Genomic DNA, 105,860 nt, shown 5'->3' on the forward strand with positions numbered 1-105,860 from the left:
GCTAATAATAAATAGCACCTCTTGAGTACTTGGTATATGCTAGAATCTAATTTAAGTTCATTTCATGAATTAACTCAGTTTTTCCTCATACCAATATTCAGATCAATCAGATTATTGTCTCTTTCATCAATGAGTAACTTAAATCATAAGCACTGTAAGTATATTTCTTAAAGGCACATAGGTAATGAGTATCCACTTTGCAGTGAGAACCCAGGTGGACTGGTTCTCCTACTGTCTGGTTTATTTCTCTCCTAAAGTGTGGGGAATTCAAAGTCAAAGAGATGAAACAACCTGTCCAGGCTAACAGAGCCACCATGAAGTGAGGCTGGGATGTAGGCTCAGCTCTGCTACTGTGCTCTTTCTATAACAAGACACCAGTACAAACGTCTACTGTGAATCCACAAGAGCAGAAACAGGTAACCCTGTGCGCAACCTCCTGCTCTTCATTTTCATCTTTGGTGATTGAAGCTCAGGGTTCAGGCCAAAACTCATACTTCCTCCACTCTGATTGTATTGCCTTAAAGAAACGTGAGAAAAAAAGAAGACAAAAAATGAAAACAAGTTCAGAATAAAAAGGGACTATCTTGGGCTACAGAATAAAAGAAGTTATGAATAAAAAAGATTCTATTTTGTACTATAAATATTTGCAAATTATGATAATTATATCTTTGAGAAAAGTGGAGGCCCAAAATACCTGCCCAAATTATTCCTTCACCTCTTGGTTAAGCTTCAAGCTTGGCTAAGGAAGAGAATGTTCATGTATTATGTCCTTCAGTTACACCTCTTAAATTACATAGACTTTTTCTTCACCCTGCAGTAACTTGGAACCTCACTGTTCCCAAAACATCCATGCATCTGTCTGGTTAGATCTATATGACATTCAAAACAGTGCCATGCAGAGAGGACTCCAAAGGAGGCTAGGGGTGGTGCTGTAATGTGCTGCAGTGGAAATACAAAAACATGGGAAGAAACTCTGCAAGTTTCCTGCACTGGTTCTTTGCAGGGCCTAACAGACTCTCCCCAAATTTTACCATTGTATGTCTCTTATCTTAAGCTAACTATTCTCAAACCTTGTTAAGTCTTCACATTGTCTTTTACATCTGCCAGAAAACTGGAATCAATGCTATAGAAGTTCCCATATCATCTGCATTATTTCCCTTCCCTCCTTTCTAAGATCAGCCATCATTATTTTTTTTTCCTTTTAAGCCAAAATTAATTAAGCCTTTTACTGCTGGAGGAAATATTCACTGGTCACAGGTAGACTGGGAGAAGGGAGTTGACAAGGATAGGTAAAGGAATTGGGGTGAACAGAAGACTTGGAGATAGACAGAAGGTAGACCAGAAACTGCAAAATAATGGAATATAGTCTAACTATTTTCCATCAAATTATTTTGGAAAGTTTTAATAGTGTTTTTAAAATCAAGTTTAGGGGGCTGGTGTTGTGGTGTCACTAGTAAAGCCACAGCCTGGGACGCTGGCATCCCATATGGGCTCTGGTCCATGTCCCGGCTACTCCACTTCCTGGGAAAAGCAGTGGAAGACATTGTCCCCTGTCAACCACATGGAAGATCTGGAAGAAGTTCCTGACTCTGAATTTCAGACTGCCCAATCCTGCTTTTTGTGGCCATCTTGGGAGTGAAAAAAGCAGATGGAAGATTTTCTCTCTCTCGCTCTCGCTCTCACTCTCACTCTCTCACTCTTTCCTTCTCGGTCTCTCCCTATCTCTCTGAAACTCTGACTTTCAAGTAAATAAATAAATATTTAAATATAAAAAAAAAAATCTATTGCCACCATTTAAAGTCAAGAAATAAAAAAAAATTGACTTTTCAGTCATCTGTTGAAAATAACATGGAATCCTAATATATATGATAGCAGACAACAGTTAGTGAGAATATATTATGTTCTTGACTCTTTTACACAATGAACTAATTTAATTCTCATGATCTTTTCAGTAAGTCATATTATCATCCTTTGTTGCAGAGACATGGAGAAGTTAAACAACTTGCCCAAGTTCACACAGGATGTAAGTGTTATTTCTGCAGTTACTGAGCCCCTTCTAACCATTCTTGGCAGCATTTGGCTGGAATGTTGATCCCCTTATTTCATCAGGCATGGGCTTATGTTTACTGCAGACCCTTCCTAACACCATATTCTTTTAGACTACCTGACCTTAGTAGGCTTATGAAATTTCTGATGTGGAAGTTAAAGGGAAAACTTACTATATGCTTGATAAAGGGAATTGGGCTTCCTCTCTAAGACTAAGCCACTCTGTCTTATTTTATTCAGTCCTTTACACCTTCCCCTGAGAGAGATAAAGAATAGTTATTCTCCAGCACAGAAATACTTTTTCATCTCTCAAGGCCCAGCCCACAATTTTCTTAATTTTTGTTAAATCTCTCACTCCCTAAAAAGAACACTTACTGAGAAAGATTTGCAGTTCCCTTCACCTCCCCATTTACTATCTCTATTAAGTATGGAAAATATTATCACATTAATTACTATTTGTGACTAAGGAGCCCTGGGAAGCAAGATGCATTTTTTTTTCCTTTGTGATTCAAGCACTTCAAGCTAGTGCTTATCAAACAAGACATGCTCCAAAAATATTTCATGAATGATTAATATGCTTTCCACATGCCCAGTTCCTTCTATCCCCATCCAAACTCCTGACTTGGAGTATAGAAGCTTTAGTTTTCCTTTAATCTATATTGGATTTTTGTCTAAATTTCTACTGCTGTCTTCCCATAATCCAAGCATGGGCAATTATTGCTGAGCCCCAGTCTGAGTCAGTTCCTTGCTCCCTACCTTCTGGGTCTATACTGGGCCACCATCTGGTCCCAGCAGAGCAGTGCTGAGTCATGCTGAGTCATGTTGAGTCATGCTGTTTTAGGGTGGGTGGCCAGATGTTTTCAGCCCTGAGTGATGACAGCTATCTGGGTGCCCAGCAGGAAGCTTACAGAACAGATGGCAGAAAAAGGAGAAGTTGACCACCTGACAAAAACCTTACGCCAGCCAGCATCATAAAAAAGGTGACCCATAGCTAGAATGTGATACATCCTAGAATATATAATTTTGGAATTAAATAAAGAATTGCTGATAGTTCTTATCAGATGTCATAGCATGGTTCATCATTATGAGTCAAGTATTGGTCTTGCAGGTTGCTTTTCATATGCAAAAGCTGCAGATCCATGCCTTGACAATACATATATATGAATTTTTGGTTTGTATAATAAACAGTCATTAACCAAATGCCATCAGAAAAAAACTGAAGCATGGAATCTACTCTGGTGTGTTCCCTGCCACATTCTCAAGTATCCTACATTCCAGGGAATAGTTTCCTATGTTATACAGAGCACTTCAAAAAGTTCATGGATAATGGAACTAAAAAATAAGTTTATTTTGGTGCAAGACAATTTTATAACTCATGCATATGAGGAAACTTCAAACAATTCACATGAATTGAAAAAATTTATGAAAAAAAACTACACATGGATTTCAGAAACACTTTTGCTTAAAAAGACTTTGTTTTAAAACTTTTAAAATGGGCCTAATATAAAGATACACAAGGGTGAAAGACTCAAGGAATTTTCTACTTCTAACCTTTCTAGGCTTTCTTACACTGAACTGCTACTCTGCGTAACATCCTGGAGATATGGATTGACACAAGAGTATGGATGAGGAAGGCATAAAAAGGGGAAAAGGGGAACATTACTTATCACTTTAGGGTACACCTGAGCACATAAATGACAAAGGGCCTGTGCTCTTAGAATGCACATACTGGCATGCTGGGTCAGCTACAACTTGAGATTTAATTTGAGGACATACCTAAGGCTGATTGTGCCACTACTACTCTCATTGGAAAGATGCAAGTAACTCCAAGCCTGACAGGGAAGAAATGTTTGTTAAGGTAAAGGTTTAGCAGGGTTCCTATGTAGGTGTAATTTTGAAGGGCTAAGCAGAATAAAAACTGTGACAAGTAGACATAGTTCTTATGGGAGAGAAAAGCATCAGAAGTAAAGGATCATAGTGGGACTTTGGAAGAGCGACTTCCAAGTTGGTGTCTTAGGAGTTCATGATAACAAAAGGATGTTTCAGATATTTGAAATGACTTCAGAAAATCTGCAGCAGGGGACCTTTTTATGTTCAGAGAAGCAGATGAATTATTTCAACTAACTCATGAGGAATTTTAAGATGGATGTTATATATATTTACTCCACTGAGCTTCTGTAAGCCAATATCCAATATGGTCTCTGGTTCCTGTCCCATCTTTTCTGCTTCTCATCCAGCTGCCTGATAATGGCCTGGGAAAAAGAAGCAGACGATTGCCCAGGTGCTCGGGCCTCTGCTACGCACATGGGAAACCTGGAAGAAGCTCTTGCCTCCTGGCTTCAGCTTACCCTGGTTGTTGTGGTCATCTGGAGAGTGAACCAGTGGATGGAACATTCTCTGTCACTCTGTCTCTCCCTCTCTCTGTAACTCTGAATTTCAAAATAAATAAATATAGAAAAGAATTCTACTTGAAAAATGTTTATAAAGACAATAAAGTACAGAGAGTGCATTATGTGTGTAGTAACTATAGTACAGGCTGGAATGGTAGTTATGACAATCACAAATTAATGAAAACAAAGTGGCAGAGTGAAAATTCTGAGGATAGGTCTAAAAAGAGTAGCTTACTTCAGGTTGTGGGAAGATCTTGTGATGTTGGATCAAATTTGAAAAATGTAACTAAAGAACAACAGAAAATTTTTTCATGGCATGAGTAGTACATACAGCTTGATGGGTTTGTACTTGGCTCTAAACTCTTCCTATTGCAACTGGGAGAGTCTTAATCATTTTTTTTTAAAAATTATTTATTTATTTGAAAGTCAGAGTTACACAGAGAGAGGAGAGGCAGAGAGAGAGAGAGAGGTCTTCCATCCGATGGTTCACTCCTCAATTGGCCGCAATGGCCGGAGCTGCGGCGATCCAAAGACAGGAGCCAGGAGCGTCTTCCAGGTTTCCCACGCAAGTGTAAGGACCCAAGGACTTGGGCCATCTTCTACTGCTTTCCCAGGCCATAGCAGAGAGCTGGATTGGAAGTGGAGCAGCTGGGTCTTGAATCGGTGCTCATATGGGATGCCAGCGCTTCAGGCCAGGGCATTAACCCACTGCACCACAGCACTGGCCCTTAATCATTTTTGACAAAGGAGCTATGCATTTTCATTTTGTGCTGGACCTCATAATTATGTAGATAGTAACTGAGGAAAATGTGTCTTCTCTATTTTTTCACTCCAACATAGTTGTCAGTGTAACACCCAAGACATAGTAAGTCCTTGAATGCTAATTGAAGTCAGCTTTTCTTTTCCCACCCTCCACACAGAGGAGTAACTCACCAGGGATGTAGGAACACCCCTAGGGAAGGAAGGTGGTGCTCTGGAGTATGACTGGGGATCTCCAGGAAGGAGGGTTACCCTCTTACCCCTTCCCTAGTGCAGCTGCCACAGCCTGGACACCAAAGTCCCTCACTGTTATAGAATTGTTCTCTGACTTATCTCATAGTTTCCACTCTTAATAGAACAGTGGACTTCCTCCTAGGAGAGGAGTGTGGCTTAAAAGCTTGGGATCAACCTCAGTGAGATACTGGTTGATGTTGCTTTGGCAAAGTGAGTACCAGCTCCCCTCTGTACAGCTTATTCTGAGACAGTGACTGATTACAAAGGACTCGACACAATTTTACACCTAGACTATGCTTGTCCACCCTCGACATCCTCACACTGACATGTACTCACACCTGGAAATTAGCCTGCACTAGAGCACACACAAGTTCACACATGCACACATACCATAAACCCCTATCCAATCTACCAGAAAATCTTGTTCACTTTACCTTAAAAAATGTATCCCAAGGCCGATCCCATCCTATTACCTCTACCACTACCATCCTGGTCTTACCCCCTGTTGCCTCCATTTAAGTTACAGCTCTAGATTCATAACCAGCCCCTCTGCTTTCACCACTGCCATAGTGCAATTTCTTCCTAACTCCATTCCCAAAGCAATCTTCAAAAACATTAGTCATGGGGCCAGCATCATGGCAGAGTGGGTAAAGCCACCTCCACTTCCAATCCAGCTCTCTACTATGGCCTGGGAAAGCAGTGGAAGATGGCCCAGGTCCTTGGGCCCCTGAATCCATGTGGGAGACCCAGAAGAAGCTCCAGGCTCCTGGCTTCAGATTGGCGCAGCTCCAGCCATTGTGACCATTTCGGGAGTGCATCAGTGGATGGAAGAACACACACTCTCTCTCTCTCTGCCTCTGCCTCTCTGAAACTCTGCCTTTCAAACAAATAAATATTTTTTAAAAATGAGTCATTTATGGGCATCTCCTTTATGAAAGTTTATATCATCTATGATAAAGTCAAATCTTTATAATTATCTATAATAATAACAAATATTGAAGCTTTTATGAGTACTGTGCTTATTATGCACCAGGTACTAACATGAGTGTATATATATAATACACATATACATGAGTGTATATATACATATATTTTCTTACATTTCTATTATGTAAGTATTATTCATGTCCCGCATTTTATAGTTCATGACCTCTATGATCACATCTTCTACTTTTTTCCTCACTTAAGCTACCCTTACATTGGCCTTATTGGCATTTTCTGAAAATTCTAAATATTGTCCCATTTTAGGATACTTATATTTACAATTTCCTGTGTCTTGAACATTGGATCACAGTTCCATATGAAAGGTTTCTTCATCATCTACCGGTGTCCTCTCAAGTGCTACCTTATGGTGAGGACTTCCCTGATGAGCTATTTAGAGTAGCAATACTCTTTCCCTTTCTTCCTTGTCCTAATCATATTTTAGCCTTCATTTCAGATTCGTTTTTTTTTCCCACAGCATTTAAAATCATTGGTATGTAGCTATGCTTTACTTGCTTATCAATTCTGTGAAACCAAGACTTGTTTTTAAATTCTGTTTTTGAACTGTATTATTAACACTTTGCCAGTGTGAAATGAATGAATGAACAAACACAAAAACAAGTATAAGTAAGAGAAAACATATATAAGCACATCCATTGCTAGACATTTTAATGATAATCACATACCTGTAACACACATACATCCATATAGATGCACACAAAGGCATACTCTGACACACACACAGATAGATGATATAGATGATCCAGAATGTATTTTCAGAGGGTTTCTGAGCAATTAACCACACAGGACTCTTAAATCCTAACCCACACCACTTTGCCTTCAGTATGCTACCTGTGTGGGAACCTGGGATGGGGACATAGAAGTCAGAAGCACTCCAGGTTTCTCTGTTGTTAGCCAGGCCTCTCCCTTACCATAGCTTCATGTCACACTGAGCCTTATCTACACCCACAGTTTCTGACTCCACCTGGCTATCACCAGCTCAGTCCTTAGGAGAAGGGAAAACAAACACTGAGTTTGTCTCTGCTTATAAAAACAAAGCAAAATAAAATTAAATTTCAAACCCATCCCAAACAAATGACTAACTAAGCAAAAACAAAAAGGATAAGTGGAAGGAAAATGGAGGAGGAAGAAGAAGAGGGTAAGAAAACAGTTGCAGAAGGAGGCTGGCCGTCTGAAGGACGGAAGAGCTCCAGTAGCCTCACATTGGCCTAGGGACCTGCGGAAGGGGCAGTTTCTTTCCTCTACAAATGCTCCAGATTTGATAAACTAGGAGATGGGGTAATTTACCAAGAGCAGGAACCCATTTTGGGCTTTTGTTATAGTTTTGGTTAGTGAATGGTCTTGCTAATGGATGGGGATCTTCTTCCACTTAAGCCCTGCATTCTTGCCATTCCTTAATTTTGTTTCAGAGAGATACTTTTTTTTGTTTTAGATTCAGGAAACTTCAATGTCACTGAAAACAGCATTTCTAGGAAAGAAAGAGTTATTTACTTTTTTAAGTCAAAAATGATGAAATCATGGATGACTTTCTAGCAGCAGAGGTAGAATATTATCTTATAATTGGATATTTTCCTACAAATTATAGTACAAGATTTTATGCCCTGTATTTCTAAGAGTCTCATTTGAAGTAACTCTATGTATAGTTTAGAAGTGCTGCATTTGAAGGAAACTGGTAAGCTATTGCTTAAGTCTTGGGCAAGAGCAATGAGGTTTGTGTCGATGGCCTAAGGTAGTAAACTGGAGGGAAGGAAGATTAAAACATACTCATTCTAATAAAAATGGCATCCCTTCTATTTCCTAATATTTTTATTTCTATGTTGCTTTTAATTCATGGACTATGTTAGAAAAAATTATTTAACACAAACACAGAAAAATAATCATGAAAATAAACCTAAACATCTTTATGTATTCAGGATCAGAAAATCCCAAAGAAACCAAAAAAAAGTAAAGCCACATTTCAGATAAAAGGAAGGCATTTATGGTAACCAAATGCAAGAGTGTTTTAAACATTTAATTAACTACTTAGAAAGGCGGAGGGACACACAGGCGCACACACACACAGAGAATCAGAGAGAGCTACCTGCTTGTTCACTCCCAAATGCCCCCCAACAACCCAGGATAGGTTAGGCAGAAGCCAGGAGCCCAGACTCAATCTGGATCTCCCACAGGTGTGGCAGGGACCCCCATACCTGAGTTTTACTTGCTGCCTCTTAGGAAGCTAGAATGGGGAGCAGAGCCAGGACCCAAAGCTCAAGCCTGCTGATTTAGAATACGGGCATCTCAGGCAGCATCACAACTGGTGACTTCAAAAGTTGCCCCTAATTTCAACTTCTAATTTCCAAACTTTATCCTTCAGAAAAGTGTGACATGAACTGAATGATTCTGCCTTTCCACTCCTTCTTCCCAGTAAATTTAATTTGCATTTACAGATCTATGGCTATGCTTTAGGGCCATTGTCCACAAGGTCCAAACAAAGTCTGTGAACTAAGCTACTAAGAGATAAATCAGTCTGAGAATGAGACCTAATTTTTACTCAAATTCATCTACAACCTTTGTAAGAGATGAGGCAGACGCCTGATGTGTTCACAGCAGCAGCATTATATGTCCACTAGTAGTGGTTTAGTCTCACTCTTTGCAGCTACACCAGAAAATATTCTTAAGATTTATGAAAGCAGCCACCAGAAATTCTCGTTTTTTGGTACCAAAGTCATTGCCAGCTAAGGCAAAACATAAGAGAAACTTCTGATACCGTCTATTTTTTGTTATAAGAATACAAATTTGGACACATAATGGAAACAGAAAAGCATAGCCTCACTGATCAGCATTTTTCCCCTTTGGTAATTTATAGGTCCTGTTGATCATTTTTCTACCTCAAAATTTAAAATAAAGTCATTCATTCATGATAAACAGCAACAACTGAAATAATTTTTATTCTCAGATAGCAGAATGAAAAACATGAAGTGAAGGGCCTCTTTAATGTACCAACAATTTAATTTATAGAAATACCCATAATAAGAGCACCTAAAAATAGAATACTTGACTCCTTGGATTAAATTAGATAGCAAGACTTAAGAAAATGTCATATTTTTCCCTGTTGGAAGGAAGCATCTTATTAGCTAATTTTATTAGCTTTTTGCTATTGTGCATTCTGAGAGGCAACATTGACTACTCAAGCAATTGAGTTCCTGTCAACCCTAAGGGAGACCTAGGCTGAGTTCTCAGCTCCTGGCTATTGAAGGAATTTGTGGGGTGAATCAGCACTTAGACTCTCTCTCTCTCTCTCTCTCTCTCTGTGTGTGTGTTTGTGTGGTATGCATGCGTCCTTCTCTATCTTCCTCTGAAATAATACATTTTGAAAAACCATTCGAGTTACATTTAGCTTGAACCATTAAACATCTAGACAATAATGAGCAGTTTAAGCCTATCTGATTTCAGAATCAAAATCCGTAATCCTTGTACTAAGCCACAGACCTGTTGTCTTTCAATTCAATTCCATAACCTTCCTTGAAACCTTTCCCACAACTTGAAGCAACAAAGAAGCATGGAATGGGCCAGGTCCCTGAATACAAGTCAGGTCAGCTCTCACAAGCCATGCTTAAAGGAAGAGAATCTGGTCCTGCAATTGGGTCTGGAGAAGGAAGAGGAGGATAGACCCTGTTTTTAGAAGCCTGGCATTGACACTGAATTGGAAGGAGGATGCCTGTGCATGTTTCAGGTAGAGGCCTCATCAGGTTCTTGGCCTTGAGAAGTCTGAGTCTTACTCTCTGGGGTTTGACAATATCTGATCTTCACATCCAAGTCCTGTAGGAAGGGGCCACCACCTCACACTGTAGATCTGAAGAAATTTTGCCTTGGAAACACAGACCTCAGTCTTTATAAATTAGGAAGCTCTTATGAACCCAAGTGCTGTCTTCCCTGAGTGCTGTCTTCCCTTCTTAGCCTGCTGCTTTTTGTCTGTTCATGGATTTTTACTCCTTCACTAAATATCTTCTCTGTTCACATAGAATCCTGTTTTCCTGGGCTGTATGCTCCAGACCAAGAGCCTTAAATTGGAGTCCACAGACACTAAAGGGAAAAGTGAATCTTTATGGGGAAAATATATATCTTTATTTTCACTAAAGTTTAGTTAAAATTTAGCATTTTGTTACATTTTGAATATAGTCTAAAAACTAATGTAACATCAACAGTAATAATTGCCAACTTGTAGATAGAAATCACAGTTCATATTACATGGTAGTTGTGATAGATCTGTTTAAATTTTAATCTATTTTCTATTTATTTTGTAGACACAGAGAGGGAGAGAATAGGAAAGAGAAAGAGAGAGAGAGGAAGAGAGGATATTGAGGAATTCAATCTGGGTCTCCCATGTTGGTAGCAGAGAACCAAGTACTAGAGCCACCACCACCAGATGTGCCCCTCCACCCCAGGTTTGCATTAACCGGAAGCTGGAATTGACAACAAAGCTAAGACTTGAAACTAGGAAATTTGATATTAGATGTGGGTATCCCAATCAATCATCAACTTGTCATCATTTGACATCAACTATGTCAAATGCTTCCTGTTCAGATATCTTGAAGTAATATTTGTCTCAATACTTGGATATTACCCTCATTGTGAAACCACCACTAGATCCAATGCATTCATAATGAAGTATATGTAACACTACATCACGTACTTGATATTTCATGTTTGGTTATTTTATCTCAATACATTTTATCCTTAGCAATATTACATATATTAATTCATGCATTAGCACATTATTTAGTGTTTCCATTCTACCTATTTAGTCCATGATATAGAAGAAGAGTAGGAATTTCTGACTTTATCTATCTTCTTCACTAAAAGCAAGAAAGGGAGGTAGAGATTCAATAATCTGGAATAATACTAGTTTGAGGGGAGTCATTTAATCTGATGAAGCTTCTACTATTAGAGTAGAAAGGAAGATAAAAGTAGTCCCATGTGCTAGAAATGTTTGCATTATACCTTTAGGAAGTAATCATAAGTACTAGGGTAGGGTTATAAACTACAGAAGAGTTCTGGGTAAACTTAGAACATTGAGATACAAGGCACTGGACTAGGGAGACAAAAGCCATAGTGCAAAACAAAAAGGACCCGGAAGCACCCATGTCACCAGAATGCAAGAAACTATAGGAAAAGAAATTTCCATGTATAGCAAGGGCAAAGGAAGAACTAGAAGAAAGAAAGGATAGAAACATACGGGGAATTAGCCAGACACAGGAACTAGTTAAGGAATACTAGATAATAATTATGTAGTGGAATGCTTCTGGAATTAAAAAGGCTGGAATTTCTGCAGTTCTGCTTCCATTATTTCCCTGATCATCAACTTTTTCCTTTTGACAATTATATAACTTCTGTGACCTTATTTCTTCATTCCATTCCCGTGGATAATGCCAATTGTATGACTCAGTACAGAGCAGTGAAATAACAAAGGGAATATCTTTCATGAACATCAATAATTCACTAATACATATAAATGTAGATTTACAGTTTTGTCTCCAACATGCAAAGAATTAGCCAGTCATCACATCAGGGGGCTTCAAAAACAAAGGCACTTAGAAGAATTTGAACCTCTACCCTGGTGACTACAGCACACGCTTGACAAATCAATTAATTTATTCTTCAGTTTGATTATAAATCCTGGGTTTAAATAATTTTAGTCTCATCTGCCTCATGGATTAAAGTATAAGTAAAGCAGACAAGCAATAAAAGAGAGTCCAGGGAAATATCCCTGGAGTGCTCTCTGTAAGCACAGGAGACAACCTTGCTGTCTGTCCTGTCTAGGAAATCACTCCTAGACTGTGCTTTGGAATTGAGTCTTAGTCCTACTGCAGATCCCTTGTCACTCTCTTCAGCTTCCAGGAGTAACCATGCATGGCCTCTGTCTCATGGAAAAACTAAGATCTCAAAGGTGTTTGCAGTTCACTCAAGGAAACTCAAGTGGATGATGTTCTGCCTCAACCACTTTCATTTTTTTTTTTTGTGCTGTGTTGCTTTGTTTTCCTTGACCACCTTCTTTTTATCACCAACCTTGACCCAAATATGAAACTACTTTAGCTCTAACACTTTCCAGTCTTGAGCTTAGCTGCTCTCTATGAATCTTTCTTGAAAAAGAGGAATGGAAATGATGGATGCCATCTTGGAAGATTACATAGAAAAAGAAGAGAGTGAAACATGATAATGTATGACAAATTGTGTTCTGCTTGGAGGAGGAACCAACAGAGTAGGGTTGTCTCACGATCTGAAAGCCATTATCACAAACTCAGTGAGCCACCACTGACCATCTGGTGGCCTGGCTCCACCCATGAAGGACACATTCCAGTCTTGACCAATGACTTCAAAGTATGAAAGAAAACAAGGGGCCAGAGCGTCAGCAGTGGGGAATAAAAGGCCAAGCCTTCAAGCAGCAGCACAAAGCTGCTTCTGACACATTTGTGATCACCAGCAAGCTCCCAGACCTGACACCATGGTGCATTTTACTCCTGAGGAAAAGTGCATTATCAGTAAGCAGTGGGGCCAGGTGAACATCGATGAGACTGGAGGTGAAGCTTTGGGCAGGTAAGTATTGGTTCTCAATACCTGGGAGAGAAAGGCAAATATGACCTTAGTAGATTGACCAGGAAATTGTTCAAGGTTTTTGTATCTCTGATTTTCTATTTGCTGTTGTCCCATCACATAGGCTCCTCGTTGTCTACCCCTGGACCCAAAGATTCTTTGACAGCTTTGGCAACTTGTCCTCTTCCTCTGCCATCATGGGAAACCCCAAGGTCAAGGCACATGGCAAGAAGGTGCTGACCTCCTTCGGAGACGCCATCAAGAACATGGACAACCTTAAGGGCGCCTTTGCTAAGCTGAGTGAGCTGCACTGTGACAAACTGCATGTGGATCCTGAGAACTTCAGAGTGAGTTCAGGAGATGCTCATGAGCTCTTTCTGGTTTTATAGCTTAGCACAATAATGGGACATAAGACTATGATGGGAGAGATCAACAAAGATCTCAGAAGTCATAGATATGTTTTGTTGTTAGAAAGAGATCCCCAATGGTCATCAATAAGACCAATTTAATTCAGAAATAGTAATGGTAAAACGCTATTAACAGTCTAATTTTTCAGAAAATGATGTGTTTTTTCTGAGATTAATGTTATTGAATTGTAGCTTTGTTCAATGAAAAATAGAATTTGTCTTTTAGTAGATGAAGGCCTAACTCAAGGAAGGAGAAATGCAATGTCTTACATTATATATTTTCTGATGAATGAAACTTACGAATTGATGGGGGACAGAATTTAGTGGCGGATCTTCTTGAAAAAAAATACAACAAATTTTCTAAAAAATATTAAATTGTCTCTCAGTATTGTGACCAAATATATGCTTGTTCCTGCTTTGGTTGGAGACTTTAAACTCCAAGATCCCTTGCAACACTTGCATTCTATGTTTACTGAAACTAAACAATTATTAAATGAGAAAGGAAAAAAAAAGAAAATAAACATGGTGAAATGTGGAGGGAGGATAAGATGTAGGTAGTCAGAATGTTGAATGGAAGTCTCATAAAAATGAAACTGAATCCATTCTTGTCTTGGTTTAAGGATAGGCACAATCCTTGGAGTAATTTGAGGTCAGAGTTTTCAGGGAATGTAGGTACATAGTCATTTTTTTCTCTGTAAATTCTTTTGGGAACTTCTACTCAATATGCCTAGGTATCATTTTGTCTTTTACCTAACAGCTCCTGGGAAACGTGCTGGTGATCGTTCTGGCCACTCATTTTGGCAAAGAATTCACTCCGGAAGTGCAGGCTGCTTGGCAGAAGCTCGTGTCTGGTGTCGCCATTGCTCTGGCCCACAAGTATCACTGATCTCTCTTCCCAGTTTCTTTAGTGCCCCTATTCATCCCCAGTATCCTCCTTCTGTACCTGGGGACTAGGCTCAGCCTTGATGGCACAGTTTCTGTTTAATAAAATACATTCTATTCATTAATCAAAAATTGATGTCTCATCTTCTTCATATTTTACTCATGTGTTTAAAAAAAAACCACACACGTTGTTTATGGATTGAGAGCAGAGAGAGACATAGGAAGAAATAAGATTCTTTGAGTAGTACATTAGGATTTATCAAATAAAGAGAGGTGTTATTGGAGGGTGCTGGAGAATCAGGGAGGACACCAAGATGGGCAAGAAGTTCTCTTGGGTGGGGGAAAGGCTTCATTAAGTGGGCTGAGGGTGGCAAAAACGTACGGCAGAGGGAAGGGAATGAGGGACCAAGTAGTATCTGAGAAATCAGATTTATGGTGAATGTTGTTTCACTCCAAAGAAAGATTTGTAGTGATCAAAAGTCTAGACTGGTGCTACTATTTTAATGTACTTGAACATACACATTGAAGAAATTAGCTTGATTTATCTCTTGAGAAATTGGTTTGAATATAAAGAAATGAGTTAAAGTATGAGTTGGAAATTTCCAGAAAAAAAAAAAAATGTTTTCATGAACAAACTGCAGTTTGTTCTTTCCTGAAGGGTTCTGTTGTCTCAATGGGATGCCAAGACTAAGACACATTACATCATTGTGCATTACCTTCTGATTGAATGCTGTAAAATAAAGCTTGTTTAAACAGAAATGAAAAATTTTCTGGGAGAGATAAAGATTTCATGTAGAAAATAAAATACTAGCAAATGTACCTGGTCCTAAATCAGCAAGGTAAAACTTGGTGTCATGGTTGGAACTGGAATTCTGGAAGTAGAGGGGAGTATTAGGAAAGATTAGATAGTGCTGAGCTTTGACTATAAAAATAATATCTACAACTATGCTATTAGCAACAATGAGTTATAAATATTCTTAGGATACTAAGTGACTCCATGGATAAGATTTTGGGGGAAATAATCTTCTTATGCATGCTGGATGAATTCAAATTTTCAGAGACTAGACATGACTGATTATTCATAAGGACAGATATAATGATTTAAACCTGAGGGGGGCAGTGAGATCTATGAAAGTGAAGGATGTGCAATGTTGAGGGAGGAAGCTGATTGACGGAGGTGAGTGAGAAGGAAGGAGGAGCTGGACAATGACTGACAGGTCCCAGACTGGCTGAATGTAACAGGAGGAGTCCAGGCACTGGCCTGGAGACCCTCCTATAGGAGTGTGATTAAATGATTCACTCTTGAGGGAGTGCTGGTTTGCTCAGAGAATTTTGACATTCAGGTCCTGAGTCCACCTCTCAAATCCGGAGAGTTTACAAGTTAGAATGCCGTATCTTCACAAATGAAACTTTCTCAGATATTCATTGCCCCCACACATTGATCAGAATTTGTCCTATGAATTATTTTTCTCTTTTATGAATATATTAATTGTAAAATTATAATAAAACAAGTAACAAAGTGTATGTCAGTATACTTAAACAATAACAACAACAAAATAAATTTGAAGGCATTCTATCTACCATTCTCATGAATTCCTTAAAATTTAGTTAATTGAATAATAGTGTCTAACAGTATTAGAAAAAGATTACTTAATTTTGATAGAAACCAGATATTTTGTGAATATTGTTGCTATTCACGGAGAAAAAATGCAAAAAACACAAAATGAAAGTTTTCTTCTTTCTCTTTAACATTTTAGGAATCATAGTTTTCAGAGTGAGTTAATCAATATTCCATGTGACTTTTTGAACTATTGGTGTTTGTTGAAGTGGAAACAAGAATGACTATTTTCTAACAGCAAAGGCATTTTCTTTTCGAAGATATATTAATTTATTTATTCACTTATTAGCAATGGAGGGAAGGAAGGAGAGAGGGAAGGAGAGAGAGAAATAGAATCGGAGGGAAGAAGAGAGAGAGAAAGAATCTTCCATCTGTTGGTTCATTTCCCAAATGCCTCCAACAGCCAAATGTAAACATTTTAACAATATTTAAAACTGATGGTGAGGGACTCAGAGGAAAAAGATAAGTGTAGCCAGAATTAGGAAATGAGCAGTTTCAAAGAAAAGGCAGCTGTGTATAGAATGATTGATTGGAACTGAGATTTTAAAATGATTTGATTGTGGGATACTGAGGTCAGGTTGTCATCATAGGAGGTCTTAATGACGAATCTAAGAAATTTGAAAGGTATTGGCTAGGTTTTCCACCTGTACATTAAAGGATATTTTCACTAGATATAAAATTATAAGTTGGCAATATATTTTTATGAAAGATAAAAATGTCTTTCCATTGTTCTATGTTTTCTTCCTTGAGTTTCAGCAGTTTGACTATGATGTGCATTGGATCGTTTTTCTCTTCTGTTTAAACCTTGCTTAAAGTTTCCAATCCTGGATATGTGGGAGTATTTATGAGATTTTCAAAGATTTTACTCAATATTTATTGGGTTTCCTTCTGTCCTCCTTTACTCCAGGCTCCTTTATAATCTGTTCAGTTTTTTTTTTTTTCATTCTATCTGTGCTTCAATTTGAGTATTTCAATTGAGTATTTCCTATTGCTCTTTGAGTCTGCTAATCTTTTTTATGTCATTTCTGTCTGCTATTAGCTAATGTACTGAATTCTTCATCTCAAATATTACAATTTTCAGCACAGGAGTTTTATTCGATTTTCTTAAACACTCCAATTCTATGAAAATATTCTGTTTACTCATTCTCTACCTTTTAAATTTATTTTTAATAATTATCTACTTTCTATGTTTAGGTTTTATTTTTATGTTTGTTTTTCATTTGAAAGGCACAGGGACAGAAAAAGAGACAGAGGCAGAGATAGACCGAGAGAGAGAGAGAGAGAGAGAGAGAGAGAGAGAGAGATCTTTCTGCTAGTTCACTACTCAAATTTCTGCAGTAGCCATAATAGTACCAACCTAAAGCCAGGAACTAGGGCTCAATCTAGATCTCTTATGCCGCCTTCCAGGGTGCATGTTAACTGAAAGGTGTAATAGAAAACACAGTTAGGACTTGAACCAAGCACTCTGATAGGAGATGTGGGCATCCCAAATGGTGTCATAACCACTGTATCAAACACTCGCCTCATCATTAAAAAAGTTTTTGATTAACATATTAAACGTACATATTTACGTTCAAATATTTATTTGTGTATTTGAAAGTCAGAGCAACAGAGAGAGAGAGACAGAGAGACAGAGACACAGAGAGAGAAATCTTCTATAGGCTGACTCACTCCCCAAATGGCAGATATGGCCAGGACACTGTCAGGCCAAAGCCAGGAGCCAATAACTCCATCCAGGTCATTCATGTGGGTGGCAGAAGTTCAAGTACTTTGGAAATCTTCAGATGCTTCTCCAAATACATTAGCATGCAGCTGGATCTGAAGTGGAACAGCCAGGACTCGAACCAGTGCTCCAATATGGGATGCCAGTATTGCAAGCAGTGTCTTAAATTGCTGCACCACAACACTGGCCCCAATAATTGTATATTCTAATGATGTACAATGCAGTATTCAACACAAGTGTTCAGCATAAACTGATCAAATAGGTAATTAGCCTTTCCTTTTTTGAATATTTATTTTATTTATTTGAAAGACAGAGAGGACAAGACAAAGAGAGGTCTTTCATCTGCTGGTTCAGTTCCCAAACGGCCACAACAGCTGGGTCTGGGCCAGGCCCAAGCCAGAAACAGGAGCTTCTTCTGGGTCTTCCATGAGGGTAGTGGGGTGGAAGCACTTGGATGTCTGCTGCTTTCCCAGCCACATTAGCAGAGAACTAGATAGAAGTGGACACGAACCGGCTCCCATGTGGGATGCTGATGATGCAGGCAGTGGTCTTACCTGCTACCCCACAACACCAGCTTTATCTCTTCTTTGTGTTTGGAGCCTGTGAGGTCCTCTCTTTCAGTTCTTCACAGAATATATAATGGTACTAGGAACTATAATAGCCCTATTTTCCTATGAAACACTAGAATTTATTTCTTTGGTCTAACTGTTTTGGTATCTGTTATTCTATCTCCCTCTATCCTGCTCCCCATACCTTCTCTATCTTCTAGTAATCATTATGCTAAGGCCAATTTTTTGAAACTTCCATATATGAGACAGAACACATAGTAGTTGTCTTTCTGTGTCTGGTTTACTTCACTTAACATAAAGAGTTCCAGTTCCATTCATTTTGCTCCAAATGTCAAAATTTCATTCTTTTTATGACTGAATAATATTTCATTGTATGCACATCACATTTTACTTTTTATTAATATAATGAAAACAGACTTAATGTAGCTCATAGATACAACTCTAATAATATAATGATACTTCCCTTCCTCCCTCCCTCTCCTTTTCTTTCTTCTTTTAATTATTGATATAACATATTTGTAACTTACATTAACTTTGACATTATAGTCAAAGGCTTAATGTTCCATTAAGTAAAGAATTAGATAAGGCCATTGTTCACCAGGCATATAATCAAGAACAATAAACAATAATCAAAAGAAATTATGTCAATTTTGCTCATATACATTAATTTTTTAAAAAGATTTATTTATTTATTCGAAAGTCAGAGTAACACAGAGAGAAAAGGAGAGTCAGAGAGAGAGAGAGCGGTTTTCCATCCGATGGTTCACTCCCCAATTGCTGCAACAACCGGAGCTGTGCTGATCCAAAGCCAGGAGCCAGGAGCTTCTTCCGGGTCTGCTACGTAGGTGCAGGGCCCAAGGACTTGGGCCACCTTCTACTGCTTTTCCAGGCCATAGCAGACAGCTGGATTGGAAGTGGAACAGCTGGGTCTTGAACCGGCACCCATATGGGATGCCGGCACTTCAGGCCCGGGTGTTAATCTACTGTGCCACAGAACCAGCCCCATGTACATTAAATTTTAAAATAATCATAGGTCATTTAAACTACAGTAGTAAATCATTCTTTTTTTAAAATTATTTATTTATTTATTTAGTTATTTTGACAGGCAAAGTGGACAGTGAGAGAGAGAGAGTCAGAGAGAAAGGTCTTCCTTTTGCCGTTGGTTCACCCTCCAATGGCTGCCGCGGCCGGCGCACCGCGCTGATCCGAAGGCAGGAGCCAGGTGCTTCTCCTGGTCTCCCATGGGGTGCAGGGCCCAAGCACTTGGGCCATCCTCCACTGCACTCCCTGGCCACAGCAGAGAGCTGGCCTGGAAAAGGAGCAACCGGGACAGATTCTGGCGCCCCCACAGGAACTAGAACCCCAGGGTGCCGGCGCCGCAGGCAGAGGATTAGCCTATTGAGCCGGCGGTGCCAGCAGTAGTAAATCATTCTTAAACATTTTTGTACAGATTCTTTTTTTTTTACATGACATTTTCTTTCTCTATCAATGGACACCTAGATCGACTCCATATTTTGGCTGTTGTGAACAGCCAAATGAACATGACAGGGCAGGTATTTTTAGGATATACTGTTTTATTCCATTGGATATATATTCAGAAGAGAGATGCTGGATCATATATGGTTGATCTATTTTTAGTTTTTTGAGAAAACTAAATTCTATACCCCATGATGACTGCCCTAATTTCCATTGTGAATGACTTCTTAATTTTATGTTAAATCTCTATACTACAGATAAATGAACAATGATTATTGTAGTTTTGGGTTATCAGTGGCCTCTTTGAGTTCAGTATGATCCTAAACAGAGTAAACAGGGGTTATTCATGCCACTAATGTTTTTAAGCAATAATAAATGAGATAAAGGTGAATATTTAATCAATCAATTTTTTCCTCTCTTGTCCCCAACTATTATTTTGGCTCTGCTAGAAGGTGTCAAGGATGGTGACTATGGAGCTATAGACAGGTAACACACTCTTCGTCCCTAAGAGGGGGTAGATCTAAATCTAGATAGTACTTGCCCAACATAACATAATTGAGAATAAATTTTTAATTCACACACACACAACTCAGAGACAGGCGTAAATGATACACGAAAGTGTAAGTAATTCATGTCAATGTATAGGCAATAAATTTTCTGAACAAAATAGTGTTGCGACAACCAGAATATTCTGGCAACAGTAATTTAACCAGGAATACAGAGAGCTTAGAGATTATGCCATTACAAAGATTAAAATCTTGTAATGGCATCTCACTCCCACCAGCGGAACACAGGTTCCATCTCTTTAGACCTGTGCCTCTTCTGAGACAATGACTTGCTGTTCTCCTCTTCCCTGGCTCACCATTTATCTCTTTGGCATTCCAAGAGTTGCTTTTCTATTGCTTCAGAGCTTTGAATTTGCTATTCCATCTTCTAAGTTCTCTTTCCTAATATCTTCCCATGACAGATTCCTGTTTGTCAGTCTGAAGCAGCTCAAGTACCTCCTCTTTGGGAAAAGCTCTTTCTGACACAAACATGCTTCACTCTTACCAAGTCCAGATATGAATTTTCTTTTTAGAAAACAGTGATATCTGAAATTATTTTGTTAATCATTTACTTATTCATTTTCTGTATCTTCTGCCCCTAGATTTTAAACCCTCAGAGGAAAATTTATTTCCTTGATCAGTTGTCTTAAAATCAAAGTTTCTAGAACAATTATAACACAATTATTCATGTTATTATGTGAATGTTTAATAGTACATGGGATGGCATTTATGAAAAAACAACTTTATAGGTGAGGTCTTAGGTATATCATAGTAATGACATGGGGAAAATGGAAGGGTAAAACATCTATGCACAAGGAGAAATTTGGAAAATTACCTCAAAAAGATAGTGGGGGGGATTTTCTTGTTAGCGATGACTCTGGAATCACTGGGTTTCTAGAAAGATAGGGAAGTTGCTTGCAAATGTGAGGGATCATAGATATCCCTGAGTCTGAGAGGGAGTGATTAAAACACCCTCATTTGTTAAGACTTTTGGAGTCTTAGATACTAGCCTCTGAGTCATCCTCCAAGGTCGAGTTCTATAAACTGACCACAATGGGACTGTTAATGTGGTCAAAGTGCTTTCTTTATAAATCTACTTCACAGGCTTTATTTCTTAAAGAGACTGCAATCTGAATTCCTCTATATCAATAGAAATGTTCTCTACTCACCCTTAGCTTGAGAAAAGTCATAAATTATTTTGGTTATAACTGGAAAATTACTGACATCTTGAACAAATCTGATCTTCCTAGTTTTTTAATCATTATCAACAGTGAACAGATAAAGGTTATATGTGGCATCAAGAAAACTAGAAGGATTTTATCTATATTATTTTAATTTCTATTGATCTGATGTATAATTTCATAACCTATATTTTTATATGATCATTGGGACTTGCCACAGGGACAAATAATAATCAAGCCAGACTTCCAAAACTTCAAATATTATGACATACCAAAGCATGAAACCATGAACTGTTTTCAGAGACAATAAAATAAAATAGCATAAATTTAAAAAAAGGATTTTTCCTGCCTTATTCAAAGTGTGACATGTCAGAAACAGAAGTCAATTAAAGATAAAAGTGTCTAAAAGCTTAATTATGTCCCAGTGGTGACAGTACATGAATGATGAGTCAGTGGAAATAGCCCCTGCCTTTTGAGTTATTTCAAACACACATAAGAAGAAGAGAAGGAGGTGCTCCCTGATGGTTTGTCTTAAAATAAAAATTGCTGAAAATTTGCCTTGGCATTTATCAGAGATAATTTACTAAGAGCCACACTGAGCACAGAAGAGCTACACCAATACTCTGGGTCTGAAGTCAGCATACACACTTATCCAGTGGGAAATACACATTGTCTGGTGCCTACAGAGCAAGACATTGATGTGGATGAAAATATTTTTTGCTCATGCAGTGCAGACATGCTTATTTCAAACAGATACATGTAAGTAGAAAATAAAGCAAGAATTCAATTCTGTATTATGCTACTTAATACTAACATATTTCTACATTGATAGTTGTGCTTTATGAGAATTGTTTTCCCTACACAGTTGTGAATTAGGAATATCATGGCCTAAAGCCACAAAGGATGTATTCACAATCAGTATAGGACTTCTCCCTTGGCCATTCCTAACTGAATGAGATTTATACTTGTCTCATCAGAAATCTTGGATCTGTGCCCAAAATTATCTGAACACTTTTCACATGTTTGCGTATGCTTTAGCTATAATCTACAGGCATCTATGGTGCTAGTGACTAAAATATAGGAAATATTGGCAGAAAAAAAAAAAGAGTCCTAGACTATTTAATGCTGAGGAGACAAGGAAAAATAGCTTAATAAAGAAATAAATGAGCGAACTCTTGGAAAAATTGAATTGAAATGGGACAGGACTAACAAAACTTTACCCCTTGAGGGGGCCTCTCTGCCACTATCTCAGTACAGAGTCTGTGTGGAGCCTTCCCTGCCTAATCCTCACCCCTGCACTGACCAGCCTTGCCTCGACCAATAGTCTTGACACAAAAACACTGACCAATAGCCTCAGAGAACGAGGTGAAACAAGGGGCCAGATGTCCAGTGAGGAAGAATAAAAGGACGAGCCTTAGAGCAGTTTCACATATTTGCTTCTGAGACATCTGAGGCTACCAGCAAGCTCAGAGAGCTCCTAGACCAGACATCATGGTTCATTTCACGGCTGAGGAAAAGGCTGCTATCACAAGCACCTGGAAACTGGTGGACGTAGAAGATGCCGGAGCAGAAGCCCTTGGAAGGTAGGCCGCGGGGTCCAGGACAAGGGAGAGAAGGAATGAAACTGAGCCTGGCAGGACTCCAGGCCCTTTCTCAGGACTTGTGAAGCTCTCTGATATTCCCACCACTGTTGTTCTGTCTCTATAGGCTCCTGGTCGTCTATCCTTGGACCCAGAGATTCTTCGATAGCTTTGGAAACCTGTCCTCTTCCTCTGCCATCATGGGAAACCCCAAGGTGAAGGCCCATGGCAAGAAGGTGTTGACTGCCTTTGGAGATGCTATAAAGAGTGTGGATGATCTCAAAAACACATTTGCCCACCTGAGTGAGCTGCACTGTGACAGGCTGCATGTGGATCCCGAGAACTTCAAAGTGAGTCCAAGACAATCTCAAGCCCTCTTGCATTTAGCCATGGGGCAAGATAGACAATTAAGCATTGACCTTCTGTAGCATAGGAGATATTTGGTTGGGAGTTAGAAAGCTCTAGAGGACTGAACTAAGACTAAGTGGTAATGCATTAGGGTCTAAACAATACTTTCAGGAGTGTAGAGAGATTTGTCTATACTCAAGTGTATTTTAGAAGAGGCTTCTGTAGAGATGAGGAAACAGACTTTTGTTAATTTGACTTTTGCAGAAAGAACTCCGTCATTTCTCCCCCAACTCACTTTCCTTAAAAAAGTTTAAAACCCTGATGAAGGCAGAAAAGGAGTGATAATGGGAAAGATAAATGAGGCAGCCATAAGGCAGAGACTGATGTGATCTTGTATAGAGTGCCATGCATATTCCTCTAATGGCTAATACTTGTTTAAAATGCTGATAATGCCCCCTTTCTAACTAAATTCTGCAGTTCCAGATGAGAGACTGTGTGTCTCTAGGGGAGAGAAATAATTGGAACATTTGGTCTGAAGTGGTTTTGGAAAGATATCTGTGAGGTGTTACTTATTCCCCTCAGCCCACAAATGGGGAGTTGTGTTAGATGACAGAAATGTTTAAATTATGATCAATGATTAGTTTGGAAAAGGGGCCAAACCACTTACATGTAACAACCAGGGGGAAAAAAAAGATCAGACTTGGAGGTAAATTAACAAAGGCTTGGTTTTGAGGAGTATTCAGTGTCCAGATAGCGGGAGGCTAGCCTGAACTCTGTATTAACTATGTGTTTGTATCTGTCTTCTCTTTTCAACTCCACAGCTCCTAGGAAATGTGCTAGTAATTGTCTTGGCAAAGTATTTTGGCAAGGAATTCACTCCCCAGGTCCAGAGTGCCTGGCAGAAATTGGTGGCTGGAGTGGCCACTGCCCTGGCCCACAAGTATCACTGAACCCCTTCTCTGTAGGACAGAGCTTCCAGGAAGAAGCTTTGTCCCTCAAATAATAATGAAAATAATAAAACTATTCTAAGAAATTATTTGTGACTGTCTTGAGTTTATTTTCCTTGTACTTTTAAATATATGATCCTCAAGGGATTTATTTTTTTTATTGTTGAGGGATGTGTGTGTGTATGTGTGCCTGTGTACTATGTGTGTATGCTCTTCATTTACTTTTGCTTGAGCGGTGGATTTCTGATAAGAAAACAAAAGAACAAGGCAACAAAAGGGCATACATGTGAGAATTCTGCAAGTGAAACAGAAGGAGTGGGGGATTTCAGGTGAGAAGGAAGTGCTTTATGGGACAAGAATTCAGAACGGGACAGTGTAGAGGAGGGGTTGAAGACTTCAGGGAAGGCCTCAGGGGCTGACTTGAGGCAGAGTAGTGATGGGACTCAATGGAAGGAAGAAATTACAGACCTTAGTAGGTCTAAGTATAGGCAAGGGTTCTAATTTCAGTCTATTTGGTGCAACACATTTCCCACACGCACCATACTTTCCACAACCTTTGTGGGGCTAGATAGGAGGTTGGAGATCTTGAAGAACACAGCAGCCTCAAATAGCTCATCCTGAAGAGATTTATGCTTTAAGTGTTGAGGCTTGCCTAGGGTAGTTAATTTAATCCCATGCTCCCTGGGCAGACAATGCCCAAGGGTACACATAGGCTACAGTACTTCAAGGAAAAAGTATCATTGTGAGTAGCTAGAGGGAATGAGTATCTTTGTGGGGGAAATAAACCATCAGATGGTTAGAAATAAGAATGCACGTGACATGTGATCAATGGAGCAGCACTGGGAGGTCAGAGGGAAACAGGAGGGATTTGTATTGATTAGTTGGCAGTGAAGGTGTTGTACGACTAAAAGTTAATCCATGTTTATAGGCAGGTGTACAATACAATGAACATGGCATTAGGAAGATTAGCCTGGCTGTGGGTGCTAATCATGCTAATGTTAGGTGACCAATCATTGCTTTCCTTGCCTTGGAATTAACTCTCATCTCAATCTTCATTTATAATATTCCAATAATACACCTGAGCCCATTTCTCTACTTTCTTTTTTTTTTAACTTTTATTTAATGAATATAAATTTCCAGTGTACAGCTTATGGATTACAATGGCTTCCCCCTCCCATAACTTCCCTCCCACCCGCAACCCTCCCCTCTCCCGATCCCTCTCCCCTTCCATTCACATCAAGATTCATTTTCAATTCTCTTTATATACAGAAGATCAATTTAGTATAAAGATTTCAACAGTTTGCACCCACATAGAAACACAAAGTGAAACATACTGTTTGAGTACTAGTTATAGCATTAAATCACAATGTACAGCACATTAAGGACAGAGATCCCACATGAGGAGCAAGTGCACAGTGGCTCCTGTTGTTGACCTAACAAATTGACACTCTAGTTTATGGCACCTGTAACCACCCTAGGCTGTCGTCATGAGTTGCCAAGGCTATGGAAGCCTTCCAAGTTTGCCAACTCTGATCATATTTAGACAAGGTCATAAAAGACAGAGTGAGGATAGTAACCAAGGATCCTAAGAGTGGCATTTACCAGGTCTGAACAATTATACAGCATTAAGTGGGGAAGAGGACCATCAGTACACACAGGTTGGGAGTAGAGCCATTGGTGGTAGAGTAGTGGTTATGATTACAAAGGAATGAGGCCCAAGTGTGCTAGACAGGGTCTAGAACAAAGGACAGAGTCATTATTAGAGGAGCTAAGAAAGGTGCTGTCTAAGCTACAAGTAAGTTTTCTGATTGAGAGGCAAATAGAACCTGATAGAAGGGGCTTGATAATAATCTGGTGGGCTTTAGGCCTTGTAAGTTAAGAGGCCCAGACCTATCTATCTCTTCACATGTGGTATATCCTAAGGGAGGTGTGAACCTCCTAGGGGAAGGCACTCTGTTGACTTTCATTACTTGGCTGGGCTGGGAGGAGAGCTGGCCAGGTAAAGGCAGGTGGCATCTCTAACAAGAAATTTACAGTTCTGCCTGCAATGTTGCTGACCCTACTTGACCATCCCCTCCGCTGCACTGGTCACTTTGGAAGTTGGGCTGAGTGAAGGGCTTTTCAGCTTAGAGCCAATTCTCTACTTTCAATCCTTTTGTTCCTCCCTTAACACATTTTACTCTGATGTTCTAATGCCTTTTTTTCTATTATGAAATGCCAAGAATTCTTGTTTCAGCTTGTTTTTTTCTTCTCCAGTTTCAGAGTTTTGCACTGAAAATTCCTGCTGCTTCCATGGACTTATTTCTCTAACTTCTTATATCTGGCTCTATCTTGTCATTAGGTTCCTAATTCAACTCTGACTTCTTTTACTAAAGCTATCCCATGTTATTTTTATGTAGTCAGTTGCTGCTATATCATTTTATGCATTTTCTTTTGTCATATAATACCTCATAAATTCTTATTCAGTTATTTGTTTAGTTGTGTGCATTCATTGCCTTTTCTATTAGCTGTGACCTTCATGAGACTACGTAAATTTTCTTTTCTGTTCATTCAAAATTTCCAACACTTAGAGGTGAGCATTTAGCCTAGGAGTTAAGATGCTGGTTAAGATGTCTGTGTCCCACACTAGAGTCACAGGGTCTAATACCCAGCTATGCCCACTAACTCTAGTTTATTGGTAATGAAAGCCATGGGAAGCAATGGTGATTGTTCAAATAATTGGTTTCCTGGGGCCAGCGCCGTGGCTCACTTGGTTAATCCTCCGCCTGCGGCTCTAGCTTCCCATATGGGCCCCGGGTTCTAGTTCCGGTTGCTCCTCTTCCAGTCTAGCTCTCTGCTGCGGCCTGGGAGGGCAATGGAGGATGGCCCAAGTGCTTGGCCCCTGTACCTGCAAGACAGACCAGGAAGAAGCATCTGGCTCCTGGCTTCGGATTGGCACACCTCTGGCCGTAGCGGCCATTTGGGGAGTGAACCAACGGAAAGAAGACCTTTCTCTCTGTCTATCTCTCTCACTGTCTATAACTCTACCTGTCAAATAAATTTAAAAAATGGTTTTCTGCCACCTCTGTGGGAGACTAGGATTGAGTTTCTACCTCGGCTTTGGATCCTATCTCCCTCTTGGCCATTGCAGGACTTAGAGAGTAAACCAGTGGATGGAAACTGTTCCTCTCTGCCTCTCAAATTTATTTTTTAAGTTTCCAGCATTTAAACAATGTATAGCATTATTTGGCTAAGTGAATGTTTTGCTTTGAAAAATGATGGGAGCATGAATTTGGATCATTGGTTATGTAGCTGCTTAGAATACCCACATCCCATATTGGAGTGCTTCCTTCAAGGCCCAGCTACTCTGCTTCTGATCCAACTTCCTGCTAAAACCCACCCTGGGAGGCCACAGGTGATAGCTTAAGTGCCTGGTTCCCTGTCACCAATGTGGGAGACCTGGATTGAGCTTCAGACTCCTGGCTTCAATCTGGCCCTGCTCTGGCTGCTGTAGCCATTTGAAGAGTTAACAAGATAAAATATCTCTCTATCTTCTCTGGGTCTCTACCTTTCAGATAAAAAGTAAAATAAAATAATAAAATAAAAATTATATGATGAGTCAGATGACTGTGATGATGTTCTAGCATTGATGTAAAGAGGGAGAAAATGTCAGTGGAGGCCGTGCATGTGAAATAAATTGGAAGTGTGGAACAGGTATGAACAAGAAAGAATTAAGAAGCCTTGAAAAGTGATTTACAAAGAGGGTCAAAGCAGCACTTGGAAGAAACTGCAGTAATAACTGCCTGTCTAGCTGGTAAGGTGGGGAGAACATTCGCTCACCTGCAGAGTGGTGAATACCCCTGAGTTAGCAGGGATGGCAGTATGTTCACAGTGTTTGGGGGATAAGCATTAGTGCCATTAGAAGCTAGTGCCCCAAACCATTTCATCCCAGTCAACAAAGGAGTTTAAGTGAGAGCCCCCTGGCTCCTATATTTCACTGACTTCTATTCTCAAAAGGGCTCCTTTGGGGCTGACTCAAACCCTTCCTTCAGGTCTGTATAACAAGCACAGAATCTTTCCTTTGCATCTCTGCACCAGTCCAAAAGGCACTGAGAGGTTAGAGATAATCCAGTTTGTCGGGATAAATTAGCTTCTTGAAGCTTAGCAATTGTTATTCATGTTTTATATATTTTAAGATTTATTTACTTGAAAGGCAGAGTTACAGAGCGAGATGGAGACACACACACATGCGCACACACACACACGGATAGAATCTTCCATTCACTGGTTCACTACACAAATGCCCATGACAGCCAGCTCTAGGCCAAAGCCAGAAGCCAGGAACTCGATCTGGGTCATCCCCTTGACAGCAAGGCCCCAAACACTTGGGTGATTATCTGCTGCTTTCCCAAGCTTATTATCAAGAAGCTGGATTGGGAGTGGAGCACTAGGGACTCAAAATGGCATTCCTACATGGGACATCTATTTTGCAAGCAGCAACTGAACCTGCTGTACCATGGTACTGGCCCAATGGATGCATTATTTTTTTTTCACTTGACAGAGTTAGACAGTGAGAGAGAGAGAGAGAGAGAGAGAGAAAGGAGAAACGTCTTCCTTCCGTTGGTTCACCCCCTAAATGGCTGCCACGGCCGGAGCGCTGCGCCGATCCAAAGCCAGTTGCCAGGTACTTCCTCCTGATCTCTCATGCGGGTGCAGGAGCCCAAGTACTTGGGCCATCCTCCACTGACCTCCTGGGCCACAGCAGAGAGCTGGACTGGAAGAGGAGCAACTGGGACTAGAACCCGGCGCCCATAAGGGATGCCTGAGCCGCAGGGGGATGATTAACCAAGTGAGCCATGGCGCCGGCCCCCAATGGATGCATTATTAATAGTAACCACTGACAATGGAACAATGCTCAATTCTTATCTAACAGAATCAATTCTTAGTTGTGTTTCCAAACAGAAGGTAGATAGAAATCTTTTTAATTTTAAAAAGCAAATCAAAAACCGAGAAAAAATTTTCTGCACCCTTATCTTAAAGTGTGAATTAAAATTAGGAAGGTCAAGAGTTATAAATCTAACGAGCATTGGGTCAGATGCTGCTATGAGGAATCACTTTTTTTAAGCTAACTTTTCTAATTGCTCCTAATTGCTGAAACCAGTGCCTATATGGGATGTCAGCTCCTAGTCAGTGGCTTTTCCTGCAGAAAAAGGCTTCAGTGCCAGCTGTTTCACTTCTGATCTGGCTCCCTGCTAGGAGGTAAAGGATAGTCCAAATACTTGTGCCCCTGAATCCACATGGAAGACCTGGAAGAAGCTCCTGGCAACTGGTTTTGGATTGGCCCAGCTCCAGTCACTGTGGCCATTTGGGAAGTGGACCACCTGCAGATGGAAGATCTCTCTCTCTCTCTCTCTCTTTCTCTCTCTCTCTCTCTGTAGCTCTGCCTTTCAAATAAATAAATGAATCTTAAAACAAATTAAACTAAGTACTTTTGACTTGGAGAACACAAATTGAGCCGGGGAGAAGAACCTTTTGCCATGCAACGAAATACTCTGATGATAATTTTTGAATATATTTCTGAAGTTTGTTGAGCTTAGAATCAAGAATAGGAAAAGAAAAATAACACTCTTCAATGGATGTTTTCACACTCAGCAATGCTGAAATGCTTGCATATACATGGAGTGAGGTTCTTTGTCATAGGAGCATATCCACACAATGTAAAAGTTTCTAGTGTCTGTGGCCTTAGACTAGATATTTTAGTCTCCTTAGATTATCAACCCTTCTTTATAAAAGAGGGCAGTCTCTAGAGGAGCGAGAAAATCAACCACAGTTTCTGTCATTGTGAAATAGAAGGTGGTGGTTAAAATGCTGTTTGGGAGGCCCACACCCCACATTACACTGCTTGCCTTTGAGTCGTGGCTCTGATCCTGATTCCAGCCTCCACACACAGCTAATATGTGTCCTGGAAGGAAGCTGGTGATGGCACAAGTAGTAGAGTTCCTGCCAAGTCATATTCTTTCTCTGCTTCTCTAGACACTTTTCCCAGTTCAGTTCAGACAGAAATAATATCAACATGCAATGTTGATATCCCATTTGAAAGCATTGCTTCTCCCAGTATTTCAACTTTGGCTGGTAATTGGATTTTGGTGTATTTGTAAATTTTACATCTGAAGTCTCCATGTTTCCATTTCTGCATTGTCAAAATCTAATATAATAAGTATTGCACAGAACAAACTTCTTCCAGATCTATTCTATTTTTCAAACATTATTGTTTGAATGAATATGTATTTTCTTACCAGAAGGATTAATGCAAAGAAGAGAGAAGACATACTTAGAACTATGGCAGAGATATCATCCATTCTTTCTAATTTCTTTGCATGTTCTGGAGACACAGGAAGAGATCCATATGTATACTTTTAAATTGATCCAAATAGGCAAATCCCTACTTTGTGTGCTTTCTTTCTTCATTTGTGTAATAAAAAAAGTCATGGAAGTAATTTCTCATAGGCCTGTGATGTCACAAAATTTACATAAAATTACATAAATAAAACTCTAAGGAGGGTGATTTTGGTAATAATGAATATTTTCTGGGATGGGTCCTGGAGATATGTAGAGGGAAAAGTCTGAAGTCAGACTCCTAAGCCAGTGCCAGAGCTGACGATGACCAGTGTTCTGTCATTCTTTTGTCCTCACCCTGGCATTGGTGACTCACTGGGGTAGGCAGTGCAGGGGCCATGACTGGGCATAAAAGGCAGAGTGGGACAGCTGCTGCTTATGCTTGCATTTGACACAATTGTGTTTACTAGCAATATTCCAAATAGAATGGTGCTTCTGTCTGGTGAAGAGGATGCATTCACTGCCCTGCGGGGCAAGGTGATTGTGAAGAAGTTGGTGATGAGGCCCTGAGAGGGTTGCTTTTCAAGTTATAAGGCAGTCTATGGAGGCAGATGGAAGCTGGGCTTGTGTAGACAGAGCTGGCCCCAGGGTTTCTGCCAGGCACTAAATCCCTCAGTGCTGATGTCTACCCAAAGACCCAGAGGTCCTTTATATCGTTTGGGGACCTATCCTCTGCACCTGCTGTTATGAGTAATGTCAAGGTGAAGGCCCATTACAAGAAGGAGCTGGCTACCTTCAGTGAGGGTCTGAATCACCTGGACAACCTCAGGGAAAATTTTGCCCAGCTGAGTGAGCTGCACTGTCACAAGCTCCATGTGGATCCTGAGAACTTCAGTGTTAGTCTAGGCAATGTTCCACTTTTTTCTTTTCACATTCTCATCTTTTTTTGTTGTTGTTTGTTTCTTAGGCAACCTGTCTTTGTCAACATTCCTAATTCCCTATATTTCGTAATTTATTGCTTTTCAAAAAATTTCATTTTTCTTTGGTATTTTTCATTCCTCACAGCATTGTTTTTTAATGTTTCTTTATTAATATCCTATATTTTCCTTGTTCTCCATTCCCTCCCCAATATCCTTTTTTCTAATTACTATCTTCGTTATGCATTCTAGATTCCATGTGCTAATTCTACACCTGGAAAAACCTTCTAACCCTCCATGGAGATAGGAGAGGCTTCTCAAAAAGGAAAGGCACAAATATGTCTATAGGCTATAAATCATTTGGAACATGAAGAATAATTTGAATTTTATAAATTCAAGAATAAATGAAAATAAAAGGAAGGTGACTATCTGAGGACAAAAGATCAAAAGGTCATATTGTAGATGGGGTTGCAGATGTTGCTAAGAAGCAATCCACTATTACATTAATTAAGGGATTAATTAGTAATATTATTATATATGCATACACTATACATACCTATGTGTTTATACACACACACACACACACACACACACATATATATATAGGTTGTTTTAAATTGAGAATCTATTTAGGTTAAGATGTGGGAAGAAAATAATTATTGTTGGCGGTGGCAAAAAACAATCTAAATGAAAGATCCTGGGGAACAAGACCCCAGCAGAAGGAACAGGTCATCAAGGAGAGAGGCGCCTTTCTCTGAAGGGAGGAAGGAACCTCCACTGTGACACAGCCTTGACTAAACAAGTTCAGAGTCGGTGAACTCAAGGGGCTTCCATAGCCTAGACAGCTCATAGCAAGAGACTCAGGTGATTGCTTACGTCATAAATAAGAGTGCCAATTGTTAAATCAACAACGGGAGTCACTGGGTACATGCTCCCCACGTAGGATGTCTGTCCTTAATGTGTTTTACTATGAAACTTAAAAACAACACTACTAGTCGAACAATACCCTATACCTTGTGTGGTTGTGTGAGTTTAGCTTGTTGAAATCCTTGCTTAGTATATACTAAGTTGATCTTCAGTATATGAAGATAATTGAAAATGAAACTCAATGAAGGGCGGGATGGGAGAGGGAGTGGGATAGGGGAGAGCCACGGGAGGGAGGGAGGTTGGGGGGGAAGCCACAACAATACAAAAGTTGCACTTTGTAAATTCACAGCTATTAAATAAAAAAAAATAACTATATGACAAACAAAAAAAAATAAAAAAAAATGAATTTTCTCACAATCCAGAAGGCTGAAGGTCCAAGTTCAAGGTGTCAGCAAACTTTGTGTTCTGTTATCCTCTTTTTTTTTTTAAAGATTTATTTATTTATTTATTTAGATGGCTTATAGATAAGATTGTCCATAAATTTAAGCTGCTAAAATCAATCAAAGATACATTTTAATGTGTGTGACCTGAATCTGTGTATCATATGTTTTAAACTTGTTGGCAGAAAGAAACTAAAAACATTTTAGATGGTTGTGCTTAAGTTTACTGGCTAAACAAACTACACCATGTTAGATATTTAAGAGGTGTTTTCAAATACATGATTCTTAAAATTTATAGAAGGCATTGGACCTTCTGGTAAATGTTTTCTTAAGTTGTTATCTAATGGTTGAAACGGTTTGCTAAGTATTCATGTGATATTGCTATTGTCAGCAAGAGATCTAGGACTTGCTCCCTCATTTCTCTATTCTAAGCCCAACTTGTTCTTTCATTTCTCTATTCTCTTCAAGGTAGGAAACTAATTCTATTATAAAGGAATCTGTAGGACGCACAATTTAATCTTTAGACCTTATAAAAGAGATGGCTAACATTTTTCTGTAATAGCATAGCCAAAATAAGAATTTAAATAATAATCTCATAGCTAGATTCACTTCGCCATCAGCGAAGTATACAGTAAGTAGAAAAAACCTCCCTTTCAGACAAAAGGGAAAGAAAGTTTTAAAGTGAGAATATAATTTTCCTCATGGGCATTGTATACCTTAGAAAAACTACTACAGAACATGCCTGTGACTATAGACTTGTAGTTCAGGCCACCGAAGATTAGAGATGGGACTTGGGCACTCCCTTGACTTGCATCCTCTGGTCTGCTTTAACACAAACCAGGAGGAAAAGAAAGCTAGGCATCGGAAGCAATGGGTGGCAGGCCTATTAATGGCTGATCTGTACAGTGATCTGCCCTCAAGGAGACCCAACAGGCCAGTCCACTGCAGTGGCTTTCAATGTGGTAAGCCTGGGCTTCAGCAGAAGTCAGCTTGTGAAGAGCCCTGGCAGTTCTGCCAAGAGTTGGATCACTGGAAATGGACCTGCCCTGGAGTCGAAGGATGCCCAGGTCAGAGCCACAGATCTTATTGGCTCTAAGCTGAAAAGCCCTTCACTCAGCCCAACTTCCAAAGTGACCACTGCAGCGGAGGGGATGGTCAAGTAGGGTCAGCAACATTGCAGGCAGAACTGTAAATTTCTTGTTAGAGATGCCCCCTGCCTTTACCTGGCCAGCTCTCCTCCCAGGCCAGCCAAGTAATGAAAGTCAACAGAGTGCCTTCCCCTAGGAGGTTCACAGCTCCCTTAGGATATACCCCATGTGAAGAGATAGATAGGTCTGGGCCTCTTAACTTACAAGGCCTAAAGCCCACCAGATTATTATCAAGCCCCTTCTATCAGGTTCTATTTGCCTCTCAATCAGAAAACTTACTTGTAGCTTAGACAGCACCTTTCTTAGCTCATCTAATAATGACTCTGTCCTTTGTTCTAGGCCCTGTCTAGTGCACTTGGGCCTCATTCCTTTGTAATCATAACCTCTACTCTACCACCAATGGCTCTACTCCCAACCTGTGTGTACTGATGGTCCTCTTCCCCACTTAATGCTGTATAATTGTTCAAACCTGGTCAATGCCACTCTTAGGATCCTTGGTTACTATCCTCACTCTGTCTTTTATGACCTTGTCTAAATATGATCAGAGTCGGTAAACTTGGAAGGCTTCCATAGCCTTGGCAATTCATGACAACAGCCTAGGATGGTTACTGGCGCCATAAACTAGAGTGTCAATTTGTTGGGTCAACAACCGGAGTCACTGTGCACTTGCTCCTCATGTGGGATCTCTGTCCTTAATGTGCTGTACATTTTGATTTAATGCTATAACTAGTACTCAAACAGTATGTTTCACTTTGTGTGTCTATGTGGGTGCAAACTGTTGAAATCTTCATACTAGATTGATCTTCTGTATATAAAGAGAGTTGAAAATGAATCTTGATGCAAATGGAAGGGGAGAGGGAGCGGGAGAGGGGAGGGTTGCGGGTGGGAGGGAATTTATGGGAGGGGGAAGCCATTGTAATCCATAAGCTGTACACTGGAAATTTATATTCATTAAATAAAAGTTAAAAAAAAAGATTTAGTTATTTATTTGGAAGTCAGAGTTACACTGAGAGAGGAAAGGCAGGAGAGAGAGAGAGAGAGAGAGAGAGAGAGAGGCTTCCAAACGATGGTTCACGCCCCAATTGGCCCCAACAACCAGAGCTGCACCAATCCGTAGCCAGGATCCAGGAGCTTCTTCCAGGTCTCCCACATGGGTGCAGGGTCCCAAGGACTTGGGCATCTTCCACTGCTTTCCCAGGCCATAGCAGAGAGCTGGAAGGGAAGTGGAGCAGCTGGGACTCTAACTGGCACCCATATGGGATGCCAGTGCTTCAGGCCAGGGTGTTAACCCACTGTGCCACAGTTCCGGCCCCTATCCTCTTCTTTTAAGGATACCAGTCATATTGGACTGGGACCCACCTAATGGTCTCCATTTTAGCTTAATTACCTTTTGGGAGAACTTGAATCCAAATACAGTCACATTCTGAACTACCAGAGATTAGTACTTCAACATATGGGACTTGCGGGATCACAAGTCAACCTTTAACAACTGCCCAATAAATGTTTGTTGAAGAGGCTGCATTCAAGGTGAGAAACCAAGGTTGAAGATGAAAATGTATGCACTCACATACACAGGCACGCGTGCACGTGAGTATACACACAGTGGCCATAAAGGCTGGAAACACACACAAATATATGTCTATTTTATTAACAACAAATGGCCTATTGATATTAAATATTTTACATCTTCAGTGATGTGTCACAGAATGTTTAGTGTGTTGTTCTTTGACAATGTGCAATTCAATGCACTATGCAAAATGGCAACGAACATGGTGCATTAATGCACTCGATTGGTCAACCCCACCGTACAAAGAATCCATCTGCGATTCTTTGCTTCAAATGATCTATATCTCAGATTTTCATTAAATAAATATATTTACTACATCTCAAAAGAAATAATCATGGTAGTTTAACCTGTAAAAAACAAATTACTATATAGGAGTGGGTGTTTGACCTAGTAGTTGACCCCAGTTTGAATACCTGCAGCACTTAGTCAAGTACTTGTTGAAATCCCAGCTCTGTTCCAGAGTCCAGTTTCCTACCAGTGTGCACACTGGGAGGCAGCAGTGATGGCCCAGGCATCTGGGTTCCTGCCACTCACATGGGGGACCTGGATTGAGTTCTTAGCTTCCAATGTTGACCCCAGCCCAATCTCAGCCACTGTAGGCATTTGGAGAGAAAACCAACAAATAGGAGCTCTCCCTCTATCTGTCGCTTTGTTTCTTTGCCTCTCAAATTAAATAATTTAAAAATGTTTTACATTTGAAAATGCATATCACAAAATATCATGTGCAGTATGATTCTTATATTGCTGAAAATAAAAAACCTAAACCACACACACACACACACACACAAAGAAAATAATTAGTGTTGGCCCAATTTCAGAATACAAACTTGATTTTGTGCTAATCATACGTAAAACATCTCCATAGCTCACACTCCTGGGCAATGGGCTGGTGATTGTGCTGGCCTTCCACTTTGGCAAGGAATTTACCCCATAGCTGAAGGTGCCTATCACAGAGTGGCAGCTGGTGTGGCCAATGCCCTGGCTCACAAGTACCCCTGAGATCTTGACTTGTTCTCTACTTACCCTGTTCCATGGAAAATCCTTTCTATATTTCATCTATTGAACATGATAAAATAATGCCCAACCTATGGGTATGAGCCTAATAAAAGATCATTTATCTTAACTTCATGGTTCATATGATTTATTTTATTTTTCTCACCATGGATATGTGGTAGGGGAGCATCTGTGATGGATTACAGATAGGAACCTCTTGTTTCTTATAAATAAGTCAAGAAAATGAGAAAAAGAAGAGAGCCATGCATTCCTACTAACATTTGCACTTCTATCTCTGAAGCATAGAGATTGTCACAAGTGTTTAATAAAGAGAGGATTCTGTATTGCAGAGATTCTACAAGAGACCTTCAACTAAGATATGGCCTCATAATCACTTTCAAAAGTTACTGAGAAAACAATGTGCTCAAGGGCATAAATTTTTTGCTCAAGACTGTGGTGTTTCCTTTCTTTCTCTTTCCAATATTTATACACTGTAATTCATACTACTATTCACCAAACATGTATTCCTGCTCTAAGGAAGAATCTTCCTATCTTCCTGCTCCCAAAACCTCTTCAAAATAGTGCTTCTTTATCCAGTCCTCCATGTCCAGCACAGTTTAGGACTCTCTCATCACTGCTGAGGTCTGTGGAGCTCAGCCTTGGGGAATATTTATTTATTTATTTATTTATTTATTTTTAACTTTTATTTAATGAATATAAATTTCCAAAGTACAGCTTATGGGTTACAATGGCTTCCCCCCTCCCATAACTTCCCTCCCACCCGCAACTCTCCCCTTTCCCGCTCCCTCTCCCCTTCCATTCACATCAAGATTCATTTTCAATTCTCTTTATATACAGAAGATTACCTTGTGGTCTTTCGAAACTGTCCCCTAGAAGTTCTTGACAATTCTAGAGTAAATATACAATATATATTTTGGCTAGTATGTTTTTTAGTGTGTTTATATATGTTTCATGCAATTTTCCCTTACAAACTAACTTTCAGATCGATGTGTATCATCCTTATATTATTATTACCATTGTTTTTAATTTTTAAGATTTATTTATTTATTTTAAATTGGTATTATAGAGAAAGAGAGAGAGAGAATCTTCCATTCACTGGTTTACTCTACAAATGGCCATATTGGTTAGGCTGAAGCCAGCAACCAGGAGCTTTATCCAGATCTCCCATGTGGGTGGCAAGGGCCCATACATTAGGCCATCTTCTGCTGCTTTCCCCAGGCCATTAGCAGGGATTTGGGTCAGAAGCAGAGCAGCTGGGACACAAACCAGTGCTCATATGGGATGTCAGCATTAGAGGTGGTAGCTTTCCCTGCTATGCCACAATACAGGCTCCCTCAGTGAACTTTGTAATACTGCCCAGGAAATTCTTTCCAAATCCTTCCTGTATATTCGTTTTTCACAACTTCAGAACTCTTCTTATACCACACACACACACACACACACGGGCAAATACATACATACACCCCACATATTATGTTTGATAAATATTTCTGTCTATTCTGCACTAATTTGCATGCCTACTGTGCCCTGTATCAAATTCTTCTATAGACAATAAGTGGATATTTATTCAATGGAATAATAAGTGAATGAAAGTAATTATTCCTTGTTTTAGGACTCCTAGGTCTTGAGGGAAATAAGAGTATGTTAGATCATGACATGGAGTTCCTTTGATGTAAATACTGCAATATACAATTAGGAAGCAAGCAGGAAAGTAAGGTACTATAGATAAATTTTTTTTTGTTTTATGATACAGGCTGCAAAATTTCTTCTTGTTGAAAGTAATGTTGTTATGTGTAAGATTAGAAGAATTTTTAGAACCCTCTAACATATGAATTTCTTGAAACAACACATTCTGGTTAATTAACTTGAACTTATTTGAATACCTAAATAGAACCTGGTGCTTTCTTCTATATCAACACGATTCTGTAAGAACTCTGCATATACCTCCAGGATTTACCAACATGCCTCTGTTTTAGGGTAAAGGGTTTTTTACATACATTTTTTTCTTCTCAGATGATTGCACATAGTGTGATCCAGGAAGTCTTTATATACAAATAAAATTTTTAAGGACTACAGACTTGGGATATAGATTTGGCATAATCACTATGATACTTTATTGCTATGATTGGCAACTGCTGGATACCTATGCCCTATAGTGGAGTGCCTGAGTTTGATTCCTGGCTCTGTTTCCTGTTTCCAGTTTTTGACAATGCAGACCCAGAGAGGCAGCAGTGATAGCTCAAGAGATTGTGATCAGTACATCCATGTGGGAGAATTGCATTAAGTTCCCAGCTCATAGCTCCTTTTCTGTTCATTTGTGTTGTGAACCAATTGATGGGAACAAATGATAATGATTATTAAAGAAACACAGACTCACATCTCAGAAACCAGATTACTCCAGGAAAATCACAGGAAGATCACTTTTATCCTCCTGAACATAGGAAACCCCTCCTAAGAATCAGATACAAGGATAAGTGATTTCTGAAGGATCTGAAAGAGGGTAAGAGAATGTGGACTTTATACTCTTGAAATAGGGAAACAACTGACCTTTTTTCCTCAACAAGGTCAAGAAAAGAACAAAAATATTTTATTATGTTGTGTTCCATTCTTCTCCATCTGAAAGTGGCAAATCAATTTAGGAAGAAGTTTGGCCTACAACTCCTTATGAAACTTGTGACAAGCATAAGTAATTACTGTGGGCAAGGCATTACTGCCTTTCTATTGTGGTTGAGGTGGTCAAGAGCCAGTAGAGACTTGGCAGCTTGTTGTCATAGTCTCATTTATTGGTAGAGGATAATTACTTGAAAATCAGAGAAGAGGAATTAATTCCTTGTGATTTGACTTCACATTTATTTGATAACTTCCTATACAGTTATTTCTATTTTCTCCCATGATGTTGCTTTATAGACTACTTCATTACATGAAGACGGGAAAGAGGAAGATGAGGGGAGGGAGGGAAGGAGGGAAGAAAGAAGGAAGGAAGAAGGAGAGAGAAAGAGAGAGAGAGAGAGAGAGAGAGAGATTATAGGTTTGATTCCAAAAGCATTTAAGAATTATTTAATTAAACCAAGTGAGATCTGACAGAAAATTATCCTAAGTATCCATCTTTTGAGCTCAGAGACCTACTCTGTAGATTTTAACTTGTGAATCAATATCTACTTGTATTTATAGAGTGCCCAGACTTAAGCCAAGATTCTGTCTCTAAAAAGGTGAAATCTCCAATTTAACTTTGGAGAAGTTTGCACCATTGCTTTCAAGCAATGGCTCACTCAGTGAGATGAATAAAATCTAATTCTGAGTGAAAATTTGTGAAAACATCAATATAAAAGTCATACACTGAAATACAAATTGCTCTATAATAATTAGAAATATATAGTTGTCTTCAAAAATGTTCATGGGAAATGCATTTTATGAAAAGCATACATGAAAATATATTTTTTCTACCAAGATCAATTTATCTATTAATTTCATTTTTCCATGAAGTTTTTAAAGAATCCCTGCACTCTAGCAAAGTAGTATCTGGGTTAACTTTATAATTTTTGATGAGATAAATGACTTTTTCCTAATAAATAAAGACTGCAATATTCCCTAATTCCTTAACTATTTTGTGTATGCCCCTGTTTCTGTGAGTTCTGATTTTCTTAGTGCTATTTTATTTTACTTATCCTTAGAATATGCTAAGTTAAAATAGCTGAAATATTGTGGTTCTGGGAAACAAAACTATAGCAAACAGCTGAACTATGTTTAGTCAAGAAAGACAGTAGATTGCTGAAATGTCACACATGGGGAACTTAATATAGAACACCAAATATATACAGAAACATTCACACTGAAGGCCATATTTGGACTGCACAGCTTCGCATTCATACAGATGGGTGTCAACAGATGGATTCTGTTGACAGAGCTTAATGTTCATCCACTTAATTATACTGATTAGGACCATTTTCATATAGAACATTAGGAAACAGGAAAGCCTGCCGGAATGAAGTAAAGAAAGGAAACTTCTGCCTCTGCCTCTTTCTGAGAAGACATATTTTGTGTTTGTGTATATGTGTGTGTGCGAATGCGTGTATGTGATGTGTGTGTGTGTGTGTGTGTAGAAGTGCTCCCTGGAGCTGGAGGCAAAGTAGAGCAGACTATCGGGTCCCTTACAGGAAAGAAGCAGGCTCATGCTGGTGAAGGCAGCAGTGAATCTCAGTTATTTTCTGGGAACTTTGAATGGTGTAGATTTGAGACTGAGGCTCTGGACATAACCACATTGATCGCTATTTATCGTGTCTTGAAACTTACTATGTCCAATATACCAGAACTTTTGATAGTCCTATGACTTGTAGGTTATCTTCACAGGGTTATGGGTAACAGACGGAAAAGTCTGTTTCACATTCTAATCTTGCTGGGGCAGCAGCAAACCCTCCCCTGAACCCAAGATATAGCACTGGTGGCTGGTGCCAGTATGAGACTGACAAAATGTAACTTAGGGGATCTAGTTTGAACTTGAGAAATGGCAGGGGAGGTATTTAGAAAGGTGCCAATTTCTGCTAACCAAGACTGCAAAGTTGTAGTCTTGACAATTCTGCTCTTTACATAAAATGGAAGCATTTTCTGTGTTGTTCTTTAGTAGTTATTTAATTTTACTATGAAAAAGAATTCTTGAAAAGGATTTACCCAAACTTCCTAGAACACCTTCTTTCATATATATACACCTGACATCAGATAAAACAGGTATGAAAGAAGATATTTAAAAGTCTCCTTGTAAAGTGATGACAAAACTAATGAGTTTAAATTTAATAAAATGAAAACCAAAGCCAAAATTGGCTAAAGCCAAGTTAAAAAAAGAAACTTAAAACATTAGGAAGACCTCTTTTCCCAGTATTCAACATTTGAAATGTCTTCTTAGGGGTAAATTATATGCTCATTGCTTCAGTCTTTGAAAGAGGAATAAGTATAACATACTTAAATTCTGTCCCTTTTACCCCATGATCATATCCTGAACACATAATTCTACATATTTCCGTATAGCCAGAGAAGAATCAGGCCTGCCCACAAGTGAAAGAAGGAGCAGAATGCAGTTTGTTCTTGAGTTCCTGATGGGTGTCTGAGCAGTTTAAAATGGTGAGAAATCATTGATTGATTTAGCAGTAATGGGGACAGTAATTTGGAGAATGGCATGATAGAAAGGGAATTTTGTGAATTTTCTTGGAACAACTGGAAATAGAGAATTCCTTTTTTTCCTGGATCACTGAAAACACATTTATGTAATTGGCGTTTCAGAGTGAAATGACAAGAGAATTCTATTAGACATTTGTTGCCAGTAATGGCAAAGGAGAGAGAAAGATGATTCTAGACATTATGGTACCTGCATTAGAAAATGGTTCTATGGTAAGGAAAAGTATGGCTCTTTCCAAACTGGAAGGAATGGCAACTTAGGTGAGGGGTATACTGGTGAGTCAGGGATGATGCAAAGAGGGCAGAATGAGCAGCAGGGTCTGTGGGGATGCTGAGATCCTCCGCTGAGCTCAGAAGTACTTCCTCCTTTGCTCTTTTCATTGCACTTTTAACAATGACAAGCAGAACTCCACACTCCACACTTCAGAAGTCTCTCCTAGCCGGAGAAGTTAGCAATTTATTATGTGGGAGAAAAGATGAGAAAGAGAAAGAGATTGGGAAAAGCTATAAAGATAGAAGGGTAAACTTTAGTAAAAGCAATAAAAAAAATAAAAAAAAATGTATAGAGAAAACAGGACTGTTGGTGGAGAGTTTTGATCAAAGGAATGTTCTAAAAGATAGCATTCTTAGTGGTTTAGAAGATATGAAACAGCTCGGGCTGTAAATGTCTTCCCATGTTCCTACCACCACCTTCGAGATCCAGAAAAATTCCTGTGTTTCCCTAGACACTTTCCCAGATCACCAAGGCAGAACTAATTAGGCATCCAATGTGGGTATGGCATTGTAAGCCATTGCTTTTCCTAGTGTTACAGCACTGGCATGTAGCTGGTTTTGACACATTTGTAGTTTTCACCCCACTGAGAGGTCCCTGTTTTCATTGCTTCATCCCCAAACCATAACAGAGTAAAAATTCCACAAAATAAATTAGATTCAAATTTATTCTATTTTTTAAAGTTTATTTATTTGATTATATGATCAGATTAAATGAGTAACAGAAACAACAACATATAATGAAAAAATTAATAAGTGTTTTTCTTACCAGGAAGATTTACTCCAAAGCAGAAGAAAGTCGTACTTATAACTATGGCACAGGTTTCATCCATTCTGTTTTTGTAATTATTTTGGATATTCTGAAGACATAAAGAGAGACCTATCTATCTATCTATCTATTTAACTGGATTTCAACACACAAATCTTCTCCTTTTTCTGTGCCTTATATCCTCATTTGTATGATAAATAATTGCAGAGGAAATTTTTCATAGGCTTACCAGGCTGTAATAACAAAAATTATATAAATAAATTTGGCAAGAAAAGTGTTTTCAGTAGCAATTAGTACTGCTTGTATGGATCTGGGGGATACATAGAAGGAGGGCTGAGTCTGTCAGACTCCTAAGCCATTGCCAGAACTGCCAAGGACAGGGGTGCTGTCATCACCCAGATCTCACCCTGCAGAGCCACACCCTGGCGTTGGCCAATCTACATGCAGGGTAGGGATTACATAGTTCAGGACTTGGGCATAAAAGGCAGAGCAGGGCAGCTGCCGCTTACACTTGCTTTTGACACAACTGTGTCTCCTTGCAATCCCCTAAAACAGACAGAATGGTGCATCTGTCCGGTGAGGAGAAGTCTGCGGTCACTGCCCTGTGGGGCAAGGTGAATGTGGAAGAAGTTGGTGGTGAGACCCTGGGCAGGTTGGTATCCAATTTATAGCACAACTTAATGAGGCAGATAGAAATTGGGCTTGTAGAAACAGAGTAGTCTCCTGCTTTTCTGCCAGGTACTGACTTCTCTCCCCTGGGCTGTTTTCACTTTCTCAGGCTGCTGGTTGTCTACCCATGGACCCAGAGGTTCTTCGAGTCCTTTGGGGACCTGTCCACTGCTTCTGCTGTTATGGGCAACCCTAAGGTGAAGGCTCATGGCAAGAAGGTGCTGGCTGCCTTCAGTGAGGGTCTGAGTCACCTGGACAACCTCAAAGGCACCTTCGCTAAGCTGAGTGAACTGCATTGTGACAAGCTGCACGTGGATCCTGAGAACTTCAGGGTGAGTTTGGAGACCCTTGATTGTTCTCATTCTTTTTCACTGTTGTAAAATTCATATCATATGGAGGGGGCATAGTTTTCAGGGTGTAGTTTAGAATGGGAAGGAGATGTCCACTTGTGTCACCATGGAACCTCATGATAATTTAGTTTCTTTCACTTTCTACTCTGTTGACAATCATTGTCTCCTCTTATTTTCTTTACATTTTCTGTAACTTTTTCATTAAACTTCAGCTTGCATTTATAATGAATTTTTTAATTCACTTTTGTTTATTTGTCATATTGTAAGTGCTTTCTCTAATCACTTTCTTTCATGGCAAGCAGGGTATATTATATCGTACTTCAGCACAGTTTTAGAGAACAATTGTTATAATTAAATGATAAGGTAGAATATTTCTGCATATAAATTCTGGCTGGCATGGAAATATCCTTATTGGTAGAAGCAGCTACATCCTGGCTTTCTTTTTATGATTACAATGATATACAATATTTAAGATGAAGATAGAACACTCTGAATCCAAACCGTACCCCTCTGTTAACCATGTTCATACCTTCTTCTCTTTCCTACAGCTCCTGGGCAACGTGCTGGTTATTGTGCTGTCTCATCACTTTGGCAAAGAATTCACTCCTCAGGTGCAGGCTGCCTATCAGAAGGTGGTGGCTGGTGTGGCCAATGCCCTGGCTCACAAATACCACTGAGATCCTTTTCCCTCTGACCAGAATTATGGGAACATCATGAAGCCCCTTGAGCATCTAGCTTCTGGCTAATAAAGGAAATTTATTATCATTGCAATAGTGTGTTGGAATTTTTTGTGTCTCTCACTCGGAAGGTCATATGGGAGGGCAAAACATTTAAAACATCAGAATGAGTATTTGGTTTAGAGGTTGGGAACATATGCCTATATGCTGGCTGCCATGAACAAAGGTTGGCTATAAAGAGGTCATCAATATATGAAACAGCCCCCTGCTATCCATTCCCTATTCCATAGAAAAGCCCTGACTTAAGGTTAGATTTTTGCTATATTTGTTTGTGTCATTTTTTTCTTTAGCATCCCTAAAATTTTCCTTACATGTTTTACTAGCCAGATTTTTCCTCCTCTCCTGACCACTCCTAGTCATAGCTGTCCCTCTTCTCTTATGGAGATCTTATTAAAGCAGCTGGGACAGGGACAGAAAAAGGGCTTTGGCTAACTTTCTCTTGAGCCCTTTTCCTGGTCTCCACAACTCACTGATACCACTGGTCTCATTGGTAAGGGTGGGCTATTAATAGTGTGACAAATGTAGGAGTAAGCTGGATGCAAAAGGGGGCTTTGTGCAGCTTTATATTCACTGTTGTCTTAAACCCTTTTTATGGACTCAAATCAAATGACAGTCCCTCAGGATGTTAGCTTCTGAATTCAGAAAGTGATTGCAGAGTTGCCCACTCCTTTATCCTGTGTCTGATGGGTTTGCTGCCTCTCTAGTGATTAGCTTATTGTCACCATTTCCTCATTCAATAGGCATTCAGGTGGATGAAAGATTCTGGTTCACTCCCCAAATACCTGCAACAGTCAGGAGTGTGTCAGGCCAAAGCCAGAAAACAGGAACTGCCATGGGGTCTCCATGATGGGTGACAGGGACTCAAGTACATGAGCCATATTCCAGGTACATTAGCAGAAAACTAGATCAGAAGTGGAGCTGTGGGGACTAGAATAAACACTTTGATATGGGATGCTGGTGTCTCGAGTAGCAACTTAAACCACTGCTCACTAAAACACTCTAATCCTCATTACCTAGGAGCTACTGAGCCTGAGGGCTATCTCAGATAGCTGGTGATGGGCACACAGAGATCATATTCCCTGGCTAAAAGCATGGCTGAATCCATGAAAGAAAATATATGCTCAAAATAGGAATAGAATACACAGATTTATGAACAGATGCTTACAAACTTCAGCCAATCCTGGCGACATGGTTAACATGGAGATCTAAATCAGTTCTTGCCAGCATGCCCAGAGAATAGTACATGGGGAAATTTATAGAGATGATGAGTTAGAGATAAAGTGTGTGATAGTGACATTTCCTGGGATTGTTGCTAAGTACACTGAAAAATCAGGGAGGACGATCCAATAATGGACCCATTCAAAATCTAGAAAATCTGTCAACAGGAACTTGGGAGAATTAGCACTAGAATATGAAAGACCAAAAACAGTTATAGAGACTCTAAATGGGACACTTTTGGTTATTAGCATCAAAAGTCTACAATAGGTGAGAATTCACAAATGGCTAATTGGGTCACTTTTCAGAGCACATCCCAGAGATCTCAGATTGGAATGAAATACTGAGATGGAGGGAATTTTGGAAACTTATTCCTAATGTATCTGAGCATCAAGGCAGCAATTTTTAAAAAAGATTTATTTATTTACTTGAAAGAGTTATATAGAGAGAAGGAGAGGCAGAGAGAGCGAAGTCTTCCATTTGCTGGTTTACTCCCCAGATGGCTACAACAGCCGGAGCTGTGCTGATCCGAAGCCAGGAGCCTGGAGCTTCCTCTGGGTCTCCCATGCAGATGCAGGGGCCCGAGGACTTGGGCCATCTTCTAATGCTTTCCCAGACCATCGCAGAGAGCTGGAATGAAAGTGCAGCAGCCGGGACTCAAACCTGCATCCAAATGGCACGCAGATACTGTAGGTGTCGGCTTTACCCGCTACACCACAGCGCCAACCCCAAGGCAGCAATTTTAACAAAAGCCGGGCTCAAAATAATTTTGAATTGCTATATATATCTAGAATCAGTAGGCCAAAGGAAAGTCTCCTGTTGAACCAAATATTTAACACCTAGAAGTCAAATCAGAGCTGAAAAGTGGTTAAAGATAAGAAAAAATGCCAGTTAAAACAAAACAAATGGTTAAAGATAAGAAAAAATGCCAGTTAAAACAAAACAAATGGAAACAGAAGCTTAATTAACCAGTGGACTGATGGATAGATCATCTATTGTTTTCTTTAATATTCTCTGTTCCTAATTATTTCCAAAAACAAGTAACAGATAATCACAACATAGACAGGACTGGTGTTATGGTGTAGTAAATTAAGCTGCCGCATGCTAGTGCTGGCAACTCAAGTTCTGGCTGCTCTGCTTCTAATCCAGCTCCCTGCTAATGTACCTGGGAAAGCAGCTCAAGTACTTGGGTAGGACCCTGTCATGCATGTGGGAGACCCAGATAGAGTTCCAAGCTCATGACTTTGGCCTGACCCAATTCCAGATATTACCATCATTTGGGGAGTAGCAGATGGAAGATTCTCTCTCTCTCTCTCTCTCTCTCTCTCTCCCTCTCTCTTTCTCTCCATCTCTCTTTCTCTCCCCCTCTTTCCCCTTGTTACTCCACCTTTCAGATAAATAAAACAAATCTTTTATAAAAAGGAATTTATAAAAAAGAAATAGAAGAATTGTTACTCATGTACTCTAACAGAGGTCTGAAACCCCTGCAGGGACTAAAGGTGGATTTTCCAAAGGGTTATTGGGCCTTATATAACTTCTCAAGTTGTATGAACAATATACAGTCAAAGGTCTTATAAATTTCTTCAGATCTTGGACTTATATTATCTTTCTCTATTTTTCAATATTCTATAGACTTATCATAGATCCATACATAGCTCAGACATAATCAAAAGAAGCCAAGGAGTTGTTAACAGAAGGAATCTTGAAGCCACAGGGATTGAGGCAAAAGAAGAGATAGAATTTTATCTGAAGTTTCATCTGGCATACTGGTAAGTTACTGTGATATTTTCCTACAGCCTATGGTTCTCTTTCCTTAATTCTTTTTTTTTTTTTTGCTATCAGATCATTCATAGAAAAACACACAATTGCACACCAAATCACGAGCCTTAAGCAACACTTTTCTTCATTTTATGCTTCCTTGCTCTCATCATAGGTCTTTTGCAAAATCATTAAATATGCCCAAATGTCAAGTTCTATGTGAGTCATGAAGGTAATTTAATAATACTCTACCCTTCATATCTTGTTCAATTGTTTAATTCAAAAAGCACTTTTAGAGTTCCTTCTACATTACATGTGAAAAAAAAAAAACCAAACCCAAAACCCAAACCAATTATTCTTAAGGTTAAAAAAAAAACTATTACGTAATTGATGCCTTCAAAGAATTGTGGATAATTTAGTCTGGATAATTCATCTTTTCAAAATCATGCTGTTATCTCTTTATCTTATTTTTTTTTCAGATGCCGTTTCAAGTGTCGTTTAGGAGATTCTGCTTCAGTTTACTGTGCCCTCATCAGTCTCCTTTGCCAACCTGAATTGTGAACATTAATCTCATTCTGAGAGGAGCTGTAGCCCTATCTTTGAAACTAAGTCAGAGAACATTACAAAGATTCAGACATGAAGTCCCCTATGAGAGCATCTGGAGGAGAAAAGAAAAGCTGGTTTTGTTTTGCTGATGGCAGAGTGAAATGGATAGGAGTTGAGCTTCTTAGTCTGTGATCATCCCCAGGCTGGGAACTGCTGCATCCAGAATTGGAAACCTTGAATTCACAGACGTTCTGCTATTTTTTTCATTTTGTTCTAACTGGGGCCAGGTGGCCTCCCAGTGGAGGGTTAACTATTTTTGTACAATTGCTAGTCACGTATAGGCAAAAAGATTTTCCACTTGTGATTGCTATTCCAGGATGTAGCCATGAACAATTTATATTGCTGGAATTCAGTTTTTGAACTACAAAATGGCGATAATAATAACTGTCTGCACAGGTCTAGCATTAGTTTCCAGATCCAGGCTGGCTCTGTGGCATAATAGGTTAACCTGCCACCTGCAATGCAGGCATCCAATGTGGGTGCAGGTTCAAGTCCCAGCTGCTCCACTTTTTTTTTAAGATTCTTTTTTATTTGAGAGGTAGAGTTACAGGGAGAGGAAGACACAAAAAGAAACATCTGCATCTGGTGATTCACTCCCCAAATGGCCGCAACGGCCTGAACTGAGCCAATCTACCTTCCCAAGCCATAGCAGAGAACTGGATCAGAAGAGGAGCAGCTGGGATTAGAACTGCCCCCATATGGGATACTGGCACCTCAGGCAGAGGCTTAGCCCACTATGCCACAGCACAGGCCCCTCAGGTGCTCTACTTCTGATTCAGCTCCTTGCTAATGCTCCTGGGAAAGCAGCAAAGAATGGCCCAAGTGCTTGGACCCCTGAACCTATATGGGAGACCCAGAAGAAGCGCTTGGCTCCTGACTTTGCCCTGGCCCAGCTCCGGCTATTGCAGCCATTTGAGGAGTGAACCAGCAGAAGTAAGACCTCTGTCTCTTTCTCTGTAACTCTGTCTTTCAAATAAATTAAATCAATCCTTTTTTTTTTTTTTTTAAGAAGATCGAAGATCCTGGGTACATGCAGTCTACCATGTGTTGTGTTGATGACTGTCCAAATGATTTGTTAGTTGGGCATAAACAGTTTGGCAGTGACAGGGATTGCAAGGTTTCCTGGAAAGGGAAAGAAAACATGGGAAAGAAAAACACATGGGAAAGAAAAACCATCCAGGGACTCTGAGGGAGGGGAACAGAGGAGATAGGGGAGGAGAGAGCATGTAGAATCTAATGTTCAGATTTTGAGTTTGCTGAACAGAACTGATTGAGCACTCTGCATATCTCTATACAAAGCAGGGTACTCCAATATCAGTTCCCTGATTGTTTCACGTAGCATGACCAATTAGCATATACTTTCTATTCCCTGATTGGTTGTTTTCTCTGCCTTCTGATTAGTTGTTATTCTGTTCCACCCCGATTGGTTAAATCTGTACTCACTTTTCTGAAAGAGCCTATCAGAGAGAGCTACTTTGTGTATAAAAGAGCTAGCACTAGCAAACTTTTCTTGTAACTCCTCCTTTGGATTCCCTATCCTGACTGCTGTGGCAGGGAGTTTCTCACTTTGAATAAAGCTCACACTGATCACTGTCCCTGCCCACATAGAGATTCTTCTTTGACATGAGACAAGAATGAGATTACCGTCATCATCCTGTAGTAGCAGTACATATTAAAGTTGAACATATGCATACTCTATGACCCAACACTTTGCAGAAATATGAATATGAGTATATGTGTGTGTATCAAAATGTATATGGATGTTTATAGGAGCATTATACCTCATAGCCAAAAGCTACAGAGGACCCAAGTTTCCATCAACACTAATGTGAATAAATATATTTTGGCATATATATAAAGTGAAATATTATCCAATCATGAAAATAATCAAAGTCAGACATTCTGAAAACAGTTCACATGCATAATGTTGAATAACTAAGCCAGACATGTGAAACATGGTATAATTTAAAGGCTATGATATTTTGAAAATGAGACATGAGTCAATCATAATATAAATTAATCAAATCAAGGTAGTGATTAAGTTTTTCTCCTTTCTCCTCCTCTCTCTGTAACGGTTTCAAACAAGTAAAAAATAAATCCTTAAGAATATGTAAATAAAAATAAGTAAATAAATGATGGTCTATTCTCACATAGTCCACACGCAAGCCACAGCAAAGGCAGTCCCTTTACCTTGCAGCTCTCAGAAGATTTGAGATCTTTATAGGAAAAGCAAAGGAGCCCTGTACTGGTATCTTTCGTGTCTTTCATGTTTGACCATCTTTTCTTCCCAGTAATAACACATTGCAAAAATGTCCTGGGGAACTGTTCTGAACGCTTCCCTGCCTTTCTGACATACTGTGTTTACATTTTCAGATGTCCTTCATTTGATGTAAGGTTAGAGCTTCATTCATGTGTTGGTTTTTGTCCCTTAGCTAACAGTGTTCTAAGATCAAGGCCAGCATAACTCTCAGCTCAAGCTTTGCAGCTGAGAGCCCTGCCTATGTGGCAGCAGCAGGAAGGCCAGTGGGAAAATCTGCCATGCAGGATGCCCTGGAGGCCATATCCTCATCCTTTATCATCCTTGAGGATCTGGATCCCCACTTACTGTGAAGCAGACTTAGGTAATTATTTGGAGATTGCTCTCTGCTAGTCACACTGGACACTGCTCTGTAGAACATCCTTATCTCAATGCTCTCAGGACATCAGTGCCTCTGTGGTAACCAGTCGTCTGGACATAGGCTCCATTACTAGCAAAGTAGTGCTTCCCCCTATTGGAGAAGTGGCAGGCAAATTTGAGGGGATGATGTACTTTTCATATCTCTCTTAAAGAGGAGGTTAGGGGGCCTGGGGCTGTGCCAACAGTGGATTAAGCAGTGCTTGTGACACCATTATCCCATATTGAAGTTTTGGTTGGAGTTCCAACTTATAGTCTTCTGATCCCTGCTAATACAACTGGGATGCAGAGGGAGATGACCCAAATATGTTGGGCTCTGCCATTCACATGGGAGACCAGAAGGGAACTCCTGGTTCCTGGTTTCAGCCTGGCCTAGACATGGCTGTTGTGACCATTTGGGGAGTGAACCAGTGGATAGAAAATCTCTTTCTCTCCATCTCTCTCTGTCACTCTGTCTTTCAAATAAATAAAATAAATTTCAGGGGGAAAAAAAAGAAGGTAGAAATGGAAACATATTTAAAAATTGCACATACTAAAAAATTGTCCCTTGGAAATCAAAAATAGGCCTAGACAGCCTAGTTTGGTACCCTCATTTTCAAGATAAAGGAACCTGTGGAACTTCCTGAGGAACTGAGTGAGGACACCCATGTTTCTAGACTCCAGGTCTAGCTGTTCTCCCAGGGATGTCTAGAGCTTAGACATCAGGAATTCAGGTTTTTATTTTAATAACATTTCTATCTGGCACGTAAAGGTGTTCTTAATGATGTGAATTTCCACAAATAAGTGAATTCTGGTGTAAAAATAATTCTATGTAATATCTATAGTTTTTCTAGGTCTTTTTCTGAAGACTTTGCTGATTAGATTTGACATGACTTTTTGTTGTTGTTGTTGTTTATTGCTGGCAAAGCTGTTCTTATCTCCTATTTGAGGACTAGAAAATGAGAGAAGTGATTGAAATGATGACAGATAAATTCACTGAGGCTCTAGACATCCCTGGGAGAACAGCTAGACCTGGAGTCTAGAAATCTGGGTGTCCTCACTCAGTTCCTTAGGAAGTCTCACAGGTGCCTTTATTTTGAAAATGAGGGTACCAAACTAGACACTCTGGTCCTATTTTTGATTTCCAAGGGAGAATTTTTAAGTATGTGCAATAATTTCAATATTTATTGTCATTAATTAACCTGCTCACCATAGTGTAATTTACATTAGATTTTTAGTCAATCTCATCAAAACTGGCAAAAAAAGCTGACCAGAGGCTGGGAGTAGCTGGGGAGAGGGCAGGGATATGGGAAAGGAAGATGTTCAGGAAAGGTTAAATTTCAGTTAGACTGGAGGAATAGTCAGTGATCTATTCTACTGCCTGGTGGCCATGTTTAAAAGAACGTTTTGTACATTTCAAAATTATTAAAATAATAGATTTTTAACATCTCATCTTCCAAAATGATAAGTTGGAGAGTTGATGAATAAATTAACAGTCGAATTTTCCTGTAACATATACATAGCTCAAAACGTCATGGGCTGTCTCTGTGGCATAATAAATAAAGCTGTCAAATGTGACACCAGCATCCCATATGTGTGCCAGTTCATGTCTCTGCTGCTCTACTTCTGCACCCCATGCTTACAGCCTGGGAAAAGCAGCAGAAGACGGCCCAAGTGTTTGGGCCCCTGCCACCCATGTGAGAGACTCAGAAGAAGCTCCTCATTCCTGGCTTCAGCTGGGCCCAACCCCAACTGTTGCAGCCATCTGGGGACTGAACCAGCAATTTCTCTCTCTCTTTTTTCTCTATGTAACTCTGACTCTCAAATAAATCTTTAAAAAATAAAGTTGTGCTCCATAAATATATACAATTATTATTTGTCAGTTAAAAACAAATGAAGAGTGGCAGGTATTGTGGTATAGTATCTCTAGTTGCTGCTTGGGATGTCTTTATCCTGTTTGGGAGGGACAGTTCCAGTCCTGGCAGGTCTGCTTCCTAATCCAGCTTCCTGTTAAAGAAATCTGGGAGTCAGCAGATGATACCTGAAGCACTTTGGTCCTTGCCACTCGCCTGGAAATCTAGTTTGAGTTATGTACTCCTGGCTTTGGATTAGCCCAGCATTGGCAGTTATGAGCACCTGAGGCTGTTGCCGCGGCTTACTAGGCTAATCCTCCGCCTGCGGCGCCGGCACACCGGCTTCTAGTCCTGGTTGGGGCGCCGGATTCTGTCTGGGTTGCACCTCTTCCAGTCCAGCTCTTTGCTGTGGCCCGGGAGTGCAGTGGAGGATGGCCCAAGTGCTTGGGCCCTGCACCTGCATGGGAGACCAGGAGAAGCACCTGGTTCCTGGCTTTGGATCAGCCGGGTGCGCCAGCTGCAAAGCACGGCCATAGCGGCCACTTGGGTGGTGAACCAATGGAAAAAGGAAGACCTTTCTCTGTGTCTCTCTCTTTCACTGTCTAAACTCTGCCTGTCAAAAAAAAAAAAAAAAAAAAAAAAGCACCTGAGGACTGAGCCAGAAAATGAAGATTTCTCTCTTTCTCTCTGTGGTATGTGTGTGTGTATGTGTGTGTGTCGCCATCGCTCTTTCAAGTAGATGAAAATAAATCAAAAAACATTTCAAAAAATAAAAGAAACAATGCAGAATTATTTGATTATTTGCTCTCTCTAAATGAGTTTTCATCTTTCATTCAGTGTTTGCCAACTTTCATGGTTCGTTTTATTTGAAGCTGGTTCACATTTTCTTAAATAAACTTAAGGTATTAAAGCAAATAGGTAAATTCTCTCTCCTTTTTTAAAGATTTATTTTTTAAAATGTATTTGAAAGGCAGAGTTACAGAGAGAGGAAGGAGAGAGACAGAGGGTGAGAGGGCAAGAAGGTGGGAAGAATTTCCATCCATCGGTTCTACCCCAGCTTGCTGCAATGGTCGGGGTTAGGCTATGCTGAAGCCAGGAGCCTGGAGCTTCTTCAAGGTTGCTCACGTAAGTGCAGGGGTGCAAGCACTTGGGCCACGTTCTACTGCTTTCCCAGGCACAGTAGCCAGGAGCTAGATGAGAAGAGGGCAGCCAGGCCTCAAACCAGCGCCCGTATGGTAAGGGAGTGTCACAGACAGAGGCTTAGCCTGCTATGCCACAATGCCAGCCCCATGAATTCTCTTTATAGAGATCAGTTATGTCATCGACTAACCAAATTATATAAATCTTGATGGAAATTTCTCATATGCACTGTACACATATGGCGACAGTTAAAGAGAAGTGGGATGTCAAATATTTCTGTTTCTAATTTATAAATAATGATTTGTAAGTATTTTAATCATGATGTCAATGTTGTATATACATTTATAAAATACATAATAAATATACATTAAAGAATAAATATTAGGAGATTCCAAGAAGTTTACCAAAGACAGAATTAAAATACAATGTGAGTTTTCCATAAACTTTTTGAAGCCCCATCATAAATAAATATATAAATAAGCATCATAAATGAAAAGCAATATTCATAAAACTGAGAGCTATAAACATTTATGTAAATTGAATCTTTAAGTCAACTTTGGGTTTGTAGTAAGTTAGTTCTCTAGACACTCAGTTCTTTGGATAAGCTTTACAGAGGGTTCTTATCTCTTCATCCAGGCCAAAACCTTTAAAGACCTGATCTTCGAGTTCTGAAACAAGTCTACTTCATACAACTTGAATCAGATGAAAGAATCAATGGACCACTTCTGACCCCTACTGGTATCAGAAGGAATCATTAGAGAAACAACCTTTTGAACATGGCCATATAATATATGCATAGGGAAGAATAAGCAAACATTGGATTTCCCTATATATAAGGGTGTTTTTGTTCAATATAATTCTTTTTTAAAAGATTTATTTATCTATTTGAAAGTCAGAGTTACACAGAGAGGAGGAGAGGCAAAGAGAGAAAGAGAGAGAGAGAGATCATCCATCAATTGGTTTACTCCCCAGTTGGCCGTAATGGCTGGAGCTGTGCTGATCTGAAGCCAGGAGCTAGGAGCTTCTTCCAGGTCTCCCAGTGGGTGCAGGGGCCCAAAGACTTGGGCCATCTTCTACTGCTTTCCCAGGCCATAGCTAATAGTTGGATTGGAAGTGGAGAAGCCGGGACTCGAACTGGCGCCCATATGGGATGCCAGCAATGCAAGAGGCGGCTTTACCGGCTATGCCAGTGCGCTGACCGCTGTTCAATATATTGTAAAGGAATTAATTTTCAGGCACAGCAGATCGCTTTTATGGTGAGCAAGGACTACTGGTCATTATCGTCTTCTTCTTCTTTTTTTTTTTTTTTAATATAACGTTGACTCTTAATAGTACAGGTGAATGATTATTACCACTGTTCCTGGAAAATGTCACACACAACATATCCTTCCTTTTTTTTTTTTTTTTTTTTTTTTTTTTTGACAGGCAGAGTTAGACAGTGAGAGAGAGAGAGAGACAGAGAGAAAGGTATTCCTTTTCTGTTGGTTCACCCCGCAATGGCTGCTGAGGCCGGCACACTGCGCTGATCCAAAGCCAGGAGCCAGGTGCTTCTCCTGGTCTCCCATGCAGGTGCAGGGCCCAAGCACTTGGGCCATTCTCCACTGCACTCCCGGGCCACAGCAGAGAGCTGGACAGGAAGAGGAGTGACTGGGACAGAATCCGGCGCCCCGACCGGGACTAGAACCCGGTGTGCTGGCGCAGAGGCGGAGGATTAGCCTATTGAGCCGCAGCGCTGGCCAACATATCCTTTCTTAAAATTAGTTTCCTACTTCTAATAATTTATTCCTGTTTATTTTGTATGACTTCCTAGGATACTTGTACACCCTGCCAGTGGATGAATAATGGCTCATAAATGACATCTAGAGAAGACTATTCTCTCTCAGGTAAAAGACATCTCACAAGAACAGAATTGCTCAGCCATGATTAGGGTGTTAGTTAAATTTTACAGTAATTTTATTTACTTAAATTCTCATTTCTTTCATCTGTATCTGGAGCATTTCAATTGAAAAGCACTCTCTCAGAGTCTCTGCTCCAGAACAATTGCTTCAGCAAATCACAGAATGGGGATGACAGTCATGGAATAGTTTCAGATGAATGATGGTGAGTGTAATAAAAAAAAAAAAAAAAAAGAAACACCCACCTGATATATTGAGCCCAGATTTCTGAACAGCAAGGCGGAGAAGATCCTAATGCAGGCATAAAGAATGGTTCAATAGTCACTATGCTCTTATGGTGGTAATTTGCTGTCCTCATGCTCTCACTCTGTTTTTGCATTTTTAAAATCAGTCCTGGCACTTGTCTTTCAGTAGGAGTGGCACATGTCACTTCAGAATTGCTTCCCCCACATACGTGCTATCTTTGCGTTCATCCCTATCATTAGCCTTACAATGCTGCACCATTTTGGCAAACATCTCTCCATCCATATAGGCAAAATCCATTTATTTTTCCCTCCATTGATGAATCCCTTCATCTACCGTGCCAAGACCCAACAGATTCATACCAGAATAATTAGACTCTTCTCTCTGAAACAATACTGAAATGCTCAAGCCTTTAAAAAATCAACAAAAAGAAAAAACAAAGAACATTAATACAAAAAAAATTTTATGTGCATTAGAGCTTTAGCCCTGAGTCCATCCCTTATGATTTTAAAACAGACTTAAATGCAATTAGAGAATTACCTACAAATAAGTTCCATTCTAGTATATCTCCTGGAAATGAGTTGCTATAAGGCTGGAGCTAGGTGTACTCCATCGGAAAAAATTCCGTAAGTTCTTTAGGAATTTATGTAATCCAGAATATATGTAGGTTGCTCCATCTATATGACCATATTCAAGAAAGTAGGTGAACATTTAATGAGCTCCAGTTATCCTTTAAAGTAAAATAATACAAAGACACATTCAAACTCAGGTCTTGCAGTTTTAAAGTAAACAACTTAGAGTTATTTAAATTTAAAATAAATAAAGTTTCTTTAGTTCTCTGAGATTTACTTAATATTTAACATAGGCAAAATATCCCACTCATAGGAATGTTGTGATAACTGTGTAGACCAGAATTGTTTAACAAAAATTTTCAAAAATTATGAAAATGTTATAAAATATGTAACAACAGAGACCAACATGCAACATATGACTACTGTGTGCTTGAACTATAGATAGTATAAGTGAGCAACTGCATTATCAATTTTAATTAGTTTATATTTAGATATTAAATACCATTGTGTTTAAGAGTTCAGTGGCTACTACACTAGGCAGTGCAGTATAACATAAAAAGAGAACATATAAGGCACATTACTTTTGATTCAGCCTTTATTGTGTCTAATTTAGATTAGAATTCTTGTTAGATTCATATGTGGAATCTCCTGTCACCAGGCTGGATGTAAATTTTGCTGTGGATCTTTTGCTTTTTTATGTAGGGGGAAGATGTTCTGAACCAATAAGACTGTTTAAGACTGATTGTGAGTTAAAAAGAAAAAGTAAAATAACATAACCATGTTTCCTTCTAAATTATCTAGTCCAGTTTTGAAGAAAAATAAGGCAAATAAATTAGGTAATTATTTTCACAGGGATAAAGAGAAAATAACTGGTTTAATCTTCATATATTAGATACCCAAGATAATTCCATGCTAAAAAATCAAGTACTTGTTAACATTTTAAAATATCACCCAAAACCTTTCTAGATTTTTCCCCATATTTTTTTCCCTATTTTTTTTTCTACTTTCTGTTATAGATACAGAACCTGAAGAAATTGATATAGGATCCACAGTGGGGAACAAAAAATAACTGATTGCTAATTTCATTGTAATTTATTCTCTTGCCACATAATCATAGTAGCTCTCATTTATTAAGCTAATATGAATGTCAGGTACCATATTGGGACCCCCAGTAATAACAAATATCTGCGTGATTCATCCTGACAAACTAAATCGTGGCTCATTTGACCAGATTCCCAATAGATCCATTTTACAATGAAAATAGCAGTTAGCTGCTGAATCTGCACAGCTTATATAATTTTCATTGGACACATATTTTACAATGGCCAGAGAAGCTTCCTTTCAAAGCCCGAAAACTAAACAAGCAACCATCCTCCAGATCATCACCCTGGAGAAGCAGAGAAGTCTTCACTGACAACGTGTTTTTTACTAGGCAGGCATGATGGAAGTACCATCATGAATTTATGTTAAGTAATGGAGAGAGAGTCACATGTCTGATGTAACTGAGTTGTCAGTATAAATAATATTTAACATGGAGAGTGAGAGGGTTCATTTGAGGACTTCTTGGTGTGAATATCTGTACCTCAGATTAGGGAAGCCTATAGAATACAGATCAAAATACTTTGAAATATGACCATGAATAATAGGTACAAAAACAGTTGTGTTCTCAGAAATAACTGCTTATTTTAGAAATATATTATTAGGGGCTGGTACTGTGTGGTAGCCAGTAAAGCCGCAGCCTGCAGTGCTGACATCCCATATGGGCACCAATTTGAGTCCCGGCTGTTCCACTTCTAATCCAGCTCTCTGCTATGGCCTGGGAAAGCAGTAGAAGATGGCCCAAGTGTTTGGGGCCCTGCACACACATGGGAGACCCTGAAGAAGCTCCTGGCTTCTGGCTCCTGGCTTCAGATTGTCCCAGCTCTGGCTTTTGCAGCCATTTGGAGAGTGAGCCAGCAGATGGAAGACCTCTCTCTCTCCCTCTCTCTCCCTCTCTCTCCCTCCCCCTCTTTCTCTCCCTCTCCTTCTCCCTCTTTGTAACTCTGGCTTTCAATAATAGGTAAATAAAAGGTAAGTAATTAAATAGGTAAATCTTTAAAACAAAAAATATATAATTATACCATAGTCATGAAATTTACAAAGAACTCCAGAATGTTTTAAAACAATATATGACCTACCAGAGAGAGGTCAGCCAGAGGAAGGAAGATGAGTAAAAAGAATTGATGTAAGTAGATTTGTTATAATTGTTGGGTTTTATACAGAAATCAGTAGATTGAGAACATTCATAGTTTAGATCATTTGTTTGAAAGGTAGATTTACAAAGAGAGGAGGGGAGACAGGGGAAGAAAGGGAGAAGAGGGAGAGGGCGAGGAAGAGGGAGAGAGAGAGAGAGAGAGAGAAAGAGAGAGAGAGAGAATATCTTCCATCCACTGGTTCACTCCCCAAATGTTTGCAATGGCCACAATGGCTGAAGTTGGGTCAGGCCAAAGCCAGCAGCCAGGAGCTTCTTCCAGGTCTCCCATGTGGGTGCAAGGGCACAAGCACTTGGGACATCTTCCACTGCTTTTCTAGGCCCATCAGCAGGGAGCTGGATTGAACGTGGAGCAAGCAGGACATGAACTAGAGCCCTTATAGGGTGCCAGAGTCACAGGCGAAAGCTTAACCTTCTACATCACAATTCTGGCCCCAGTATTTGAAATTTTCTATCTGAGAGGTTAATAAGAGAAAATCCTCCCCCACAAGTTTCTTTTACTTGCATAGAGTCAGTGTTGAACACAATGCAAATCATAACATTTATGTTTATGGCTTTTTCCCTCTGGCTGTATCATTCATTAAAGTATTCTTTGAAAGCTTAAAGTGATCTAATTAATAGCAGATTGCTGACTAATTCTACAATGTAACCAATGTAAAAGAAGGGAAGTCAGGAACCTTAAAATTTCATGGTAAATAAATTGAGGGAACACGTTACATGCCTTCAAAGAAACATACAACACTCCCACATGTGGTAGTAAGGCCTGTATTTTCAGAATGGTATATTCTGAATATTTCAGAATATGGAAACAGAACACAGCTATACTAGCATGAGTCTGGCATGCAAAGAAAACCTATAAGTGTAAGTTTATGTGTTAATGTGGATGTCAAAGAGTGCTATTCAGAGAAAAATCATAAATTATAGAGGAAGAGTGGGCAAGGGTGCTTCTCCCAATGGGCTATGTACTCAAACCAGCTCTGGGCCACCTCCTTCCATTAGAGTGACAAAATTAAATCCTCTGAGGTTGAAAATCCTGGCCCAAGAGATGCTTAGAAAGAAGAATAAATAGTTCCAGATTTCCTGTCTTTTCACACATCCTTGGTGTTTTTTTGTTTTGTTTTGTTTTCATTTACTGATCTGTTAAACATCTTCAGGATCTTGGAAAATATAAGTAAGTAAACTTGGGTTATGCTCAATGGAGGCACATAGAAAATTACAGTAAAAAATTCAGGAAATGGCAGAAGTGTTCATTCTATCAAGAACTTAATATTCTCACTTTCTCTAGTCCTGACTCATAGGATACTGGACTTGGCCTTAGCGGGAGTGGCTCTGCAATTATAGTATCTTTCTTGTGTGTTTTTTAAAAAGCATCACATCTACATGAAAAATATTTTTATTTCCTTTTGGAATATTTATATAAAGTCCACTTTTTTCTTTGATACATGAAAATGCAAAGCTGAATCTTGTGTATAAGTACAACGAATTTACTTCCCACTGGTTATAAACAAGGTTCAGTGGTTAAACAATTTTAGTATTTAAAAACATGTATATATGTATGCATGTTTACATATGCACATGCATATTTCAATGAAATTTTATATATCTCACCTATCAGGTGCTGGGCTAGGAACAGATTAGGAAGCTTGAGAGATCTTTAGTATCTTCTCTACATTACATCAGAGCTACATTGGTGAAGCAAAAATAAAATTTAATTTCAAAACCCGTTCCAACATTGTGCTGATCTTTACGCACCTTTTAAAATAAAGGACAAATTTAGAGTGAAGACTATGAATTGATAAAATATTTCCAGTATAATTAAATAAACCTTTGTTCTTAAGGATACCCTAAACCAATTCAAATTCAATTTAGTGGATCATAATCCTGAATTTCAGAAAACTCATTGTGCTCAAAGTTTATTTTGGTCTTAATTGATGGTAATTTTACACATCCTCAAATGTCATCTGTTATTGGGATGGAGATATATCTGTCTTAAAATACCAGCTTCAGAAATGACTCACATTTATAAATGAGTTTATTTTTATTGTTTATAAGGAAGAGAAAAAGTTAAAATTTCTCTAGGGTTGTAAAGATAGAATAAAACTTAATGAGTATTTAATTCCTACCTATGATTTCCTGGAACCACACTTCCTCTGCATATGTGTTTAGAATCTAGTCAGAATATGCTGTCAGTACTATGATAGAACAGTGTAAGAATGAGCCCAGGTCTGTACTGAGTAAACATAGGAGATTACCGTGAAAACAAAAACAAAACAAAACAAAAAACCAAACAAATGAACAACAGCAACAACAACAACAAAAGGGAAACAGCAGATGATTAGTGTCCCAAAAGATAACCAGAAAAGTTAGAAGAAAGCCTGAAAATTTTTCTTTCCTTCCACGCTATCTCTATTTTGGGGGTTTCTTTGACTCTTTATTTTTTGACTTTTTTTTTATTTGAAAGTCAGTGTTACACAGAGAGAGAAGCAGAGACAGAGAGAGAGGTCTTCCATCCGCTGGTTCACTCCCCAATTGGCCCCAATGGCCAGAGCTGTGCTGACTTCAGGGGGTGGTTTACCTACTACGCTACAGCACCAGCTTCTCTTTGCCACTTTTTAACTCACTCTGAATGTCCTTATGAAGCCTTGTGGTGGTAATCACGCCACCCTCCACCCCCACCCAATAACCAAATTTCATTTATGTGCATGGCTCTGGTATGGAACTATATTAAACATGTCGATATCAGTCTACTCTTTCTCTCTCAGCAATAATAAATCTCATTCTAAAATATTCAATGTCAGCAATAGATATAAACAATTGATTTATGTAAATAAAATTGATCCATAGACAAGTATCTTATGTTATTTTAAAGAACCACATGCCAATTTAAGGCAAGGTCAAGTTGGCTATGTGGATTTTATAGATGTAACTGAAACACAGTACCCAAATATCTCAATCATAGAAAATGAGACATAAGACTATGTAACAATCAAGAAAAAATGGAAGTAAAGGCAGTAAAACCATAAGGTGCAATGGGTAGTATACTGAACTGTAACAGAACTAAGGGATTAGAAACAGTCATTTCTTAAGCCCATGGACCACAATAGAAAATAAGAGTTTTAGCTAGATTTTGATTGAAAAAGAGGACTGGAGGAGGATAGGAGCCACTTGTCTTTCACATATTTTGTACCTTTGTCTATTCTCATTTATCTATCTATCATCTATTTATCTATCACATCTTCTATGTACCTACATAGTGTCTGCCCTACTGTTGCATCAATTGTTCTTGCTCTGATCCACATTCCTTAGATACTCGCAATTAGAAAATTTGTCCATGCTCTTTTTATTTAAGGATTGTGGACCCCTGGTTAATAATGTGGAAATGCGAAATAGTGTGTTGCTATGGTGATACATGGAAATTCAAGTAATTATTTAATTTTCTTCTAGTGATGCTAGTGGAATAGAATAGAAAAAATTTTACCACATACTGTGATTGCTCATTTGAGTCCAGCTCATTTTAGTATTACAAGGTTTTTAAGATCTCATCCTACAGTTTTGAGGAATGAATTGATTGGCAGACAAGGATCAATTTATTTTACTTGTGAGTGCTCAATAGTTGGCATAGGATGTAGCATTAGTGTTCCATCAAAGTGGAAGAGGCCATATGGGATATATTGCTTGGATTCGATTGTTCAAGCCTGATTCTCTCCCTTCTCCCATAATGGTACAATTCAGTTTCATATCTATTTTCGTCTGGAATATTATTAGTGAAGTATTTTTGCATCTAGTTTTATTTTGATAGGATGTATTGGATAGTGGTTAAAATCAGAGCTTTCAGATTTACCCTCTCTAACTTTAACTCTTGAGTTAAGAGCATGGAAGTCTCTGGGTATGTTTTTCCATCTGTAGCAATAATATTATTCATGTTATACATGGGTTATAATAAAGACCTTTTCAACAGGTTGTGAAGATTTAATATCTTTATATATGTAAAGTACTCACTTTATTTAAGTTATATTATGCATTTATCAAATTATAGCTTATTTTTTCAATATGACTTAATTAATTGTACGATAGAAGTGTAGATTTAGGTCAGCAAATTCATCTTTCTTTCCTTTCACACAGAAGAAGATACCAGGGAAAAGACATTTGATCAGAGCCCATTCAGCCTACGGTGGTGCCCTTGAATCCTCAACTTTGTGTTCCTCCATTGAAATGGTAGGTTTGGAACCTACGGCAGTGATGGCTCCTTCCTTTCACAATCACAGTAATCTCCAGGATGCATGGTATGTCCTGACTGGAATCCCAGGACTGGAAGATTTGCACACTTGGATCTCCATCCCTATCTGCTCGATGTACATTGTGGCAGTTGTAGGCAATATCTCTTTGATCTTCTTGATAGTGATTGAGCGAAGTCTGCATGAGCCCATGTATTTTTTCCTTTCCATGTTGGCCTTAGCAGATCTCCTGCTCTCCACTGCCACAACTCCCAAGATGCTGGTCATTTTCTGGTTCCATTCTGCTGTTATATCCTTTGGTGGCTGTGTAACTCAGATGTTCTTCATACATTTCATCTTTGTGGCAGAATCTGCAATACTCCTGGCCATGGCATTTGACCGCTATGTGGCCATCTGTTACCCATTGAGATACACCACAATCCTCACCTCTTCAGTCATCGGGAAGATTGGCATAGCAGCAGTGGTGAGAAGCTTTATCATTTGTTGTCCATTCATCCTTCTGGTCTATCGACTTACATACTGTGGAAGAAACATCATTCCCCATTCATACTGTGAGCACATGGGTATTGCCAGATTGGCATGTGACAGCATCAATGTCAACATCATTTATGGAATGACAGTGGCCCTGCTCTCTACAGGGTTGGATGTAGTGTTCATCATTATGTCCTACACAATGATCCTAAACACAGTGTTTCAGATACCTTCCTGGGCTGCCAGATTTAAGGCCCTTAATACATGTGGTTCCCACATCTGTGTCATCCTTATGTTCTATACACCAGCATTCTTTTCATTTTTTGCCCATCGCTTTGGGAGCAAAACCATACCTCATCACATACACATCCTAGTTGCTAACCTCTATGTGGTGGTGCCCCCTATGCTCAACCCCATTATTTATGGGGTGAAGACCAAACAAATTCAAGATAAAATTCTTTTGTTATTCTCCCCAATGAGTACATGCTGTTGAAAAGAAGAATAAAGTTAAATACTGAATATTTCTGAACAAAACTCTCTCTCTTCAAAATGTTTCAGTGAGAAACAGGAATAAATGAAATCCATAAAGACATGTCAAATAAACTTCCAAGAAGGATCTGCCAAAGCTTCCTCTACATTTTCCTCAAGTATGCCAAGATATTGAGAAAATAAAATACTGATTATTTCCTCACTGAATAATACTCCTTATATAATAATATACTCTTATTTCCTCATTTTATGATATCTTCAATTCCAACTTATGTGATATTAATATTTCCAGCCCTGCTTTCCTTGTTCTTGTATTTTCTTGGTAAATATTTAATTATCAAACTTTATAAATCTCTCCTTGGTTGTTTTCCTTACATGTAGCATGTAGTTGACCTTACTGTGTGACCCATTTATCTTAATAAAGATTTACTTATATTTATTAAAAATGTTTGCTGATGATAGATTTCAAAACATTTTTTCAGATATCCTATTATTGTACATTATAACTTATTAAATTTTCTTTAAGGTATACAAATTTCATGTATTTCATATATATAGATTTAGGAACATAGTGGTACTTTCCACCGCACCTCCTCTCTGGCCCATGCTCCACTCTTTTCCTCCTCAGTCTTTTATTCCCACTCTTAATTTTTACGAAGATGTATTTTCAGTTTACTTTATACTCAAAAGATTAACCCTGCACTGAGTAAAGAGTTCAACAAATGGTATGAAGAAAAGACCAGTGTTCTTCAACAGTGGAGACAAGGACTGTAGACTATCAGTGAATCTCAAAATGTCAATTTCACTCCAGTACATTGCATTTTATGTTCTCTATTAATTACCACCAATCAGGGAAAACATAAGTTATCTGCCTCTTTGGGTCTGACTTATTTCATTATGTATAACAAAAAGAAAGCTGAGGAAAGACAATTATTTAAGATTAATCACATTGACTTTTCTTAGTTAAATCTGGGAAATTAGAGTGGTGAGTCACTGAGCATTTTACTGAAAAGTAAAACATTTCCACTGAAATCAGACAATATGTGGACTGATAACATGAAGTCAACATATTAGTTTTTCTTAATTTATATTTTTAAAAGAAAATATTGTCTCTAATATAGCTTATTTTCTGATTCATTGATTTCTCACCAAGTGTATTTCATAGCAGAAGCACATAATGCATGTATATTGAACGAATGATAATAATGAATTAAACAAATGATAGCAGATGGTAAATTCATCCACATGAGACCAGTATGGTAATTTTCAATGTAAGTTTTCTCACATATTAGAAGTACAGGTCTAATTAATCAACAGAATATCTTCTTTTCAATAGAGACTTTACTGAAGGGGCAAAAGTTCCATACCCAGACAATAACAAAAGCAATTTAACTAAAAATTCAATAGAGTATTAGGTAGAATATTTACACAGAAACTAAAAAGCTGTTTCTAATCCCACCAAATGAAATTATCTGGATTTGTCTCAAGACCATATTTAAGTTCCTTTATTTTATTTTGCTTTTGTTTTCTGTGTTTGTGGAGACATACCCAAAAATTATTGCTCACACCAACGTTACAGAGACTTTGCCTTATGTTTCTTTAAAGAGATTTTTGAGTTTCAGGTCTTACGTTTACATCATTATTCTATTTTGAATTGATTGTTGTATGTGACATAAAATAAGTGTCATAATTGCATTATTCTGCATGTTGATATGCAATTCTCCCAGTATCATTTATTGAAGAGTGTCCTTTATTCACTGAATTTTCTGGGCAACTTTGTCCAAAGTAATTTGAACAGAAAATGAATAGGTTTATTTATAAGTTTCCTAAACTATACTGCTCCATTGGTTGATTTGTCTATGTTTTTGCCTGTATCATGTACTTTTGAATAAAATTACTTGAAAATACATATTTTATTGAGGGAATGTGATATTTCCAGATTTATTCTTTATCTTCAAAGTTATTTGAACCTTTTGAGATCTATTGTTATTCTATAAAATTTATATATTGCTTTTGCTTTTTTTTGAAAAATTTTGATACAAATTTTATTGAATCTATTGATCACTTTGAACAGTGTGAACATTTTTATAATAGTAACTCTTTCAGTACATGATCATAGAATATCTTTCCAATTATTTCTGTGTATGTTTAGTTTCTTCCATCAATTTTTTTCCAGAAACCTTTTATTTAAGGTATACAAACTTCATTCATTTCATAAACACTTAAGGAACATGGTGATTAATCCCCTTTTCTCCACACTCCCACCGTGCTCTCACTCACTTCCTCCTCCCTTTCCTATCCTCATTCTTATTTTTTCTAAGATGTATTTTCAATTAACTTTATACTCATAAGATTAACTCCATACTAAGTAAAGAGTTCAACAAATAGTGTGAAAAAATGTTCCTCAACAGTCAAGGAAAGGACTGTTCAAAGTCATTGCATCTCAAAGTGTCAATTTCACTTCTATAGATTACCTTTTAGATGCTTTATTAGTTATCACAGATAAGAGAGAACATATAGTAGGCTATTTCATAAAATATGATGTTTTCCAGTTTCATCATTTTGTTACAAATGACCAGTTTTCAATTTTTTCACCACTGTGTAGTATTCCATGACATACATATCACATAACTGTATCAAGTATTCAGTTTATGGACATTTGGGTTGATTTCATATCTTAGCTATTGTGAATTGAGCTGCAATAAACATAGGGTACAGGTAACACTTTCATACACTGATTTCATTTTCCTTGGGTAAATTCCCAGGAGTGGGATGGCTAGATCATATGATAGGTATGTATTCAGATTTCTGAGGTATCTCCATGCTGTCTTCCACACTGGCCATACCAGTTTACATTCCCACAAACAGTGGATAGGGAACCTTTTTTCCCACATCCTTGCCAGCATTTGTTATTGGTTGATTGTTGTATGAAAGCCATTCTAACGGGGTTGCGGTGAAACCAAATGTTGGTTTTGATTTGCATTTCCCCAATGGCTAGTGTCCTGAGCATTTTTTCATGCATCTGTTGGACATTTGGATTTCCTCTTTTGAAAAATGCCTGTTTAAGTCCTTTGCCCATTTACTAAATGGGTTGTTTTCTTTGTTGTTGAGTTTCTTGAGATCTTTATATATTCTGGTTATTAATCTTTTATCAACTGCATAGTTGGCAAATAATTTTTCCCATTCTGTCACTTGCCTCTTCACTTTGCTGAATGTTTCTTTTGCAGTGCAGAAGCTTCTAAATTTGATGTAATCCCATTTGTCAATTTTGGCTTTGATTGCCCGTGCCTCTGTGGTTTTTTCAAGGCCTATTTGCCTACCCCAATGTCTGCAGGGTTTTCCCAATGTCCTCTAACAATTTGATGATATTGCATCATATATTTAGGTCTTTGACACATTTTGAGTGGATTTTTGTATAAAGTGTATGGTAGGAGTCTTGCTTCATAGTTCTGCATGTGTGTATCCAGTTTTCCCAGCACCATTTGTTGAAGAGGCTGTCCTTGTGACAAGATTGATTTTTAGCTACTTTATCAAAGATACATTGGTTACAGATGTGTGGGTTGATTTCTCAATTGTCTATTGTTTTCCACTGATCTATCCATCTGTTTTTGTAGCAGTACAAAAACTATTTTGATGATAATTGCCCTTTAGCATGTGCTTTCATTAGTATGGATTTTTTAATGATATTGATTCTTTCAATTCACAAACATGGAAGATTTTTCCATTTTTTGTGTCTTCTATTTCTTTAATGTTTTGTGGTTATCATCATTGAGATCTTTCGTTAAATTTACTGTAAGGTAGCTACTGTAAATAGGATTGATCTTAGAAGTTCTTTCTCAGCCATGGAATTGTCTGTGAATACAAAGACTACTGATATTGATTATTTTGTGTTGATGTTAAATCCTGCTACTTTACCAAACTCCTTTATGAGTTCCAAAAGTATCTTAGTGAAGTCTTTTGGATCCCCTATAGATAGAATCATGTTATCTGCAAACAAGGATAGTTTTACTTCATTCTTTCCAATTTGTATCCCTTTGATTTCTATTTTTGACTAATGGCTCTGCCTAAAAATTCCAGACTATATTTAATAGCAATGGTGAGAGTGAGCATCCATGTCTGGTTCTGGATATTAGTGGGAATGCTCCCAACTTTTCTCCATTCAATAAGACACTGGCTGTTGGCTTGTCATAAATTGTTTTGATTGTGTTGAGGAATGTTCCTTCTATACCCAATTACTTAAAGTTTTCATCATGAAAAATGTGGCATTTTATCAAATGCTTCCTCTGTATATATTGAGATAATCATATGCTTTTTGTTCTTCAGTTTGTTAATGTGATGTATCACATTGATTAATTTGTAAATGTGGAACCACCTTTGCATGCCAGGGATAATCCCACTTTATCTTGATAAATAATCATTCTTATGTTTTGTTGAATTCATTGGATAGTATTTTGTTGAGTATTTTTGCATCTATGTTCATTAGGGAAATTGGTCGATAGCCCTCTTTCTCTGTTGTATCATTTTCAGGCTTAGTAATTAAGGTGATGCTGGCTTCATAGAAGGAGTTTGGGAAAATTCTCTTCCTTTCAATTGTTTGGAATAGCTTGAGAAGAATTCGAGTTAGTTCTTCTTTAAATGTCTTGTAGAATTCAGCAGTGGAGCCATCAGGTCCTTGGCTTTTCTTTGTTGTGAGGCTCTTTCTCTTGATTACGGGTCTGTTTATGTTTCCTATGTCTTCATGGTCTAATTTAGGTTGGTTGTATGTGTCCAGAAATCTATCCATTTCTTCTAGGTTTGTTGGGTTTGTTGGCATACAGCTCTTGGTAGTAATTTCTGATTCTTTTTATTTTAATTTATTTTAATTTCTGATTCTTTTTATTTCTTTGGTATCTGTTACAGTTCCTTTTTCATCTCTAATTTTTTATTTGGATCTTCTCCCTGTTTTTTTCTTTTTTTTTTAGTTGGGTCAATGATGTATCAATTTTGTATTTTTTTTTTTGAAAAACCAACTCTTCCCTTTGCTGATCTTTTGTAATAGTTTTTGTTTCTGTTTTGCTTATCTCTTCTCTATTTTTCATTATTTCTTTTCTTCTCCTAATTTTGGGTTTGGTTTGTTATTGTTTGTCTAGGCACTTGAGATGCATTGATAGCTCACTTATTTGGTGCCTTTCAATTTCTTTACTTAAGTGCCAATTTTTATAAACTTTCCTTGTAACACTGCCTTTTCTGTATTCCATAAGATTTGATATCTTGTATTGTCATCTTCATTTTTCTCCAGAATTTTTTTTATTTCTCTTTTGACTTCTTCTATGATCCACTGTTCATTCAGGAGCATGTTGTTCAGTCTCCATGTGTTTCCATATGTTTTAAAGATTTTCAAGTTGTTGATTTCCAGCTTCATTTCATTGTGGTCAGAGAAGATGCATGGTATGATTTTGATTTTTTTGAATTTGCTGAGACTTGCTTTATGATCCAACATATAGCCTATCCTAGAGAAAGTTCCATGCACTGGTAAGAAGAATGTTATTCTGCAACTGTAGAATGAAAAGTTCTATAGATATTAATTAGGTCCATTTGGTCTATAGCATTGATTAACTCTGCAGTTGATTTCTATTTTTGCCTAATGACTTGTATGTTTCTCATTCTCCTAAGGGTAATGCCAGCCATGGAAGCAATACACATCTGCGATTATATATTGTCTTCCTTTAGGAATGATCAAGACCCCCAGAGACTCCCAGAAGTCGAGCCTCTGAACAAAGTCTCGTGAGCCCAGTGACATTATGGTCTCTGCATAAAAGTCCTGAACCTTCCCACATCCCTTGTTCCTATCGAGGGAAGTTCCACATCTATTCTACAGATTTCTGCCCTTAAAGAAAACATAATCAAGTTTCTATTTTATTGAGTTTATGAACTTAGGGAAACTTTATATTATTCCAAAATCAAACAAGCATTACTAGAAAGTAGAGGATCACAAATTTATGTAATTTACAATTTACTCTAGGCATATTTTCAGTCTTCTATTCATGTCTGCTATCTCAATCTCAAACTCTAACAACTCAAGATTTGTTCTCACTGGGTTTCCTGGCCTAGAAGTCCACTATCTCTGGATCTCCATCCCTTTCTCCACCATCTACGCTATGGTTTTCCTGGGAAACTGCATGGTGCTGCATGTGATCCGGACTGAGGTGAGCCTGCACCAGCCCATGTTCTACTTCCTGGCCATGCTGGCCCTCACTGACCTGTGCATGGGACTATCTACCGTGCACACAGTTCTGGGGATCCTGTGGGGCTTCATTAGAGAGATCAGCTTGGATTCCTGCATTGCCCAGTCGTATTTCATCCACGGTCTGTCTTTCATGGAGTCTTCTGTCCTGCTCGCTATGGCTTTTGACCGCTATATTGCCATTTGCAACCCATTACGCTATTCCTCCATCCTAACTAATGACAAAATCATGAAAATTGGGGTGACAATCCTATGCAGGAGCTCTTTGCTCATACCTCCAGTCATTATCCGTTTGAAGTTCTTAAATTATTGCCGTCCTCACATCCTTTCTCACTCCTTCTGCCTACACCAAGACTTACTAAGGATTGCCTGTTCAGATATTCACTTCAACAGCATCTATGCTCTGGCCCTGGTTATCAGCAATCTGTTGTTGGATGCAGTGCTCATACTTATCTCCTACATCGTGATCTTGCATACTGTCTTAGCTATTGCTTCGCAGGAAGAGAGAATCAAGTCTTTGCAAACTTGTCTGTCTCACATCTGTGCAGTTTTGGTTTTCTACATCCCAATCATTGGTCTGACTATGGTGCACCGATTTGGGAAACACCTCTCTCCACTTGTTCACGTCCTCATGGGTAACATCTATATCCTTTTCCCACCCATGATGAACCCAATTATTTATAGTATCAAAACCCAGCAGATACGAAGAAGAGTCCAGAGATTATTCTCCTTGAAAGCATCCTAAGTCTGGAGATCAAATGTGAACCTATTCATAACTTCACAAGTTACAAAGCACAGGGTAAAGTAAGTGTAAATGGATTTATAACTGCTGGTTCAATAATGTTTCTTATGTTATAAATACCTCCCTCTCTAATTTCTCACAACCATCATTAAGTCATGGTATGCATGCATGATTTTGTGACACATTTTATAATTGAGAATATGAATATATAGTGGGTGGCAATCATAATTTCTGAGTCAAATCTGTTTGTAAAATATTCACCTTATAATGCATACTAGTCTGAGTGTATTTTTGGATGAACTCATTATGAAAAAGTTAAATCTTGCTGAATAAGCAGTTCAAGTAATTAATAAAAGATCAACCACTTTCCTAGTCTAGTTTTATTACTGTAAATGACATTCTCATTTCAAGCTTTTCCAGTACCTAGCCACCTTTGTTGCAAAAGATAGGATTTTATTCTTTTTTTGTAGCTAAGTAGTATTCCATAATGTATATATAACACACTTTCTTTATCCAGTCAGGTGATGGACATGTGGGTTCATTTCATATCTTAGCTATTATGAATTGAGCTGCAATAACTTTGGGATATAGATAACTCTTTAAAATGCCAATTTCATTTCCCTTAGATAAATCCCCAGGAGTGGGATTGCTAGGTCATGTGGTAGATCTATTTTAAGCTTTCTGAAGTATTTCTATACTGTGTTCCACAATGGTTACACCAATTTACATTCCAAACAACAAGGAATTAGGGCACCTTTTTCTCCACATCTTTGCCAACATTTGTTGTTTGTTGATTTCTGTGTCAGAGCCATTCTAACTGGGCCATCATTGAAGCATAGCAGGTAAAGATGGCACTTGTGACACAGCCATCCCATTTGGATGCCAGTTCATGTCTTGGTTGTTCCACTTCTGATCCAACACTTTTATGTGGTCTGAGAAAGCAGTAGCAGAAGGCAACAACACGTTTGGGTCCCTGCACCCATGTGGAAGACCTGGAAGAAGCTCCTGGGTCCTGGCTTTGGACCAGCCAAGCTCCAGCCATTGTGGCCCTTTGGGGAGTGAACCAGCAGGTGGAAGACCTCTCTCTGTCTGCCTCTGCCTCTATATAACTCTGCCTTTCAGATAAATAAATTCATTTATTTAAAAAAAGTTTTGGGGCCAGTTCTGTGGTGTAGCAGGTAAAGCTACCACCTGCAGTATTGGCATCCCACATGGGTGCCAGTTCGATTCCAGGTTGTTCCACATCTGATCCATCTTTCTCTATGGCCTGGGAAACAGTAGAAGATGGGCCAAGTTCTTTTGCCTCTGCACCTGCTTGGGAGGTCCGTGGGAAGCTCCTGGCTCCTGGCTTCAGATAGGTACAGCTCTGGATGTTGCAGCCATTTGTGGAGTGAACCAGCAGATGGAAGACCCCCCCCCTTCTTAAAAAAAGAATTTATATGAATCACCTCATTTAATGTTATCAACAATCTCATAAAGTATATAATATTGTAAGCCCCCTAAGAAGATAAACTTACAGATGACAAGAAAGAATATATATCTAAGACCAAAATCAGCTATCTGGAATTTGAAATTTGAACTTGGAACTCAAATCCTCAAAATTTTAATCAAGATGCCAAATCTGTGAGGACTATTTTTTTTAATTGCAGAGGTAAAATTACAGGAAAATAGACAAGGAAAATCTCATGGTGACTTACAGCTTTGTTTTAAAATTTTACAAAATGAAGGTAAGCTGTACCTTTAGTTCTAAGCTACTCATTCAATATAAAATTGAAACTGAATATTCAACTCTCATGTTCTAAGCCTTTTTTTTTTTTAACAAAACTGAACATTATGGAGAAAATTGTGTGTCCTTGATTTAGTGTTGTTCTGATAAGCAGCAGGATAACCAGCAAAATTTTAATATTGTATCATTTACCCGTGAATCTTTTGTTATTGTCCATCTTTTTGTTATTGACATGATACAAGAAATACACTATAAAGTTAGGTACTCTTAATTTTTTATATATTTGGGCAAACGAAGAATGAAGCCTCTTAAGAAGCAACATGTCTTGTTCAAAGAAAACACTTGGATAACTCTCTCCTGGATTTGCTTGATCTTAACTCCAAAAACTCAGGGCTTTAGAGTAGGTTGAACCACCACATACAGCTTAGGTAGGAGGGTATGTAATGGAGTTGTATGTTGTGGCCCCAAATCAGGGAGCAAAGCAATGGCCAGCAATGTGGCAACCTCTGCCACAAAGATGAAGTGGAGGAAAATCATCTGAGATACACAGTTTCCAAAAGAAAATATCTTCGGAAGATTGCCAGCATCTTTGGTATAGTGATTGTGGAGAGAAAGATATCTGCTGGTGCAGATGAGAAAAGAAAATGTACATGAGTATGAGGACTGTACTCGGTGATGACCAGGGATAATAGCAACTCTATACACTGAATAGATGGGGATGGAGATTCATGTGTATGTGTCTTCCAGCCCTGGGAGCCCTATCATGGTGTATCAGATGTCTCTAAGATATTGTGACTTGAGGAGGTTGTCAGCTTTTATTATGACCCCTGATACTGGAATGGAAAAAGAAGGGAAGCAATGAACATCCTGGATTATTTTATCAGTTGTATGAAGTCTTGGTAGTGTTAGTAAAGTTATTGCCTTAAGAAACTGTTGTGATCAATAATTATCCCAATGGACATCATTAATTTAAAATTTGCCATGGTTCTGTAAAGCCAGTACTACAAATAATAATGATATATGTGTTATTGTGGGGATTAGAGAGGTTCATAGGTTGTTAGGTCAAGCTTCTGTCAAAATAAGAACAGGGGCAGAATCCATTTAGGGTGGACAAGGGCTTGCCTCCTCCCTGAGGCTGCCTGTAGCAAAACTTAGATTTTTTTATTCATGAGATAGGGTGGCAATGATTACCAATTACAGCCCCCTGATTGGTTTTTAGTTTCACCATGAGAGCAGGCTACACCAGATTACAAAACCCAGCCCTCTCATGGGGTTATCCCTTCCTCTGATTGGTTGTTATCCTAGGTAACTGATTGATTTTTCTTCTAGGCATCTGTTTAGTTATTAGCTGTTATTCTGTTAATTTCTTGATTGGCTAAATATATGTAGCCACTTTAGTACATAAAAGTAGCCAGTACCTCCAAGCTTTGCTGGCAGTTCCATCCTTGGAGAACCTTCCTGATTGTGGTATTAGGCTTTCTCAGTTAAATAAATCTTGCTTTTTTTTTTTAACTGTCCCTGGTCCATGTGGAAATTCTTTGCCATGAGATAATAACCAAGATTGCATGATCTGTCCCATAGCAGTAGTATAATACTGAACATTTAATGGATTTGTAATATTGTCTGGGCACTATGATCAACATATGTTTCGGTTTAGTTTTAAACACCATACATAATAGTTTCTCTGCTTCTCATGCTGGTCATTTCTATTGACTTATCACATTTTTTTTTCTGAAGTTCTAGAAGTATAGTTATTAGAATTCTGGTATGGTCTTCTGGGGAAACCAGGACCACTGAATCAGGAGCAATCATTATCCCTGTGTTGTAATATGAAGAGTTTCATAGAGAAACTGGTTTTCCCTTTCTCCAGTAATATATTTGGAAAGAGAAGTAGAAGTAGAGATATTTCTTGTGTTGCACAGTATTGTATTAATTTAATGTTGTATATGTTGTAACCATGAACTCAACTTGTGTGATTATAATATGCACATATTTCAGTTAAACAGTACTGTGTGGCCGGTCCTGCGCTCACTAGGCTAATCCTCCACCTGCAGCTCCAGCACACCGGGTTCAAGTCCCGGTTGGGGCGCTGGTTCTGTCCTGGTTGCTCTTCTTCCAGTCCAGCTCTCTGCTGTGGCCTGGGAAGGCAGTGGAGGATGGCCCAAGTGCTTGGGCCCTGTACCCGCATGGGAGACCAGGAGGAAGCATCTGGCTCCCGGCTTTGGATCGGCGCAGAGCACTGGCAGTAGTGGCCATTTCGGGGGTGAACCAACGGAAGGAAGACCTTTCTGTCTCTCTCTCTCACTGTGTAACTCTGCCTGTCCAAAAAAAAAAAAAAAAAGTACTGTGCAAAGTTAGCACTGGTAACACATTTATAATTCAATAGACAGAGTTCTCTCACTATCCACATAAATTAACTCTTCTTCCCCCTCGGTATTTTCCTCTCATTTATTTCTTCTACTTGTATTTTTATTTTATTTCTTTTTTAAATTTTTTTTTCTTTTTTAAATTTTTTTTCATTTATTAAACTTTTATTTAATGAATATAAATTTCCAAAGTACAGCTTATAGATTATAATGGCTTCCCCCCTCCCATAACTTCTCTCCCACCCGCAACCCTCCCCTTTCCCACTCCCTCTCCTCTTCCATTCACATCAAGATTCATTTTCAATTCTCTTTATATACAGAAGATCAGTTTAGTATATATTAGGTAAAGATTTCAAAAGTTTGCCCCCATCTAGCAACACAAAGTGAAAAAATACTGTTGGAGTACTAGTTATAGCATTAAATAACAGTGTACAGCACATTAAAGACAGAGATCCTACATGATATTTTTTAAAAATTAATTTTCTATGCCATTTCCAATTTAACACCAGGTTTTTTTTTCATTTCCAATTATCTTTATATACAGAAGATCAATTCAGTATATAATTAGTAAAGATCTCATCAGTTTGTACCCACACAGAAACACAAAGTGTAAAAATACTGTTTCAGTACTAGTTATAGCATCACTGCACATTAGACAACACATTAAGGACAGATCCACATGGGATGTAAGTACACAGTGACTCCTATTGCTGACTTAACAATTTGACACTCCTGTTTATGGCGTCAGTAATCTCCCTAGGCTCTAGTCATGAGTTGCCAAGGCTACGAAAGCCTTTAGAGTTCGCTGACTTTGATCTTATTCCGATAGGGTCATAGTCAAAGTGGAAGTTCTCTCCTCCCTTCAGAGAAAGGTACCTCATTCTTTGATGGCCCCGTTCTTTCCACTGGGATCTCACTCACAGAGATCTTTCATTTAGGTCTTCTTCTTTTTTTTCTTTTCCATGGTATCTTGGCTTTCCTTTCCTACAATACTCTCATGGGCTCTTCAGCCAGATCCGAATGCCTTAAGGGCTGATTCTGAGGCCAGAGTGTTGTTTAGGATGCCTGGCATTCTATGAGTCTGCTGTGTATCCCACTTCCCATGTTGGATCCTCTCTCTCTTTTTGATTCTATCAGTTAGTATTAGCAGACACTTGTCTTGTTTGTGTGATCCCTTTGACTCTTAGACCTATCAGAGCCATCGGTTGTGAACTGAAATTGATCACTTGGACTAGTGAGATGGCATTGGTACATGCCACCTTGATGGGATTGTATTGGAATCCCCTGGTACATTTCTAACTCCATCATTTGCAGCAAGTCAGATTGAGCATGTCCCAAATTGTACATCTCCTCCCTCTCTTTTTCCACTTTTATATTTAACAGGGATCACTTTTCAGTTAAAATTTAAACACCTAAGAATAATTGTGTGTTAATTACAGAGTTCAACCACTAGTACTAGAACAACAAGAACAAATACTAAAAAGAATAAAGTATTACATTGTACATCTAGAGTCAGGACAAGAGCTGATCAGGTCATAGTTTCTTATAGTGTCCATTTCACTTCCACAGGTTTCCCCTTTGGTGCTCAGTTGTCACCGATCACAAATTCTTTCTATGAAGCCAGCATCACCTTAATTCCTAAGCCGGTAAAAGATGCAGCATTGAAAGAGAATTACAGACCAATATCCCTGATGAACATAGATGCAAAAATACTCAATAAAATTCTGGCCAATAGAATGTAACAACATATCAGAAAGATCATCCACCCAGACCAAGTGGGATTTATCCCTGGTATGCAGGGATTGTTCAACGTTCGCAAAACAATCAACGTGATACACCACATTAACAGACTGCAGAAGAAAAACCATGTGAGTATCTCAATAGATGCAGAGAAAGCATTTGATAAAATACAACACCCTTTCATGATGAAAACTCTGAGCAAACTGGGTATGGAAGGAACATTCCTCAATACAATCAAAGCAATATATGAAAAACCCACGGCCAACATCCTATTGAATGGGGAAAAGTTAGAAGCATTTCCTCTGAGATTTGGTACCAGACAGGGATGCCCACTCTCACCACTGCTATTCAATATAGTTCTGGAAGTTTTAGCCAGAGCTATTAGGCAAGAAAAAGAAATTAAAGGGATACAAATTGGGAAGGAAGAACTCAAACTATCCCTCTTTGCAGATGATATGATTCTTTATTTAGGGGACCCAAAGAACTCTACTAAGAGACTACTGGAACTCATCGAAGAGTTTGGCAAAGTAGCAGGATATAAAATCAATGCACAAAAATCGACAGCCTTTGTATACGCAGGCAATGCCACGGCTGAGGAAGAACTTCTAAGATCAATCCCATTCACAATAGCTACAAAAACAATCAAATACCTTGGAATAAACTTAACCAAAGACGTTAAAGATCTCTACGATGAAAACTACAAAACCTTACAGAAAGAAATAGAAGAGGATACCAAAAAATGGAGAAATCTTCCATGCTCATGGATTGGAAGAATCAATATCATCAAAATGTCTATTCTCCCAAAAGCAATTTATACATTCAATGCAATACCAATCAAGATACCAAAGACCTTCTTCTCAGATCTGGAAAAAATGATGCTGAAATTCATATGGAGACACAGAAGACCTCGAATAGCCAAAGAAATCTTGTACAACAAAAACAAAGCCGGAGGCATCACAATACCAGATTTCAGGGCATACTACAGGGCAGTTGTTATCAAAACGGCATGGTACTGGTACAGAAACAGATGGATAGACCAATGGAACAGAATAGAAACACCAGAAATCAATCCAAACATTTACAGCCAACTTATATTTGATCAAAGATCCAAAACTAATCCCTGGAATAAGGACAGCCTATTCAATAAATGGTGCTGGGAAAATTGGATTTCCATGTGCAGAAGCTTGAAGCAAGACCCCTACCTTTCACCTTACACAAAAATTCACTCAACATGGATTAAAGACTTAAATCTATGACCCAATACCATCAAATTATTAGAGAGCATTGGAGAAACCCTGCAAGATATAGGTACAGGCAAAGACTTCTTGGAAAAGACCCCAGGAGCACAGGCAGTAAAAACCAAAATTAACATTTGGGATTACATCAAATTGAGAAGTTTCTGTACTGCAAAAGAAACAGTAAGGAAAGTGAATAGGCAACCGACAGAATGGGAAAAAATATTTGCAAACTATGCAACAGATAAAGGGTTGATAACCAGAATCTACAAAGAAATCAAGAAACTCCACAACATCAAAACAAACAACCCACTTAAGAGATGGGCCAAGGACCTCAATAGACATTTTTCAAAAGAGGAAATCCAAATGGCCAACAGACACATGAAAAAATGTTCAAGATCACTAGCAATCAGGGAAATGCAAATCAAAACCACAATGAGGTTTCACCTCACCCCGGTGAGAATGGCTCACATTCAGAAATCTACCAACAACAGATGCTGGAGAGGATGTGGGGAAAAAGGGACACTAACCCACTGTTGGTGGGAATGCAAACTGGTTAAGCCACTATGGAAGTCAGTCTGGAGATTCCTCAGAAACCTGAACATAACCCTACCATACAACCCAGCCATCCCACTCCTTGGAATTTACCCAAAGGAAATTAATTTGGCTAATAAAAAAGCCATCTGCACATTAATGTTTATTGCAGCTCAATTCACAATAGCTAAGACCTGGAACCAACCCAAATGCCCATCAACAGTAGACTGTATAAAGAAATTATGGGACATGTACTCCATAGAATACTATACAGCAGTAAGAAACAATGAAACCTGGTCATTTGCAGCAAGATGGAGGAATCTGGAAAACATCATGCTGAGTGAATTAAGCCAGTCCCAGAGAGACAAATTTCATTTGTTTTCCCTGATCGTCGACAACTGAGCACCAAAGGGGAAACCTGTGGAAGTGAAATGGACACTATAAGAAACTATGACCTGATCAGCTCTTGTCCTGGCTCTAGATGTACAATGTAATACTTTATCCTTTTTAGTGTTTGTTGTTGTTGTTGTTCTTGTTGTTCTAGTACTAGTGGTTGAACTCTGTAATTAACACACAATTATTCTTAGGTGTTTAAATTTTAACTGAAAAGTGATCCTTATTAAATATAAGAGTGGGAATAAGAGAGGGAGAAGATGTACAATTTGGGACATGCACAATCTGACTTGCTGCAAATGATGGAGTTAGAAATGTACCAGGGGATTCCAATACAATCCCATCAAGGTGGCATGTACCAATGCCATCTCACTAGTCCAAGTGATCAATTTCAGTTCACAACCGATGGCTCTGATAGGTCTAAGAGTCAAAGGGATCACACAAACAAGACAAGTGTCTGCTAATACTAACTGATAGAATCAAAAAGGGAGAGAAAGATCCAACATGGGAAATGGGATACACAGCAGACTCATAGAATGCCAGGCGTCCTAAACAACACTCTGGCCTCAGAATCAGCCCTTAAGGCATTCGGATCTGGCTGAAGAGCCCATGAGAGTATTGTAGGAAAGGAAAGCCAAGATACCATGGAAAAGAAAAAAAAGAAGAAGACCTAAATGAAAGATCTCTGTGAGTGAGATCCCAGTGGAAAGAACGGGGCCATCAAAGAATGAGGTACCTTTCTCTGAAGGGAGGAGAGAACTTCCACTTTGACTATGACCCTATCGGAATAAGATCAAAGTCAGCGAACTCTAAAGGCTTCCATAGCCCTGGCAACTCATGACTAGAGCCTAGGGAGATTACTGACGCCATAAACAGGAGTGTCAAATTGTTAAGTCAGCAACAGGAGTCACTGTGTACTTACATCCCATGTGGGATCTGTCCTCAATGTGTTATCTAAGGTGCAGTGATGCTATAACTAGTACTGAAACAGTATTTTTACACTTTGTGTTTCTGCGTGGGCACAAACTGATGTGATCTTTACTAATTATATACTGTATATAAAGATAATTGGAAATGAAAAAAAACCTGGTGTTAAATTGGAAATGGCATAGAAAATTAATTAATTTTTTTAAAAAAATATTATGTAGGATCTCTGTCTTTAATGTGCTGTACACTGTTATTTAATGCTATAACTAGTACTCCAACAGTATATTTTTTTTTTCACTTTGTGTTGCTATGTGGGGGCAAACTGTTGAAATCATTACCGAATATATACTAAACTGATCTTCTGTATATAAAAAGAATTGAAAATGAATCATGATGTGATTGGAAGGGGAGAGGGAGCAGGAAAGGGGAGAGTCGCGGGTGGGAGGGAAGTTTTGGGAGGGGGAAGCCATTGTAACCCATAAGCAGTACTTTGGAAATTTATATTCATTAAATAAAAGTTTAATTAAAAAAAAAAAGAAACTTCATTGAAGAGGCAAGAGAAGAATGAAACAACCTAACCCTACTTTTAATAGAATCACAAACCTCTCTCTAATACATAACTTAAGAATTTCTTGATTCAAAACAAAATAGTTATTTGTAAAAATTAATAGTGAGAATAGGAGAGAGAAGAGGAAGAATGGTTAAAGTGCAGGCGGGCGGGAGTATAGGGTGAGAAGAATCACTATGTTCCTAAATTTATACATATGAAATATATGAAGTTTGTTTACCTCACATAAATTAAAACATGTTTATTTTACTCAAAAATTTTCATATAAAGCCTAAGAGTCTAAGATTTAGAAAATTCAGTCATTAGCAAATTTGACAAGGGAATAACTTCTGTCCAACTGTTCTATCATCCTCTTCAGAACAATTTGTGGTTTCCCTAAGTCTCTTGTCTTTCCTGTCTGGATCTGTATTTGACAGCTTTGAACAAATCTGTCCTTCCTCATCTGTATTTTCTATTAATTTCTTATTACCAAGTTCACAAAATGTTACATGCCTTGAAGATTAGCTATATTTCATTAAAAACTAATGATGCCCTCACTAAAACACCATGCTAATCATAGCACGGAACAGTTTAAACCTAGAAAATTAACCTCTGTTCTGGCTGCTAATATGTAGAGTTCATTGAGTCCTCTTACTGTATACATTGCTGCTGCCTAGTTTCTTTTCACTTATAGGTTCCTGCTCTCTGAATATCTATAGATCTATAGAATTTCAGATATTTTAATTAGACATGAGAATCTTAAAGATTTCAACTTTTAGATATGTAAGCAAAAGAACATATAATGCTGCTAAATATTTAAAATGTGTCCAGGAACTCTGGTCCACATATCTAAAAAGTACATGGATTTAAAAATAAATCCAGATGACAAAGTTACATATAAATACATTATGCTCTTCAATTATAATTATTTATCTCTATTTTCTTTCTTTTTTTTTTTTTAATTTTTGACAGGCAGAGTGGACAGTGAGAGAGAGACAGAGAGAAAGGTCTTCCTTTTGCCGTTGGTTCACCCTCCAATGGCCGCCGCGGTAGGCGCGCTGCGGCCGGCGCACCACGCTGTTCCGATGGCAGGAGCCAGGTGCTTCTCCTGGTCTCCCATGGGGTGCAGGGCCCAAGCACTTGGGCCATCCTCCACTGCACTCCCTGGCCACAGCAGAGAGCTGGCCTGGAAGAGGGGCAACCGGGACAGAATCCGGTGCCCCGACCGGGACTAGAACCCGGTGTGCCGGCACCGCAAGGCGGAGGATTAGCCTAGTGAGCCACGGCGCCGGCCCTTATTTATCTCTATTTTCTTTCATGGGATACTTTTCCATTACTATACATGTCAGAGTCTGAGAATTTGCAGGCCCAAATAGATGGTTCCTGGTTTAATGACAATTGGGAAGAACAGAGTTTTAGTGGAGTAGTTGTATATAAGATATATATTTATGACATTGAAATGCCATGTCCAGTTACAATAAAAGAGTCTAATTCGTTTTGTCCATGGGTGTGGGAAGGAAATCACTCACTTAGTTGAGTTTTCTTGTTTTAAGGCAGTCAGCCTGCCTTCCTTGTGGATACCCTCCCTGAAAACACTGTCTGTTTGCATTGATGTTTTCATCACAATTGTAAGATTGAGATGAATCATATGATTTTAGAGTTTTCTCAAAATCAGACTTTGGATAAAAATAGGAAGCACAAGAGGAACGGGAACACTGACCAAGAAGCTTTGCATCAGGAGGCCCACAGGCACCATGTCCGTCTCCAACATCCCAGTCTTCATGCCTTCAGTGCTGACACTAATTGTCATCCCAGGTCTGGAGTCTGTGCAGGGCTGGATTGGATTGGGATTCCATTCTGTTCCATGTATCATCTCATTGCATGAGATGACTGGAAATCTATTGTTCTTTTTTTTTTTTTCTTTTGACAGGCAGAGTGGACAGTGAGAGAGAGAGACAGAGAGAAAGGTCTTCCTTTTGCCGTTGGTTCACCCTCCAATGGCCACCGCGGCTGGCGCGCTACGGCCGGCACACCACACTGAACCAAAGGCAGGAGCCAGGTGCTTCTCCTGGTCTCCCATGGGGTGCAGGGCCCAAGCACTTGGGCCATCCTCCACTGCACTCCCTGGCCACAGCAGAGAGCTGGCCTGGAAGAGGGGCAACCGGGACAGAATCTGGTGCCCCGACCGGGACTAGAACCCGGTGTGCCGGCGCCGCAAGGCGGAGGATTAGCATAGTGAGCTGCGGTGCCGGCCTGGAAATCTATTGTTCTGATCGTCATCAAACTGGAGCATAGCCTCCATGAGCCCACATGATTTTCTTAGGCGTGCTCAGAGCCACAGATATTTCTCTTGCTAGCAGCATTATGCCCAAGATGCTTGGAATCTTCTGGTTTCATTTGCCAGAAAACTATTTTGATTCTTGTTTGCTTCAAATGTGGCTCAGTTACACTTTTCATTGTATAGGATCAGGCATGCTGTTTGTAGTGGCCCTAGACCATTATGTGGCCCTCTGCTCCCCACTAAGTCACAGCACCATCCTTACCCAGAAGCTCATCACTCAACTAGCTTTGATAATCCTCAGGACTGCCATTCTTGTAGCCCCATGCCTAGTATTGGTAAAGTGAAAATTTCAATTTTATTATACAATAGTCATCTCCCATTCCTACTGTGAGCATACGGCCATTGTAAAACCTGCTGCAGGAAATTCCTGGGTGAACAAAATCCATGGTTTATTTGTTGCCTTCACTGTTTCTGTGTTTAATCTCACTTTCATCACATTGTCCTACTTAGAGATATTGGTCATGGTTTTCATTTGCCTCAGAAGATGTCTGGACTAAAGCATTCAATACCGGCAGTTCTCACATCTGTTGTCTTACTCCAGTTCTACATTTTTGCCATATTCTCCTTCTTCACACATGGATTTCATTCTCACATCCTCCTTAATTACCATATCTTATTTTACAGCATTAATTTACTCCATTTCTCAACCCACTTGTATATAATGTAAAGACTAATCAGATCCATATTCATGTAATAAAAATATGCTGGCCATCAAATTCATCTGTATCTCTGTGCTTTCTTTGTAATATGGGATAGACAGGTAGCAACCTAGGTCTGCAGAGCTGGAAACCACTACCCTTGTCCCATGTACCACCTACGTATCAAACAGCACCTTTCCAGGGATGTGTCCACTCCCCTGGGACCTGTGGAGGGTACCCTGTAAATAGCTACTCATCTTTCATATCTAATTTAAAAAACATTTTGGCTATTGCCTTTATTTGCTTTTTAATGTATTTATTTGAAGTACTTTATTGCTTCCTTTACACATTTTATTAATTTGTGTTTGTTTTATTTTCCTTGAGCTTAAATTCAGGTGAATAAATATTGAACCAATTATTTTAAAGATTTAAAGATTTATTTCATTTTTAATAAATTTTATTAATGTAAAGGCAACATATATTATGTATTTCATAAATATAGTTGTAAGAACTTAATAATACTTCCCATTCTGTCCTGCATCCCTCCCTCATTCCTACATTCCGCTTCCCTCCTTTCCTCTTTTACAATTTTTACAATGACATTCTTTCAATTTACTTTATAATCACAAGCTTAACCCTCCCCTAAATAAAGATTTCAACAAGTAGTAAGTAGAAAATCCACTGTGTCTTGAGTGTATAGTCTTTAATGAAATCTCAGTTGTCAATTTCACTTAATATAATACATTTTTGCACTGCGTATAGTATATTACTATATTATTATATTATATGCTTTATATTATTATAAGTCAGAAAAAAATATAACATTTGTCTTTTGGGGTCTGGCTTATTTCACAAATTATTTAATCAAATATTGTTGAAAAACACAAGATTTCCATCTTTTTTACAGCTGAGTAGTATTCTATCATGTTTATATACCACATATACTTTGGAAGATGCTTGTTCATATCCTTAACCCATTTTTTTAACTGGACTGTTTGCTTTCCTGTTGTTGAGTTTCTTGAGTTCCTTCTATATCATGGACATTAATCCTTTGTTAGATTAGAAGTGACTCAAAGACTGACAGGTGATTGTAGCTCTAAGATGCACTTCATAAATGGTCATCTACTTTATTGGACAAGATAAAATTAGTATTTGTTTTAATGTAATTATATGTCAGAAATATCATTGCATTTCTCTGTCAACATGTCTGTAAGGATTAATCTGAATATCTCAAGATGTTTTTAATTTTCTTTATGGCCTATCATTCTTTTTATTAAGTGCCATTGGTTTGTTTTGTGCCATGTTAGCATATTGACTTCTCTTACACATTATTACAGGAAGAGATATCTTACTTCCAAATCCAATTAATAAACTAAAGCTTGAGAAAATATTTTTTTTCTGATACTTTATTTTTTTCATGTTCATGTAGTATCAAGATATTTTTCATGTTAACGTAAGATGAACAGAATCAGTGTCAGAATCCCTTTTAGGTAATGAATCTTCCAAAATCTAAATCATTTGCTGCCTTCTTTTTACTTGTCATAGAAAGACCTTGGAGTCCCATAGGAATGAGAGAAATTTAATTCCACAAGGACACTACATAGTACAAAACACTTATCTGTCCCTGCCTGAAACATCAAGAAGATTCTCACTCTGTGGCTTCTGCACATACATCCGTAGGTAGTACTTGCTAAGTCTTTGGGATTCAGAATATACACAGTGAGGGAAACTTAAGTTTCTAAGAGATCACATATCTTGTGATGCAATATGATGCCCGCATGATTTTTAAAAAGTAACAGATTCTTAAATAACTGAGTATTCAAATTCCAGAAAGATTTTGTCTCATCATAATGCATGCTTTTGAGACTCTTTCTGGATTAGATAAAGACATACTGGCGGCAAATTTTAAAGCTAATCTGAAAATGAGGACTTCTAGAGAATGATAGCTGAGATGACAAATGAACAAACCTTTTAAGTATAAAAACTTAAATGGAAGAAGACACAGGGAAATGCTCACTGTATTATCAAATATCCAAGGGTACTTAATGTAATCAATAGCGTATATTTTTGTAGATTAATATTCATTATTTAGTGAGAAAATAGTGCATTTTATAATTGTGTCTCTATATTTGATTAAGTTTAATGGTCATCCTGTATTGTGTTTGTATATATTAACTATATCTTACCAATGAGAAAATAAAAGGACTGAACTTTATTACTAGCTCAGGGAGAACAAAGATGATCAATGGCAGATCTGTGATTTAAACTTCCTTGACTGTTTAAGGTTCTGTAAAATTCTCATTATTAGGATGTAAAGGTAGTGCCACCATGAGGAATTAAGAGGGAGGTATTTTGAGGATCAACATAGTGAATATCTACATAATGATCTTTGGTGCTGTCCTGCAATATGGCAGACTATTTAAAAATATTTTATGTTACTGAAGACTTGAAGAAGTGATCAAATGGTGAACTTCAGAGGCAGTGTAGAGAAAAAAGATGTTTGGTGTTTTCAGGAGCATAGGTTAACTCTGGTAGGGAGTTTGGATTTAGACCACTTAATTGCTTTAAACTTTCATAACCTGAGAATTATCTGGAGTTGGAATAGGAGTTAGGAAACCCTAATGGTTTATGGTGCATTCACACAGTGACCCAAATTTCCAGATGGTTTAGCTTCACCCAGAGATGACAATGGTGAAGGAAAGCTTTCTTCACTGTTATAAACATAATGTATCATGCACATAGGTTGCTGCCTTGTGTCATCCAGTATTGGTTGTATTTCTCAATTGAAGAATGTGTTAACCCTCATTTACCTCAGTTTCTCCAAGGCCCAGTCAGTGAGTCCCACAGATATTGCCTCCTTATTAGTCCTTCAATTGTGTGGCATCACTTCTTGACATCTTATCTGGATAATGTCGCAGAAAAATGTCTCTCAAGATCTTTCTATCCCTTGTCTTTCAGATCCTTTATCATTCACAAAAGTTGTTGCAGATTGGATTGTTAAAGGGCAAGAATAAGATGACACACTCTTGTACAATGAGCTGAGATTGAGAAAATTTGCCTAGAAGAATATCAGTTAGCTCATGGGAGACAGAAATGGAGAAAGACCAGGAGGAAAGGTAATTATGTTCTTAACATAATCCTAAGGTCTTTCAGGCTGGATAAACTTTTTTTTTTATTAGCTACACTGTTTACCTCATTGTTTCTTCATTTTTACTTTCTTTTTTCTGATTACTCACAAGTATACTTTGTCAGAGTTTCAAGTTTCAAGACTTTCCTGTAAACCATTACTCATTTTGCTATGTTAGATTTCCAAAAATCATGTTCCCAAGAAAGGCAACAGTATTCATTTTGTAGCTAAATCACAGAAATTGTCAGTCAATGTATGGATGACATGATATATGGAATGTGGTCATATGTCAGGCAGGTAGCACACAGTAACTTACTTAGTATTATATTTACTAAATACTTTTTGATTTGAGAAAGTCACATGGGAAGAGAATGTCAACAGGAACACACACTAAAATCTTTGGATTTATCTTAACTCAATCTGATTTAGTTACACTGCAATATATGTCATATATTAAACTTACAGAAGTATAATTGTAAAATCTCAGAGGATGTAAATTTGTTATCTTGTTCTTTCTATGCCAATATGTTATGATATAAAGATCCTAGGAGATTGCCTGTTATAACTCTTTGTCTTCTTATTTGTAAAAGAGCAATAATGCCAATATTATGACAAAAAAGTAAAGTCCCTAAAGAGTTGAAATATTCAGAGAAATTAAATTACATATAATATGTATTTAATAAATGTTAAATACCACTCTTTGAATTCCAGGTACTCAGTACATACATGCTTCGTAAATAAATAATGAATCAATTTGTCTTTGGAGACATAAAAATGCATAAGCATAAACCTATTGGAAAATACACTTTTAATATGCGTGTAGTATTAACTTATAAGGTGAGCAGCATATAGGTTAGCATATTGTGTATTTGCTAAAATGAAGAGTTCTAGAATAAGACTCAGAAAGGGAAGTCTGATTCAGAGTAGGATTATATTTTAAGAAGGAGGAGCAGTAAAAGCTCCTGTAATTGGTCTGGGATGGACTGTCAGTGCTTTTCATATCTCAGAAACAATCTGTTGAGCTGTAGACATTCCCACATTACAGATGGATGAGAAGGTAAGACAGATGGATTTTTCTGTTTCCAATTTGTTGCTTTAGGATGTCTTTACTGTGTTTGTCTACTTTACACTCTCATTAAATGGTTTCAACCATGCTGTTTGCCGTTACTAAAAGAAAACAATGTGATCTATAAATTATACAACATTTGACAAATTCTCAGGTACATGTATTTTTAATGACATTATACATACAGTTCCAAATAATCAGGCAGAAAATGCCTTTGATGTTGGTAGATGACAAGGCAAAGGGTCTTTACGCTGAAACTAGTCCCTTGAAAGCATAGATATCAGAAAGCCCACAGTGCCTTGTGTTACAGTGACACACGGCAAGGTGGAGAAAGTCCTATGAAAAATTTTGTGCAGACCCACTATCAACTCTATAGAAATCATTGTGGTCTGAGTAGATAGAAGATGTACATGACTGTAAGTCAATAAAAATAATTTTTATGGAGTAGTCTGTTATATCAAACAACTGAGTCAAAATGATTCTTCAAACTTAGGGAGGTAAAAATAGGTTGAAAGAAAAACTGACACTTGATATAAAAACTACTGATGTGCACACAAGAGGGCATAGAAGCAGAGAACATGGTCAGAAAAATTGTTGAGGGAAAGAAATCTATGAACAAATCATAGAAGTTGTGAAATATATGGCTGGTGTTTGAGAGGACACAAAACTTTTGAATAATTATACTAAAAGCATTATGAGAGAGTTATGTTCAGGAAGATTAGATTATGAAGAGACTAACCTGAGAAAAGTTAGTGAGTTGCAAATATGTCACTAATTCAGTCAAACTTGCTTTCTGATCTAAACTAAACTGAATGCTCTACTATCACCGTGGAGTTTTGGTGTGGGTATGTGTCATAGGTGGAGTCTAGTTCCTGAAAAAGCTTTACATTAAAGGATCTTACCCTCTCTAATTTGATTAATAGGTAACAAGTAAGCTAAGAAGATGAAAGTAAGCATAAGGTAGAATGAGTCTGTTTGGCCCAGCAGTCTTGGTCAGAAAGAAATCATGTGGTCCATTTTGTAGTCCATGTAAAAATTATTCAAATATGGAGATGTATGGAATGTGAAAATTGGTACGCTAATACTTTGAGAGAAAAGATAGAAAATTAGGAGGTAAGGTAGAAGAGGTATAATGAATCATTCTAACTAGAGTAACTTATGTTAAAATAAATAATTTTTTTTTCTGATTTTTAAGTCGTGAAGTCTTGACAAGGAATAGAAGATAAAGCAGACTCTACTGACCAAACCACCATGCTCCCATTGAATGGCTCAGTCTTCATGCCATCTGTATTTACACTCATTGGGATTCCCGGCCTGGAGTCAGTTCAGTGTTGGATTGGGATTCCATTCTGTGCCATGTACATCATTGCTGTGGTTGGGAACTCCTTAATCATAGTTATAGTCAAAAATGAAAACAGCCTCCACATGCCCATGTACATGTTCCTGGCCATGTTGGCAGCCACAGACATTGCACTTAGCACTTGTATTCTTCCCAAAATGTTAGGAATCTTCTGGTTTAATATGCCAGAGATTTCTTTTGATGCCTGCCTGTTGCAAATGGGGCTTATTCATTCATTCCAGGCAACTGAATCAGGCGTGTTGCTGGCAATGGCCCTGGATCGCTACGTGGCCATCTGTAACCCCTTGAGACATGCCACTTTCTTCTCTCGACAACTCTTGACTTACATTGGTGTTGCTGTGACACTCAGGCCCATTATTCTTACAATCCCATCCCTGCTTCTCATCAAATGCCGCCTTAGGCTCTATCGAACTACAATTGTTGCCCACTCTTACTGTGAGCACATGGCCATTGTGAAGCTGGCAGCTGAAGATGTTCGTGTCAACAAGATATATGGGTTGTTTGTTGCCTTTACCATCCTAGGGTTTGACATAATCTTTATTACTTTGTCTTACCTTCAAATCTTTATCACTGTCTTTCAACTGCCTGAGAAGGAGGCAAGATTCAAGGCCTTCAATACGTGCATTGCCCACATTTGTGTCTTCCTGCAATTCTACCTTCTTGCTTTCTTCTCCTTCTTTGCACACAGGTTTGGTTCTCATATACCACCATATGTTCATATTCTCTTGTCAAGCCTTTACCTGTTAGTTCCACCTTTTCTCAACCCTATTGTCTATGGAGTTAAGACCAAACAAATCCGTGACAATGTCTTGAAAATGTTTTGCTCTAAACAATCTTCTTGATCATTGCTGACCCCTCTAGAAATTTTAAGTAGGTTCTAAATAACTATCTAACAAGTGTGTGTGTGTTCAAAAGTTGTGTCTTCAAAAAATATATATAGCTTTAAAAATTGTATTTTAGGTGCTCATAATATATACAAGTATTCAGTAGACCTTCATGCAAATAATATCTTAATTGTCTTCTTATGAAAATGAAAAAAAAATCACTCTTATGTTGAGATTCAAATTATTTATTGTTCAGTTTGGGCATGTCCATTTCAAATCTAAAGCCTTTACCCTGTGGGGAGCTACACCCACATATAGCACTGTCATATGGAATTTTCCATACCTAGCCCTAACCTCGGGTTAAGGCGACCTGTTTACGCCAAGACTTGCCTGAGATATGCAGGTGTTCTAGACCTCTAACTGCATAACAGGATGTTGTTGATGTTATCAGTTTTTTGAATTTTATGTAACCTTTTGTTTGTTATGCTATACTGACTCTGTGTAACCAACTTTGAGCTTGTGGGGCTGTGGGTATATATACTCGTTTCTTGCTGTGCTCGGGGCTGGTGGTTGAAGAGCCTCTCAGGAAGGCAGCCTCTGGTCCCTTGTCGCCAAGCTCCCAACCTTGGCTTGAAGGCTTCAAGGCATTAAACGCTGATGCATGGACCGAGTACTGTGTCTTCGCTTAGTTTGTTGAGTGGCCGCCAACATATCCTAGTACTACTTAACCTGTAGAAAATAAAATCTCAAAAAAAGTACTTGATTCAATGATGCATGCAATAAATCCATATTCTCAAACTGCTAAGACAATTTCTACTTGAAATTCTATGTCTCACTTTCTAATAAGAGGTGACATAAAAAATTTACAGGAAAAATGAGTCAAAAGGAGAGCTTATTTTCATGCAAACATTTTTATCTATGAATAATTTTTCTTAGCATACATTTTCCATTAACCTTTTGAAGACTCCTTGATTTATTTTTGAATATATTTTGACAAATTTGGAATCATTTATTTGTGCCTTATGTACTTTCTCTGAAATACTGATCAATATAAAGTAATGTAAAGTCAGTAAGTCAGTAAGGCAGTACACAAATTATATTATGAAATTCAAACATCATAATCACCAAGGACTCGCATTTAAAATATTTTAAAATGAAAAATACGTATTGACAAATATTATTTTTTTAGGAACACGTGGTCATCTCAATGTATATAAGAAGCCTCCTTTCGATACCTACACATGTTAGTGATTTTTATTGGAGAACTGTTGGAGAAAAGTTTTCAGTATAAATCTTACAGAACAGCAGGGAGATGCCATGGAGCAGCAAAGTCTGTGCAAACACACAGCAGCTGGCAGAATGCTACCTGCAACTGCTTTGTCTGGTATCTGGTGAGGATGCCTTCATCCCAGAGTGAGGTGGGGGAAGCCTGCAGCTGCCTACACACCACTGGTGACCTTGTCTGAAGGAGAACTCTGAGGTTCTTACTGTGTCTGGCCTGGAGAACTAGTGGAGGGCAGGGCACCTACTTAAAGAGGGCATGTTGTTTCTCTCCCCTCCCTCCACCAGAGGGTAGTGAGAGCAAGTCCATCTTCCTAGAACAAGACAAGTGGAGGCTGCTGTGGCCTGCCTGCCACTCCTGGATCTCGTTAGTGGGAGAAGTCCATAGTCTCCACGGATGTTGAGTCCAGCCTGTGGAGTGGGCAGGTGCAGGTGTCCACGTGGATCTATGAAGGGAGGGCACGTTGCTTCCCACACCTTCCCACACCAAAGTACAAGACTCTGCTTGCCAAGGTGGAGCAGCAGATGAGTGCTGTCAGGTGGGTGGCTTGCTCTGGATATGGAGCAGTCCCTCCACAGAAGCAGAAACTTGCAAAGCAGTGAATGGATACCCTGCACCCTGTGAATGTGGCAGCCCTGTGGGAATCCTGTAACTATGAAGTTATGTGTAAACCTGCAAACTGATAAAGTTGTGGGATTTGGCTGGATCTTTGGGAAATCACCTGTTCTATTTCCAGAAACTCAGAAGTCCCTGCTGGAGAGGGACATTGTGTAGAGCTACAGAGAGCATAGTTCCTTTGTGAAGTTTGTGTGGCTGAGCAGATTGGATGCACAGGCAAAGTGTGTTCACCCTAGTCAGCTGGTTTACCTTATCCAAGAGAAGAACTGAGGCTGAAAACATACCAGCCAGTGCAATCATCCTTGACACCTGCTGATGATAGAGGATATGTACTGCACCCAAATTGAGTGTCATTCTGGCCCCAGCCAGCACACACCTTTGGGTATATGCTGAAGATACAGGCACTCCACTAAGCCATGGAGGTACACTTCCACAAAAAAAATTCAGAAGAAATAGTGACAAGTGTTATCCAGATACATAAGAAGCAGCATAGAAATACAAGAAACATAAACAAAAAAGACGATGAGACTCCACAAAAAGAACACAATACTATATCAATACTAGACTGTGAAGATGAGATTACTCAAAACACAGAGAACTATTAAATGATTATTAATTATTATATGACAAGTATGAGAAAATCCAGAGATATTGAGAGAATAAAGAAAACTCAAACTAAAATTTTAGAAATGAAGATTTCAATATATCAAATAAAAATACTGAGGAAAGCCTTAACAACAGATTCTGTGAGATAGAAGAAACAATGGCTGAGTTAGAAGACAATCTTTGTAAAAATCACAAAATAAAAGAAAATATTAGGAAAACCAAAAACAGTGTTTGAGATCCATGAGATACCATCGAACAATCATATCTATTTATATGTATATATAGTAGTATATATACATAAAATATAGTAGCATATATACATATATATATGGATTTTCACAAGGAATGGAAAAAGAGAATGGTTTAGAAAAGTTTTGAAATAAAACAATAGCAGAATATTACCCTAATTTTGGAGAAAGATATGTTCAAAGTATTAAAGTACAGGAAGTACAAAGAACCTCAGTTGTATGTAATCAGAATAGATCTTCAACAGCATAGATTACAGACAAATTTTCAAAACTTAGACATAAAGGAGCAATCCTAAAATTTAATAGAGAGAATGTCAGATTTCCTTTAAATAATCTCCAATAAAATTGAGGGCAGATTTCACAACTGAATCTCTATGGGTTAGGGGAATATGGAGACATATAGTACAATTCCTAAAAGGAAAACCTGTCAACCATGAACACTGTACTCAAAGAAGTTTTAATGTATAAATGAAGGTGAAAGACCTTCCAGAACAAATATTGAGAGAATTTGTCACCACCAACAGCCTTATAAATTATATTTAAGGATGTGCTACACATAGTAATAAAGAAAGATAATCAGCATCATAAAAGAAAATATAGGCAGAAAATATCTAGTAAAAGCACAAAGGAGCTAAATCAATAGGAATATTTATATAAATGGAAACACATAGGAACAGGTTAAAACTTCTGTTCTGGCTGCATATATGTACAGTTCATCAAGACTGAGTACTCTCACTGTATACCTGCTGCTCCCTATTCTGTTGTCTCCTACAGACTCCTTTTCTTTGAGTACCTGTAGTGTACAACAGAATTTCAACCTTTAGCTATCTAGTCAAAAGATATAATGCTGTTAGAAATTTTAAAAGAAGCCCAGGACTTGAGTACACAATCTTCAAATGTACATGGATTTGAATACATTTCCAGATGACAAAGTTACATATAGATAGATAGATAAATATTATGCTCTTGAATTTTAGTTATTTCTATCTCTATTCTCTTTCATGGGATATTTTTACATTAATATACTTGACTCAGATTTTATAGGCCAAAATGGACAGTTCCTGGCTTAACATGGGAAGAAGAGAGTTTTACTGGAGTAGTTGTACTGTAAATATGAAAGATTTATCACACTGATGGAAATGAAGCTTCCAACCACAATACAAGTGTCTAATTTTTTTCTCCATGTGTCTGGAGAGGAATTCACAAACAGATGATAAATTTGCTCACTTACTCAGTTGAGTTTTCTTGTTTTAATGCAGTCAGCCTGCCTTCCTTGTGGATGCACTCCCTGAAAACACTGTCTGTTTGCATTGATGTTTTCCTCACAATTGTAAGATTGAGATGAATCATATGATTTTAGAGTTTTCTCAAAATCAGACTTTGGATAAAAATAGGAAGCACAAGAGGAACGGGAACACTGACCAAGAAGCTTTGCATCAGGAGGCCCACAGGCACCATGCCCCTCTCCAACAGCCCAGTCTTCATGCCTTCAATGCTGACACTAATTGTCATCCCAGGTCTGGAGGCTGTGCAGGGCTGGATTGGGATTCCATTCTGTTCCATGTTTCATCTCATTGCTATGACTGGAAATCTATTGTTCTGATTGTCATCAAACTGGAGCATAGCCTCCATGAGCCCACATAATTTTCTTAGGCATGCTCAGAGCCACATATATTTCTCTTGCTAGCAGCATTATGCCCAAGATGCTTGGAATCTTCTGGTTTCATTTGCTACAAAACTATTTTAATTTTTGTTAGCTTCAAGTGTGGTTCATTCATTAAATGTATAGAATCCAGCATTCCACTCATCACAGCCCTGGACCAGTATGTGGCCTTCTTCTATCCACAAATTATTAGCATCATCTTTACCCACAAGCTGGTCACTGAAGTAGGAGCTTTGGTGACATTCAGGGCTGCCAATCTTGTCACTCCCCCCATGCTTAGTTCTGATAAAGTGCCAATTTCAGTTTTATTACAAAACAGCCATCTCCCATTCCTACTGTGAGCATATGGGTATTGTGATACTAGCTACAGGAAAGTCTGTGTGAACCAAATCTATGATTTGTTGGTTGCCTTCACTGTTGCCAGATTTAACTTAACTTTCATCACATTGTCCTGCTTAGATAGGAATCTCCATACTGTCATCTATAATGGTTGTAGCTGTTTGCACTCCCACCAACGGTATATTAAAGTACTTTATTCCTCAAATCCTCTCTGGCATTTGTTATTTTTTCATTTTTGGATGATAGTTAATCTAACTGGGATGAAGTGGACACTGATTGTAATTTTTATTTGCATTTCCTGGTGGCTACTGATCCTGAGTATTTGTCATGTGTCAGTTGGCCTTTTGTACTTCATGCTTTGGAAAATGCCCATGTTTTTTCCCTTAGCCTATTTTTATACTGGATTGTTTGGTTTTCTGTTGTTGAGTTTCTTGAGCTCCTTATATATCATGGATTTTAATCCTGTACTAGATAAATGGTTTGCAAACATTTCTCTCATTCTGTTGGTTGTTCCTTTACTTTGCTGAGTGTTTCCTTTGCTGTGAGGCAGTTTCTTAGCTTGATATAATCCCATTGGCCTATTTTTTGCTTTAATTGCCTGTGCTCCAGGGTCTTATCCAAGAAATCTTTAGGGGGCCAGCGCCATGGCTCAATAGGCTAATCCTCCGCCTTGTGGAGCCTGCACCTGGGTTCCAGTCCCAGTCAGGGCACCGGATTCTGTCCCGGTTGCCCCTCTTCCAGGCCAGCTCTCTGCTGTGGCCCAGGAGTGCAGTGGAGGATGGCCCAAGTGCTTGGGCCCTGCACCCCATGGGAGACCAGGAGGAAGCACCTGGCTCCTGGCTTCGGATCAACGCGGTGCGCTGGTCCCAGCACGCCTGCCGCAGCGGCCATTAGAGGGTGAACCAACTGTAAAGGAAGACCTTTGTCTCTCTCTCTCTCACTGTCCACTCTGCCTGTCAAAAATAAAAATAAAGAAATCTTTAGGGGCTTTTTTCTAAAGGCATTGCTATAAGCTTCTCAGTAGGGGCAAAACGTTTTCTTCTTAATGTTAATGTTGAACTTCATACGAAAGAGCAATAAGGCATTGACCTTTTTCATTTTTCCCAGGCTTTCATCTAATTGTTCACTTTTGGAAGGATGCTATGCAAGTTCTGAGGGGTTTCTGCATTTATTTCTTTGAAGGAAGCTGTCACTTCGCATCAGGCCTTCAGGGTCAATTTTCCTTGAGCAGTTCTACTCCAGTGTGGGACATTTAGGCATACATTGATACACCTTCCCTTCATGGGTACATCAACAGACATAGAATTTTTGAGAACTTTTGGAATTTTAAGAGTAAGTCTGCTTGTCTTTCACATCAAATATTATATTTATATTAATTTAATCTTCTGAATATTTATTTATTTATGTATTTTTTATGATTCATTTTTGTGTATTTGAAAGGCAGAGTTACAGAGAGAGGTAGAGACACAGAGAGAGAGATCTTCCATCGGCTGGTTCACTCTCCAGATGGCCGCAACAGCCAGAGCTGTGCTGATCTGAAGCCAGTAGCCAGGAGCTTCTTCCAGGGTTCCCATGTGGGTGCAAGGGCTCAAGAACTTGGGCCATCCTCCACTGCTTTCCCAGGCCACAGCAGAGAGTTGGATTGGAAGTGGAGAAGACAGGACTATAACTGGCGTCCATATGGAATGCCGGCACTTCAGGCCAGGGCTTTAACCCGCTGTGCCACAGCGCCAGCCCCTTATTTATGTATTTGACTGTTAGAGTTACAGAAGGTGGAGAGAAAGACACACACACATTCAGAGGCAGAGAAAGAGAAGGGCTATAGGGTGAGAGAGAGAGAGGGAGAGAGGGAGGATGAGGAAGAGGGAGGGAGGGAGGGAGGGAGGGAGAGAGAGAGAGAGAGAAAGAGATCTTCCATCCACTGGTTTACTGCCCTGATGGCTGTAACTTTCAGGGTCTGACCTTGCTGAAGCCAAGAGCCAGCAGCTTCATCTAAGTGTTCCACTTGGATTGCAGGGGCTCAAGTACTTTGGCCATCTTCCTCTGATTATTCCAGACCATTAGCAGGGACCTGCATCCAAAGTGGAGCAGCTGAGACTTGAACAGTCACTCATATGGTATGCCAGTGTTGCAGGCAACAGATTTACTTGCTATGCCAATACACCAGACTCTGTACTTGCACATTTAAATGATACTGAAATACAGGCTATATTTTTATAATTTCTAAAATTGTTCAGAATAGATATTAATCAAAGTAGTAAAACTAAGTGTGGCTGTTGTGGGTCTGATAAATAGCTCTGCTCCATTTTCTAAGATTCTTTGTCTCTTGATGATGATTCTCAAAAGAATAGAGTGGGACAGATATTAGTAACTGTTGTCTCCCATATTCATGGCTTAAAACTAAGATATACAATCCCAAATGCACAATCTTTATTTGTCCTAGACAGAGCTTTATAATACAATAAATTCTAAAGGCTATGGAATAAATTTAATACTATGAATTAATGAGTGAATTCATCAAGACTAGAAGATATGACATCAGATGAAATTTTCTTATGAATATGTGTACAGTATACAAATACTTGGGAAATAATAAGTTCCATTAAGTGTAAAATTCTAAAACATGTTGGAGATTTATATTTACAATAACATAAAATACTTGCAGGGCTTCTACTCTGAAAATTACAAACATTATCAAAATAAATCAGCAAGCTATAAAAATTAAAAGTTGTATTTAAAATTTAAAAAATGAAAATCATGGACTTACAGGTCATTGTTGCTAAATATCAATTAGAAATGGAATAATAGTAATTGCAATGAGTATACTGGGGTGAAAATCAGTAATTAAATGATTGAAAATTGTGACATTATTATTAGAATATATGAGCATCAAATTTGGTCATCAGAAGAAAAGCATATTCTTCTGCAATTCAACACAAAACAAATTACATAGTCTTCATCCTAAACAAATTATGGACCCTTTATAAAAATTATCTAAATTATTCAATAATTTCACTATCTAAAAATAAAAGGAAAAGCTGGGGAGCTGTGAAGGCTGGGGAGCTGAAGCTTAAAGAGACATAAAAATTAAATGCACTGGGCAGTCCTTTTTTGACTTCTGCACAAGAACAAAATATGATTGTAGAAGAAAGTTTTAGTAATATTGTCGAACTTTAAAATAGACTGTTTCTAGCTAATATTCCATTTATGCATACACTGAACCTGGTTCTTTTCATAGACAAATAGAAGTTGTACATGTCATTATGGTGTACAGTATCATATTTGTATCTTTTATACACTGGAACAGCTAAGTCACATTATTGACAATGCATTATTACCTCACATACTTAGATTTTTTTGGTGAGAACACCTAAAATCTAATCTCTTAGCTCTAAGAGAATGGTTATTAGCTTTGTCACCATGATGCTTCATAGAGCAGTTGAACTAATTACTCCTATATTAAAATTTCATGTTATTGGGCCAGCATTTTCCAAAAGCCCAACAAATCCGGCATCTGGTAACCATCATTCAACTTTTATTTCTGTGAAGTTTACTTTTTAAATCCCTTTCCTGAGACACAAACCACTTAATTTGTTAGATAATGTAGCATATGAATATTGGTTCTTAGCTTAAAAACATTGTGATTGGCAATGAAATTAGAGATAATGATGTCATATTGCTAAACATGATGGATACATCTTGGTGAGATATGATATAAATCTAGGAATGATCTTTTTCACCTAAGATCATGTGCAAGAGACTCAGTGATTGTGGCTCTAAGGTACACTTTATAAATCGCCATCCACTGTACTGGACAAAATAAATTTATTATTTGTTATAATGAATTTATATTTTGAAAATATTCATTGCATTTGTCTATCAGCATATCTGTATGGATGACTCTGAATATCTCAAGATATTTTTATTTCTCTTATGGCTTATCATTTTTGTTATTAAGTACCATTGGTTTGTTTTGTGCCATCTTAGCATATTCACTTCTCTTATACATTTTTAAGGAGAGATTTCTTGTTACAATTCCAAAAAAATAAGCTAAATTTGATTTTTTTCTTTCTGATACTTTATTTTTTCATGTTAATGTAACATCAACATATTTTTTCATGTTAATTATAGTTTGAACAGATTCAATGCTAGAATCCCTTTTAGGCAATGAACCTTCCAATATCTGAAACATCTCCTGCTTTCTTTTTATGTTTAATAGAAAGACATCATTGTCCCATATTGAATAGAGAAATTCAATTCCCCAAGGACGCTACATAGTACAAAACACTCATCGGTCCCTGCCTAAAACATCAAGAAGATTCCCACTCTGTGGCTTCTGCTCAGATGTCCATGGATAGTTCTTGGTAAGTCTTTGGGTTTCAGAATATACACAGTAGGGGAGAAATTTAAGTTTCTAGAGAACATGTATGCTTGTGCCCAATATGATACCAGCATGATTTTCACAAAATAACAGATGCTTAAAGTAACTGAGTGTTCACATTTTGTAAAGATTTTGTCTCATCATAATGTATGCATTCCAGAGTATTTCCAAATTACATAAAAACGAACTGGTTCAAAATTTTAAAGTTAATCTGAAAAGTAAGACTTCAAGAGAATGATAGTTGAGATAACAAATAACAGAATGCTTTCCTTTGGCTAGAACTTCAGGAAAGTATACAGGGAAATGCTCACTGTATTTACCAAATGCAAAGAAGTGGATAAATTTCTGTGGATTAATACCTAATATTTAGTGAGAAAATAGTGCATTTTATTATTCCATCTCAGTACTTGAAATGGATAATTTCATTTAATTTTCACAGTCATCCTGTATTGTGTTTCTATACATTCGCTATATTTTACCAAGGAGTAAATCGAAGTACTGAGTTTTGCAACTGGCTCCAGGGAGAAGAAAGATAATCAATGGCAGATCTTCCTTGATTTCTTCAGATTCTGTAAAATCCTATTATTAGAATGTAAGTTAGCACCACTACGAGGCATTAAGAGGGAGGCAATTTAAGCATCAGCATAATGATGTTTGGTGCTATCCTGCAATATGGCAGATTACTTCAGAAATAAAAAGAGGTTCCTGTTACTTGAAGACTGAACAATTGATCAAATGATGAACTTCAGGGGCAGTGTAGAGAAAAAGGATGTTTGGTATTTTCAGGAGCATGTGTTAACTCTGGTAGTTAATTCCTTTAAACTTTTATAACCTGAGAATTATTTTGAGTTAGAACTAGAGTCTAGGAAACCCTAACAGTTTAGGTTATATTAACAGAGACACAAATTTACAGATGGTTCAGCTTCATCCAGAGATGACAATGATGAATGAAAGCTTTCTTCACTGTTACAATGTATGATGCACATACGTTGTTACTTTGTATCATCCAGTGTTGTATTTCTCAGTTAAAGAATGTTATTAATCCTCATTTATCTCAGTTTCTCCAAGGTTCAGTCAATAAGTCCCACAGATATTGAATCCTTAATATTCCTCAGTTGTGTAACGTCACTTCCTGATATCTAATCTAGATAGTATCACAGAAAGGTTTCCATGAAGATCTTTCTAGCCTGTGGCTTTCAGATCCTTCAAGCCACTCACCAAGATTGTTGCAGATTGGAATTTGAAAGGGCAACCTAAAATGTTCAAATATATTCTGATGGTAAATAATGTATAACGTATATTTAATAAATGGTAAATTCTACTGTTTGAATTCCAGGAACTCACCACATACATGCTTCATAAATAGATAAAACATAAACGTATCATTGTTCCTTAATTGCTTGAAACAACACCATAATATATTAGATACTCAAAATGTATATGAATAAATCTGTTGGAAATGCACTTTTAATTTGTGTGTAGTATTAACTTATAAAGTGGGTAGCATCTTAGTTATCATATTGCATATTTGCTAAAAAGAAGTGTTCTAGAATAAGCAGACTCAGAAAGGGAAGCTTGGTTCAGATTATGATTATATTTTAAGAAAATGAAGCAGTAAAAGCTCCTGCAATTGGTTTGAGATGGGTTGTCAATGCCCTTTCATATCTCAGAGACAATCTGTCAAGGTGAAAACATTTGGGCATTACAGAAGAATGGGAAGTCTTGGCAGATTTTCCTGTTTCCAGTATGTTGTTTTGTGGCATCATCACTGTGCTTGTCTATTTATACTTTCCTTAAATGGTTGCATACTATGATGTTTGCAGTTATTAAAAGAAAGTAATGTGATTTGTAAATTATTCAATATTTGACATATTCTGGGATACATACATTTTTAAAGGAGAGATGCATACTGGTTTCAAATAATCAGGCAGAAGGCTGGTGCTGCGGCTCAATAGGCTAATCCTCCGCCTTGTGGGGCCGGATTCTGTCCCGGTTGCCCCTCTTCCAGGCCAGCTCTCTGCTGTGGCCCGGCAGTGCAGTGGAGGATGGCCCAAGTCCTTGGGCCCTGCACCCCATGGGAGACCAGGAGAAGCACCTGGCTCCTGGCTTCAGATCAGCGCGGTGCACCTGCTGCAGCACGCTGGCTGCGGCGGCCATTGGAAGGTGAACCAACAACAAAGGGAGACCTTTCTCTCTGTCTCTCTCACTGTCCACTCTGCCTGTCAAAAAAATAAAAATAAAAAATCAGTCAGAAAGCCCCTTGAAAGTTGGTAGATAACAAGTCAAATGGTCTTTACACTGAAACAAGTCCTTTGGAAGCATAAGGAAACCCACAATGCCATGTGCTGTACTGACAGATGATATGATGGAGAGAGTCCTACGAAAAGCTTTGTGCAGAAGAACACTGTCACCTCTATAGAAGGCATTGTGGTTTGAGTAGATAGAAGATGTACACGACTATAAGTCAATAAAAAATTTTTATGGAATAGTCTATGTTGTTTCAAACATATAGGTCAAAATGATTATTCAAACTTAGGAAGGTGAAGTAGGTATTTTGAGGGCTGAAAGAAAAATTGAGAATATATTGGCACTTGATAATAAAGAACAGTGATGTGCACATAGCAGAGCGTAGAAGCAGAGAACATGTTTAGAAAAATAGTTGAGGGGAAAACACTTAAGAATAATTGGAGAAAGTTGTGAAATATATGGACTGTAATTGAGAAAACAGAACTTTTGAACAATTATTGAAAGCATTATGAGAGAGTTTGTTGCGGAAGAATTACACTAGGAAGAGACTAACCTGAGAAATCAACCTAGCAACCCCGAATATGATACTTAATCCAGTCAAACTTGTCTTCTGATTTAAACCAAACTGAATATTCTACTATCACCTTAGGATTTTTTTTGTGTGTTATAGGTGGTCTAGTTCCTGAAATATCTTTACATTATCTTTCCCCTCAAATCCAATTAGTAGGTCACCGGAAAACTAAGAAGATGAGTAACAATGGAGCCTGTGCTGTGGCGTAGTAGACTAAGTGTCAGCTTCTGGCACCATCATACCATATGGTGGCAGTTTGCCTACAGGCTCCACTACATCCAATCAAGCTCCCTGCTACTGCCTGGGAAAAGAAGAACATGGCCCAAATGCTTGGGTCCCTGCATCCATGTGGGAGACCCAGAAGAAGCTCCTGGCTTTGGATCAGCTGACCGTTGCAGCCATTTGGGGAGTGAACAGGCAGATGGAAGACATTTCTTTACATTTCTCCCTCTCTCTGTCTGTAACTCTACCTCTCAAAGAAATAAATAAAAAAGATGAGTAGCAAGCAAAATGTAAATGGAGTCTCTATGGCCCAGCATTCCTGGAGAGAAAGAAATCATTCAGTCCAAATTGTTTGCTCATAAAAAGTTATTAAAACATGGAGAAACATAGAATTCAAAATTTTGCCTGTTAATGACTTTTAAAAGAAGGTGGAAAATTAGGAGCTAAGATGGAAGAGAGAAAGTGATTCTTTCTTACTCTAACTAAAGTAAGTTATGTTAAAACAAATATTTTTTTCTTATTTTTAGGTCATCAGGTCTTGACAAGGAATAGAAGATAAAGCAGACTCTACTGACCAAACCACCATGCTCCCATTGAATGGCTCAGTCTTCATGCCATCTGTATTTACACTCATTGGGATTCCCGGCCTGGAGTCAGTTCAGTGTTGGATTGGGATTCCATTCTGTGCCATGTACATCATTGCTGTGGTTGGGAACTCCTTAATCATAGTTATAGTCAAAAATGAAAACAGCCTCCACATGCCCATGTACATGTTCCTGGCCATGTTGGCAGCCACAGACATTGCACTTAGCACTTGTATTCTTCCCAAAATGTTAGGAATCTTCTGGTTTAATATGCCAGAGATTTCTTTTGATGCCTGCCTGTTGCAAATGGGGCTTATTCATTCATTCCAGGCAACTGAATCAGGCGTGTTGCTGGCAATGGCCCTGGATCGCTACGTGGCCATCTGTAACCCCTTGAGACACGCCACTTTCTTCTCTCGACAACTCTTGACTTACATTGGTGTTGCTGTGACACTCAGACCCATTATTCTTATAGCACCATCCCTGCTTCTCATCAAATGCCGCCTTAGGCTCTATCGAACTACAATTGTTGCCCACTCTTACTGTGAGCACATGGCCATTGTGAAGCTGGCAGCTGAAGATGTTCGTGTCAACAAGATATATGGGTTGTTTGTTGCCTTTACCATCCTAGGGTTTGACATAATCTTTATTACTTTGTCTTACCTTCAAATCTTTATCACTGTCTTTCAACTGCCTGAGAAGGAGGCAAGATTCAAGGCCTTCAATACGTGCATTGCCCACATTTGTGTCTTCCTGCAATTCTACCTTTTTGCTTTCTTCTCCTTCTTCACACACAGGTTTGGTTCTCATATACCAAAGTATGTTCATATTCTCTTGTCAAGCCTTTACCTGTTAGTTCCACCTTTTCTCAACCCTATTGTCTATGGAGTTAAGACCAAACAAATCCGTGACAATGTCTTGAAAATGTTATGCTCTAAACAATCTTCTTGATTATTACCAACTCCTCTAGAATTTTTTAAAATTTTGTGTAAGTTATACAAGTTTCATGTTTTCTTATGGACACATTTAGGAACATAGCGATCCTTCACTTCCTCCCGCTCATGCTCCAGCCCTCTTCCCCCTCCCTCTCTATCCTCCTCTTAATTTTTATAAGATCTACTTTCAGTTTACTTAATGATCATCAGATTAACCCTACATTAGGCAAAAGAGTTCAAGAAATAGAATGAAGAAAAAAAAAAAAAACAGCTATTCCTGAACAGAAGAGATAAAGGCTGTAAATAATCACCAAATCTCAAAATGATGATTTCCCTCTAATACATTGCATTTTTGGTACTTGTAGGTTCTAAATGACAACAACATAAGTAACAATTGTGTGTGTGGTTAAAGCTGTGTGTCTTTTTAAATATATATCTTTAAAAACCTGTTCATTTCAGATGCTTATAATGTATTGATGTATTCATTAAATTGTCAAACAATCAAAACCTTTATGGCTTCTCTTGAAAAAGGAAGAAAAAGCACTCTTATGTTGAAATTTAAAATTATTTATTGTTCTGTTTTGGGCAAGTCCAGTTAAATATAGAGATTTCACTATGGTTCTAATTATACCTGTAGAAAAGATTCAGAAAAAGTACTTGATTCAAAGTTTCATACAATATATCATATCCTCAAAGTGCTAAGACAATTTTTCTTTAAAAATTTTATTTAAAAAATTATTTAAGAAAACCCACTTTCTAATAGAAGGCAATGTCAAAAATTTGTGGAAAAATTGAGGCAAAAGATATGTTTATTTTTGTGTAAACATTTTTGGAAATCTTTGAATACTTTTTTTCTTAGCATATATTTTTCATGAACTGTTTGAAGACCCCTTGCATTTGCTTTTCAATATATTTTGAAATTTTGAAATCATTTATCTGTGCCTTATGTACTTTCTCTGAAATACTGATCAGTATAAAACATATATAAAGGCAGAAATGCAGTACAAAAATTATGCCATGAAACACAAACATCATAATCATTGAGGAATTCGCATTGAAAAGCATTCAAAATTTAAATTTAAAAATCCTTTTTTAGAAAAGCATTGTCATCTCAATTTATATAAGAAATATCATTCTTTGGGGAGGATGCTGTGGTATAGTAGGTTAAGCCGCCACCTGCAGTGCTGGCAACCCATATGGGCGCTGGTTCGAGCCCCGACTGCTCCACTTCTGATCCATCTCTCTGCTAAGGCCTGGGAAAACAGTAGAAGATGGTCCAAGTCCTTGGGCCTCTGAACTCACTTGGAGACCTGGGGAAAGCTCCTGGTTCCTGGCTTTGGATCACTGCAGCTCCAGCCATTGCAGCCATCTGAGGAGTGAAACAGTGGATAAAAGACCTCTCTCATTTGCTCACTCTCGCTCTCACTCTCTGCCTCTCTCTAACTCTGCCTTTGAAATAAATGGATAAATCTTAAAAAAAAGAAACATACTAAAAACTACACATGTTACTAATTTTTACCTTTTATGAGGTTTTACACAAATTTGGAAGTTTAAGTCCTAGAATTGGATGTGTAGACAAGCAACTCCTACTGCATTTGCAAGTTGCCTCATGCAAGTATATTGAATACAGAAACTGTACCTTTGTTGACTCTTTTACCGCAATGCATAGGATGATAGCTTAGATATTGGGATCCCAGTAAAAGTGGCTATAAATGATGAATTCATTAAATATTTTCCTACTGTTAATGATATCCAAAATCAACAACTGTGGAGGCTCTGATAAGCAGCATCATTATATATGAAATCTTCACACTAGGGGTTTTATGTCAATGTTTTTAAGGTAAAATTAAGATGAAAGCTAGAATGAAATTATTCTGTAAACCAGAAATGATTCTGAGTTCAACACGGAACTCACATATGAAACTGCCTCCTAAAACAGACTTCAGATGTTTCTTCATGCTCTGCTGTTCCTCTGCCCTATACTGTCAATCTCTCTAAAGAAGTTGCATCATGGTACCCATGTTCTGGCATACTGAGTTAACCCCTGGGCATTGCAGTCATCTGAGGAATGAAAAGGTGGATGGAAGCTGTCTCTTTCTTTCTCTCTTTCCTTCCCTCTCTCTGTTGATCTGGATTTTAAATAAATCAACAAATCTTTTTTTAAAAAGTATCAGTTACACAGGAAGAGATATCAAGATCCCCAATTTTGAACAGATCCATGATTAAAGAAGAAAGAATCCAAGAAAACAGATACAAGAGACATACAGAATAATTTTGGTTTTGAAAAACAAAACTTGTTTATGATGCAGAAATAAATTTCAGTTGTAACATGTTTCATTTTCATGAGAATTTATATTAACATGAATAATAATAAGAAAATAAAGTACTATGAAACACAGCATATTGGTGATAGGCAGACATTTGAAAATGGTGTACAATGAAATAAAAAAAGATAATAACTGAATTGAAGATTTCCTCAAAGAAT

At 38.4% G+C, this 105,860-nt stretch overlaps 8 protein-coding genes and 2 pseudogenes across 8 annotated transcripts; all 10 read left to right on the forward strand.

The window, feature by feature from the left end:
- Positions 1–12,915: 12,915 nt before the first annotated feature.
- HBE1 (hemoglobin subunit epsilon 1) lies at positions 12,916–14,297 on the forward strand. The gene is made up of 3 exons (XM_062198180.1): positions 12,916–13,007; positions 13,129–13,351; positions 14,169–14,297. The coding sequence occupies exons 1-3, from the start codon at positions 12,916–12,918 to the stop codon at positions 14,295–14,297; spliced, it is 444 nt and encodes a 147-aa protein (XP_062054164.1).
- Positions 14,298–22,896: 8,599 nt separating this feature from the next.
- On the forward strand, positions 22,897–24,283 carry LOC133764507 (hemoglobin subunit gamma). The gene is made up of 3 exons (XM_062198181.1): positions 22,897–22,988; positions 23,113–23,335; positions 24,155–24,283. The coding sequence occupies exons 1-3, from the start codon at positions 22,897–22,899 to the stop codon at positions 24,281–24,283; spliced, it is 444 nt and encodes a 147-aa protein (XP_062054165.1).
- A 6,798-nt stretch (positions 24,284–31,081) lies between these two features.
- Positions 31,082–36,468, forward strand: LOC133764508 (hemoglobin subunit beta-1/2-like). The gene is made up of 3 exons (XM_062198183.1): positions 31,082–31,150; positions 31,228–31,491; positions 36,400–36,468. Exons 1-3 carry the CDS (start codon positions 31,082–31,084, stop codon positions 36,466–36,468), a joined length of 402 nt encoding a protein of 133 aa, XP_062054167.1.
- Positions 36,469–43,241: 6,773 nt separating this feature from the next.
- HBB (hemoglobin subunit beta) lies at positions 43,242–44,543 on the forward strand. Its single transcript, XM_062198184.1, has 3 exons — positions 43,242–43,405; positions 43,532–43,754; positions 44,321–44,543. Exons 1-3 carry the CDS (start codon positions 43,314–43,316, stop codon positions 44,447–44,449), a joined length of 444 nt encoding a protein of 147 aa, XP_062054168.1. The 5' UTR covers positions 43,242–43,313; the 3' UTR covers positions 44,450–44,543.
- Positions 44,544–62,934: 18,391 nt separating this feature from the next.
- LOC133764510 (olfactory receptor 52Z1P-like) lies at positions 62,935–63,894 on the forward strand. Its single transcript, XM_062198185.1, has one exon. It carries the CDS (start codon positions 62,935–62,937, stop codon positions 63,892–63,894), a length of 960 nt encoding a protein of 319 aa, XP_062054169.1.
- A 6,019-nt stretch (positions 63,895–69,913) lies between these two features.
- LOC133764511 (olfactory receptor 51V1) lies at positions 69,914–70,858 on the forward strand. Its single transcript, XM_062198186.1, has one exon. The coding sequence runs from the start codon at positions 69,914–69,916 to the stop codon at positions 70,856–70,858; it is 945 nt and encodes a 314-aa protein (XP_062054170.1).
- Positions 70,859–82,077: 11,219 nt separating this feature from the next.
- On the forward strand, positions 82,078–83,420 carry LOC133763800 (olfactory receptor 52A1-like; annotated as a pseudogene).
- A 5,326-nt stretch (positions 83,421–88,746) lies between these two features.
- Positions 88,747–89,697, forward strand: LOC133764512 (olfactory receptor 52A5-like). The gene has a single exon (XM_062198187.1). The coding sequence runs from the start codon at positions 88,747–88,749 to the stop codon at positions 89,695–89,697; it is 951 nt and encodes a 316-aa protein (XP_062054171.1).
- Positions 89,698–93,889: 4,192 nt separating this feature from the next.
- On the forward strand, positions 93,890–102,408 carry LOC133763801 (olfactory receptor 52A1-like; annotated as a pseudogene).
- A 32-nt stretch (positions 102,409–102,440) lies between these two features.
- LOC133764513 (olfactory receptor 52A5-like) lies at positions 102,441–103,391 on the forward strand. The gene has a single exon (XM_062198188.1). It carries the CDS (start codon positions 102,441–102,443, stop codon positions 103,389–103,391), a length of 951 nt encoding a protein of 316 aa, XP_062054172.1.
- Positions 103,392–105,860: the final 2,469 nt, after the last annotated feature.

Source organism: Lepus europaeus, chromosome 7 (assembly GCF_033115175.1).
Source record: "Lepus europaeus isolate LE1 chromosome 7, mLepTim1.pri, whole genome shotgun sequence".
Taxonomy (NCBI): domain Eukaryota; kingdom Metazoa; phylum Chordata; class Mammalia; order Lagomorpha; family Leporidae; genus Lepus; species Lepus europaeus.

What these genes read in the sequence shown, in the direction of transcription:
- HBE1 (XM_062198180.1), top strand. Translation starts at nt 12,916, where the DNA reads ATGGTGCATTTTACTCCTGAGGAAAAGTGCATTATCAGTAAGCAGTGG. An exon ending in GGAGGTGAAGCTTTGGGCAG is followed by an intron (nt 13,008 to 13,128) that starts GTAAGTATTGGT and finishes CCCATCACATAG; the next exon opens with GCTCCTCGTTGTCTACCCCT. An exon ending in TGGATCCTGAGAACTTCAGA is followed by an intron (nt 13,352 to 14,168) that starts GTGAGTTCAGGA and finishes TTTACCTAACAG; the next exon opens with CTCCTGGGAAACGTGCTGGT.
- LOC133764507 (XM_062198181.1), top strand. Translation starts at nt 22,897, where the DNA reads ATGGTTCATTTCACGGCTGAGGAAAAGGCTGCTATCACAAGCACCTGG. An exon ending in GGAGCAGAAGCCCTTGGAAG is followed by an intron (nt 22,989 to 23,112) that starts GTAGGCCGCGGG and finishes CTGTCTCTATAG; the next exon opens with GCTCCTGGTCGTCTATCCTT. An exon ending in TGGATCCCGAGAACTTCAAA is followed by an intron (nt 23,336 to 24,154) that starts GTGAGTCCAAGA and finishes TCAACTCCACAG; the next exon opens with CTCCTAGGAAATGTGCTAGT.
- LOC133764508 (XM_062198183.1), top strand. Translation starts at nt 31,082, where the DNA reads ATGGTGCTTCTGTCTGGTGAAGAGGATGCATTCACTGCCCTGCGGGGC. An exon ending in AGGTGATTGTGAAGAAGTTG is followed by an intron (nt 31,151 to 31,227) that starts GTGATGAGGCCC and finishes GGGCTTGTGTAG; the next exon opens with ACAGAGCTGGCCCCAGGGTT. An exon ending in TGGATCCTGAGAACTTCAGT is followed by an intron (nt 31,492 to 36,399) that starts GTTAGTCTAGGC and finishes ACATCTCCATAG; the next exon opens with CTCACACTCCTGGGCAATGG.
- HBB (XM_062198184.1), top strand. Translation starts at nt 43,314, where the DNA reads ATGGTGCATCTGTCCGGTGAGGAGAAGTCTGCGGTCACTGCCCTGTGG. An exon ending in GGTGGTGAGACCCTGGGCAG is followed by an intron (nt 43,406 to 43,531) that starts GTTGGTATCCAA and finishes TCACTTTCTCAG; the next exon opens with GCTGCTGGTTGTCTACCCAT. An exon ending in TGGATCCTGAGAACTTCAGG is followed by an intron (nt 43,755 to 44,320) that starts GTGAGTTTGGAG and finishes TCTTTCCTACAG; the next exon opens with CTCCTGGGCAACGTGCTGGT.
- LOC133764510 (XM_062198185.1), top strand. Translation starts at nt 62,935, where the DNA reads ATGGCTCCTTCCTTTCACAATCACAGTAATCTCCAGGATGCATGGTAT.
- LOC133764511 (XM_062198186.1), top strand. Translation starts at nt 69,914, where the DNA reads ATGTCTGCTATCTCAATCTCAAACTCTAACAACTCAAGATTTGTTCTC.
- LOC133764512 (XM_062198187.1), top strand. Translation starts at nt 88,747, where the DNA reads ATGCTCCCATTGAATGGCTCAGTCTTCATGCCATCTGTATTTACACTC.
- LOC133764513 (XM_062198188.1), top strand. Translation starts at nt 102,441, where the DNA reads ATGCTCCCATTGAATGGCTCAGTCTTCATGCCATCTGTATTTACACTC.